This window comes from Dendrobates tinctorius, unplaced genomic scaffold (assembly GCF_039654945.1).
Source record: "Dendrobates tinctorius isolate UK_male_01 unplaced genomic scaffold, ASM3965494v1 ptg000432c, whole genome shotgun sequence".
In the NCBI taxonomy this organism is placed as follows: Eukaryota; Metazoa; Chordata; class Amphibia; order Anura; family Dendrobatidae; genus Dendrobates; species Dendrobates tinctorius.
The window spans coordinates 170,538-292,433 of NW_027362095.1; the positions used below are offsets into that span (position 1 = coordinate 170,538).

The following is a 121,896-nucleotide window of genomic DNA, read 5'->3' on the forward strand; positions in this document are numbered from 1 at the left end:
ACTTTTGGATTGTGTGAGGCCCACTGATATCTGAGCGCTATGTGACAGGCTCGATGGCACAGCTGTGACAAAAGTGACTAGAGGATAAGGGAGATTTTGAATTTCTGCACACACTTGTGGACAGTGGACACTTTTGGATTGTGTGAGGCCCACTGATATCTGAGCGCTATGTGACAGTCTCGATGGCACAGCTGTGACAAAAGTGACTAAAGGATAAGGGAAATTTTGAATCTCTGCACACACTTTTGGACACTGGACACTTTTGGATTGTGTGAGGCCCAATGAATATCTGAGTGCTATGTGACAGGCTCGATGGCACAGCTGTGACAAAAGTGACTAGAGGATAAGGGAGATTGGATTGCTTTTAAAAAAGCAGTTTGCGGAGCAGTGGGTAAACAGCAATGCCAGCCTGTCAGGAAGCCTTATAAGGCAGCCCAACAACCAACACCACTGATACACCACTATATAGCCTCCCCTTTGCACTGCACACACAGTGACTGGTGTGTTGTGCAGGCCAAATTGCTAGCAGCAGAAGCAGTTTTTTTTTCTTCTCAGCAGGACAAAAAAAAAAATTGGGATTGCTTTTAAAAAAGCAGTTTGCGGAGCAGTGGGTAAACAGCAATGCCAGCCTGTCAGGAAGCCTTAAAAGGCAGCCCAACAACCAACACCACTGATACACCACTATATAGCCTCCCCTTACACTGCACACACAGTGACTGGTGTGTTGTGCAGGCCAAATCGCTAGCAGCAGAAGCAGTTTTTTTGTCTTCTTCCCTGCCTAACGCTCTCCCTACAGAATCAGCAGCAACCTCTCCCTATACTAAGATCGGCAGAAGTAAGATGGCGGTCGGCGTGCACGCCCTTTTATACCCCCTGTGACGCCCACCAAAGCAAGCCAATCACTTGCATGCCCTTCTGAAAGATGGTGGTGACCCGTGCCTATGTCATCACGTTGCCCACAGTGTCCGTGGATCCTGATTGGCTGAAAAAGAGCGCAAAACAAACTTTTGAAGCGCGACTTTGGCGCGTAAGTCGCCGACCTCGTGGCCGACCTCATCCTAGGGTCGGGTTTCGTTTCATGAAACCTGACTTTGCCAAAAGTTGGCGACTTTTGAATTTTTTCGACCCATTTCGCTCAACTCTAGTCACCACAGTAAGCGCTTGCATCCGTTTTCTGTAGTGTAGCGGTTATCTCGTTTGCCTCACAAGCGAAAAGTCCCCAGTTCGAAACTGGGCAGAAACACGATGTTACCCTTTGGTATCCAAGCTTTTGAGTTTCAGTTCTTGATCTCTATTGCTTGTTGTCACCACAGTAAGCGCTTCCATCCGGTTTCTGTAGTGTAGCGGTTATCATGTTTTCCTCACACGCGAAAGGTCACCAGTTCGAAACTGGGCAGAAACACAGCTTTTCTCTTGGAAAATGATCTTTTTGACTTTCAGTGCTTGTTCTTTATTGCTTGCCATGACCACAGCATTTTTTGTTTTTTTTAATCGGTTGGTTTCTGTAGTGTAGCGGTTATCACGTTTGCTTTACACGCGAAAGGTCCTCAGTTTGAAACTGGGCAGAAACACTGTGTTTCTCTTGCAAACTTGCGCTTTTAACAATGAGTGCTTGATCTTTAATGCTTGCCATGACCACAGTTAACGCTCTTCTCTGGTTACTGTAGTGTAGTGATTGTCCTGTTTGCCATCCTCCTGAAAGTTCCCTGTTTTGATCCCGGGCAGAAACATGTGGATTTTATTTATTTTGATCACAAACGTATATTGTTGGCTTAATTAGCCTTAGTTAGCATATTCTATTGCTGGTTTAATGAGCATTACTTTTACCAATGTGATTATTTCTACCCGTTTTTGCTTTTGGCAAGCATGTGTGTTTTTGACAGTGTCTAAGTGTTCCTAATTCACGTAACACCTGATAGGATCAAAGTGCGAAAGCAGGCATCTAGGTGCTTTTTTTTTTTTGGCTTTTGGACAAAGGCATGAGAATGATTTGTGGAGCATGGTTTTGTTTCCCTGTTTGTTCTTTTTCTCCAATAGCCTGACAAATGAAAGGTTCCTGTGTTGCAAAATGCACTTTGTCCTGTCTTCAGACATAGAGGAAGACCTCTTGACTTTGGCTGGCTGTTTTTTTCTTTTTCAAGTTCATTTCAGCATGTTTAAACATCTTTAGCTTTGCATGAAGTTTCTGAAGTGTAGTGGTTGTCACGTTCACCTCACACGCGAACGGTCCCCAGTTCGAAACTGGATAGAAGCATGACATTGTCAAGGTGAAAATATGTGTTCTTATATAACTTTTATATTTTTATACTGTGAAACAATAAGTTTTTCCTAATTGCTTGCTAATGCAAATGTAACTGTATTAAAGATGGCTGCCAGTGTTCACTTTCACTTAAATTCAGTGTCTAAAGAGTTAAGTTAAGTTTCATTTCTCCTAAAAAAGATAACTCAGGAATGTGAAGAAGGAGTAACCATCGGGAGACGTTTTGACGAATCAGAGAGAGACTGGACACTAGATGTATACTGCATAAACCCCGCCTAATGCACGCCTTCCCCTAACACTCAATATAGTATTGTGTATTTGTAAATAAAGTCAGTTGTTGTACTGCTCCTGACAGGTGTGGATGCAGGACATTAGCTAAGACTGAATCAGCTGCGTGTCTGAGTCATTCTTAATTGGTACCAGATGTTTTGCGCTCGCACAATGATTTGGAATGACTGGTGAATGAGGATTCATTGTCGTTTACGACCCCGACAATTTGGAGCCCAACGGGGGGCGTGGACAGTGATCCGAGGCTCCTCTGGACCCATGCTTGGATGTCTGTGGATGATACCTGTAGTGGCTGACCTCGAGGACTGATCACCCTCCAAAACACGGTAAGTGAGATCATATACACTGTATGTGTCACACTTGCTAGTGTCTCAGCCATTATTGGTTTGTCTGTGGTCTCCTTGGGTCTGAGGGGTGACCGGTCGAGTGGTGAGACCGAGTGCGATCCTGTGCCACGCTCTGAACCAGCAACTGAGAGATGTTGCATTCTGCGCGTCCTCGTGTACACCACACCTCCTCCACCGGTCATTGTACTCCATTCAACCACCCTACCCGTGACTATTGTCTAGTAGTGAAGTGGAGTGATAAATTGAGCTAGTTGCAGATTGTGGGGCAACCTAGAGGAAGGGATAGGAGACGCAGCCTCTGTGATATTGTACCAGCTAGGTAATTAAGACGTCCCGAGAAGGGACCACCTGTATTTCTGTGGAGGGCTCTCACTAGGAGACCGCCTCCCGACTGTTGGAATATCGTGGCAGGATAATCTGTTAATCACTGCTGTTCAAGGTTAGGGAAAGGAAATATTGAGCGCGAGGCTCTTTTCCTAGTACGTCGAACGTGAGGCTCCGTACTGTGGAACATCAGTGTTGATATCGCTACCAGTGGTTTTTCTGCAGAGAACCATAGTATTCTGTAAGAGTCATGCTGCGTATCTTAAAGCAGAAGAAGTCTGTGCCCCACAAGTTAGATGAGGATGCTGTGGAGGTCAAGGCAATAGTAGCGTCACGGGAAGGCAAGAAGGCAGTCAAGAATGTTGAGAGATTGTATAAGCATGTAGGATTGCCCTCGTCAGGGAGATTACAGCCGGCTATGTGGCATAATCTCATAGAGAACAAACGAGGCATGTTGAAAGATAAAGGATTGTTAGAACAAGCACAAGCTCATCTGCGAGTTGCGCGAGGCTTGAAGAATGAAGGATGGAAAGAGATTGATGGGGAACAGTCAGGGAAAGATACCTGAAGAAGGAGACCGGTTATGTGATATAATTGAGGATAGATATGGAAGTAGTGCAGCAAAGAACCTGGAAAAAGTATTAATCAAATCCAAAGTGCAAGATAGGCAGACTGTGTGAATCCTTGTATATATGTCTATGAGAACCTCTGAATAAGATGAGAGATGAGTGTAAAAAAAAAAAAAAAAAAAAAAATCAGTGAATGAGCACGTATGAATGAATCATCACTAGAGTTGAGCGATACCGTCCGATACTTCAAAGTATCGTATCGGATGTTATCGGCCGATCTTTAAAAAAAGTATCGGTATCGCCGATTCCGATACCGGAAGTCCCATTCAAGTCTATGGGACTTCCGGTATCGGAATAAGAAAAACCTTTTCCTGCCCTTGTACAGCCTCTCTGGGGTCTGTACGGGCCTTTCGGGGGGCTGTGCCGGCCTGCCAGGGGGTCTGTGCAGGCTCCGGTGGTCTGTGCCGGCCTGCCGGTGGTCTGTGCAGGCTCCGGGGGGCTGTGCCGGCCTGCCGGGGGGCTGTGCCGGCCTGCCGGGGGGCTGTGCAGGCTCCGGGGGGCTGTGCCGGCCTGCCGGGGGGCTGTGCCGGCCTGCCGGTGGTCTGTGCAGGCTCCGGGGGTCTGTGCAGGCATCGTCCGATGGGACTACAAGTCCCATCGGGCGATGCCTGCTACCATGACAGTGATTGACACATTAGCCAATGATGGGACAGTAGTAGTCCCATCATCCGGCTAATGTGTTAAATGTAAAAAAAAAAAAAAAAAAAAATACTACATACATACTACATGCATGCTACATACATACTACATGCATGCTACATACATACTACATATATACTACATACATACTACATACATGCTACATACATACTGCATGCTACATACATACTACATACATACTACATGCATGCTACATACATACTACATATATACTACATACATACTACATACATGCTACATACATACTGCATGCTACATACATACATACTACATACATACTACATGCATGCTACATACATACTACATACATACTACATACATACTACATGCATGCTACATACATACTACATATATACTACATGCATGCTACATACATACATACCACATATATACTACATACATACAATACATTCATACAATACATACATAGACATACAGTACATATAACATAGAGTAACATACTTACCAATACTTGTCACATTGTTCCCCGAAGCCATTGTCTTTTCCGTGATAAATATTAACATAACAAACCCCAAAAATACTCACCCACGATCCGAAGCAGTCCACGAGTGTGTCCCACGACGATCTTGGGTAGAGAACGGCAGCATCAGATGATGCTGCCGTTCTCTACGGGCTGCAGGAATCCAATGACGGAAGGTAGGTATCCTTCCGCACTGTATTCCTCCGCCACTTAAAAAAAAAAAAGTCCCTAGTCTCACTTTATGCCATTGCTGTGTGGGAAATTCCCACACAGCAATGGCATAAAGTGAGACTAGGGACTTTTTTTTTTTTAAGTGGCGGAGGAATACAGTGCGGAAGGATACCTACCTTCCGTCATTGGATTCCTGCAGCCCGTAGAGAACGGCAGCATCATCTGATGCTGCAGTTCTCTACCCAAGATCGTCGTGGGACACACTCGTGGACTGCTTCGGATCGTGGGTGAGTATTTTTGTGGTTTGTTATGTTAATATTTATCACGGAAAAGACAATGGCTTCGGGGAACAATGTGACAAGTATTGGTAAGTATGTTACTCTATGTTATATGTACTGTATGTCTATGTATGTATTGTATGAATGTATTGTATGTATGTAGTATATATGTGGTATGTATGTATGTAGCATGCATGTAGTATATATGTAGTATGTATGTAGCATGCATGTAGTATGTATGTAGTATGTATGTAGTATGTATGTAGCATGCAGTATGTATGTAGTATGTATGTAGTATATATGTAGTATGTATGTAGCATGCATGTAGTATGTATGTAGTATGTATGTAGCATGCAGTATGTATGTAGCATGTATGTAGTATGTATGTAGTATATATGTAGTATGTATGTAGCATGCATGTAGTATGTATGTAGCATGCATGTAGTATGTATGTAGTATTTTTTTTTTTTTTTTTTTTTTAACATTTAACACATTAGCCGGATGATGGGACTACTACTGTCCCATCATTGGCTAATGTGTCAATCACTGTCATGGTAGCAGGCATCGCCCAATGGGACTTGTAGTCCCATCGGACGATGCTTGCACAGACCCCCGGACATCAGCACAGCCCCCCGGCAGGCAGGCACAGCCCCCCGGCAGGCCGGTACAGACCCCCACAGGGTGCACAGACCACCGGCAGGCCGGCACAGCCCCCCGGCAGGCCGGTACAGACCCCGGGCAGTCCACACAGCCCCCCGGCAGGCCGGCACAGCCCCCCGGCAGGCCGGCAGAGACCCCCGGAAGGCCCGAAATGACGGCGCATCATGATGCGCACACACCGCGCATCATGATGACGTCAGGCCGTCAATCAACTGAACTTCCGATTCCGATGCCGAATTCCGATATTGAAAAAATATCGGAAGTCGGTATCGGAATTCCGATACCGCAAGTATCGGCCGATACCCGATACTTGCGGTATCGGAATGCTCAACACTAATCATCACACATCATTTTTGTGTCAAGAGATTTGTGACCTTTCTAGTTGTGGTGGAATCCCGGACAGATGCGTTATAGATATTTCAAATCTACATCTGAGACTGAATGAATTGAGTAATGATATAGTTCGTGTTATATGTGGCATTACATTGTAAAGTTTCCTGAATGCATTTGGCCAGAAAAAGGGCAAGGCATGGTTAATCTCATTATACAGTTATCTGCCCTTACAGTGAAATCCCGTGATTTTGAGTTTCTTTGTAGAAATTGATTTTGATAAGTCTAAAGAACTACAGAATTCTGTGAAGGACGATGCTGCATTCTGACGGGAGGGGGGAAGGATGGCGCTGCGCAGTTTTTCTTCTCCCTTCGCTCTTATCTCTGCTGAGTGTGAGCTGTGCTCAAAATTCTCTGTAATTCTATCCGTAAGGTACGCGCTGAAAGATTTGTGCATTTTAAAGCAACAGTACTTAATTGAAGATTGGAAGTTAAAAGTAAGATATGGTGCCTAATTTAGAAGGGAATTGTAAGTGATTGTTTGGTCATTAATGTGTTTGAACCTGCTTCTAGTTGTGTGATTGATTTGTATAGCAAATTGTGTCAAATTACAAAAGACAGAGAAGGAAGGAAGCAGTAAAACAAGTGGGACAAACATTGAAAAAGGCAAAAATACCAGAGTGTGAATGTTTGGATGTACAAAAAGGCACAGACAAGGGAAGAAAATAGCAAGTGAATAAATGATGCTTGAGAATGTGCAGCAGTATGGAAGGTGTATTATGAATGTTTGATTGACAAAGTGTAACCAGAGACCCAGACAAAACAGATGGACTTGTAAACACTGTGTTCAGACTCAGACAAACCCAGACTGAATAGCTACTTGTGTGACCTGTGCTACTGACCTAAGAGAATTGCACTAAATCCTATCCAGACAAGATCATAAGAAGCTGACATAATAGTGTGGATAGTGGGTAGTGGGGACATTGGCCCTTGAGGAGTAAGCTGACAGTAGACATCAGACGACCAACCCCATCAGGACCTAGAAGTGTGACTAGAATAAGAAAGATACAGGTGTATTATCCCTGGAGCCCCTCTGACCAGCTAGCTTTGCTGAAGCAGCTGCCTGACCCTGAAGACCAACCATTCCCGTTTTACAGACACACAGATGTGACAAAGAATCAGGCTTGGGGCATGGATGATAAATCTGCACGATCTGGGGAGACGTACTGTGAGTCACTAAGACAATGGGCTGCAGTGGAACAATCAGAGCAGTCTGTACTCCTGACTAATGTGACACAGCAAAGATGAGAGAGAGTAGAGATATACCTTGGACGGTTACAGCTGAAATGGGCAGACATGGGGTACATTTGCATAAACCCACTTGATGTTAGAATACTGGTGAATGCATTCATTGACGGTATGAACAAAGACTTACGAGACGCAGTACAGACAGCCAGACCTGAATGGAGACATGTAGATCCGAAAGACCTCCTTAAGGTAGCTAAAGAAATTAAGCAAACAAGGACAATAAAACGACCTGTCATGTATGCTGGAGCACAAGGAAAAAAGTGGAGATGTAATAGGAAAGGCATGTGAGATGACACTGACGTTTCTTTTGACAATCTATTCCCCACATGACATCCATGCCATACTCCTACAAGTTCAACCAAAACATCTGTCTATGGCCAGACAGCTCCGACTTGAGTGTGCTCTACTAATTCCTGAGTATGTCACTCCTCAAAAGATGTAACGTTCTGAATCCAGCCACCCTCCTGCCTGTGGATTCAGAAAAGGGGGAATTGGTGACCGTATTGGCAAGTGAGGAAGGATACTTTGACATGACGCATGAACATGTCTGCATAGAACTGATGAGTCAGGAGACAGTTGGGTTTGCACACATTCATGAAAAACCTGTTCCTAATGCAGACTTTGAGTTTCTTTTTTGTAGATGGCCCCAGATACCACCAGGATGGACGATTCTACACTGGATATGCAGTAGTATACTCACATGAGGTAATCCGAGCGGAACCACTCTCTCCTCACATGTCTGCGCAGGAGGCAGAGTTGAAGGCACTCACTGAGGCGTGTAGAGCCGCTGCAGGTAAAGTCGCTAATATTTTCACAGATTCGAAGCCCATTAAAAATGCAGAGCTGGTGAAACAATTGATGGAGGTATTGATGTTACCAGTCCAGGTTGGCATTGTCAAGGTAAAAGCACACACAAAGGTGACTCCGTGGAGGTAGAGGGCAATAGAAGGGCGAACGAGGCTGCTAAAATAGCACAAGGCGGCCTAGAGAGAGCAGTGGACGGTGGCGGGGAGTCAGCGTATTCCAGCCACATTGGGTCTAGATGTCCTGAAATCCCTCCAGCAAAAGGCTGCCCAAACAGAGAAGGTACACCGGGGGAGACTGGGAGCTGAGCTGAACTCAAATGGAGTATGGGAGAATAAGGATAAAATGTGCCCACCAAAGTCCCTGTTCCCAATCATGGCGCAAGCAGCACATGGCCCCAATCACACCTCAAAAAGTCACATGTGTGCCATGGTAGATGCCTTCTGGATCGCTCCTGGCTTCAGTTGCGCAGCCGCGAAACTTGTACAATCATGCCTCATCTGTGCACAGCACAACCCAGGTAAAACAGTAAAAGTCCCTAAGAAAGCGACACCTAGGCCTCTCTACCCGTTTCAGAGACGGCAGATTGACGACATACAGCTACCAAGGTAGGAGTGTATGCAAATATCCTAGTATGTGTAGATCTCTTCTCTGGATGGCCAGAGGCCTACCCGGTGAAAACGGCTACAGCTCGAGCTACTGCAAAGAAACTGGTGATGGAACTAGTACCACGATTCGGTGTCCCTGAAACAATTGAATCAGACAGAGGTACACACTTTACTGCTGAGGTAATGCAAAATGTAATGCAAATGATAGGTGTAGAACAAGCATTTCATACACCCTACCACCCACAGAGTTCAGGGAAGGTAGAGAGAATGAACGGGACACTAAAATTGAAAATACAGAAAACCATGGAACAAACCCATAAACCATGGCCAGAGTGTCTCCCATTAGCATTATTCTCAGTAAGGTACACACCCACGGGGAAAGCTAAACTGTCACCCTTCGAGATACTGTTTGGAAGACCACCGAACACAGGGTTGTACTACCCACAGGTCTTAACACTCAATGTGGATAATTTGACAAGTTATGTAATCCAGTTGCAAAAGCATTTAACTCAAATGCATTCTCTAGTTTTCTCTTCCATTCCAGATCCAGATAGTGTGGAAGGAACTCACTGTCTGCAACCTGGTGATTACGTATATGTCAAGAAACACTCCAGAAAGACCCTTGAACCCTGATATCAAGGACGTTACCAAGTACTCCTGACAACGCCTACTTCTGTTAAGTTGGAAGGACGACCAACCTGGATCCACGCATCGCATTGCAAACTAGCCACAGGAATTAACAAAGCATAAGAGTGCATAATGTTTTGGTTTGGTTTTGTTGCATTATCTGTAATAATGGTAGCTGCGTGGGACAGTCTAAATTCTCCAATGTCCTTGAATAATAAGTTTATACAACATCATGAAAAATTACTAAATGATTGGTCAAAAGACACTCAGTCTCCAGCAGATTGCTGGATCTGCACACATTCACCAATATCGGCCACTAGTATTCCGTTCCTTGTTATTCCTGTGCCACCCGAGGAATTATTTGCCTGGACCAGTTGTTCTGATACACTCGCTAATAGAGTTGAGCGATACCGTCCGATACTTCAAAGTATCGTATCGGATGGTATCGGCCGATCTTTAAAAAAAGTATAGGTATCGCCGATTCCGATACCGGAAGTCCCATTCAAGTCTATGGGACTTCCGGTATCGGAATAAGAAAAACCCTTTCCTGCCCTTGTACAGCCTCTCTGGGGTCTGTACGGGCCTTTCGGGGGGCTGTGCCGGCCTGCCAGGGGGTCTGTGCAGGCTCCGGTGGTCTGTGCCGGCCTGCCGGTGGTCTGTGCAGGCTCCGGGGGGCTGTGCCGGCCTGCCGGGGGGCTGTGCCGGCCTGCCGGGGGGCTGTGCAGGCTCCGGGTGGCTGTGCCGGCCTGCCGGGGGGCTGTGCCGGCCTGCCGGTGGTCTGTGCAGGCTCCGGGGGTCTGTGCAGGCATCGTCCGATGGGACTACAAGTCCCATCGGGCGATGCCTGCTACCATGACAGTGATTGACACATTAGCCAATGATGGGACAGTAGTAGTCCCATCATCCGGCTAATGTGTTAAATGTAAAAAAAAAAAAAAAATTACATGCTACATACATACAACATGCATACTACATACATGCTACATTCATACTACATAAATACTACATGCAACATACATACTACATATATACTACATGCATGCTACATACATACTGCATGCTACATACATACCACATATATACTACATATATACTACATGCATGCTACATGCATGCTACATGATACATACATAACACATACATACTACATGCTACATACTACATATATACTACATGCATGCTACATACATACTGCATGCTACATGCATGCTACATACATACTACATACATACTACATGCTACATACATACTACATATATACTACATACATACTACATACATACTACATGCATGCTACATACATACCACATACATAACACATATATACTACATGCATGCTACATACATACTACATGCTACATACATACCATATACATACTACATGCATGCTACATACATACTACATGCATGCTACATACATACTACATGCTACATACATACTACATATATACTACATGCATGCTACATACATACTACATGCTACATACATACTACATATATACTACATGCATGCTACATACTACATGCTACATACATACTACATACATACTACATGCATGCTACATACATACCACATACATAACACATATATACTACATGCATGCTACATACATACTACATGCTACATACATACCATATACATACTACATGCATGCTACATACATACTACATGCATGCTACATACATACTACATGCTACATACATACTACATATATACTACATGCATGCTACATACATACTACATGCTACATACATACTACATATATACTACATGCATGCTGCATACTACATGCTACATACATGCTACATACATACTACATGCTACATACATACCACATATATACTACATACATACAATACATTCATACAATACATACATAGACATACAGTACATATAACATAGAGTAACATACTTACCAATACTTGTCACATTGTTCCCCGAAGCCATTGTCTTTTCCGGGATAAATATTAACATAACAAACCACAAAAATACTCACCCACGATCCGAAGCAGTCCACGAGTGTGTCCCACGACGATCTTGGGTAGAGAACTGCAGCATCAGCTGTTGCTGCCGTTCTCTACGGGCTGCAGGAATCCAATGACGGAAGGTAGGTATCCTTCCGCACTGTATTCCTCCGCCACTTAAAAAAAAAAAAAGTCCCTAGTCTCACTTTATGCCATTGCTGTGTGGGAAATTCCCACGCAGCAATGGCATAAAGTGAGACTAGGGACTTTTTTTTTTTTAAGTGGCGGAGGAATACAGTGCGGAAGGATACCTACCTTCCGTCATTGGATTCCTGCAGCCCGTAGAGAACGGCAGCATCATCTGATGCTGCAGTTCTCTACCCAAGATCGTCGTGGGACACACTCGTGGACTGCTTCGGATCGTGGGTGAGTATTTTTGTGGTTTGTTATGTTAGTATTTATCCCGGAAAAGACAATGGCTTCGGGGAACAATGTGACAAGTATTGGTAAGTATGTTACTCTATGTTATATGTACTGTATGTCTATGTATGTATTGTATGAATGTATTGTATGTATGTAGTATATATGTGGTATGTATGTAGCATGTAGTATGTATATAGTATGTATGTAGCATGTAGTATGTAGCATGCATGTAGTATATATGTAGTATGTATGTAGCATGTAGTATGTATGTAGCATGCATGTAGTATATATGTAGTATGTATGTAGCATGTAGTATGTATGTAGCATGCATGTAGTATGTATGTAGCATGCATGTAGTATATATGTAGTATGTATGTAGCATGCATGTAGTATGTATGTAGTATGTATGTAGTATGTATGTAGTATGTATGTAGCATGCAGTATGTATGTAGCATGTATGTAGTATGTATGTAGCATGTAGTATGTATGTAGCATGTATGTAGTATGTATGTAGTATGTATGTAGCATGTAGTATGTATGTAGCATGCATGTAGTATGTATGTAGTATTTTTTTTTTTTTTTTTTTTTAACATTTAACACATTAGCCGGATGATGGGACTACTACTGTCCCATCATTGGCTAATGTGTCAATCACTGTCATGGTAGCAGGCATCGCCGGATGGGACTTGTAGTCCCATCGGACGATGCTTGCACAGACCCCCGGACATCAGCACAGCCCCCCGTCAGGCCGGCACAGCCCCCCGGCAGGCCGGCACAGCCCCCCGGCAGGCCGGTACAGACCCCCACAGGGTGCACAGACCACCGGCAGGCCGGCACAGCCCCCCGGCAGGCCGGTACAGCCCCCGGGCAGTCCACACAGCCCCCCGGCAGGCCGGCACAGCCCCCCGGCAGGCCGGCAGAGACCCCCGGAAGGCCCGAAATGACGGCGCATCATGATGCGCACACACCGCGCATCATGATGACGTCAGGCCGTCAATCAACTGAACTTCCGATTCCGATGCCGAATTCCGATATTGAAAAAATATCGGAAGTCGGTATCGGAATTCCGATACAGCAAGTATCGGCCGATACCCGATACTTGCGGTATCGGAATGCTCAACACTACTCGCTAATAATGCCACAAATAATGTGAAGTTATGGAACACAACTGTTGGAATACCTATTGTGGGATGGGTAGGATACCCTTGGTGGCAGGGTAATCTTTCAGGAAGTAACACATACCTTCAATATCTGGCATATAAAGGGGGGGCTTGGGTACCCAGGAATAGAACTCGATTAACCTACCTGGGGCAAATTCCAATGTATGGCCTACAAGTTAGTTTTAATGTAACTTCCCAGTCTACTGATGCCTTCAAACCAATACTGCTAGAAAGAAGGTTGCATAACACGTCCTGGGAGTATTCCAATTTATTTCCCCAGGGCAATAATGAAACTTGTTTTAATATTTCAGGTAATATACCTTGCAACGAGTCATCTGGATATGAGAAAGGAACTCCCACCTGTAGAAATCCCGATGTAGGGTATTGTAGCCCTTTAGGACAACTTCCAAATTGGTGTATGCTTCAGAATGTATCTGCGTTCATAGATTTAGTTCATAGACTGGTATTACAACATTCAGCCCTATGGGACCTACCTAGTGACATGTTCTGGGTATGTGGAGACAATGCATATAAATGGTTGCCAGTAGGGGTAAAAGGTGCTTGTACTCTGGGTCGTTTGACTCCAGCTACCTTTGTTATTCCGAATGACCAGTTGAATACTCAGAGCATACCTAAACACCACTGCCTGTGTCATGAATTTGTTGAAAGGTTTGAAGCCCATTGATTGCCCAGATTACGTCCCACTAATTCATAAGGAACCCAAACTAAAGGTCCCAGGAGAAGTAACTGTATTAGCTGACAATTACACCTGCTATAATTCCCACGACACCACAGGTACACCAGTAGGGATCTTCGAGACAGGTTTCTGCAAAGAGAATAGTTCTCTAGATACTGACTTGTTAATCAAACATACACAATATATGTATGACATTTATTGGTTATGTGGAGATGGTAAGCTCCGTCCTAGGTTGCCAAATGCCTGGACAGGCCAATGCACCCTTGTTAAACTAGCTATGCAGTTCAAGATTCTACCCTGGGATCCAAAGATACCTGATGAACCTACCAGGAAAAGGAGAAGCCTCGATCAGCTCCATATGAGTTATGAAGAAGATCCACTAGTATATATTGATGCTATTGGAGTGCCAAGGGGGGTGCCTGACCAATTTAAAGCCCAGAACCAGATCTATGCTGGCTTTGCTTCTATAATCCCACAGGTGCAGATTAATAAAAATGTTGAATGGATCAATTACATATATTACAGTGAACAAAGGTTTGTCAATTTCAGCCAAGATGCCTTCCAAGGTATAGTTGAAGAATTGGGCCCTAACACTAGGATGACACTCCAAAATCGACTAGCCCTTGATATGATATTAGCTGAGAAAGGAGGAGTTTGTGGGATGGTGGGAGAGGAGTGTTGTACCTATATCCCTCAGAACTCTGGAGTGAATGGAAAAACCATGATAGCCCTTAAAAAGATAACTGGGTTAGCAGCAGAATTGAAAACTATTGCTGGAGTAGACACATCTTTCTTTTCCGGCTGGTTGGGTGGACTCAAGGGATTCCTTTAACAAGCTTGTATAGTACTGATTGCCCTCCTTGTAATTGGATCGATAACTCTTTGTTGTGTTATTCCCTTGTATAAAAAGGTTATTGCCAAAGCAACTCCGACTGGCACCTTCCTCAATCAAGAAGTAGACCCACCAGAGTACGATGGTACTGATCTAGGGGAGATCCCTAAGTATATTCCCCTCAAGAGAGTAGACAAAACCCCCATTCTCAGATGATGTTAAGAGACTTAGTTTAGGGACAGCGGGAGAACTCCATGTGAGGTTAGTGAAGGGTTCAGCTGCCTGGAGGCCTCTCGCTAGGGGAGAGCTTCTGAGGTGTCTGGATGAAGAAATCCACCTCCCTTTTTCCCATCACATGGACAGTCTCGAAGGATCTTTCATTAAGGGAAAAACTTAGTGTTTAGGGGGGATTGTCAAGGTGAAAATATATTTTCTTATATAACTTTTATATTTTTATACTGTGAAACAATAAGTTTTTCCTAATTGCTTGCTAATGCAAATGTAACTGTATTAAAGATGGCTGCCAGTGTTCACTTTCACTTAAATTCAGTGTCTAAAGAGTTAAGTTAAGTTTCATTTCTCCTAAAAAAGATAACTCAGGAATGTGAAGAAGGAGTAACCATCGGGAGACGTTTTGACGAATCAGAGAGAGACTGGACACTAGATGTATACTGCAAAAACCCCGCCTAATGCACGCCTTCCCCTAACACTCAATATAGTATTGTGTATTTGTAAACAAAGCCAGTTGTTGTACTGCCCCTGACAGGTGTGGATGCAGGACATTAGCTAAGACTGAATCAGCTGCGTGTCTGAGTCATTCTTAATCGGTACCAGATGTTTTGCGCTCGCACAATGATTTGGAATGACTGGTGAATGAGGATTCATTGTCGTTTACGACCCCGACAACATTAGGCGTTGATAGTAAAGCTTTTGACGTTGAGTCTTTGTTCTCGATGGCTCGTCATGACCACAGTAACCTTCCGCAGCCGGTTTCTGTAGTGTAGTGGTTATCACGTTCGCCTAACACGCGAAGGGTCCCCAGTTCGAAACTGGGAAGAAACACGCTGTTACCCTTTGGTATCCAAGCTTTTGACTTTCAGTTCTTGATCTCGATTGCTTGTTGTCACCACAGTAAGCTCTTACATCTGGTTTCTGTAGTGTAGCGGTTATCACGTTCTCCTCACACGTGAAAGGTCCCCAGTTCGAAACTGGGCAGAAACACAGCTTTTTCTCTTGGAAAACGATCTTTTTGACTTTCAGTGCTTGTTCTTTATTGCTTGCCATGACTACAGCATTTTTTGTATTTTTTGAATCGGTTGGTTTCTGTAGTGTAGCGGTTATCACGTTCGCTTTACACGCGAAAGGTCCTCAGTTCGAAACTGGGCAGAAACACAGCGTTTCTCTACCAAACTAGAGCTTTTGACAATGAGTGCTTGATCTTTAATGCTTGCCATGACCACAGTAAATGCTCTTGTCTGGTTACTGTAGTGTAGTGATTGTCCTGTTTGCCATCCTCCTGAAAGTTCCATGTTTTGATCCCGGGCAGAAACATGTGGCTTTTCTTTTTTTTGATCACAAACGTATATTGTTGGCTTAATTTCCATTAGTTAGCATATTATATTGCTGGTTAAATGAGCATTACTTTTACCAATGTGATTATTTCTACCCGTTTTTGCTTTTGGCAAGCATGTGTGTTTTTGACAGTGTCTAAGTGTTCCTAATTCAAGTAATACCTGATAGTATCAAGGTGCGAAAGCAGGCATCTAGGTGCTTTTTCTTTTTGGCTTTTGGACAAAGGCATGAGAATGTTTTGTGGAGCATGGTTTTGTTTTCCTATTTGTTCTTTTTCTCCAATAGCCTGACAAATGAAAGGTTCCTGTGTTGCAAAATGCACTTTGTCCTGTCTTCAGAAATAGAGGAAGACCTCTTGACTTTGGCTGGATGTTTTTTTCTTTTTCAAGTTCATTTCAGCATGTTTAAACATCTTTAGCTTTGCATGGAGTTTCTTAAGTGTAGTGGTTGTCACGTTCACCTCACACGTGAACGGTCCCCAGTTCGAAACTGGATAAAAGCATGACATTAGGTGTTGATATTAAAGCTTTTAACGTTGAGTCTTTGTTCTCGATGGCTCATCATGACCACAGTAACCTTCCGCAGCCGGTTTCTGTAGTGTAGAGGTTATCACGTTCGCCTCACACGCGAAAGGTCCCCAGTTCGAAACTGGGCAGAAACACAGCTTTTTCTCTTTGAAAACGATCTTTTTGACTTTCAGTGCTTGTTCTTTATTGCTTGCCATGACCACAGCATTTTTTTTTGTTTGAATCGGTTGGTTTCTGTAGTGTAGTGGTTGTCACGTTTGCTTTACACGCGAAAGGTCCTCAGTTCGAAACTGGGCAGAAACACTGTGTTCCTCTTACAAACTAGAGCTTTTGACAATGAGTGCTTGATCTTTAATGCTTGCCATGACCACAGTAAACTCTCTTGTCTGGTTACTGTAGTGTAGTGATTGTCCTGTTTGCCATCCTCCTGAAAGTTCCCTGTTTTGATTCCGGGCAGAAACATGTGACTTTTCTTTATTTTGATCACAAACGTATATTGTTGGCTTAATTAGCCTTAGTTAGCATATTCTATTGCTGGTTTAATGAGCATTACTTTTACCAATGTGATTATTTCTACCCGTTTTTGCTTTTGGCAAGCATGTGTGTTTTTGACAGTGTCTAAGTGTTCCTAATTCAAGTAACACCTGATAGGATCAAGGTGCGAAAGCAGGCATCTAGGTGCTTTTTCTTTTTGGCTTTTGGACAAAGGCATGAGAATGTTTTGTGGAGCATGGTTTTGTTTCCCTGTTTGTTCTTTTTCTCCAGTAGCCTGACAAATGAAAGGTTCCTGTGTTGCAAAATGCACTTTGTCATGTCTTCAGACATAGAGGAAGACCTCTTGACTTTGGCTGGCTGTTTTTTTCTTTTTCAAGTTCATTTCAGCATGTTTAAACATCTTAAGCTTTGCATGGAGTTTCTGAAGTGTAGTGTTTGACACGTTCACCTCACACGCGAACGGTCCCCAGTTCGAAACTGGATACAAGCATGACATTAGGCATTGATATTAAAGCTTTTGACGTTGAGTCTTTGTTCTCGATGGCTCGTCATGACCACAGTAACCTTCCGCAGCCGGTTTCTGTAGTGTAGTGGTTATCACGTTCGCCTAACACGTGAAAGGTCCCCAGTTCGAAACTGGGCAGTAACACGCTGTTACCCTTTGGTATCCAAGCTTTTGACTTTCAGTTCTTGATCTCGATTGCTTGTTGTCACCACAGTAAGCTCTTGCATCCGGTTTCTGTAGTGTAGCGGTTATCACGTTCGCCAAACACGCGAAAGGTCCCCAGTTTGAAACTGGGCAGAAACACAGCTTTTTCTCTTGGAAAACGATCTTTTTGACTTTCAATGCTTGTTCTTTATTGCTTGCCATGACCACAGCATTTTTTGTTTTTCGTTTCGGTTGGTTTCTGTAGTGTAGCGGTTATCACGTTTGCTTTACACTTGAAAGGTCCTCAGTTTGAAACTGGGCAGAAACACAGCGTTTCACTTGCAAACTAGCGCTTTTGACAATGAGTGCTTGATCTTTAATGCTTGCCATGACCACAGTAAACGCTCTTGTCTGGTTACTGTAGTGTAGTGATTGTCCTGTTTGCCATCCTCCTGAAAGTTCCCTGTTTTGATCCCGGGCAGAAACATGTGGCTTTTCTTTATTTTGATCACAAACGTATATTGTTGGCTTAATTAGCATTAGTTAGCATATTCTATTGCTGGTTTAATGAGCATTACTTTTACCAATGTGATTATTTCTACCCGTTTTTGCTTTTGGCAAGCATGTGTGTTTTTGACAGTGTCTAAGTGTTCCTAATTCAAGTAACACCTGATAGGATCAAGGTGCAAAAGCAGGCATCTAGGTGCTTTTTCTTTTTGGCTTTTGGACAATGGCATGAGAATGTTTTGTGGAGCATGGTTTTGTTTCCCTGTTTGTTCTTTTTCTCCAATAGCCTGACAAATGAAAGGTTCCTGTGTTGCAAAATGCACTTTGTCCTGTCTTCAGACATAGAGGAAGACCTCTTGACTTTGGCTGGCTGTTTTTTTATTTTTCAAGTTCATTTCAGCATGTTTAAACATCTTAAGCTTTGCATGGAGTTTCTGAAGTGTAGTGGTTGTCACGTTCACCTCACACGTGAACGGTCCCTAGTTCGAAACTGGAAAGAAGCATGACATTAGGCGTTGATATTAAAGCTTTTGACGTTGAGTCTTTGTTCTCGGTGGCTCGTCATGACCACAGTAACCTTCCGCAGCCGGTTTCTATAGTGTATAGAATCATAGAATCGTAGAGTTGGAAGGGACCTCCTGGGCCATCTGGTCCAACCCCCTGCTCAAAGCAGGATTCGCTAAATCATCCCAGTCAGATGTCTGTCCAGCCTCTGTTTGAAGACTTCCATTGAAGGAGAACTCACCACTTCTCGTGGCAGCCTGTTCCACTCATTGATCACTCTGTCAAAAAGTTTTTTCTAATATCTAATCTGTGTCTCTTCCCATTCAGTTTCATCCCATTGCTTCTAGTCTTTCCTTGTGCAAATGAGAATAAAGTTGATCCTTCTACAATGTGACAGCCCTTTAGATATTTGTAGACAGCTATTAAGTCTCCTCTCAGTCTTCTCTTTTGCAAACTAAACATTCCCAAATCTTGCAACCTTTCCTCATAAGACAGGGTTTGCAGACCGGTCACCATTCTGGTCGCTCTTTTCTGAACTTGCTCCAGTTTGTTGATGTCTTTTTTAAAATGTGGTGCCCAAAACTGGACACAATATTCCAGATGAGGTCTGACCAAAGAGGAGTAGAGGGAAATAATGACTTCACGTGATCTAGACTGTATGCTTCTGTTAATACATCCTAGAATTGCAGTTGCCTTTTTTGCTGCTGCATCACACTGTTGACTCATATTCAGTCTGTGATCTATTAGTATACCCAAGTCTTTTTCACATCTGCTGTCACTTAGCCCTATTCCTCCCATTCTATATATGCTTTTTTCATTTTTATTGCCCAGATGTAGTACTTTGCATTTCTCCCTGATAAAAACCATTCTGTTAGTTGCTGCCCACTTCTCCAGTTTATTTAAATCTTTTTGAATCCTCTCTCTCTCTTCTCTAGTATTAGCTATCCCTCCTAGCTTTGTGTCATCAGCAAATTTAATCAGTTTACCCTCAATTCCTTCATCTAAATCGTTGATAAAGATGTTGAACAATACAGGGCCCAGGACAGAGCCCTGTGGTACCCCACTTGAGACATTCTTCCAACTGGATGTGCAGCCATTTACGACCACTCTTTGGGTCCGATCACTAAGCCAGTTATGAATCCACCTAACAGTTGCCTTGTCCATTCCATACTTAGTCATTTTTTCAATAAGGATTGTATGAGAGACTTTGTCAAATGCTTTGCTGAAGTCAAGATATACTATATCTACAGCATTTCCTTGATCCACCCAATCAGTGATACCGTCATAGAAGGAAATTAAGTTAGTCTGACATGACTTATTAGTTAGAAACCCATGCTGACTCTGTTTAATCACTTCATTCTTATCCAGGTATTGACATACATGTTGTTTAATAATTTGTTCAAAGATCTTTCCTGGTATAGAAGTCAGACTCACCGGCCTATAGTTGCCTGGGTCCACCTTCTTCCCCTTTTTGAAGATAGGAACATTTGCTCTTCTCCAGTCTTCTGGCACTTCTCCTGTTCTCCAAGAATTTTCAAAGATTATGGAGAGGGGTTCAAAAATTTCTTCTGCTATCTCCTTCAGTACTCTGGGGTGTAATTCATCTGGACCTGGAGACTTGAATTCATTTAGGTTAGCTAAGTGTTTCCTCACTATCTTTCTGTTTATAGATATCCTGGATTCTTCTATTCCCTTAATAGGACAGTGAATAACAGTTGATGTTACATTTCCTTTCTGAGAGAAAACAGATGCAAAATAGGAATTTAAAAGTTCAGCCTTCTCAACATCCTGTCTTACCATTTCATCATTTTCATCCTGTAAAAATCCTATAGCATCTTTGACTTTTCTTTTACTTTTGACATATCCCCAAAATCCTTTATTATTGCTTTTGACATCTCTTGCAAGCCTCAGTTCATTTTCAGCTTTAGATAATCTGATTTGCGCCCTGCAGGTTCTGCAGACAGCATTATATTCTTCTTTAGATATGCCTCCCTCTTTCCATTTTATAAACATTTTTTTCTTCCTTTTTAGCATGTGCTTAAGTTCTGTGTTCATCCATCCTGGTTTCCTTAAATGCTTCGTATTCTTCCCTCTTTTCGGAATTGTTAACAACTGTGCTTTGAGAATTTCATTTTTCAAGATTTCCCATCCTTCCTGGACATTTTTGTCTTTAAGGATATCCAGCCATTGGATCCCTCCAATTCTCTTTCTGAATCCCTTAAAATCTGCCTTTCTGAAATCTAACCTTGACATCTGAGTCTTCACAGGTCTTCCACCTCTAGTAATCCAAAATTCTAAAATAGCATGGTCGCTACCTCCTAGGGTCCCAGCCACTTTTACCTCCTCAACCATTTCCTCCCTGTTTATAAGGATTAGATCCAAGGTAGCAGTTCCCCTTGTTTTCTCCCTTACCTTTTGGAAGATAAAGTTGTCAGCAAGAGAGGATAAGAATTTCCTTGACCTGTTAGTTTTGCCTGAGAGAGATTCCCAACAAATGTCTGGATAGTTGAAATCTCCCATGACAACTATGTCATATTTTTTGGAGAACTTGGCCATCTGATGCATAAAGAGTTCATCTATATCTTCGGCTTGCACAGGCGGCCTGTAGTAAATGCCTACAATGGTGTCCTTTCCATTGTTCTGTCCTTGTATTCTTACCCAAACAGTTTCCACAGAACTCCCAGTCTCTGAAGCTTCAATCTCTGTGCAGATATACGCGTTTCGAACATACAATGCGACACCCCCTCCTCGTTTATCAAGTCTGTTTCTTGCAAATAAGTTGTATCCTTCTAGTCTTGTATTCCAATCATGTGTATTGTCCCACCAAGTTTCAGTGATTCCAATGACATCATATTTCTGTTCCTGTGTTAGTAGTTCCAATTCTCCTTGTTTGTTGCCCATGCTTTGTGCATTAGTATAGAAACATTTTAGTTTGTGATTGGTTTCTCTTTCTCCAATATTTTTATTAATTAGATTCTTTCGTCTTTGTTCTTCCTTTCCACTTCTAATAGCAGAGTTCTCAATAGCATTTGTCAGGTGTATGGCTTTTTCTGGTCTTTTGCTTCCCTTCCCATGTTGTTCTAGTTTAAAGCTCTCCTTACAAGTGTAGCAAGGCGACTTCCAAATACATGCTTTCCAGTCTTCGTAAGGTGCACCCCATCTCTAGCAAGTAGTCCATCGTATAAGTAGTTCACTCCGTGATCCAGAAATCCAAATCGTTGCTGACGGCACCATCGACGTAGCCAGTTGTTCACCTGCAGAATCTTATTCCACCTCCTTGTTCCATGGCCATCCACTGGGAGGATGGAAGAGAAGACCACCTGCGCTCCCAGTTCTTTCACTTTCTTGCCTAAGTCTTCAAAGTCTCTGCAGATGATTTCCAGGTCGTTTCTTGCGGTGTCATTTGTCCCCACATGTAGTAGCAGGAATGGGTAGTCATCTGTAGGTCTGAAGAGTCCTGATATCCTGTCAGACACATCTTTAATTTTTGCACCTGGAAGACAGCACATTTCTCTTGTAGTTATATCCGGTCTGCAGATAGCGGCCTCTGTTCCTCTCAGCAGGGAATCCCCCATGACCACCACTCTCCGTTTCTTCTTCACAACATTTTTCTTTCTCCATCCAGGAGGACTCTGAGGGCGTACAAGGTTGCTGTTTGTTGGCAAAGTCTTATCCTGATGTATTTCTTCATCGTTTTCCTGCGTGAGAGCCTGGTACTGGTTCCTGAGCAGTATGGGTGCTGACTGCCTCCTGATCCTCCTGCTTCTCTGGGTCACATGTCTCCATTCCTCTTTTTCTTCAGGTGCACTTCGAATTTCTTCTCTTTCTGTAACATGAAGAGATAATTCTGCTCTGTCCAAGAACTCTTCACCTTCCTTAATGATCTTCAACGTAGCTAACCTCTCTTCGAGATTTTGCAACTTTTCCTCCAACAGGGACACAAGCTTGCATTTGTGGCATGTGAAGTTTGGCTTTTCCACTGGTAAATCTGTGAACATGTAGCAAGAAATGCAGCTCACCAAATGGCTCCTGGCCTCTTCCATCTTGGGATTTCTTAAAAACAATGAAAGATGAGCCAAATTTCGCGCGCCGATAGGCGCCCGGTTTTTCCAATTTCCTCTTTTCAGCTGCAACGGCCAAAACCCAGTGATCGTTGAGCTCGCGGAGACTCTTCACTTATCCCAGAAGGCACTGGGAATATGCAAATGATCTCCTCAAGACTCTTCCCCTGGTTTTCCGATTTCCTCTTTTCAGCTGCAACGGCCAAAACCCAGTGATCGTTGAGCTCGCGGAGACTCTTCACTCATCCCAGAAGGCACTGGGAATATGCAAATGATCTCCTCAAGACTCTTCCCCTGGTTTTCCGATTTCCTCTTTTCAGCTGCAACGGTCAAAACCCAGTGATCGTTGAGCTCGCGGAGACTCTTCACTTATCCCAGAAGGCACTGGGAATATGCAAATGATCTCCTCAAGACTCTTCCCCTGGTTTAGTGTAGTGGTTATCACGTTCGCCTAACACGCGAAGGGTCCCCAGTACGAAACTGGGCAGAAACATGCTGTTACCCTTTGGTATCCAAGCTTTTGACTTTCAGTTCTTGATCTCGATTGCTTGTTGTCACCACAGTAAGGACTTGCATCTGGTTTCTGTAGTGTAGTGGTTATCACGTTCGCCTAACACGCGAAGGGTACCCAGTTTGAAACTGGGCAGAAACATGCTGTTACCCTTTGGTATCCAAGCTTTTGACTTTCAGTTCTTGATCTCGATTGCTTGTTGTCACCACAGTAAGTGCTTGCTTCTGGTTTCTGTAGTGTAGCGGTTATCACGTTCGCCTCACACGCGAAAGGTCCCCAGTTCGAAACTGGGTAGAAACACAGCTTTTCTCTTGGAAAATGATCCTTTTGACTTTCAGTGCTTGTTCTTTATTGCTTGCCATGACCACAGCATTTTTTGTTTATTTGAATCGGTTGGTTTCTGTAGTGTAACGGTTATCACATTTGCTTTACACGTGAAAGTTCCTCAGTTCGAAACTGGGCAGAAACAGAGTTTCTCTTGCAAACTTGCGCTTTTGACAATGAGTGCTTGATCTTTAATGCTTGCCATGACCACAGTAAACGCTCTTGTCTGGTTACTGTAGTGTAGTAATTGTCCTGTTTGCCATCATCCTGAAAGTTCCCTGTTTTGATCCCGGGCAGAAACATGTGGCTTTTCTTTATTTTGATCACAAACGTATATTGTTGGCTTAATTAGCCTTAGTTAGCATATTCTATTGCTGGTTTAATGAGCATTACTTTTACCAATGTGATTATTTCTACCCGTTTTTGCTTTTGGCAAGCATGTGTGTTTTTGACAGTGTCTAAGTGTTCCTAATTCAAGTAACACCTGATAGGATCAAGGTGCGAAAGCAGGCATCTAGGTGCTTTTCTTTTTGGCTTTTGGACAAAGGCATGAGAATGTTTTGTGGAGCATGGTTTTGTTTCCCTGTTTGTTCTTTTTTCCAATAGCCTGACAAATGAAAGGTTCCTGTGTTGCAAAATGCACTTTGTCCTGTCTTCAGACATAGAGGAAGACCTCTTGATTTTGGCTGTATGTTTTTTTCTTTTTCAAGTTCATTTCAGCATGTTTAAACATCTTTAGCTTTGCATGGAGTTTCTGAAGTGTAGTTGTTGTCACGTTCACCTCACACATGAACGGTCCCCAGTTCGAAACTGGACAGAAGCATGACATTAGGCGTTGATATTAAAGCTTTTGAAGTTGAGTCTTTGTTCTCGATGGCTCGTCATGACCACAGTAACCTTCCGCAGCCGGTTTCTTTAGTGTAGTGGTTATCACATTCGCCTAACACGCGAAAGGTCCCCAGTTCGAAACTGGGCAGAAACACGCTGTTACCGTTTGGTATCCAAGCTTTTGACTTTCAGTTCTTGATCTCGATTGCTTGTTGTCACCACAGTAAGCACTTGCATCTGGTTTCTGTAGTGTAGCGGTTATCACATTCGCCTCACACGCGAAAGCTCGTCAGTTCGAAACTGGGCAGAAACATACCGTTTTCTCTTGGAAAACGATCTTTTTGACTTTCAGTGCTTGTTCTTTATTGCTTGCCATGACCACAGCATTTTTTTTTGTTTGAATCGGTTGGTTTCTGTAGTGTAGCGGTTGTCACGTTTGCTTTACACGAGAAAGGTCCTCAGTTCGAAACTGGGCAGAAACACAGCGTTCCTCTTGCAAACTAGAGCTTTTGACAATGAGTGCTTGATCTTTAATGCTTGCCATGACCACAGTAAACGCTCTTGTCTGGTTACTGTAGTGTAGTGATTGTCCTGTTTGCCATCCTCCTGAAAGTTCCCTGTTTTGATTCCGGGCAGAAACATGTGGCTTTTCTTTATTTTGATCACAAACGTATATTGTTGGCTTAATTAGCCTTAGTTAGCATATTCTATTGCTGGTTTAATGAGCATTACTTTTACCAATGTGATTATTTCTACCCGTTTTTGCTTTTGGCAAGCATGTGTGTTTTTGACAGTGTCTAAGTGTTCCTAATTCAAGTAACACCTGATAGGATCAAGGTGCGAAAGCAGGCATCTAGGTGCTTTTTCTTTTTGGCTTTTGGACAAAGGCATGAGAATGTTTTGTGGAGCATGGTTTTGTTTCCCTGTTTGTTCTTTTTCTCCAATAGCCTGACAAATGAAAGGTTCCTGTGTTGCAAAATGCACTTTGTCATGTCTTCAGACATAGAGGAAGACCTCTTGACTTTGGCTGGCTGTTTTTTTCTTTTTCAAGTTCATTTCAGCATGTTTAAACATCTTTAGCTTTGCATTGAGTTTCTGAAGTGTAGTGGTTGTCACGTTCACCTCACGCGCGAACGGTCCCCAGTTCGAAACTGGATAGAAGCATGACATTAGGCGTTGATATAAAAGCTTTTGACGTTGAGTCTTTGTTCTCGATGGCTCGTCATGACCACAGTAACCTTCCGCAGCTGGTTTCTGTAGTGTAGTGGTTATCACGTTCGCCTTACATGCAAAAGGTCCTCAGTTCGAAACTGGATAGAAGCATGACATTAGGCATTGATATTAAAGCTTTTGACGTTGAGTCTTTGTTCTCGATGGCTCGTCATGACCACAGTAACCTTCCGCATCCGGTTTCTGTAGGGTAGTGGTTATCACGTTTGTCTAACACGTGAAAGGTCCCCAGTTCGAAACTGGGCAGAAACACGCTGTTACCCTTTGGTATCCAAGCTTTTGACTTTCAGTTCTTGATCTTGATTGCTTGTTGTCACCACAATAAGCGCTTGCTTCTGGTTTCTGTAGTGTAGCGGTTATCACGTTCGCCTCACACGCGAAAGGTCCCCAGTTCAAAACTGGGCAGAAACACTGCATTTTCTCTTGAAAAATGATCTTTTTGACTTTCAGTGCTTGTTCTTTATTGCTTGCCATGACCACAGCATTTTTTGTTTGTTTGAATTGGTTGGTTTCTGTAGTGTAGCGGTTATCACGTTCGCTTTACACTCGAAAGGTCCTCAGTTCGAAACTGGGCAGAAACACAGCGTTCCTCTTGCAAACTAGCGCTTTTGACAATGAGTGCTTGATCTTTAATGCTTGCCATGACCACAGTAAACGCTCTTGTCTGGTTACTGTAGTGTAGTGATTGTCCTGTTTGCCATCCTCCTGAAAGTTCCCTGTTTTGATCCCGGGCAGAAACATGTGGCTTTTCTTTATTTTGATCACAAACGTATATTGTTGGCTTAATTAGCCTTAGTTAGCATATTCTATTGCTGGTTTAATGAGCATTACTTTTACCAATGTGATTATTTCTACCCGTTTTTGCTTTTGGCAAGCATGTGTGTTTTTAACAGTGTCTAAGTGTTCCTAATTCAAGTAACACCTGATAGGATCAAGGTGCGAAAGCAGGCATCTAGGTGCTTTTTCTTTTTGGCTTTTGGACAAAGGCATGAGAATGTTTTGTGGAGCATGGTTTTGTTTCCCTGTTTGTTCTTTTTCTCCAATAGCCTGACAAATGAAAGGTTCCTGTGTTGCAAAATGCACTTTGTCCTGTCTTCAGACATAGAGGAAGACCTCTTGACTTTGGCTGGCTGTTTTTTTCTTTTTCAAGTTCATTTCAGCATGTTTAAACATCTTTACTTTTGCATGGAGTTTCTGAAGTGTAGTGGTTGTCACGTTCACCTCACTCGCGAACGGTCCCCAGTTCGAAACTAGATAGAAGCATGACATTAGGCATTGATATTAAAGCTTTTGACGTTGAGTCTTTGTTCTCGATGGCTCGTCATGACCACAGTAACCTTCCGCAGCCGGTTTCTGTAGTGTAGTGGTTATCACGTTCGCCTAACACGCGAAAGGTCCCCAGTTCGAAACTGGGCAGAAACACGCTGTTACCCTTTGGTATCCAAGCTTTTGACTTTCAGTTCTTGATCTCGATTGCTTGTTGTCACCACAGTAAGCACTTGCATCCGGTTTCTGTAGTGTAGCGGTTATCACGTTCGCCTCACACGCGAAAGGTCCCCAGTTCGAAACTGGGCAGAAACACAGCTTCTTCTCTTGGAAAACGATCTTTTTGACTTTCAGTGCTTGTTCTTTATTGCTTGCCATGACCACAGCATTTTTCTTTTGTTTGAATTGGTTTGTTTCTGTAGTGTAACGGTTATCAAGTTCGCTTTACACGCGAAAGGTCCTCAGTTCGAAACTGGGTAGTAACACAGCTTTCCTCTTGCAAACTAGCCCTTTTGACAATGAGTGCTTGATCTTTAATGCTTGCCATGACCACAGTAAACGCTCTTGTCTGGTTACTGTAGTGTAGTGATTGTCCTGTTTGCCATCCTCCTGAAAGTTCCCTCTTTTGATCCCGGGCAGAAACATGTGGCTTTTCTTTATTTTGATCACAAACGTATATTGTTGGCTTAATTAGCCTTAGTTAGCATATTCTATTGTTGGTTTAATGAGCATTACTTTTACCAATGTGATTATTTCTACCCGTTTTTGCTCTTGGCAAGCATGTGTGTTTTTGACAGTGTCTAAGTGTTCCTAATTCAAGTAACACCTGATAGGATAAAGGTGCGAAAGCAGGCATCTAACACGCTGTTACCCTTTCGTATCCAAGCTTTTGACTTTCAGTTCTTGATCTCGATTGCTTGTTGTCACCACAGAAAGCGCTTGCATCTGGTTTCTGTAGTGTAGCGGTTCTCACGTTCGCCTCACACGCGAAAGGTCCCCAGTTCGAAACTGGGCAGAAACACAGCTTTTTCTCTTGGAAAACAATCTTTTTGACTTTCAGTGCTTGTTCTTTATTGCTTGCCATGACCACAGCATTTTTTGTTTTTTTTTTAATCGGTTGGTTTCTGTAGTGTAGCGGTTATCACGTTTGCTTTACACACGAAAGGTCCTCAGTTCGAAACTGGATAGAAGCATGACATTAGGCGTTGATGCTAAAGCTTTTGACGTTGAGTCTTTGTTCTCGATGGCTCGTCATGACCACAGTAACCTTCCGCAGCCGGTTTCTGTAGTGTAGTGGTTATCACGTTCGCCTAACACGCGAAAGGTCCCCAGTTCGAAACTGGGCAGAAACACGATGTTACCCTTTAGTATCCAAGCTTTTGTCTTTCAGTTCTTGATCTCGATTGCTTGTTGTCACCACATTAAACGCTTGCTTCTGGTTTCTGTAGTGTAGAGGCTATCACGTTCACCTCACACGCGAAAAGTCCCCAGTTCGAAACTGGGCAGAAACACAGCTTTTCTCTTGGATAACGATCTTTTTGACTTTCAGTGCTTGTTTTTTATTGCTTGTCATGACCACAGCACTTTTTGTTTTTTAGAATCGGTTGGTTTCTGTAGTGTAGCGGGTATCATGTTCGCTTTACACGCGGAAGGTCCTCACTTCGAAACTGGGCAGAAACACAGCGTTTCTCTTGCAAACTAGCGCTTTTGACAATGAGTGCTTGATCTTTAATGCTTGCCATGACCACAGTAAACGCTCTTGTCTGGTTACTGTAGTGTAGTGATTGTCCTGTTTGCCATCCTCCTGAAAGTTCCCTGTTTTGATCCCGGGCAGAAACATGTGTCTTTTCTTTATTTTGATCACAAACGTATATTGTTGGCTTAATTAGCATTAGTTAGCATATTCTATTGCTGGTTTAATGAGCATTACTTTTACCAATGTGATTATTTCTACCCTTTTTTGCTTTTGGCAAGCATGTGTGTTTTTGACAGTGTCTAAGTGTTCCAGGGGAAGAGTCTTGAGGAGATCATTTGCATATTCCCAGTGCCTTCTGGGATAAGTGAAGAGTCTCCGTGAGCTCAACGATCACTGGGTTTTGGCCGTTGCAGCTGAAAAGAGGAAATCGGAAAAATTTTTGCTCTTCTTTCATCATTTTTAAGAAATCTCAAGATGGAAGAGGCCAGGAGCCATTTGGTGAGCTGCATTTCTTGCTACATGTTTACAGATTTACCAGTGGAAAAGCCAAACTTCTCTTGCCACAAATGCAAGCTTGTGACCCTGTTGGAGGAAAAGTTGCAAAATCTCGAAGAGAGGTTAGCTACGTTGAAGATCATTAAGGAAGGTGAAGAGTTCTTGGACAGGGCAGAATTATCTCTTCATGTTACAGAAAGAGAAGAAATTCGAAGTGCACCTGAATAAACAGAGGAATGGAGACATGTGACCCAGAGAAGCAGGAGGATCAGGAGGCAGTCAGCACCCATACTGCTCAGAAACCAGTACCAGGCTCTCACGCAGGAAAACGATGACGAAATACATCAGGATAAGACTTTGCCAACAAACAGCAACCTTGTACGCCTTCAGAGTCCTCCTAGATGGAGAAAGAAAAATGTTGTGAAGAAGAAACGGAGAGTGGTGGTCATGGGGGATTCCCTGTTGAGAGGAACAGAGGCCGCTATCTGCAGACCGGATATAACTTCAAGAGAAATGTGCTGTCTTCCAGGTGCAAAAATTAAAGATGTGTCTGACAGGATATCAGGACTCTTCAGACCTACAGATGACTATCCATTCCTGCTACTACATGTGGGAACAAATGACACCACAAGAAACGACCTGGAAACCATCTGCAGAGACTTTGAAGACTTAGGCAAGAAAGTGAAAGAACTGGGAGCGCAGGTGGTCTTCTCTTCCATCCTCCCAGTGGATGGCCATGGAACAAGGAGGTGGAATAAGATTCTGCAGGTGAACAACTGGCTACGTCGATGGTGCCGTCAGCAACGATTTGGATTTCTGGATCACGGAGTGAACTACTTATACGATGGACTACTTGCTAGAGATGGGGTGCACCTTACGAAGACTGGAAAGCAGGTATTTGGAAGTCACCTTGCTACACTTGTAAGGAGAGCTTTAAACTAGAACAACATGGGAAGGGAAGCAAAAGACCAGAAAAAGCCATACACCTGACAAATGCTATTGAGAACTCTGCTATTAGAAGTGGAAAGGAAGAACAAAGACGAAAGAATCTAATTAATAAAAATATTGGAGAAAGAGAAACCAATCACAAACTAAAATGTTTCTATACTAATGCACAAAGCATGGGCAACAAACAAGGAGAATTGGAACTACTAACACAGGAAAAGAAATATGATGTCATTGGAATCACCGAAACTTGGTGGGACAATACACATGATTGGAATACAAGACTAGAAGGATACAACTTATTTGCAAGAAACAGACTTGATAAACGAGGAGGGGGTGTCGCATTGTATGTTAGAAACGCGTATATCTGCACAGAGATTGAAGCTTCAGAGACTGGGAGTTCTGTGGAAACTGTTTGGGTAAGAATACAAGGACAGTACAATGGAAAGGACACCATTGTAGGCATTTACTACAGGCCGCCTGTGCAAGCTGAAGATATGGATGAACTCTTTATGCATCAAATGGCCAAGTTCTCCAAAAAATATGACATAGTTGTCATGGGAGATTTCAACTATCCAGACATTTGTTGGGAATCTCTCTCAGGCAAAACTAACAGGTCAAGGAAATTCTTATCCTCTCTTGCTGACAACTTTATCTTCCAAAAGGTAAGGGAGAAAACAAGGGGAACTGCTACCTTGGATCTGATCCTTATAAACAGGGAGGAAATGGTTGAGGAGGTAAAAGTGGCTGGGACCCTAGGAGGTAGCGACCATGCTATTTTAGAATTTTGGATAACTAGAGGCGGAAGACCTGTGAAGACTCAGACGTCAAGGTTAGATTTCAGAAAGGCAGATTTTAAGGGATTCAGAAAGAGAATTGGAGGGATCCAATGGCTGGATATCCTTAAAGACAAAAATGTCCAGGAAGGATGGGAAATCTTGAAAAATGAAATTCTCAAAGCACAGTTGTTAACAATTCCGAAAAGAGGGAAGAATAGGAAGCATTTAAGGAAACCAGGATGGATGAACACAGAACTTAAGCACATGCTAAAAAGGAAGAAAAAAATGTTTATAAAATGGAAAGACGGAGGCATATCTAAAGAAGAATATAATTCTGTCTGCAGAACCTGCAGGGCACAAATCAGATTAGCTAAAGCTGAAAATGAATTGAGGCTTGCAAGAGATGTCAAAAGCAATAATAAAGGATTTTGGGGATATGTCAAAAGTAAAAGAAAAGTCAAAGATGCTATAGGATTTTTACAGGATGAAAATGATGAAATGGTAAGACAGGATGTTGAGAAGGCTGAACTTTTAAATTCCTATTTTGCATCTGTTTTCTCTCAGAAAGGAAATGTAACATCAACTGTTATTCACTGTGCTATTAAGGGAATAGAAGAATCCAGGATATCTATAAACAGAAAGATAGTGAGAAAACACTTAGCTAACCTAAATGAATTCAAGTCTCCAGGTCCAGATGAATTACACCCCAGAGTGCCAGAAGACTGGAGAAGAGCAAATGTTGTTCCTATCTTCAAAAAGGGGAAGAAGGTGGACCCAGGCAACTATAGGCTGGTGAGTCTGACTTCTATACCAGGAAAGATCTTTGAACAAATTATTAAACAACATGTATGTCAATACCTGGATAAGAATGAAGTGATTATACAGAGTCAGCATGGGTTTGTAACTAATAAGTCATGTCACACTAATTTAATTTCCTTCTATGATGGTATCACTGATTGGGTGGATCAAGGAAATGCTGTAGATATAGTATATCTTGACTTCAGCAAAGCATTTGACAAAGTCTCTCATACAATCCTTATTGAAAAAATGACTAAGTATGGAATGGACAAGGCAACTGTTAGGTGGATTCATAACTGGCTTAGTGATCGGACCCAAAGAGTGGTCGTAAATGGCTGAACATCCAGTTGGAAGAGTGTCTCAAGTGGGGTACCACAGGGCTCTGTCCTGGGCCCTGTATTGTTCAACATCTTTATCAATGATTTAGATGAAGGAATTGAGGGTAAACTGATTAAATTTGCTGATGACACAAAGCTAGGAGGGATAGCTAATACTAGAGAAGAGAGAGAGAGGATTCAAAAAGATTTAAATAAACTGGAGAAGTGGGCAGCAACTAACAGAATGGTTTTTAACAGGGAGAAATGCAAAGTACTACATCTGGGCAATAAAAATGAAAAAAGCATATATAGAATGGGAGGAATAGGGCTAAGTGACAGCACATGTGAAAAAGACTTGGGTATACTAATAGATCACAGACTGAATATGAGTCAACAGTGTGATGCAGCAGCAAAAAAGGCAAATGCAATTCTAGGATGTATTAACAGAAGCATACAGTCTAGATCACGTGAAGTCATTATTTCCCTCTACTCCTCTTTGGTCAGACCTCATCTGGAATATTGTGTCCAGTTTTGGGCACCACATTTTAAAAAAGACATCAACAAACTGGAGCAAGTTCAGAAAAGAGCGACCAGAATGGTGACCGGTCTGCAAACCCTGTCTTATGAGGAAAGGTTGCAGGATTTGGGAATGTTTAGTTTGCAAAAGAGAAGACTGAGAGGAGACTTAATAGCTGTATACAAATATCTAAAGGGCTGTCACATTGTAGAAGGATCAAATTTATTCTCATTTGCACAAGGAAAGACTAGAAGCAATGGGATGAAACTGAATGGGAGGAGACACAGATTAGATATTAGAAAAAACTTGTTGACAGTTAGAGTGATCAATGAGTGGAACAGGCTGACACGAGAAGTAGTGAGTTCTCCTTCATTGGAAGTCTTCAAACAGAGGCTGGACAGATATCTGACTGGGATGATTTAGCGAATCCTGCTTTGAGCAGGGGGTTGGACCAGATGGCCCAGGAGGTCCCTTCCAACTCTATGATTCTAATTCAAGTAACACCTGATAGGATCAAGGTGCGAAAGCAGGCATCTAGGTGCTTTTTCTTTTTGGCTTTTGGACAAAGGCATGAGAATGTTTTGTGGAAAATGGTTTTGTTTCCCTGTTTGTTCTTTTTTCCAATAGCCTGACAAATGAAAGGTTCCTGTGTTGCAAAATGCACTTTGTCCTGTCTTCAGACATAGAGGAAGACCTCTTGACTTTGGCTGGCTGTTTTTTTCTTTTTCAAGTTCATTTCAGCATGTTTAAACATCTTTAGCTTTGCATGGAGTTTCTGAAGTGTAGTGGTTGTCACGTTCACCTCACACGCGAACGGTTCCCAGTTTGAAACTGGATAGAAGCATGACATTAGGCGTTGATATTAAAGCTTTTGACGTTGAGTCTTTGTTCTCGATGGCTCGTCATGACCACAGTAACCTTCCACAGCCGGTTTCTGTAGTGTCGTGGTTATCACGTTCGCCTAACACGCGAAAGGTCCCTAGTTCGAAACTGGGCAGAAACACGCTGTTACCCTTTGGTATCCAAGCTTTTGACTTTCAGGTCTTGATCTCAATTGCTTGTTGTCACCACAGTAAGCGCTTGCATCCCGTTTCTGTAGTGTAGCGGTTATCACGTTCGCCTCACACGCGAAAGGTCCCCAGTTCGAAACTGGGTAGAAACACAGCTTTTCTCTGGGAAAACGATCTTTTTGACGTTCAGTGCTTGTTCTTTATTGCTTGCCATGACCACAGCATTTTTTGTTTGGTTGAATCGGTTGGTTTCTGTAGTGTAGCGGTTATCACGTTCGCTTTACACGCGAAAGGTCCTCAGTTAGAAACAGGATAGAAGCATGACGTTAGGTGTTGATATTAAAGCTTTTGACGTTGAGTCTTTGTTCTCGATGGCTCATCATGACCACAGTAACCTTCCGCAGCTCGATTCTGTAGTGTAGTGGTTATCACGTTTGCCTAACACGCGAAAGGTCCCCAGTTCGAAACTGGGCAGATACACGCTGATAGGCTGGTTTCACATTTGTGTTTTTTTTCGCGGTATTTTAGCGCTAAATAGCGCATGCGTTTTTTTTCTCCTATACTTTGCATGGGATGCGCTTATGTGCGCATACACATGCGTTTGTACTCTTTTTACCGCGCATGCGTTTTTTTGCGGTATGCGCTCGGGTGCACAAAATGCAACCTGTTGCATTTTTTGAGCGTCCGACTTGCCTCAAAACAATGCATGCACGCGCAATGCATTTTTTTACAGCAAGACACCCATTATAAGTCTATGGTGAGCATATGTGCGCATTGGCATGCTTATGTATGCGTTTTTTTGCACATGCGTTTTTTTTTTTACCATTAGTTTAGACAATGGAATTTAGGGGTTTGGGTTAGAGTTAGGGTTAGTTAAGGGGGTTTAGGGTTAGGGTTAGGGTTAGGGTCAGGGTATGGTTTGGTTAAGGGTTAGGGTTAGGGTCAGGGTCAGGGTTAGGGTTAGGATCAGGGTATGGTTTGGTTAAGGGTTAGGGTTAGGGTTAGGGTCAGGGCTAGGGTCAGGGTCAGGGTTAGGGTTAGGATCAGGGTATGGTTTGGTTAAGGGTTAGGGTTAGGGTCAGGGTCAGGGTTAGGGTTAGGGTCAGGGTTAAGGTTAGGGTCAGGGTTAGGGTTAGGGTTAGGGTCAGGGTTAGGGTTAGGGTTAGGGTCAGGGTCAGGGTTAGGGTTAGGATCAGGGTATGGTTTGGTTAAGGGTTAGGGTTAGGGTCAGGGTCAGGGTTAGGGTTAGGGTTAGGATCAGGGTATGGTTTGGTTAAGAGTTAGGGTTAGGGTTAGGGTCAGGGTTAGGGTTAGGGTTAGGGTCAGGGTTAGGGTCAGGGTTAGGGTTAGGGTCAGGGTTAGGGTTAGGGTTAGGGTCAGGGTTAGGGTTAGTAAAGTCATGGTTTGGGTTAGTGTGAGAGGCCACCTAATGTTGGAAAAAAACGCAAACGCGGTAAAAACGCACTAAAAACACATACAAACGCATAAAAACGCTGCATTTTTTTCATGCATGCTCATAAAAATGCTTGAAAAAAACGCAGCATCTGTATGCTTTTTTATGCGTTTTTTAAATGCGTTTTTTTGTGGGAAAAACGCGCTGCAAAAAAAAGCAAGTGTGAAACTAGCCTTACCCTTTGGTATCCAAGCTATTGACTTTCAGTTCTTGATCTCGATTGCTTGTTGTCACCACAGTAAGCGCTTGCATCCGGTTTCTGTAGTGTAGCGGTTATCACGTTCGCCTCACACGTGACAGGTAGTGTTGAGCATTCCGATACCGCAAGTATCGGGTATCGGCCGATACTTGCTGTATCGGAATTCCGATACCGACTTCCGATATTTTTTCAATATCGGAATTCGGCATCGGAATCGGAAGTTCAGTTGATTGACGGCCTGACGTCATCATGATGCGCGGTGTGTGCGCATCATGATGCGCCGTCATTTCGGGCCTTCCGGGGGTCTCTGCCGGCCTGCCGGGGGGCTGTGCCGGCCTGCCGGGGGGCTGTGTGGACTGCCCGGGGTCTGTACCGGCCTGCCGGGGGGCTGTGCCGGCCTGCCGGTGGTCTGTGCACCCTGTGGGGGTCTGTACCGGCCTGCCGGGGGGCTGTGCCGGCCTGCCGGGGGGCTGTGCTGATGTCCGGGGGTCTGTGCAAGCATCGTCCGATGGGACTACAAGTCCCATCGGGCGATGCCTGCTACCATGACAGTGATTGACACATTAGCCAATGATGGGACAGTAGTAGTCCCATCATCCGGCTAATGTGTTAAATGTTAAAAAAAAAAAAAAAAAAAAAAAAATACTACATGCATGCTACATACATACTACATGCTACATACATACTACATGCATACTACATACATGCTACATACATACTGCATGCTACATACATACTACATACATACTACATACATACTACATATATACTACATACATACATGCTACATACATACTGCATGCTACATACATACTACATACATACATACTACATACATACTACATACATGCTACATACTGCATGCTACATACATACTACATACATACTACATGCATGCTACATACATACTACATATATACTACATACATACTACATACATGCTACATACATACTGCATGCTACATACATACTACATACATACTACATGCATACTACATATATACTACATACATACTACATACATGCTGCATGCTACATATATACTACATGCTACATACATACTACATGCATGCTACATACATACTACATATATACTACATGCATGCTACATACATACTACATACTACATATATACTACATACATACTACATATATACTACATACATACTGCATGCTACATACATGCTACATACATACTACATACATACTACATGCATGCTACATGCATGCTACATACATACTACATGCATGCTACATACATACCACATACATACTACATGCTACATACATACCACATATATACTACATACATACAATACATTCATACAATACATACATAGACATACAGTACATATAACATAGAGTAACATACTTACCAATACTTGTCACATTGTTCCCCGAAGCCATTGTCTATTCCGGGATAAATATTAACATAACAAACCACAAAAATACTCACCCACGATCCGAAGCAGTCCACGAGTGTGTCCCACGACGATCTTGGGTAGAGAACTGCAGCATCAGATGATGCTGCCGTTCTCTACGGGCTGTAGGAATCCAATGACGGAAGGTAGGTATCCTTCCGCACTGTATTCCTCCGCCACTTAAAAAAAAAAAGTCCCTAGTCTCACTTTATGCCATTGCTGTGTGGGAATTCCCACACAGCAATGGCATAAAGTGAGACTAGGGACTTTTTTTTTTTTAAGTGGCGGAGGAATACAGTGCGGAAGGATACCTACCTTCCGTCATTGGATTCCTGCAGCCCGTAGAGAACGGCAGCATCATCTGATGCTGCAGTTCTCTACCCAAGATCGTCGTGGGACACACTCGTGGACTGCTTCGGATCGTGGGTGAGTATTTTTGTGGTTTGTTATGTTAATATTTATCCCGGAATAGACAATGGCTTCGGGGAACAATGTGACAAGTATTGGTAAGTATGTTACTCTATGTTATATGTACTGTATGTCTATGTATGTATTGTATGAATGTATTGTATGTATGTAGTATATATGTGGTATGTATGTAGCATGTAGTATGTATGTGGTATGTATGTAGCATGCATGTAGTATGTATGTAGCATGCATGTAGTATGTATGTAGTATGTATGTAGTATGTATGTAGTATATATGTAGTATGTAGTATGAATGTAGTATATATGTAGTATGTAGCATGTAGTATGTATGTAGCATGCATGTAGTATGTAGCATGTAGTATGTATGTAGCATGCATGTAGTATGTATGTAGTATGTATGTAGCATGCATGTAGTATATATGTAGTATGTAGCATGTAGTATGTATGTAGCATGCATGTAGTATATATGTGTTATGTATGTAGCATGTAGCATGCATGTAGTATGTATGTAGTATATATGTGGTATGTATGTAGCATGCAGTATGTATGTAGCATGCATGTAGTATATATGTAGTATGTATGTTGCATGTAGTATTTATGTAGTATGAATGTAGCATGTATGTAGTATGTAGTATGAATGTAGCATGTATGTAGTATGCATGTTGTATGTATGTAGCATGTAATTTTTTTTTATTTTTTTTTTTTTACATTTAACACATTAGCCGGATGATGGGACTACTACTGTCCCATCATTGGCTAATGTGTCAATCACTGTCATGGTAGCAGGCATCGCCCGATGGGACTTGTAGTCCCATCGGACGATGCCTGCACAGACCCCCGGAGCCTGCACAGACCACCGGCAGGCCGGCACAGCCCCCCGGCAGGCCGGCACAGCCCCCCGGAGCCTGCACAGCCCCCCGGCAGGCCGGCACAGCCCCCCGGCAGGCCGGCACAGCCCCCCGGAGCCTGCACAGCCCCCCGGCAGGCCGGCACAGCCCCCCGGCAGGCCGGCACAGCCCCCCGGAGCCTGCACAGACCACCGGCAGGCCGGCACAGACCACCGGAGCCTGCACAGACCCCCTGGCAGGCCGGCACAGCCCCCCGAAAGGCCCGTACAGACCCCAGAGAGGCTGTACAAGGGCAGGAAAGGGTTTTTCTTATTCCGATACCGGAAGTCCCATAGACTTGAATGGGACTTCCGGTATCGGAATCGGCGATACCGATACTTTTTTTAAAGATCGGCCGATACCATCCGATACGATACTTTGAAGTATCGGACGGTATCGCTCAACTCTAGTGACAGGTCCTCAGTTCGAAACTGGGCAAAAACACTGCTTTTCTCTTGGAAAACGATCTTTTTGACTTTCAGTGCTTGTTCTTTATTGCTTGCCATGACCACAGCATTTTTTTTTTTTTTTTTTTTTTTTAAATCGGTTGGTTTCTGTAGTGTAGCGGTTATCACTTTCGCTTTACACGCGAAAGGTCCTCAGTTCGAAACTGGGCAGCAGGGCTGCCATCAGGGCATTACTGCCCTTACTACTGTATGGGGCCCCATGAACAGTAGCAAAAGGAGGGGCCCGGAAGCGCTGGCAGGCCGGGCCCTCCTCTCTTGATACTGCTGTTTGGGCTACAGGTGCAATAGGTCATGGCCGCTGCAAGCCAGATACCTAACAACACCGCGGTGATTTAAAGATACACCTACAGTGTTGTTAGTGAATGCGGCGGCCAAAATTCAGTGCTGTACCTTTAAAGCAGCAGCAGGACCAAGTGCATCATGGTCCTGACGCAGGTCATGTGACAGACTGCGCGCTCTTCTTCATTCTCCAGCAGAACAGCAACATGTCATGTCATGTTTCTGGGAGACAGAAGATGCTGAAATCGGCAGAGGCAGAGGAGGCGGGCAGTGTGCCAGGACTTGCAGGAAGTTGCAGAGGGGAGTGAGGTGAGGAGATGGCAATCTGCTGAGGAGATGGGAGGTTGCTGAGGTGAGGAGATGGGAGGCTGCTGAGGTGAGGAGATGGGAGGCTGCTGAGGTGAGGAGATGGAGGCTGCTGAGGTGTGGAGATGGGAGGCTGCTGAGGTGAGGAGATGGGAGGCTGCTGAGGTGAGGAGATGGGAGGCTGCTGAGGTGAGGAGATGGGAGGCTGCTGAGGTGTGGAGATGGGAGGCTGCTGAGGAGAGGAGATGGGAGGCTGCTGAGGAGAGGAGATGGGAGGCTGCTGAGGTGTGGAGATGGGAGGCTGCTGAGGTGTGGAGATGGGAGGCTGCTGAGGAGAGGAGATGGGAGGCTACTGAGGTGAGGAGATGGAGGCTGGTGAGGAGATGGGAGGCTGCTGAGGAGATGGGAGGCTGCTGAGGTGTGGAGATGGGAGGCTGCTGAGGAGAGGAGATGGGAGGCTACTGAGGTGAGGAGATGGAGGCTGGTGAGGAGATGGGAGGCTGCTGAGGAGATGGGAGGCTGCTGAGGAGATGGGAGGCTGCTGAGGTGAGGAGATGGGAGGCTGCTGAGGTGAGGAGATGGGAGGCTGCTGAGGAGAGGAGATGGGAGGCTGCTGAGGAGAGGAGATGGGAGGCTGCTGAGGAGAGGAGATGGGAGGCTACTGAGGTGAGGAGATGGAGGCTGGTGAGGAGATGGGAGGCTGCTGAGGAGATGGGAGGCTGCTGAGGTGAGGAGATGGGAGGCTGCTGAGGAGAGGAGATGGGAGGCTGCTGAGGTGTGGAGATGGGAGGCTGCTGAGGAGAGGAGATGGGAGGCTGCTGAGGTGTGGAGATGGGAGGCTGCTGAGGTGAGGAGATGGGAGGCTGCTGAGGAGATGGGAGGCTGCTGAGACGAGGAGATGGGAGGCTGCTGACGTGTGGAGATGGGAGGCTGCTGAGGTGTGGAGATGGGAGGCTGCTGACGTGTGGAGATGGGAGGCTGCTGAGGAGAGGAGATGGGAGGATACTGAGGTGAGGAGATGGAGGCTGGTGAGGAGATGGGAGGCTGCTGAGGAGATGGGAGGCTGCTGAGGTGAGGAGATGGGAGGCTGCTGAGGTGTGGAGATGGGAGGCTGCTGAGGAGAGGAGATGGGAGGCTGCTGAGGTGTGGAGATGGGAGGCTGCTGAGGTGTGGAGATGGGAGGCTGCTGAGGTGTGGAGATGGGAGGCTGCTGAGGTGAGGAGATGGGAGGCTGCTGAGGTGAGGAGATGGGAGGCTACTGAGGTGAGGAGATGGAGGCTGGTGAGGAGATGGGAGGCTGGTGAGGAGATGGGAGGCTGCTGAGGTGAGGAGATGGGAGGCTGCTGAGGTGTGGAGATGGGAGGCTGCTGAGGAGAGGAGATGGGAGGCTGCTGAGGTGTGGAGATGGGAGGCTGCTGAGGTGTGGAGATGGGAGGCTGCTGAGGAGAGGAGATGGGAGGCTGCTGAGGTGTGGAGATGGGAGGCTGCTGAGGTGAGGAGATGGGAGGCTGCTGAGGTGTGGAGATGGGAGGCTGCTGAGGAGAGGAGATGGGAGGCTGCTGAGGTGTGGAGATGGGAGGCTGCTGAGGTGTGGAGATGGGAGGCTGCTGAGGTGAGGAGATGGGAGGCTGCTGAGGTGAGGAGATGGGAGGCTACTGAGGTGAGGAGATGGAGGCTGGTGAGGAGATGGGAGGCTGGTGAGGAGATGGGAGGCTGCTGAGGAGATGGGAGGCTGCTGAGGTGAGGAGATGGGAGGCTGCTGAGGTGTGGAGATGGGAGGCTGCTGAGGTGTGGAGATGGGAGGCTTCTGAGGTGAGGAGATGGAGGCTGGTGAGGAGATGGGAGGCTGCTGAGGAGATGGGAGGCTGCTGAGGAGAGGAGATGGGAGGCTACTGAGGTGAGGAGATGGAGGCTGGTGAGGAGATGGGAGGCTGCTGAGGAGATGGGAGGCTGCTGAGGTGAGGAGATGGGACGCTGCTGAGGAGAGGAGATGGGAGGCTGCTGAGGAGAGGAGATGGGAGGCTGCTGAGGTGTGGAGATGGGAGGCTGCTGAGGTGTGGAGATGGGAGGCTGCTGAGGAGAGGAGATGGGAGGCTGCTGAGGTGTGGAGATGGGAGGCTGCTGAGGTGAGGAGATGGGAGGCTGCTGAGGAGATGGGAGGCTGCTGACTTGTGGAGATGGGAGGCTGCTGAGGTGTGGAGATGGGAGGCTGCTGACGTGTGGAGATGGGAGGCTGCTGCTGAGGAGAGGAGATGGGAGGCTACTGAGGTGAGGAGATGGAGGCTGGTGAGGAGATGGGAGGCTGCTGAGGAGATGGGAGGCTGCTGAGGAGATGGGAGGCTGCTGAGGTGAGGAGATGGGAGGCTGCTGAGGTGAGGAGATGGGAGGCTGCTGAGGAGAGGAGATGGGAGGCTGCTGAGGAGAGGAGATGGGAGGCTGCTGAGGTGTGGAGATGGGAGGCTGCTGAGGTGTGGAGATGGGAGGCTGCTGAGGAGAGGAGATGGGAGGCTGCTGAGGTGTGGAGATGGGAGGCTGCTGAGGTGAGGAGATGGGAGGCTGCTGAAGAGATGGGAGGCTGCTGAGGTGAGGAGATGGGAGGCTGCTGATGTGTGGAGATGGGAGGCTGCTGACGTGTGGAGATGGGAGGCTGCTGACGTGTGGAGATGGGAGGCTGCTGACATGTGGAGATTGGAGGCTGCTGAGATGACCAAAAAAATTCTAGAATTCCACTTTTTTCAATTTCAACGCACTTTGAATTTTTTTCCCATTTTCGAGTACGCTATTTGATAAAGCCAATCATGTCATTCAAAAGTACAACTCGTCCAGCAAAAAACAAGCCCTCACACGGCCATATTGATGGAAAAATAAAAAGTGGGTATATATGACTGGGAAACATCTTTATTTGGGAAACTAGCTGAAGAGCCCGGCGCTGCCCGGGCATAGTAACTAACTGTGGTTAGTTATAGCAAATTATAATTATCCGCCATCCCATAGTCCCGTGCCCATATACCCATCATACATATCCTCCATCCCATAGTCCCATGCCTATATACCCATCACACATCCTCCATCCCATAGTCCGGTGCCCATATACCCATCATACATATCCTCCATCCCATAGTCCCGTGCCCATATACCCATCATACATATCCTCCATCCCATAGTCCCATGCCCATATACCCATCATACATATCCTCCATCCCATAGTCCCATGCCCATATACCCATCATACATATCCTCCATCCCATAGTCCGGTGCCCATATACCCATCACACATCCTCCATCCCATAGTCAACCATAGTGACATCATAATGAGGGGCGGGGCTTGATGCGCACACACTGGTTCCCCAGTATGCAAATAGGGGCATTATAACATCACAATGAGGGGCGGGGCTTGACTCGCACACACTTTTTCCTCATTATGTAGATAGGGGCAAAATTGGTGAATTGGAACGCACGGGGTTAAAATTTTGCCTCACAACATAGCCTAGGACACTCTCGGGTCCAGACGTGTGACGTGTGACATTTTGTGGCTGTAGCTGCGACGGTGCAGATGCCTATCCCGGACATACACACACACACTTTGAGCTTTCTATATTAGATTGTTCTGCGCTCGCACTGCGGTGCATGGACTGGGCGCCGATCTCCTGGCCTGCATCCTCATACATGCTGTGAGGCTGCTGAGTTCTAGTCAGGAGACCGGCGGCCCGTCCATGTACTGCGGTCCGAGCGCAGATCGATATCCACCGACAGCTTCATACATGTACAGAAAACAATACAATAATCTACAATCAGAAATACAGATTATAAAAAAAATCACAATCTGGTTTCAATTATTTTTTAAAAAAGTATGTGACTCATTTCCTTAACCCCTTACCTACAATTGACGTAATATTCCGTCCATGTGACCCTGGACCTAATTACCATGGACGGAATATTACGTCATCGCGATCAGCGGCGCCCACGTGGTGAGTGCCGCTGATCGCGGCCGAGTGTCAGCTAATTATCATAGCTGACACCCGGCACAATGTGTCAGGGGCGGTCACGGACACGATCGCGGTGTACCGGGGGTTAAAAGGAAGCATCGGCAGGGAGGGGGCTCCCTCCGTGCTTCCCTGAGCCCCCCACGGCAGCGCAATGTGCAGCGCTGCTGCGGGGGGGCTCTTTCCCTGCAGGTCCCCGGATCCAATATGGCGACGGGGACCTCCGGGGGCCTGCAGGAAGCTGGCTTCCTCAGTGCCTGCAAAGCGCAGGCATGAGGAAGCCTGTGCAGTGCCTGTGACTGATCGCTGATCTGTCACAGTAATCTGTGATGTGACAGATCAGCGATCTGTCACAGGACAGTTATGTCCCCCCTGGGACATTGTAATAAAGTAAAAAAAAAATTAAAAAAAGTGTAAAAATAATAAAAAAAAAATCGCTAAATAAATTCAAAAAAAAAAAAAAATATTCCCCAAAAAATTCATTTTTTGCAAATAAAAAAACCCAAAAACAATAAAAGTACACATATTTGGTATCGCCGCGTCCGTAACGACCCGCCCTATAAAACTGTCCCAATAGTTAACCCCTTAAGTGAACCCCTTAAAAAATAAAAATAAAAAACGAAGCAAAAAATAATGATTTATTATCCTACTGCCGAACAAAAAGTGCAATAACGCGCGATCAAAAAGACGCATATAAATATCCATGGTACCGCTGAAAACGTCATCTTGTCCAGCAAAAAACAAGCCACCATACAGCATCATCAGCGAAAAAATAAAAAAGTTATAGCTCGCAGAATAAAGTGATGCAAAAATAATTATTTTTTATATAAAATTGTTTTCATTGCAAAAAAGCGCCAAAACATAAAAAAAGACCTAAATGAGATATCGCTGTAACCGTACTGACCCGAAGAATAAAACTGCCTTATAAATTTTACCGCACCCGGAACGGCATAAACGCACCACCCAAAAGAAATTCATGAAACGCTGGTTTTTGTTCATTCTGCGTCCCAAAAAACGAAATAAAAAGCGATCAAAAAATGTCACATGCCCAAACATGATACCAATAAAAGCGTCAACTCGTCCCGCAAAAAATAAGACCTCACATGACTCGGTGGGTCAAAATATGGAAAAATTATAGCTCTCAATATGTGGTGATGCAAAAACTATTTTTACAATAAAAAGCGTCTTTAAGCGTGCGACAGCTGCCAAACATAAAAACCGCCATAAATAGTAAATCAAACCACCCGTTATCACCCCCTTAGTTAGGGAAAAATAATAAAATTAAAAAAATGTATTTATTTCCATTTTCCCATTAGGGCTAGGGTTAGGGCTAGGGCTAGGGCTAGGGTTAGGGCTAGGGTTAGGGTTAGGGTTAGGGCTAGGGTTAGGGCTAGGGTTAGGGTTAGGGCTAGGGTTAGGGCTAGGGTTAGAATTGGGGGTTTCCACTATTTGCGTACATGAGGTGCTCTCCAAACGCAACATGGCGTCTGATCTCAATTCCAGCCAATTCTGCGTTGAAAAAGTCAAATGGTGCTCCTTCCCTTCCAAGCTCTGCCATGCACCCAAACAGTGTTTTACCCCCTCATATGGGGTATCAGCCTACTCAGGACAATTTGCAAAACTACTTTTGGGGTCCTATTTCTCCTGTTGCCCTTAGGAAAATAAAAATTTTGGGGCAAAAATATCATTTTTGTGGAAAAAAAATGTTTTGTTATTTTCACGCCTGGGCGTTATAAACTTCTGTGAAGCCCTTGTGGGTTCAAAGTTCTCACCACACATCTAGATAAGTTCTTTGGGGGGTCTAGTTTCAAAAATGGGGTCACTTGTGGGGGGTTTCCACTGTTTAGGTACATCAGGGGCTCTCCAAACGCGACATGGCGTCCGATTAGAATTCCAGCCAATTTGCATTGAAAAAGTCAAACGGCGCTCCTTCCCTTCTGAGCTAAGCCATGCGCCGAAACAGTGGTTCCCCCCCACATATCAGGTATCAGCGTACTCAGGACAAATTGCACAATAATTTTTGCAGTCCAATTTCTCCTGTTACCCTTGGTAAAATAAAAAAAATTGAACCTGAAGTAATTTTTTTTGTGAAAAAAAGTTAAATGTTAATTATTTTTAAATATTCAAAAAATTCCTGTGACGCACCTGAAGGGTTAATAAACTCCTTGAATGTGGTTTTAAGCACCTTAAGGGGTGCAGTTTTTAGAATGGTGTCACTTTTGGGTATTTTCTATCATATAGACCCCTCAAAGTGGCTTCAAATGTGATGTAGTCCGTAAAAATAAAATGGTGTTGCAAAAATGAGAGATCGCTGGTCAAATTTTAACCCTTATATCTTACTAACAAATAAAAATGTTGGTTCCAAAATTGTGCTGATGTAAAGTAAACATGTGGCAAATGTTACTTATTAAGTTTTTTGTGTGCCATATCTCTGTGGTTTAAGGGCATAAAAATTCAAAGTTGGAAAATTGCGGAATTTTCAAAATTTTTGCCAAATTTCCATTTTTCTCACAAATAAACGCAAGTTATATGAATGAAATTTTACCACTAACATGAAGTACAATATGTCACGAGAAAAGAATGTCAGAATCACCGGGATCCATGGAAGCGTTTCAGAGTTATTACCTCATAAAGGGACAGTGGTCAGAATTGTAAAAATGGGCCCGGTAGTTAACGTGCAAACCACCCTTGGTAGTGAAGGGGTTAAAGAAAAAGAAAAATATACCTAAACAGAGTATTGGGTATTTTAACAAATGATTAATAAGTTACAGTACAGTAGAGCTCATCCAAAAGAGTCTACCTTGTTGTGGTGGCGGCTTAAAATTCTTTTGGCCAGAACAAAAGCTGCTGGCTATATGTATGATCTGGGAAATGTTAATGTGTGATTGGTGAGGACGTGGTGCAGAAGTGGAGTTTTTCCAAGAGTGGGTAGTGGGACTCTTGAGGGGTGGAGGCAGGGCTGGGGTGGAGCCTGGACAGAGTCTCAAGGGGGTCCAAACATTTTTACAGTATGGGGCCCTGAAATTCCTAATGGCAGCCCTGCTGGGCAGAAACACAGCGTTCCTCTTGCAAACTAGTGCTTTTGACAATGAGTGCTTGATCTTTAATGCTTGCCATGACCACAGTAAACGCTCTTGTCTGGTTACTGTAGTGTAGTGATTGTCCTGTTTGCCATCCTCCTGAAAGTTCCCTGTTTTGATCCCGGGCAGAAACATGTGGCTTTTCTTTATTTTGATCACAAACGTATATTGTTGGCTTAATTAGCCTTAGTTAGCATATTCTATTGCTGGTTTAATGAGCATTACTTTTACCAATGTGATTATTTCTACCCGTTTTTGCTTTTGGCAAGCATGTGTGTTTTTGACAGTGTCTAAGTGTTCCTAATTCAAGTAACACCTGATAGGATCAAGGTGCGAAAGCAGGCATCTAGGTGCTTTTTCTTTTTGGCTTTTGGACAAAGGCATGAGAATGTTTTGTGGAGCATGGTTTTGTTTCCCTGTTTGTTCTTTTTCTCCAATAGCCTGACAAATGAAAGGTTCCTGTGTTGCAAAATGCACTTTGTCCTGTCTTCAGACATAGAGGAAGACCTCTTGACTTTGGCTGGCTGTTTTTTTCTTTTTCAAGTTCATTTCAGCATGTTTAAACATCTTTTGATTTGCATGGAGTTTCTGAAGTGTAGTGGTTGTCACGTTCATCTCACACGTGAACGGTCCCCAGTTCGAAACTAGATAGAAGCATGACCTTAGGCGTTGATATTAAAACTTTTGACGTTGAGTCTTTGTTCTCGATGGCTCGTCATGACCACAGTAACCTTCCGCAGCCAGTTTCTGTAGTGTAGTGGTTATCACGTTCGCCTAACACGCGAAAGGTCCACATTTTAAAACTGGGCAGAAACACGCTGTTACCCTTTGGTATCCAAGCTTTTGACTTTCAGTTCTTGATCTCGATTGCTTGTTGTCACCACAGTAAGCGCCTGCATCCGGTTTCTGTAGTGTAGCGGTTATCACGTTCGCCTCACACGCGAAAGGTCTCCAGTTCGAAACTTTGCAGAAACACAGCTTTTCTCTTGGAAAACGATCTTTTTGACTTTCAGTGCTTGTTCTTTATTGCTTGCCATGACCACAGCATTTTTTTTTTTTAAACGGTTGGTTTCTGTAGTGTAGCGGTTATCACATTCGCTTTACTCGCGAAAGGTCCTTAGTTGAAACTGGGCAGAAACACAGCGTTTCTCTTGTAAACTAGCGCTTTTGCCAATGAGTGCTTGATCTTTAATGCTTGCCATGACCACAGTAAACGCTCTTGTCTGGTTACTGTAGTGTAGTGATTGTCCTGTTTGCCATCCTCCTGAAAGTTCCCTGCTTTGATCCCGGGCAGAAACACGTGGCATTTCTTTATTTTGATCACAAACGTATATTGTTGGCTTAACCCCTTCCTGACATGAGACGTACTATCCCGTCCACAGTACCCGGGCCCGTATGACCGGGGACGGGATAGTACGTCTACCGCGATCAGCGGCGCCCACGTGGTGAGCGCCGCTGATCGCGGCCGGGTGTCAGCTGATTATTACAGCTGACACCCGGCACAATGTGTCAGGGGCGGTCACGGACCGCCCCCGACACGTTAACCCCTTGCACACCGCGATCAAACATGATCGCGGTGTACCGGGGGTTAAAGGGAAGCATCGGCAGGGAGGGGGCTCCCTCCGTGCTTCCCTGAGCCCCCCACGGCAGCGCAATGTGCAGCGCTGCTGCGGGGGGCTCCTTTCCTCCAGGCCCCCGAATCCAAGATGGCGACGGGGGCCTTCGGGGGCCTGGGGAAGCTGGCTTCCTCAGTGCCTGCAAAGCGCAGGCATGAGGAAGCCTTGTGCACTGCCTGTGACAGATTGCTGATCTGTCACAGTGATCTGTGATGTGACAGATCAGCGATCTGTCACAGGACAGTGATGTCCCACCTGGGACTATGTAATAAAGTAAAAAAAAAATTAAAAAAAAGTGTAAAAATAAATTTAAAAAAATCGCCAAATAAATTAGTAAAAAAAAAAATATATATTCCCCAATAAATTCATTTTTTGAAAATAATAAAAAAAAAAACAATAAAAGTACACATATTAGGTATCGCCGCATCCGTAACGACCTGCCCTATAAAACTGTCTGAATAGTTAACCCCTTTAGCGAACCCCTTAAAAAACAAAAATAAAAAACGAAGCAAAAAATAATGATTTATTATCATACTGCCAAACAAAAAGTGCAATAACGCGCGATCAAAAAGACGCATATAAACATCCATGGTACCGCTGAAAACGTCATCTTGTCCCGCAAAAAACAAGCCACAATACAGCATCATCAGTGAAAAAATAAAAAAGTTATAACTCGCAGAATAAAGCGATGCAAAAATAATTATTTTTTATATAAAATAGTTTTCATTGCATAAAACCGACAAAAACATAAAAAAACGACCTAAATGAGGTATCGCTGTAACCGTACTGACCCGAAGAATAAAACCGCTTTATCAATTTTACCGCACGCAGAACGGTGTAAACGCACCCCCCCAAAAGAAATTCATGAAACGCTGGTTTTTGTTCATTCTGCGTCACAAAAATCGGAATAAAAAGCGATCAAAAAATTTCACGTGCCCGAAAATGGTACCAATAAAAACGTCAACTCGTCCCGCAAAAAATAAGACCTCACATGACTCGGTGGGTCAAAATACGGAAAAATTATAGCTCTCAATATGTGGTGATGCAAAAACTATTTTTACAATAAAAAGCGTCTTTTAGCGTGCGACAGCCGCCAAACGTAAAAACCGCCATAAATAGTAAATCAAACCCCCCGTTATCACCCCCTTAGTTAGGGAAAAATAATAAAATAAAAAAATGTATTTATTTCCATTTTTCCATTAGGGTTAGGGCTAGGGTTAGGGCTAGGGGTGTGTTGGGGTAGGGTTAGGGTAGGGTTAGGGTTAGGGCTAGGGCTAGGGTTAGGGCTAGGGTTAGGGCTAGGGCTAGGGTTAGGGCTAGGGTTAGGGGCGTGTTGGGGTTCGGGTTGGAGTTAGAATTGGGGGTTTCCACTGTTTGGGCACATCAGGGGCTCTCCAAATGCAACATGGCGTCTAATCTCAATTCCAGCCAATTCTGAGTTGAAAAAGTCAAATGGTGCTCCTTCCCTTCCAAGCTCTGCTATGCGCCCAAACAGTGTTTTACCCCCACATGTAGGGTATCAGCCTACTCAGGACAAATTGCAAAACAATTTTTGGGGTCCAATTTCTCCTGTTACCCTTAGGAAAATAAAAAATTGGGGGCAAAAATATCATTTTTGTGGAAAAAAATGATTTTTTTATTTTCACGTCCGAGCGTTATAAACTTCTGTGAAGCACTTGGGGGTTCAAAGTGCTCACCACACATCTAGAAAAGTTCCGTGGGGGTCTAGTGTCCAAAATGGGGTCACTTGTGGGGAGTTTCAATAGTTTAGGTACATCAGGGGCTCTCCAAACGCACATGACACCCGCAGACCATTCCATCAAAGTCTGCATTCCAAAACGTCACTGCTTCCCTTCCGAGCCCCGACGTGTGTCCATACAGTAGTTTTCTCCCACATATGGGAAATCAGCGTACTCAGGACAAATTGGACAACAACTTTTGGGGTCCAATTTCTCCTGGTACCCTTGGGAAAATAAAAAAATGGTGACTAAAAGATCATGTTTGTGGAAAAAATAAGAATTTTTTATTTTCACGCCCGGGCGTTGTAAACTTCTGTGAAGCACTGGGGGGGTCAAAGTGCTCACCACACATCTAGATAAGTTCCTTGGGGGGTCTAGTTTACAAAATGGTGTCATTTGTGGGGGGTTTCCACTGTTTAGGTACATTAGGGGCTCTCCAAAGGCAACATGACACCCGCAGACCATTCCATCAAAGTCTGCATTCCAAAACGTCACTACTTCCCTTCCGAGCCCCGACGTGTGCCCATACAGTAGTTTTCTCCCACATATGGGGTATCAGCATACTCAGGACAAATTGGACAACAACTTTTGGGGTCCAATTTCTCCTGGTACCCTTGGGAAAATAAAAAAATGGTGACTAAAAGATCATGTTTGTGGAAAAAATACAAATTTTTTATTTTCACGCCCGGGCGTTGTAAACTTCTGTGAAGCACTGGGGGGGTCAAAGTGCTCACCACACATCTAGATAAGTTCCTTGGGGGGTCTAGTTTACAAAATGGTGTCATTTGTGGGGGGTTTCCACTGTTTAGGTACATTAGGGGCTCTCCAAAGGCAACATGACACCCGCAGACCATTCCATCAAAGTCTGCATTCCAAAACATCACTACTTCCCTTCCGAGCCCCGACGTGTGCCCATACAGTAGTTTTCTCCCACATATGGGGTATCAGCATACTCAGGACAAACTGGACAACAACTTTTGGGGTCCAATTTCTCCTGGTACCCTTGGGAAAATAAAAAAATGGTGACTAAAAGATCATGTTTGTGGAAAAAATACGAATTTTTTATTTTCACGCCCGGGCGTTGTAAACTTCTGTGAAGCACTGGGGGGGTCAAAGTGCTCACCACACATCTAGATAAGTTCCTTAGGGGGTCTAGTTTCCAAAATGGTGTCATTTGTGGGGGGTTTCCACTGTTTTGGTACATCAGGGGTTTTCCAAACGCGACATGGTGTCCGATCTCAATTCCAGCCAAAAACGTCAAGTGGCGCTGCTTCCCTTCCGAGCTCTGCCATGCGCCCAAATAGTGGTTTACCCCCACATGTGGGGTATCAGCATACTCAGGACAAATTGCACAATAACTTTTAGGGTCCTGTTACCCTTGGGAAAATAAGAATTGAGGGTGAAAAGATCATTTTTGTGGAAAAAAATATGATTTTTTAATTGTATGGCTTAATGTTATAAACTTCTGTGAAGCCCATGGGGGTTCAAAGTTCTCACCACACATCTAGATAAGTTCCTTAGGGGGTCTATTTTCCAAAATGGTGTCATTTGTGGGGGGTTTCCACTGTTTTGGTACATCAGGGGTTTTCCAAACGCGACATGGTGTCCAATCTCAATTCCAGCCAAAAACGTCAAATGGCGCTGCTTCCCTTCCGAGCTCTGCCATGCGCCCAAATAGTGGTTTACCCCCACATGTGGGGTATCAGCGTACTCAGGACAAATTGCACAATAACTTTTAGGGTCCTGTTACCCTTGGGAAAATAAAAATTGGGGTGAAAAGATCATTTTTGTGGAAAAAATATGATTTTTTAATTGTATGGCTTTATGTTATAAACTTCTGTGAAGCCCATGGGGGTTCAAAGTTCTCACCACACATCTAGATAAGTTCCTTAGGGGGTCTATTTTCCAAAATGGTGTCATTTGTGGGGGGTTTCCACTGTTTTGGTACATCAGGGGTTTTCCAAACGCGACATGGTGTCCAATCTCAATTCCAGCCAAAAACGTCAAATGGCGCTGCTTCCCTTCCGAGCTCTGCCATGCGCCCAAATAGTGGTTTACCCCCACATGTGGGGTATCAGCGTACTCAGGACAAATTGCACAATAACTTTTAGGGTCCTGTTACCCTTGGGAAAATAAAAATTGGGGTGAAAAGATCATTTTTGTGGAAAAAATATGATTTTTTAATTGTACCGCTGTACGTTATAAGCTTCTGTAAAGCCCTTGTGGGTTCAAAGTTCTCACCACATATCTAGATAAGTACCTTGGGGGGTCTAGTTTCCAAAATGGGGTCACTTGTAGGGGGTTTCCACTGTTTAGGTACATCAGGGACTCTCCAAACGTGACATGGCGTCCAATCTGAATTCCAGCCAATTTTGCATTGAAAAAGTCAAACTGCGCTCCTTCCATTCTGAGCTCTGCCATGCGCCGAAACAGTCGTTCCCCCCCACATATCAGGTATCTGCGTACTCAGGACAAATTGCACAATAACTTTTGCAGTTCAATTTCTCCTGTTACCCTTGGTAAAATAAAAAAAATTGAACCTGAAATATTTTTTTTATGAAAAAAAGTTAGATGTTCATTTTTTTTTAAATATTCAAATAATTTCATGTGACGCACCTAAAGGGTTAATAAACTTCTTGAATGTGGTTTTGAGCACCTTAAGGGGTGCAGTTTTTAGAATGGTGTCACTTTTGGGTATTTTCTATCATATAGACCCCTCAAAGTGGCTTCAAATGTGATGTGGTCCTAAAAATAAAATGGTGTTGTAAAAATGAGAAATCGCTGGTCAACTTTTAACCCTTATAACTTCCTAACAAAAAAAAATTTTGGTTCCAAAATTGTGCTGATGTAAAGTAATCATGTGGGAAATGTTAGTTATCAAGTTTTTTGTGTGCCGTATCTCTGTGATTTAAGGGCATAAAAATTCAAAGTTGGAAAATTGCGAAATTTTCAAAATTTTCGCCAAATTTCCGTTTTTCTCACAAATAAACGCAAGTTATTTGAATGAAATTTTACCACTAACATGAAGTACAATATGTCACGAGAAAACAATGTCAGAATCACCGGGATCCATGGAAGCGTTCGAGAGTTACAGTACAGTGGTCAGAATTGTAAAAATTGGCCCGGTCATGAACGTGCAAACCACCCTTGGGGGTGAAGGGGTTAATTAGCCTTAGTTAGCATATTCTATTGCTGGTTTAATGAGCTTTACTTTTACCAATGTGATTATTTCTACCCGTTTTTGCTTTTGGCAAGCATGTGTGTTTTTGACAGTGTCTAAGTGTTCCTAATTCAAGTAACACCTGATAGGATCAAGGTGCGAAAGCAGGCATCTAGGTGCTTTTTCTTTTTGGCTTTTGGACAAAGGCATGAGAATGTTTTGTGGAGCATGGTTTTGTTTCCCTGTTTGTTCTTTTTCTCCAATAGCCTGACAAATGAAAGGTTCCTGTGTTGCAAAATGCACTTTGTCCTGTCTTCAGACATAGAGGAAGACCTCTTGACTTTGGCTGGCTGTTTTTTCTTTTTCAAGTTCATTTCAGCATGTTTAAACATCTTCAGCTTTGCATGGAGTTTCTGAAGTGTAGTGGTTGTCACGTTCACCTCACACGCGAACGGTCCCTAGTTTGAAACTGGATAGAAGCATGACATTAGGCGTTGATGTTGAAGCTTTTGACATTGAGTCTTTGTTCTTGTTGGCTCGTCATGACCACAGTAACCTTCCGCAGCCGGTTTCTGTAGTGTAGTGGTTATCACGTTCGCCTAACACGCGAAAGGTCCCCAGTTCGAAACTGGGCAGAAACACGCTGTTACCCTTTGGTATCCAAGCTTTGGACTTTCAGTTCTTGATCTCGATTGCTTGTTGTCACCACAGTAAGCGCTTGCATCCAGTTTCTGTAGTGTAGCGGTTATCACGTTCGCCTCACACGCGAAAGGTCCTCACTTCGAAACTGGGCAGAAACACAGCTTTTCTCTTGGAAAACGATCTTTTTGACTTTCAGTGCTTGTTCTTTATTGCTTGCCATGACCACAGCATTTTTTGTTTGTTTGAATCTGTTGGTTTCTGTAGTGTAGCGGTTATCACGTTCGCTTTACACGCGAAAGGTCCTCAGTTCGAAACTGGGCAGAAACACAGCTTTCCTCTTGCAAACTAGCGCTTTTGATAATGAGTGCTTGATCTTTAATGCTTGCCATGACCACAGTAAACGCTCTTGTCTGGTTACTGTAGTGTAGTGATTGTCCTGTTTGCCATCCTCCTGAAAGTTCCCTGTTTTGATCCCGGGCAGAAACATGCGGCTTTTCTTTATTTTGATCACAAACGTATATTGTTGGCTTAATTAGCCTTAGTTAGCATATTCTATTGCTGGTTTAATGAGCATTACTTTTACCAATGTGATTATTTCTACCCGTTTTTGCTTTTGGCAAGCATGTGTGTTTTTGACAGTGTCTAAGTGTTCCTAATTCAAGTAACACCTGATAGGATCAAGGTGCGAAAGCAGGCATCTAGGTGCTTTTTCTTTTTGGTTTTTGGACAAAGGCATGAGAATGTTTTGTGGAGCATGGTTTTGTTTCCCTGTTTGTTCTTTTTCTCCAATAGCCTGACAAATGAAAGGTTTCTGTGTTGCAAAATGCACTTTGTCCTGTCTTCAGACATAGAGGAAGACCTCTTGACTTTGGCTGGATGTTTTTTTCTTTTTCAAGTTCATTTCAGCATGTTTAAACATCTTTAGCTTTGCATGTAGTTTCCGAAGTGTAGTGGTTGTCACGTTCATCTCACACGTGAACGGTCCCCAGTTCGAAACTGGATAGAAGCATGACATTAGGCGTTGATATTAAAGCTTTTGACGTTGAGTCTTTGTTCTCGATGTCTCGTCATGACCACGGTAACCTCCTGCCGCCGGTTTCTGTAGTGTAGTGGTTATCACGTTCGCCTAACACGCGAAAGGTCCCCAGTTCGAAACTGGATAGAATCATGACATTAGCCATTGATGTTAAAGCTTTTGACGTTGAGTCTTTGTTCTCGATGGCTCGTCATGACCACAGTAACCTTCCGCAGCTGGTTTCTGTAGTGTAGTGGTTATCACGTTCGCCTAACACGCGAAAGGTCCCCAGTTCGAAACTGGGCAGAAACACGCTGTTACCCTTTGGTATCCAAGCTTTTGACTTTCAGTTCTTGATCTCGATTGCTTGTTGTCACCACAGTAAGCGCTTGCATCCGGTTTCTGTAGTGTAGCGGTTATCACGTTCGCTTCACACGCGAAAGGTCCCCAGTTCGAAACTGAGCAGAAACACAGCTTTTTTTCTCTTGGAAAATGATCTTTTTGACTTTTAGTGCTTGTTCTTTATTGCTTGCCATGACTACAGCATTTTTTATTTGTTTGAATCGGTTGGTTTCTGTAGTGTAGTGGTTATCACGTTCGCTTTACATGCGAAAGGTCCTCAGTTCGAAACTGGGCAGAAACACAGCGTTTCTCTGGCAAACTAGCGCTTTTGACAATGAGTGCTTGATCTTTAATGCTTGCCATGACCACAGTAAACGCTCTTGTCTGGTTACTGTAGTGTAGTGATTGTCCTGTTTGCCATCCTCCTGAAAGTTCCCTGTTTTGGTCCCGGGCAGAAACATGTGGCTTTTTTTTATTTTGATCACAAACGTATATTGTTGGCTTAATTAGCCTTAGTTAGCATATTCTATTGCTGGTTTAATGAGCATTACTTTTACCAATGTGATTATTTCTACCCGTTTTTGCTTTTGGCAAGCATGTGTGTTTTTGACAGTGTCTAAGTGTTCCTAATTCAAGTAACACCTGATAGGATCAAGGTGCGAAAGCAGGCATCTAGGTGATTTTTCTTTTTGGCTTTTGGACAAAGGCATGAGAATGTTTTGTGGAGCATGGTTTTGTTTCCCTGTTTGTTCTTTTTCTCCAATAGCCTGACAAATGAAAGGTTCCTGTGTTGCAAAATGCACTTTGTCCTGTCTTCAGACATAGAGGAAGACCTCTTGACTTTGGCTGGCTGTTTTTTTCTTTTTCAAGTTCATTTCAGCATGTTTAAACATCTTTAGCTTTGCATGGAGTTTCTGAAGTGTATTGGTTGTCACGTTCCCCTCACACGCGAACGGTCCCCAGTTCGAAACTGGATAGAAGCATGACATTAGGCGTTGATATTAAAGCTTTTGATGTTGAGTCTTTGTTCTCGATGGCTCGTCATGACCACAGAAACCTTCCGCAGCCGGTTTCTGTAGTGTAGTGGTTATCACGTTCGCCTAACACGTGAAAGGTCCCCAGTTCGAAACTGGGCAGAAACACGCTGTTACCCTTTGGTATCCAAGCTTTTGACTTTCAGTTCTTGATCTCGATTGCTTGTTGTCACCACAGTAAGAGCTTGCATCCGGTTTCTGTAGTGTAGCGGGCTTCACACGCGAAAGGTCCCCAATTCGAAACTGGGCAGAAACACAGCTTTTCTCTTGGAAAACGATTTTTTTTACTTTCAGTGCTTGTTCTTTATTGCTTGCCATGACCACAGCATTTTTTGCTTGCTTGAATCGGCTGGTATCTGTAGTGTAGCGGTTATCAAGTTCGCTTTACACGCGAAAGGTCCTCAGTTCGAAACTGGGCAGAAACAAAGCGTTCCTCTTGCAAACTAGTGCTTTTGACAATGAGTGCTTGATCTTTAATGCTTGCCATGACCACAGTAAACGCTCTTGTCTTGTTACTGTAGTGTAGTGATTGTCCTGTTTGCCATCCTCCTGAAAGTTCCCTGTTTTGATCCCGGGCAGAAACATGTGGCTTTTCTTTATTTTGATCACAAATAGTGTTGAGCATTCCGATACCGCAAGTATCGGGTATCGGCCGATATTAGCGGTATCGGAATTCCGATACTTAATTCCGATACTTTTGTCATATCGGATTCCGGAATCGGAATCGGAATAGGAAGTTCCCATCATGCTATGAGCCTGCTTGCTTTGATTAAGCCAATGGGAATCCTCCGAAGTGTGGGCACATCCTGTTAGGCATGTAGGCATGTTAACTATTGGCATGGCTGTGATTGGCTGCCGAAATGATGTCATGATGCACTATAAAAGCCACCGCAGCCGCCATTTCTGGTCACTCTGCTGTGAATTCAGTTAGGGACAGGCTGCTGTAGAAGACTGTGAGGGACAGTTAGAAATAGCGATTCCACCAAACATCTAGTGCTTTACCCAGGCTACATAAACCACCACTGTAGCCTTCTTTGCCCTAGCAGCAGTGTTCACAGCTGTCTGCAAGGGCTGTGTGAGTGCAGCTCACGCTGTGGAGTGGGTCCTGCAGCCACGTCAGGCTGTAGGCCACCCAGTGTGATCACTGCTGCCTCATACATCTTTTATTTTTTGAGCTGCATTTTTTACATAATTTCAATCTAGTGTGCTTCCATCCGTATCCATATACGTTGGTTGCAAACACTAGTAGTAGACAGCGGAGCCTTTCTGCAGCCTTTCAGTGCTAGTGTCCACTTTGCTGCACTGTTCACGGCTGTCAGAGAGGTCTCTGACTGTGTGTGAGTGCAGCTCACGCTGAGTAGTGTGTCCTGCAGCTACATCTGGCTGTAGGACGCTCAGCGTGCGTCAGTGCCTCACACATATTTTTATTTGAGTGCAGCTCATTTTTTCTTCTATTAGTGTGCATCCATCCGTCTCCATCTACGGTGGTTGCAAACACTATAAAGGAGTACACAGCGGAGCCTTTCTGCAGCCTGTCAGTGCCAGTGCCCACTTAGCTGCACTGTTGACGGCTGTCTGAGAGGCCTCTGACTGTGTGTGAGTGCAGCTCACGCTGAGTAGAGTGTCCTGCAGCTACGTCTGGTTGTAGGACGCTCAACGTGCGTCACTGCCTCACACATATTTGTCTTTGAGTGCAGCTCATTTTTTCTTCTCCTATTAGTGTGCATCCATCCGTATCCATCAACATTGGTTGGTTGCAAACACTATATAGGAGTAGATAGAGGAGCCTTTTTTTCTGGCTTGTGCCCTGCCGGCGCAGCCAGATTAGTATTACCCAATTTTTTTGGAGCCTCATCTTTTGCATTGTAGGTTACCTGCCTGCATTGTAATAGCTCCAAAAAGTTGGTGATACTATCAGTTTCAATTCTTTGTTCACATACTTTGAGTTTGTTTCCAACAAAGAAACCACAAAAAAAGTTCACCAAACACTACATTTTGAACTTGTGTAGGCCACATCAGCTCCTATTAAAGTCTAGTCCACACACACACTTCATAAAATTAGTGTTTCTTGTACCTGTAACCAGCTGTTCAGGAATAAGCACACTAAGGCCCCCCTTTGTACTTTTTTGCCTATCTTAAGCAGTCTTGCAAGATGAAGAAGGCAGGGAGTAAGGCGCGTGGGCGTGGGCGTGGAGTTTCAGCAGGGAGAGGACGTGGGGATTCTGCAGGGAGAGGACGTGGGGATTCTACAGGTAGAGGACGTGGGGATTCTGGGCCTGCTGCGGGCACCAGTGGATCAGCATCCCCCAGTTTTAGCAGGCAACAGTCCTTTATGCGCAGCTTTGTAGGACCTCAACGTACCCCACTGCTGCGGGAGGAACAAATTGAAGCCGTTGTTGGATGGATGGCAGCTAACGCATCGACTTCAATTACTTCCGCATCCTCTCAGGGTCAGAGCACCGAAGAGCAACCATCTGTCTCTTCACCACCTGCCAAAGTGCCCAGGCAGTCAGAGAGACATGGACAGGAGCCATCACAGTCTCTACTTCTGTTCTCGGAATCTGTTGGCTTGGAAAGAGGGGGCCAGCCAAGCAGCATTCCTGAATGTGAAGAAGAGGGAGTATGCAGTGATGCGCAACTTCTTTGTCCCTCTGAATCTGAAGAGGCGAGTGGGCCAGTGCCTATGGTCAGCACACCTCAGTACGCATCAGATGATGATGAGACTCAGTTGCCACTTTCTGGTGCGTACGGTGCTGGCGAGACAACCCCGGAGAAGCAGCTGTTTGAAGAGGGGAGGGAAGATGATGAGGTCCTTGACCCATCATGGCGTGAGCAACAGGAAGGTGGTGGGAGCAGCTCGGAGGAAGAGATTCCCCTACCGGCCAAAACAGGAGGCAGAGGGAGGGGGAAGACTTGGTTGCCTGTACCCTCCACTTCGGCACCCGTTAGGAGCATTCCTCCTTCCAAAGGCAAACCGGGCGCTCACAAGAGTTGCAGTGCGTGGTCCTTTTTTGACACAGTTGCAGATGACATTTGCTTTGTCAAATGCAAGCTGTGTCATCAGAGAGTCAAAAGAGGGAGAAATGTCAGCAACCTCAATACCACAAATATGTGGAAACATGTGCGCACCAAGCACGAGTTGGAGTTGCAGAGACACCCTGAAGACGTAGGCCAACGTACAGCACCACCTACCACCTCTTCAGTTCGTGTTGGGCCCTCTTCCTCCAGCTCACACACTGCTGGTTCGGCTTCCTCACAGGATCGCCAAGGAAGAACCTCTGCCACTGTTGTCCGGAGACCCTGTCAGATTACACCCATAGCAGCACGTTCCCATCCATCACAGCCATCGGTAGCACAGGCATGGGATAAAAGGCGCCCTTACTCGGCAAACCATCCCCGAGCACAGTCTCTGAATGCTGGCATTGCCAAACTTCTGGCAGTTGAAATGCTGTCATTCAGGCTGGTGGACACTGACACCTTCCGGGACTTAATGGCATTGGCAGTCCCCCAATACAACGTGCCCAGCCGCTTTTATTTCAGCAGGCGAGCCGTCCCTGCCCTGCAGAAACATGTTGAGGGCAAAATAAAACATGCGCTACTAAACGCCGTTAGTAGCAAGGTCCACCTGACCACCGATGCGTGGACCAGTAACCATGGACAGGGACGATACCTTTCCCTCACTGCCCACTGGGTCAATGTTGTGGAGCCGGGTACGGATCTGGAGAGTGGCGCTGTACGTGTTCTTCCAACGCCACGGATTGCAGGACTCCAGTCTGTAAACATAGACTCCTCCTCCTACTCAAGTTCCTCAGAAACAGCAGAGCAGGAGCCTGTTACGACCGATATGAGCACAGCCGTGGCCAAACGTCAACAGGCTGTACTCAAATTAATTTCTTTGGGGAATCGAAGCCACACAGCGCAGGAGCTCTGGAATGCTATCAAGCTGGAGAGCGATGTGTGGTTTGGGCCAGCGAATCTCCAGCCGGGCTTGGTAGTGTGTGACAATGGCCGAAATCTGGTGGCAGCTCTTGGCCTAGGCAACCTCACACACATCCCATGTCTGGCACATGTTCTTAACTTGGTCGTGCAGAGCTTTCTGAGGGACTATCCGGATCTTGCTGCACTGTTGCACAAGGTCCGCATAGAGTGCGCTCACTTGCGACGTTCCAGCACGGCAAGATCGCGCCTCGCTGCTCTGCAGCGACGATTTGGCCTTCCGGAACATCGCATCATATGTGACCTACCCACCCGGTGGAATTCAACGTTACATATGTTGGAGCGGTTGTGTGAGCAGCAGGCAGCAGTCATGGAGTACCAGCTGCATCAGGCGCAAACAAGTCGCACTGTGCGCCGTTCACACTTCAGCACCATTGAGTGGGCCTCTATGAAGGACATCTGCCTCGTTTTGCGTGCCTTCGATGAATCCACGCGGATGGCGAGTGCAGATGATGCACTAGTCAGCATGACTGTCCCCCTTATCTGCCTGCTTCAACAAACACTGCAAGCACTAAGGGATGAGGTTTCAGAAGAGGTGGAGGATGAGGAGTCCCAAATGCCATCTGCTTCTGGACAGTCTGCGCTACGTGTTTCCTCACAAAGGCCTAGGCAGGGGACACTTTGTGAGGAGGATGAGGAGGAGTCGATGGAGGAGGAAGACATCTCTCCAGAGGAGGGAGGTACACAAACCTCTACTCAGTATGTACAGCGAGGGTGGGGTGATGCAGAGCAGGCCGAGGTCACGCCTCAAACAGGGGACAGCGGTTCTTTGGCAGTTGGGAGTCTGCAGCACATGGTTGATTTCATGCTGCAGTGCCTGAGAAACGACCGCCGCATCGCCCACATTCTCGTCTCGGCTGATTATTGGGTGTACACCCTCTTAGATCCTCGCTACCGGGACAGCGTACAAAGGCTCATACCAACGTTGAACCGGGAGCGTAAAATGCGGGAGTACGAAGAGTCACTGGTGCAGTCCATAATGTTTTCCATTCCACCCGACAGCATTGTTGCTAGTGCTTTACAAAGCAGCTCTGTGCGTCGAGGAAACTCTGCACAAAGAGGGAGCAGAGGCAGCGCCGCAGCACAAGGCAAGACCACTATGGCCCAAATGTGGCAAAGTTTTGTGTGTCCACCACAATTGTCTACACCATCAGCGACGCCTCGAGTCAGCAGGAGGCAACGCTTCCGTCAGATGGTGTCAGACTACATGTCTTGCCCTGTCGCTGTACTCCCAGATGGCTCTTCCCCCTTCAAGTTTTGGGTCTCTAAGCTGGATACATGGCCAGAGCTTAGCCAGTATGCATTGGAGGTGCTGGCTTGCCCTGCTGCCAGTGTATTATCGGAACGTGTCTTTAGTGCCGCAGGTGGTGTACTAACAGACCGTCGCACGCGACTATCTTCCGATAATGTTGACCGGCTGACTTTTCTGAAAATGAACAAGGCCTGGATCTCCAAAGACTTTGCCATTCCTCTTACAGACTAAATTAGTGGTTGGCAACTGTATCCAGGTCTGCTGGTGTGTTCATTTTTCTACCACCTGAACTATAATCCCTTTGCTTCAACACAGCCAGTTGTCGCTCAGATGTGTCGTCTGCACAGAGAAACACACTAGCTCCTGTGTTAGTGGGGTTCAGTAATGCCAGCTGATCCCCTGCTGTGTGGACGGCAAAGTCACCAGCTCCATCAACATTCAAACCACTACTGATTTTTAACCGTGCCCAACTTAGGTCTCTGGCTCCACTGTCTCTACTATTTCCCCTGACCTCCAACCCCGCCATCTACATCTCTGAAGTGGCGTCAGCACAATCTACACTTGTTCCTGTGTTCCTGTGGCTCAGTCCCATCAGTTTATCCCCTGATGTGTGTCCGGCAAGGTCTCCTGCTCTGTCCACATTCCCATAACCAGTAGTGGGAATGAGGACAGAGCTGGCGAACTTGCCGGACAAACATCAGGGGATCAACTGACGGGACTGAGCACCAGTAACACAGGAACAAGTGTAGATTGTGCTGACGCCACTTCAGAGATGTAGCTGGCGGGGTTGGAGGCCAGGGTAAATAGTAGAGACAGTGGAGCCAGAGGCCTAAGTGGAGCATGGTTAGAATCAGTAGTAGTCCACAACCTCCATAAAAACCGCTGCCCATTGGCCTCTGCATGCGGCATGCGTAATCCTGGGCTCCAACAGCGTCAGTTGGTGTTCAGAAGTGTCGTCTCCACAGAGCCAAACACCTTCGTTAGAGTGTTAGTGGGGTTCAGCACTGCCAGCTGTTCCCCTGCTGTGGAGATGGCAAGTCTCCTGCTGCCTTCACCTGCCAAAATCCAGTAGGCCCCAGCCTGCTCCTCGCCTAATCCTGGGCTCCAACAGCGTCAGTTGGTGTTCAGAAGTGTCGTCTCCACAGAGCCAAACACCTTCGTTAGAGTGTTAGTGGGGTTCAGCACTGCCAGCTGTTCCCCTGCTGTGGAGATGGCAAGTCTCCTGCTGCCTTCACCTGCCAAAATCTAGTAGGCCACAGCCTGCTCCTCGCCTAATCCTGGGCTCCAACAGCGTCAGTTGGTGTTCAGAAGTGTCGTCTCCACAGAGCCAAACACCTTCGTTAGAGTGTTAGTGGGGTTCAGCACTGCCAGCTGTTCCCCTGCTGTGGAGATGGCAAGTCTCCTGCTGCCTTCACCTGCCAAAATCTAGTAGGCCACAGCCTGCTCCTCGCCTAATCCTGGGCTCCAACAGCGTCAGTTGGTGTTCAGAAGTGTCGTCTCCACAGAGCCAAACACCTTCGTTAGAGTGTTAGTGGGGTTCAGCACTGCCAGCTGTTCCCCTGCTGTGGAGATGGCAAGTCTCCTGCTGCCTTCACCTGCCAAAATCTAGTAGGCCACAGCCTGCTCCTCGCCTAATCCTGGGCTCCAACAGCGTCAGTTGGTGTTCAGAAGTGTCATCTCCACAGAGCCAAACACCTTCGTTAGAGTGTTAGTGGGGTTCAGCACTGCCAGCTATTCCCCTGCTGTGGAGATGGCAAGTCTCCTGCTGCCTTCACCTGCCAAAATCTAGTAGGCCACAGCCTGCTCCTCGCCTAATCCTGGGCTCCAACAGCGTCAGTTGGTGTTCAGAAGTGTCGTCTCCACAGAGCCAAACACCTTCGTTAGAGTGTTAGTGGGGTTCAGCACTGCCAGCTGTTCCCCTGCTGTGGAGATGGCAAGTCTCCTGATGCCTTCACCTGCCAAAATCCAGTAGGCCACAGCCTGCTCCTCGCCTAATCCTGGGCTCCAACAGCGTCAGTTGGTGTTCAGAAGTGTCGTCTCCACAGAGCCAAACACCTTCGTTAGAGTGTTAGTGGGGTTCAGCACTGCCAGCTGTTCCCCTGCTGTGGAGATGGCAAGTCTCCTGCTGCCTTCACCTGCCAAAATCCAGTAGGCCACAGCCTGCTCCTCGCCTAATCCTGGGCTCCAACAGCGTCAGTTGGTGTTCAGAAGTGTCGTCTCCACAGAGCCAAATACATTCGTTCAAGTGTTAGTGGGGTTCATCATTGCCAGCTGATCCCCTGCTGTGGAGATGGCAGTCTCTCCTGCTGTCTCCGCATTACAAAGACAGTAGGCCTCTGCCTACACCCTCCTATTTCCTGGGCTTCAACACAGCCAGTTGTAGTTCGGAAGTGCCGTCCACACGGAAAGAGATACTTGCTCCCGTGTCTCAGTGGGGTTCAGTAACGTCAGCTGATCCCCTGCTGTGTGGATGGCAGTCTCTCCTGCTGTCACCTCATTCAAAATACAGTAGGCCTCTGCCTACACCCTCCTATTTCCTGGGCTTCAACACAGCCAGTTGTAGTTCGGAAGTGCCGTCCACACGGAAAGAGATACTTGCTCCCGTGTCTCAGTGGGGTTCAGTAACGTCAGCTGATCCCCTGCTGTGTGGATGGCAGTCTCTCCTGCTGTCACCTCATTCAAAATACAGTAGGCCTCTGCCTACACCCTCCTATTTCCTGGGCTTCAACACAGCCAGTTGTTGTTCGGAAGTGCCGTCCACACGGAAAGAGATACTTGCTCCCGTGTCTCAGTGGGGTTCAGTAACGTCAGCTGATCCCCTGCTGTGTGGATGGCAGTCTCTCCTGCTGTCACCTCATTAAAAATACAGTAGGCCTCTGCCTACACCCTCCTATTTCCTGGGCTTCAACACAGCCAGTTGTAGTTCGGAAGTGCCGTCCACACGGAAAGAGATACTTGCTCCCGTGTCTCAGTGGGGTTCAGTAACGTCAGCTGATCCCCTGCTGTGTGGATGGCAGTCTCTCCTGCTGTCACCTCATTCAAAATACAGTAGGCCTCTGCCTACACCCTCCTATTTCCTGGGCTTCAACACAGCCAGTTGTAGTTCGGAAGTGCCGTCCACACGGAAAGAGATACTTGCTCCCGTGTCTCAGTGGGGTTCAGTAACGTCAGCTGATCCCCTGCTGTGTGGATGGCAGTCTCTCCTGCTGTCACCTCATTCAAAATACAGTAGGCCTCTGCCTACACCCTCCTATTTCCTGGGCTTCAACACAGCCAGTTGTAGTTCGGAAGTGCCGTCCACGAGATACTTGCTCCCGTGTCTCAGTGGGGTTCAGTAACGTCAGCTGATCCCCTGCTGTGTGGATGGCAGTCTCTCCTGCTGTCACCTCATTCAAAATACAGTAGGCCTCTGCCTACACCCTCCTATTTCCTGGGCTTCAACACAGCCAGTTGTAGTTCGGAAGTGCCGTCCACACGGAAAGAGATACTTGCTCCCGTGTCTCAGTGGGGTTCAGTAACGTCAGCTGATCCCCTGCTGTGTGGATGGCAGTCTCTCCTGCTGTCACCTCATTCAAAATACAGTAGGCCTCTGCCTACACCCTCCTATTTCCTGGGCTTCAACACAGCCAGTTGTAGTTCGGAAGTGCCGTCCACACGGAAAGAGATACTTGCTCCCGTGTCTCAGTGGGGTTCAGTAATGTCAGCTGATCCCCTGCTGTGTGGATGGCAAAGTCTCCTGCTGCCTACACAGTCGTACCACTACTGATTTTTAACCGTGCTCCAATTAGGCCTGTGGCTCCACTGTCTCTCGTATTTCCCCTGTCCTCCAACCCCGCCAGTTACAGCTCCGAAGTGGCGTCTGCACAATCCACACTTGTTCCTGTGTTACAGGTGTTCAGTCCGGTCAGTTAATCCCCTGATGTGTGTCCGGCAATGTCGCCTGCTCTGTCCACATTCCCATTATGGGAATGTGGACAGAGCAGGCGACATTGCCGGACACACATCAGGGGATTAACTGACCGGACTGAACACCTGTAACACAGGAACAAGTGTGGATTGTGCAGACGCCACTTCGGAGCTGTAACTGGCGGGGTTGGAGGACAGGGGAAATACGAAATCAGTGAAGCCACAGGCCTAAGTGGAGCTTGGTTCAAATTAGTAGTCTACAACCGATCTTAAAATTTCTTCAATGCAGCCTAAGCCTGCTCCGTGCTTGTCCCTGGGCTTCAACACAGCCAGTTGTTGCTCGGAAGTGCCGTCTTCACAGAGTAAAACACTAGCTCCTGTGTTTGTGGGGTTCAGTAACGTCAGCTGTTCCCCTGCTGTTTTGATGGCAATCTGTCCTGCTGCCTCCCAATTGACAGCACATCAGGCCTCAGCCTGCTAAGTGCTTGTCCTGGGCTCCAACATCGCCAGTTGCTGCTCATAACTGACTTTGGCACGGGTAGTCCCTCCTGCCCAGCTTGGTTCCAGCCCTGCCTGCTGTTTCCGGGAAGTGTCAATGTCAGTTTGCCACCCCAAGTTGCCATGTCGTGTTGCGGTTGGGTTAGCCGAGGCTAGGGTGCCAGCAGTTTAGGTGCTTCCTATGTGGACTGCGGGTTCTGGTAAGAAAGGTTTGTTCCATAGTGCCAGTAGGACAAGCACCCCCTGTAGGACTGTGTGATTCGGTAACTGCGGCCAGCTTGCGGCATGCCAACTTTGCTTTTCAGGGGTAACTTCTGATACCCCTCCGGGTTCCAGCACCGTCAGCTGGTTCTCATCAGAGCCTTTGGCCTAGGTGCCTCCATCTCGGTATCCGAGTTCCGGCAACGTCTGCTGGTCCTTGGTAGTGCTTTGTAGCACAGGTACCTCCTGCTTAGTAACCGGGTTCCAGCACCGTCAGCTGGTCCTCGGTTGTGCCATTGGCTCTTATTCCTTCTGCTGCCCCTCCGGGTGCCAGCACTGTCAGCTGGTCCTCGCTATTTCCATTTGCTCTTGCAGCTTATGCTACCCCTCCGGGTTCCAGCACCGTCAGCTGGTTCTCGTCAGAGCCTTTGGCCTAGGTGCCTCCATCTCGGTATCCGAGTTCCGGCAATGTCTGCTGGTCCTTGGTAGTGCTTTGTAGCACAGGTACCTCCTGCTTAGTAACCGGGTTCCAGCACCGTCAGCTGGTCCTCGGTTGTGCCATTGGCTCTTATTCCTTCTGCTGCCCCTCCGGGTGCCAGCACTGTCAGCTGGTCCTCGCTATTTCCATTTGCTCTTGCAGCTTATGCTACCCCTCCGGGTTCCAGCACCGTCAGCTGGTTCTCGTCAGAGCCTTTGGCCTAGGTGCCTCCATCTCGGTATCCGAGTTCCGGCAACGTCTGCTGGTCCTTGGTAGTGCTTTGTAGCACAGGTACCTCCTGCTTAGTAACCGGGTTCCAGCACCGTCAGCTGGTCCTCGGTAGTGCCATTGGCTCTTGTTCCTTCTGCTGCCCCTCTGGGTGCCAGTACCGTCAGCTGGTTCAAGAGGACAAAGAACAGGAAGACAACCACCAAGATGCAGAACAACAAGAGAGAGAAGACAAAGAAGCATAAAAAAAACAAAGCAGAAGAACATTAAGCATAAGACTAATACTCTGAGCAAATGATATTATCTTATTTATAAGCAGAAGAAGACTAAGCAGTGTATGGGGGTGAGTCCGTTCCTCCTCGTGGTGCCCCTGGAAAAGGCCTGCTGCTGCAGGCCAAACTGAACGCGGACAAATCCTGTTGTAAATCTTTTGTGACAGGCAGAACGGAAGGTGTAAACTTCTAACTTTTCTAGATAACAACTACAGGAATGCCTGACACAAACAAGAATATGATGAAGAAGAATAGGAAGAAGATGAATAAGCTGAATATGTAGAATAATAATTGTTGAATAAGAAGAATATGAAGAATGGAAGAAGAAGAAGAAGAAGAAGAAGAAGAATGTAAAAAAAGGAAGTAGAAGAAGAAGAAGAATGTAAAAAAAGGAAGTAGAAGAAGAAGAAGAATGTAAAAAAAGGAAGTAGAAGAAGAAGAAGAATGTAAAAAAAGGAAGTAGAAGAAGAAGAATGTAAAAAAAGGAAGTAGAAGAAGAAGAAGAAGAAGAAGAAGAATGTAAAAAAAGGAAGTAGAAGAAGAAGAAGAAGAATGTAAAAAAAGGAAGTAGAAGAAGAAGACATACATGTCTGGCAAAATATAAATGAGGCTAACATAGTCAATATCTTTGTAACTCCTAACATCTTTAAAAAAAAAGTTTAATTCCTGCTATTCCATTTGATTGGGCTAAACCTCTATGGCTTTAATGTCTCCTCCACCTCCCACAATACATTCTACATTATTCTTAGTTGTTTTTCTTCATGTAGAATTAACCTACAAGGAAAGAAAGGGTTTTTTTTAATTCCGATATTTTGGCCCCATTGACTTGCATTGGTTCCCGGTATCGGAATCGGCGATACCGATACTTTTTTTAAAGATCGGCCGATCCATTCCGATCCGATATTTTCAAGTATCGGCTGGTATCGCTCAACTCTAATCACAAACGTATATTGTTGGCTTAATTATCCTTAGTTAGCATATTCTATTGCTGGTTTAATGAGCATTACTTTTACCAATGTGATTATTTCTACCCGTTTTTGCTTTTGGCAAGCATGTGTGTTTTTGACAGTGTCTAAGTGTTCCTAATTCAAGTAACACCTGATAGGATCAAGGTGCGAAAGCAGGCATCTAGGTGCTTTTTATTTTTGGCTTTTGGACAAAGGCATGAGAATGTTTTGTGGAGCATGGTTTTGTTTCCCTGTTTGTTCTTTTTCTCCAATAGCCTGACAAATGAAAGGTTCCTGTGTTGCAAAATGCACTTTGTCCTGTCTTCAGACATAGAGGAAGACCTCTTGACTTTGGCTGGCTGTTTTTTTCTTTTTCAAGTTCATTTCAGCATGTTTAAACATGTTTAGCTTTGCATGGAGTTTCTGAAGTGTAGTGGTTGTCACGTTCACCTCACACGCGAACGGTCCCCAGTTCGAAACTGGATAGAAGCATGACATTAGGCGTTGATAGTAAAGCTTTTGACGTTGAGTCTTTGTTCTCGATGGCTCGTCATGACCACAGTAACCTTCCGCAGCCGGTTTCTGTAGTGTAGTGGTTATCACGTTCGCCTAACACGCGAAAGGTCCCCAGTTCGAAACTGGGCAGAAACACGCTGCTAACCTTTGGTAACCAAGCTTTTGACTTTCAGTTCTTGATCTCGATTGCTTGCTGTCACCACAGTAAGCGCTTGCATCCGGTTTAGGTAGTGTAGCGGTTATCACTTTTGCCTCACACGCGAAAGGTCCCCAGTTCGAAACTGAATAGAAGCATGACATTAGGCATTGATATTAAAGCTTTTGACGTTGAGTCTTTGTTCTCGATGGCTCGTCATGACCACAGTAACCTTCCGCAGGCGGTTTCTTTAGTGTAGTGGTTATCACGTTCGCCTAACCGTCCCCAGTTCGAAAACGGTTCCCAGTTTGAAACTGGGCAGAAACACGCTGTTACCCTTTGGTATCCAAGCTTTTGACTTTCAGTTCTTGATCTCGATTGCTTGTTGTCACCACAGTAAGCGCTTGCTTCCGGTTTCTGTAGTGTAGTGGTAATCACGTTCGCCTCACACGCAAAAGGTCCCCAGTTCGAAACTGGGCAGAAACACAGATTTTTCTCTTGGAAAACGATCTTTTTGACTTTCAGTGCTTGTACTTTATTGCTTGCCATGACCACAGCATTTTTTGTTTGTTTGAATCGGTTGGTTTCTGTAGTGTAGCGGTTATCACGTTTGCTTTACACGCGAAAGGTCCTCAGTTCGAAACTGGGCAGAAACACAGCGTTTCTCTTGCACACTAGCGCTTTTGACAATGAGTGCTTGATCTTTAATGCTTGCCATGACCACAGTAAACGCTCTTGTCTGGTTACTGTAGTGTAGTGATTGTCCTGTTTGCCATCCTCCTGAAAGCTCCCTGTTTTGATCCCGGGCAGAAACATGTGGCTTTTCTTTATTTTGATCACAAACATATATTGTTGGCTTAATTAGCCTTAGTCAGCATATTCTATTGCTGGTTTAATGAGCATTACTTTTACCAATGTGATTATTTCTACCCGTTTTTGCTTTTGGCAAGCATGTGTGTTTTTGACAGTGTCTAAGTGCTCCTAATTCAAGTAACACCTGATAGGATCAAGGTGCGAAAGCAGGCATCTAGGTGCTTTTTCTTTTTGGCTTTTGGACAAAGGCATGAGAATGTTTTGTGGAGCATGGTTTTGTTTCCCTGTTTGTTCTTTTTCTCCAATAGCCTGACAAATGAAAGGTTCCTGTGTTGCAAAATGCACTTTGTCCTGTCTTCAGACATAGAGGAAGACCTCTTGACTTTGGCTGGCTGTTTTTTTCTTTTTCAAGTTCATTTCAGCATGTTTAAACATATTTAGCTTTGCATGGAGTTTCTGAAGTGTAGTGGTTGTCACGTTCACCTCACACGCTAACGGTCCCCAGTTCGAAACTGGATAGAAGCTTGACATTAGGCGTTGATATTAAAGCTTTTGACGTTGAGTCTTTGTTCTCGATGGCTCGTCATGACCACAGTAACCTTCAGCAGCCGGTTTCTGTAGTGTAGTGGTTATCACGTTCGCCTAACACGCGAAAGGTCCCCTGTTCGAAACTGGGCAGAAACACGCTGTTACCCTTTGGTATCCAAGCTTTTGACTTTCAGTTCTTGATCTCGATTGCTTGTTGTCACCACAGTAAGCACTTGCATCCGGTTTCTGTAGTGTAGCGGTTATCACGTTCGCCTCACATGCGAAAGGTCCCCAGTTCGAAACTGGGCAGAAACACAGCTTTTTCTCTTGGAAAACCATCTTTTTGACTTTCAGTGCTTGTTCTTTATTGCTTGCCATGACCACAGCATTTTTTGTTTGATTGATTCGGGTGGTTTCTGTAGTGTAGCGGTTATCACGTTCGCTTTACACGCGAAAGGTCCTCAGTTCGAAACTGGGCAGAAACACAGCATTCCTCTTGCAAACTAGCGCTCTTGACAATGAGTGCTTGATCTTTAATGCTTGCCATGACCACAGTAAACGCTCTTGTCTGGTTTCTGTAGTGTAGTGATTGTCCTGTTTGCCATCCTCCTGAAAGTTCCCTGTTTTGATCCCGGGCAGAAACATGTGGCTTTTCTTTATTTTGATCACAAACGTATATTGTTGGCTTAATTAGCCTTAGTTAGCATATTCTATTGCTGGTTTAATGAGCATTACTTTTACCAATGCGATTATTTCTACCCGTTTTTGCTTTTGGCAAGCATGTGTGTTTTTGACAGTGTCTAAGTGTTCCTAATTCAAGTAACACCTGATAGGATCAAGGTGCGAAAGCAGGCATCTAGGTGCTTTTTCTTTTTGGCTTTTGGACAAAGGCATGAGAATGTTTTGTGGAGCATGGTTTTGTTTCCCTGTTTGTTCTTTTTCTCCAATAGCCTGACAAATGAAAGGTTCCTGTGTTGCAAAATGCACTTTGTCCTGTCTTCAGACATAGAGGAAGACCTCTTGACTTTGGCTGGCTGTTTTTTTCTTTTTCAAGTTCATTTCAGCATGTTTAAACATCTCTAGCTTTGCTTGGAGTTTCTGAAGTGTAGTGGTTGTCACGTTCACCTCACACGCGAACGGTCCCCAGTTTGAAACTGGATAGAAGCATGACATTAGGCATTGATATTAAAGCTTTTGACGTTGAGTCTTTGTTCTCGATGGCTCGTCATGACCACAGTAACCTTCCACAGCCGGTTTCTGTAGTGTAGTGGTTATCACGTTCGCCTAACACGTGAAAGGTCCCCAGTTCGAAACTGGGCAGAAACACGCTGTTACCCTTTGGTATCCAAGCTTTTGACTTTCAGTTCTTGATCTCGATTGCTTGTTGTCACCACAGTAAGCGCTTGCATCCGGTTTCTGTAGTGTAGTGGTTATCACGTTCGCCTAACACGTGAAAGGTCCCCAGTTCGAAACTGGGCAGAAACACGGTGTTACCCTTTGGTATCCAAGCTTTTGACTTTCAGTTCTTGATCTCGATTGCTTGTTGTCACCACAGTAAGCGCTGGCATCTGGTTTCTGTAGTGTAGCGGTTATCACGTTCGCCTCACACGTGACAGGTCCCCAGTTCGAAACTGGGCAGAAACACAGCTTTTTCTCTTGCAAACTAGCGCTTTTGACAATGAGTGCTTGATCTTTAATGCTTGCCATGACCACAGTAAATGCTCTTGTCTGGTTACTGTAGTGTAGTGATTATCCTGTTTGCCATTGTCGGGATCCCTCAGATATCTCTTTCTTCTGAAGGACCGATGTTCTTGGGTGTAAGGCACCATATGTCTCTAATTGATTTCTCCGTCGAGAAGGATAACACAGACACAAGCTGTATAATACCACTCTGGATGCCTGCCAAGACGCCTCTGGCTTATCAGTTAGGCTTCCATCTTTTATAGCAAAGAATTTAAACATTTACAGACATGCGCAGTACAAAAAATGATTTCACAACTTGTTTTCTACAAAGAATGTCATGTAGGCTAAAAAGCAGGAGTATTTGACCTTGGTTCACAAGGGAACAGAAAAGATAAGTTTTAAACAAGAAAATGCAACATAGACAGAACTCAATTTAACTCCTTCAGTTCCTATCATTCCCCCCTTTGACATCTTTATTCTTCACAATCTGGAACACTGGATCCTGCAACGACAGCTGATAGTGCCCTATTCACCAGGTACTATCCCAGGCCGACGGGTTGCCCGAGGGAGACAGGTATCTTCTTTTACCCTCTCCATCCCCCAGTTACTAAGGCCACGTCTGTCATCACAAGAGTACGCTCCTTCATGCCAGAAATGAGATGTCAACCTAAAACCCCTACTGGTAACCATTTATATGCATTGTCTCCACATATCCAGTACATGTCACTAGGTAGGTCCCATAGGGCTGAATGTTGTAATACCAGTCTATGAACCAAATCTATGAACGCAGATACATTCTGAAGCATACACCAATTTGGAAGTTGTCCTAAAGGGCTACAATAGCCTACATCGGGATTTCCACAGGTGGGAATTCCTTTCTCATATCCAGATGACTCGTTGCAAGGTATATTACCTGAAATATTAAAACAAGTTTCATTATTGCCCTGGGGAAATAAATTGGAATACTCCCAGGACGTGTTATGCAACCTTCTTTCTAGCAGTATTGGTTTGAAGGCATCAGTAGAGTGGGAAGTTACATTAAAACTAACTTGTAGGCCATACATTGGAATTTGCCCCAGGTAGGTTAATCGAGTTCTATTCCTGGGTACCCGAGCCCCCCCTTTATATGCCAGATATTGAAGGTGTGCATTACTTCCTGAAAGGTTACCCTGCCACCAAGGGTATCCTACCCATCCCACAATAGGTATTCCAACAGTTGTGTTCCATAACTTCACATTATTTGTGGCATTATTAGCAAGTGTATCAGAACAACTGGTCCAGGCAAATAATTCCTCGGGTGGCACAGGAATAACAAGGAACGGAATACTAGTGGCTGATACTGGTGAATGTGTGCAGATCCAGCAATCTGCTGGAGGCTGAGTGTCATTTAACCAATCATTCAGTAATTTTTCATGATGTTGTATAAACTTATTATTCAAGGACATTGGAGCATTTAGACTGTCCCACGCAGCTACCATTATTACAGATAATGCAACAAAACTAAACCAAAACATTATGCACTCTTATGCTTTGTTAATTCCTGTGGCTAGTTTGCAATGTGATGCGTGGATCCAGGTTGGTCGTCCTTCCAACTTAACAGAAGTAGGCGTTGTCAGGAGTATTTGGTAAGGTCCCTGATATCGGGGTTCAAGGGTCTTTCTGGAGTGTTTCTTGACATATACGTAATCACCAGGTTGCAGACAGTGAGTTCCTTCCACACTATCTGGATCTGGAATGGAAGAGAAAACTAGAGAATGCATTTGAGTTAAATGCTTTTGCAACTGGATTACATAACTTGTCAAATTATCCACATTGAGTGTTAAGACCTGTGGGTAGTACAACCCTGTGTTTGGTGGTCTTCCAAACAGTATCTCGAAGGGTGACAGTTTAGCTTTCCCCGTGGGTGTGTGCCTTACTGAGAATAATGCTAATGGGAGACACTCTGGCCATGGTCTATGGGTCTGCTCCATGGTTTTCTGTATTTTCATTTTTAGTGTCCCGTTCATTCTTTCTACCTTCCCTGAACTCTGTGGGTGGTAGGGTGTATGAAATGCTTGTTCTACACCTATCATTTGCATTACATTTTGCATTACCTCAGCAGTAAAGTGTGTACCTCTGTCTGATTCAATTGTTTCAGGGACACCGAATCGTGGTACTAGTTCCATCACCAGTTTCTTTGCAGTGGCTCGAGCTGTAGCCGTTTTCACCGGGTAGGCCTCTGGCCATCCAGAGAAGAGATCTACACATACTAGGATATTTGCATACACTCCTACCTTGGTAGCTGTATGTCGTCAATCTGCCGTCTCTGAAACGGGTAGAGAGGCCTAGGTGTCGCTTTCTTAGGGACTTTTACTGTTTTACCTGGGTTGTGCTGTGCACAGATGAGGCATGATTGTACAAGTTTCGCGGCTGCGTAACTGAAACCAGGAGCGATCCAGAAGGCATCTACCATGGCACACATGTGACGTTTTGAGGTGTGATTGGGGCCATGTGCTGCTTGCGCCATGATTGGGAACAGGGACTTTGGTGGGCACATTTTATCCTTATTCTCCCATACTCCATTTGAGTTCAGCTCAGCTCCCAGTCTCCCCTGGTGTACCTTCTCTGTTTGGGCAGCCTTTTGCTGGAGGGATTTCAGGACATCTAGACCCAATGTGGCTGGAATACGCTGACTCCCCGCCACCATCCACTGCTCTCTCTAGGCCGCCTTGTGCTATTTTAGCAGCCTCGTTCGCCCTTCTATTGCCCTCTACCTCCACGGAGTCACCTTTGTGTGTGCTTTTACCTTGACAATGCCAACCTGGACTGGTAACATCAATGCCTCCATCAATTGTTTCACCAGCTCTGCATTTTTAAAGGGCTTCAAATCTGTGAAAATATTAGCGACTTTACCTGCAGCGGCTCTACAAGCCTCAGTGAGTGCCTTCAACTCTGCCTCCTGCGCAGACATGTGAGGAGAGAGTGGTTCCGCTCGGATTACCTCATGTGAGTATACTACTGCATATCCAGTGTAGAATCGTCCATCCTGGTGGTATCTGGGGCCATCTACAAAAAAGAAACTCAAAGTCTGCATTAGGAACAGGTTTTTCATGAATGTGTGCAAACCCAACTGTCTCCTGACTCATCAGTTCTATGCAGACATGTTCATGCGTCATGTCAAAGTATCCTTCCTCACTTGCTAATACGGTCACCAATTCCCCCTTTTCTGAATCCACAGGCAGGAGGGTGGCTGGATTCAGAACGTTACATCTTGTGAGGAGTGACATACTCAGGAATTAGTAGAGCACACTCAAGTTGGAGCTATCTGGCCATAGACAGATGTTTTGGTTGAACTTGTAGGAGTATGGCATGGATGTCATGTGGGGAATAGATTGTCAAAAGAAACGTCAGTGTCATCTCACATGCCTTCCCTATTACGTCTCCACTTTTTTCCTTGTGCTCCAGCATACATGACAGGTCGTTTTATTGTCCTTGTTTGCTCAATTTCTTTAGCTACCTTAAGGAGGTCTTTCAGATCTACATGTCTCCATTCAGGTCTGGCTGTCTGTACTGCGTCTCGTAAGTCTTTGTTCATACCGTCAATGAATGCATTCACCAGTATTCTAACATCAAGTGGGTTTATGCAAATGTACCCCATGTCTGCCCATTTCAGCTGTAACCGTCCAAAGTACATCTCTACACTCTCTCCTTTTTGCTGTGTCACATTAGTCAGGAGTACAGACTGCTCTGATTGTTCCACTGCAGCCCATTGTCTTAGTGACTCACAGTATGTCTCCCCAGATCGTGCAGATTTATCATCCATGCCCCAAGCCTGATTCTTTGTCACATCTGTGTGTGTCTTAATTATATGTCCTAGTGTGTCACCTGCCTTTAAACTCACCAACCTCTCTAGGTCTGCCCAGGTACACTTATATGTCTGCTGTACTTCCTTTATGTGTCTGTAAAACAGGAATGGTTGGTCTTCAGGGTCAGGCAGCTGCTTCAGCAAAGCTAGCTGGTCAGAGGGGCTCCAGGGACAATACTCCTGCATCTTTCTTATTCTAGTCACACTTCTAGGTCCTGATGGGGTTGGTCGTCTGATGTCTACTGTCAGCTTACTCCTCAAGGGCCAATGTCCCCACTACCCACTATCCACACTATTATGTCAGCTTCTTATGATCTTGTCTGGATAGGATTTAGTGCAATTCGCTTAGGTCAGTAGCACAGGTCACACAAGTAGCTATTCAGTCTGGGTTTGTCTGAGTCTGACCACAGTGTTTACAAGTCCATCTGTTTTGTCTGGGTCTCTGGTTACACTTTGTCAATCAAACATTCATAATACACCTTCCATACTGCTGCACATTCTCAAGCATCATTTATTCACTTGCTATTTTCTTCCCTTGTCTGTGCCTTTTTGTACATCCAAACATTCACACTCTGGTATTTTTGCCTTTTTCAATATTTGTCCCACTTGTTTTACTGCTTCCTTCCTGCTCTGTCTTTTGTAATTTGACACAATTTGCTATACAAATCAATCACACAACTAGAAGCAGGTTCAAACACATTAATGACCAAGCAATCACTTACAATGACCAAACAATCACTTACAATTCCCTTCTAAATTAGGCACCATATCTTACTTTTAACTTCCAATCTTCAATTAAGTACTGTTGCTTTAAAATGCACAAATCTTTCAGCGCGTACCTTACGGATAGAATTACAGAGAATTTTGAGCACAGCTCACACTCAGCAGAGATAAGAGCGAAGGGAGAAGAAAAACTGCGCAGCGCCATCTTTCCTCCCTCCCGTCAGAATGCAGCGTCGTCCTTCACAGAATTCTGTAGTTCTTTAGACTTATCAAAATCAATTTCTACAAAGAAACTCAAAATCACGGGATTTCACTGTAAGGGTAGATAACTGTATAATGAGATTAACCATGCCTTGCCCTTTTTCTGGCCAAATGCATTCAGTAAACTTTACAATGTAATGCCACATATAACACGAACTATATCATTACTCAATTCATTCAGTCTCAGATGTAGATTTGAAATATCTATAACGCATCTGTCCGGGATTCCACCACAACTAGAAAGGTCACAAATCTCTTGACACAAAAATGATGTGTGATGATTCATTCATACGTGCTCATTCACTGATTTTTTTTTTTTGATTTTTTTTTTACTCAATTACTCATCTCTCATCTTATTCAAAGGTTCTCATAGACATATATACAAGGATTCACACAGCCTGCCTATCTTGCACTTTGGATTTGATTAATACCTTTTCCAGGTTGTTTGCTGCACTACTTCCATATCTATCCTCAATTATATCACATAACCGGTCTCCTTCTTCAGGTGTCTTTCCCTGACTGTTCCCCATCTTTCTATCCTGTTTCTCTTGTTTCTTCCTGTTAGTCCCCTGCCTTAGGTGGTGTATTGGGTAAGCTCAAGACTAGGCTCTACTATACCTCGTTACCTTCTTCCTAAGGTGCCAACAGGTTAAACGGGGTGTCTGTTCCTCCTTGTACTACGTGTCTCATGTACTTATATGCTAGGTAGCATCCGAACAGTAACACTCCCACAACACACAGGATTGTAAACAAAGTATCCATTTATCGGGGTTCTTCAGTCATATCCTGTCACAGGCTCATTTCGTGGTCCTGTGCTCATTCGGTCACACTCTTATCTGTCACAAGGTTTATTCGTAAAGGGTGTTGATTTAAGCTTAGGCGGTGACCTCCCCGAAAGGACGCTGTCACATGACCCAGTTAGGCAATATCACCACTCTTTGAACGAATACCTACTGTGCAGCTTATTTGTCTACTTTCCACAGTCCTTCAAATCAAGGCAGTCACTCAACAACCTCCTCTATTCCTAGTGCGGAACCGTCTATTGTGAAAAACTTGTCCGTCCGGGCTGCGCAGTATGAACTGTTCACCCAGCCTTATATTCCGTAATGTCAGACCTCTCAACATGTCACTCAATGGGACATGTGTATTCAATGCTAACAATACCCACCACTGTTCTCCCTTCTTGAAGTGATGAAACTTTTTATGTTTGTGTCTGGGGTTGTCCCTGCAAATGTCCAATCACCATACCCGTTATGATTTGCATCAGTTCTTCTCCTAAAAATAGCAGTACACAGGCAGAATCTGCAATAGCCTCTCATTCGGACAGGAATTACATATGCGTGTCACACCCGATTTCCTCAGAGTTCTTATATGGACCTGATTTTATGGCCCCCTCCTCTACTAGATTCCCCTTGATACGGACCTTAGTTATAATGATAGATTATGAAGAGCAGAGAAGAGAAGAATTGATCTCTTACCTGGCCAGGTGTTTAGGTCTGCTGTTCACAATTTCATCAGTAACTGGAGTGGTCTGTAGATCGGGTAGTCTTGGAGAGGTGCCTATATCAGGTCCCTGTTTCGGGCGCCAGGAAACTGTCGGGATCCCTCAGATACCTCTTTCTTCTGAAGGACCGATGTTCTTGGGTGTAAGGCACCATATGTCTCTAATTGATTGCTTCGTCGAGAAGGATAACACAGACACAAGCTGTACAATACCACTCGGGATGCCAGCCAAGACGCCTCTGGCTTATCAGTTAGGCTTCCATCTTTTATAGCAAAGAATTTAAACATTTACAGACATGCGCAGTATAAAAAATGATTTCACAACTTGTTTTCTACAAAGAAAGTCATGTAGGCTAAAAAGCAGGAGTATTTGACCTTGGTTCACAAGGGAACAGAAAAGATAAGTTTTAAACAAGAAAATGCAACATAGACAGAACTCAATTTAACTCCTTCAGTTCCTATCACCATCCTCCTGAAAGTTCCCTGTTTTGATCCCGGGCAGAAACATGTGGCTTTTCTTTATTTTGATCACAAACGTATATTGTTGGCTTAATTAGCCTTAGTTAGCATATTCTATTGCTGGTTTAATGAGCATTACTTTTACCAATGTGATTATTTCTACCCGTTTTTGCTTTTGGCAAGCATGTGTGTTTTTGACAGTGTCTAAGTGTTCCTAATTCAAGTAACACCTGATAGGATCAAGGTGCGAAAGCAGGCATCTAGGTGCTTTTTCTTTTTGGCTTTTGGACAAAGGCATGAGAATGTTTTGTGGAGCATGGTTTTGTTTCCCTGTTTGTTCTTTTTCTCCAATAGCCTGACAAATGAAAGGTTCCTGTGTAGCAAAATGCACTTTGTCCTGTCTTCAGACATGGAGGAAGACCTCTTGACTTTGGCTGGCTGTTTTTTTCTTTTTCAAGTTCATTTCAGCATGTTTAAACATCTTTAGCTTTGCATGGAGTTTCTGAAGTATAATGGTTGTCACGTTTACCTCACACGCGAACGGTCACCAGTTCGAAACTCGATAGAAGCATGACATTAGGTGTTGATATTAAAGCTTTTGACGTTGAGTCTTTGTTCTCGATGGCTCGTCATGACCACAGAAACCTTCTGCAGCTGGATTCTGTAGTGTAGTGGTTATCACGTTCGCCTAACACGCGAAAGGTCCCCAGTTCGAAACTGTGCAGAAACACGCTGTTACCCTTTGGTATCCAAGCTTTTGACTTTCAGTTCTTGATCTCGATTGCTTGTTGTCACCACAGTAAGCGCTTGAATCTGTTTTCTGTAGAGTAGCGGTTATCACGTTCGCCTCACACGGGAAAGGTCCTCAGTTCGAAACTGGGCAGAAACACAGCTTTTTCTCTTGGAAAACAATCTTTTTGACTTTCAGTGCTTGTTCTTTATTGCTTGCCATGACCACAGCATTTTTTGCTTGTTTGAATTGGTTGGTTTCTGTAGTGTAGCGGTTATCACGTTCGCTTTACATGCGAAAGGTCCGCAGTTCGAAACTGGGCAGAAACACAGCGTTCCTCTTGCAAACTAGTGCTTTTGACAATGAGTGCTTGATCTTGAGTGCTTGATCTTTAATGCTTGCCATGACCACAGTAAACGCTCTTGTCTGGTTACTGTAGTGTAGTGATTGTCCTGTTTGCCATCCTCCTGAAAGTTCCCTGTTTTGATCCCGGGCAGAAACATGTGGCTTTTCTTTATTTTGATCACAAACGTATATTGTTGGCTTAGGCCTCTTTCACACATCAGGTTTTCGGCGTCAGGCGCGATCCGGCGCTTTTGACTAAAACCGGATCCGGCGAAATGCAATGCCGGATCCGGATTCCCCCCCATTGACTTGCATTAGAGCCGGGTCGAGCCGGATGGCCATGCGTTTTATCCGATTTTCGCCGGATCCGGCAATGTGACGCGATCCGGCGTCTGGAAAAAACGGCTACTGTAACGTTTTTTGTCTCCGGCGAGTCCGGCTTTTTCATACAATGAAAGCCTATGAGCGCCGCAATGCGCCTGATCCGGCTTCTTTGGTCTGAGCATGCTCAGTAGCTCTGCCCACAGGACATATATAAAAGCAAGACAATGGGACCCTCAGCCACACCCAACATGCCACCCAAGCCAAGAACCAGGAGCAGGAGAAGGCAGCAGACATCTGCAGCAGCAGCATCATCAGCACCACCCCAAATGGAGCAGCATGCTGAACAACGTGAGGGGAGTCCAGCAGCAGATGAGAGACGGTAATTATCAAATCCCAATTCCTCCAAACTAGGGCTATGGAATATCAAGATATTCATGGGCCCTTTGTTTCTCTTTATTCAACAGCCGCCCAATAGATGCAGCAGCAGAAACACCACCCACAGCCATGGAGTCTGGCCATGAGGAAGACAGCACAGCTTCTGGGAGCCCTCCCTCCCTCGCATCGTCAGCGTTTGACGGTAAGTTTTTATTTCAAAAATCCATCATCTCTGTAATATATGTCTATTCATTGCCTTTTATTTCAAAACAGGAATCACAAGATGAAGAGGAGCTCCCAGAAGAAGAAGGAAGGGGTGGACAGACACTTGGAGTGGACTCACAATTGGTAAGTTTTTTGCATCAAACGCAGAAACACAACATCACACTACACACAACACATAGAAAACAATGTTCTGCAGACCACACACAGCAAACAAATGCCTACATCCAAAGACATAACATTTTTTGTTTTCTTCTCTAGTCTTCCCAATCTGGTGCTCGGCCAAGAGGTCCTCGCAGTGCCTCCCAGGGTCGTCGGCGACAGCAACGCGGCGGTCACCAGCGTGTAAGTATAAATATTTTTGCTTTGTTTTTTTTGCACTTTTTATTTCATTTCTTTTGTGGAGGCTAATTATGTTATTTTTGTCTTTTTCTTTAACAGCCTTCACAGCGTGCTCCCGACTCTGACGGTGAGGATGGAGGGATTGATGTGGACCACCTCATCGATCTCGTCAGAGAAAGGGAGCCGCTCTGGAATATGGCTGACCGCCGCCACGCTGACCTGATCGTTACCCAACGACTCTGGGAGGAAATCTGTTCGCTCCTTGTGGACCGCTGGGAGGACCTCGAAGCTCGGGCCCAGATTAAAGAGCGTAAGTATATACAGTACCGGTTGCTTGATTTAAACCAGTGTTTCCCGAACTCCAGTCCTCGTGGTCCCCACGGATCATGTGTTCAGGATTTCTATTTACTTTGGAAATCCTGAAAACATGACCCCTGGGGACCATGAGGACTGGAGTTTGGGAAACACTGATGTTGTATACTAACCACTTTGTCCTTTCTCGTTTCAGGGGAGAGAATTGTGAAGCGGTGGCGGTCTGTGAGGGATCGTTTCAAGAAGGAGTTCAATAAAGAGATGCGGGCCCCGAGTGGATCTGGAGGACGCAGGAGCAAGTACAAGTACGCACGAGCCCTGTCGTTCCTCCGGGAGACAATGCTCACCAGAAGGTAAATATTACACACCACATGTGACAAAAAAAGTTTAGATGTAACTTTTTTTTTCAGCCAGGGCCATACCATGTCACTATTTTAATTGTTTTTTTTTCTCTTTATTCCACAGCACGGTGAGCAGCACTCGGGAACCTGCACGATTGGACCCTTCTGAGGCGATCCCTGAGGAGACCAGCACCGAGGGACACTTCGACCGCCCCGGTACATCTGCACCTTCCCAGCCTTCCCACACATTCGACCCATCTGTCCCATCCACCAGCACAGGAGCATCGTGGCCGCCTACATTACATGAAGCTGCTGGTGAGGAGATCGCTTTCCCTTTACCCCACCCTTCTGCCCCTGCCACCTCTAGTACACCTGCGGGTACTGGGCGGCAGCGGCAGAGGGGTCAGGAAAAGACTTATGCGCCAGAGTTCTTGCATCTGAATGCATCTTTCCAGAACTGTCTAAAAGTCTTGTCAGAGCAAATCTCCGCAGGCTTTCAGCAGATCAACTCCAGCATTCTGGAGGTGAAGACACTTCTGCAAACCATGCATTCAGAAGCAAGATCTTCGCCAAACCACACCTTTTTCAGGTCTGTTGTGGAGCGCATGGAAACGCTCTCTCCTGCCCAGCAGATGCATGTAATGCATTCATGCCACGCTGCTCTCCAGCAAGTTACCTCCCAACCTCCTCCTCCCACCACAGTAGTTCCTCCACCTGCACCCCCTCCAGCCACTTTTCATCCTCCCCCTCCTATTACATCTACACCCCCTCCAGCCACTTTCCATCCTCCCCCTCCTATTACATCTACACCCCCTCCAGCCACTTTCCATCCTCCCCCTCCTATTACATACCATCCACCTCCCCAGCACCAGCAACCTCCCCAGCACCAGCAACCTCCCCAGTACCAGCAACCTCCCCAGCACCAGCAACCTCCCCAGTACCAGCAACCTCCCCAGTACCAGCAACCTCCCCAGTACCTGCAAACTCCCCAGTACCAGCAACCTCCCCAGTACCAGACATCTCCCCACTTCCAGCAACCTGCCCCGTACCAGACATCTCCCCACTTCCAGCAACCTGCCCTGTACCAGACATCTCCCCACTTCCAGCAACCTGCCCCGTACCAAACTCCTTCCCCATACAACTTGCCATCAACATCATCTGCTCCTACAGTCCCTGCCCAACCCTCCACTCCACCACCCACCACCTCTTCTGCTTCCCACATGTCCACCCATTCTGTAGTTTTTTCCACACCTTCACCTCTAACTGTTCCTTCCCCACCACGATCCCAGTCCTCTCTCCACACTCCCAGTGTCGAAGTGTCCCGCAGCCCCTCCAGCAGTATTTCCACCACACACTGCACAGATTTATAATGTGTGTATTTAAATAAAAATGACCAGTTTTATGGTTTCAAAGCTTTATTAAACAAGTTTATTAAAATTTAAAAAAAGTTTACTAAAAAAAACATTTTTCAATAAAAGTTAAATTATTTTACACTGGTTGTCTGTCATTTCTTTCTGCGGCGAAAAAGGTTAAATACAGGGTATTTAAAAGGTGAAATGGTATTCAAAACTAGGTATATAACTGTGGGTAAATTTTAGCTTTTTGCCACAGTTGTGTTCCTGGTTGTGTTTGAAGCAAAGTATTTCACCTAAAAAGTTGTGTTTATTGTTGGTGATTTCCTAACAATGTACACAACTTTTGTTAAAAGGTGAAATACTTTGCATAAAACACAACCAGGTACACACCTGTGGCCTAAAGCTAAAAATAGAGACCATGACAAGATAGCCAACTTTGGTTGGCAAAGGTATATACTGTTGGTACAGAAGGTACACAAGTTTGGTTAGGGCACAAATCTTTCACACTCTGTCATCCTGCCAGTGTACTCTGCCTTGAGGTGACATAAAGTATAGTGCAAAATTGTCCCTCATCACTGAAACCGTCACAGAACTTCTAGTGGTAATGTCATGGTAATCTTGCAAGGTGGTTTCTTCAGAGGTGTCCTCAATGGAAATGGGTTCCTTGCAGATAACAAAATTGTGGAGTACCACGCACGCTTTGATCACCTCGTCCACAGTTTCTGTCTTGAGGTTGATCGCAGTCAATAGGACCCGCCATTTGGCTGTCAGAATACCAAAGGTACATTCAACCATTCTTCTTGCTCTTGTGAGGCGGTAATTAAAAATGCGTTTTGGTATTGTCAATCCTCTGCTAGAGTACGGTTTCAAAAGGTGTTCTGACAGCTGGAAGGCTTCATCCCCTACACAGACAAATGGCATAGGTGGACCAGATGTTTGCGGCAGTGGTAGGTGGTGGGAACTGGAAGGTGTTTCCATACAGTTTACGCCCCATGGCAGACAGTTTGAAAACTTGAGAGTCATTGGAGCGGCCATAGGCCCCAATATCAACCGCAATAAATTTGTATTCCGCGTCAGCGATGGCCATGAGGACAATTGAAAAATATTTCTTGTAATTGAAATATTCCGATCCCGATCCAGCAGGCTTTACAATGCGGAAATGTTTCCCGTCCACAGCGCCCAAGCAGTTGGGAAACTGACATATCTGTTGAAACTTGTCAGCAATTTCAATCCACCTCTCTGTTGTGGGCTCTGGTAAAAACTCTTCAGCTAAGGAGTCCCACAGTGCACGGCATGTGTACTTCACAATTCCAGATATGGTGGAAATCCCGAGTCTGTACTGGAAATGCAGTGACGAAAGGGATTCTCCAGTTGCAAGAAATCTGTGGGGAATTAAAAAACAATAAATTAGTTTTAAATCACAGCATTACATACCAAAACTGAGCTATAACACTTGGAGATACAAACTACCACCAACAAGATTGCAGTGAAAGTGTGCTCTGATGCGATCACATCCAATAAATGTGGCTTACCTTAAAGTCACCATCAGACGCTCTGCGGGTGAAACAGAGAAGCGGCAATAGGTGTTCGCTTTTCTTATGAGGTGTGCAATGCGCTCCACCAAGTAATCAAAATTCTCCATTTTCATCCTAACATATCCAAAAAATTTATCCGGGTTTCGTCGAAGGTCCATGCAGAGTGTAGAATAGACCCCACGCGTCATTCTCTTGGCTGTGATGGGGTGGATCCACAAACGTCGTCTACGATGCCTGATGCGCTGCTGTCTCGCTCTCTCCTTCTCCAGAACAATCACCCTCAAACGATTCGCCTCCGCTGTAAAATCCGCCAAATTCTTCAAAATATTTCCAATGACAACATCCATCTTCGCCAGTAACTTGCTCTTCTCTCCAACCTGCACTTTCTCTTCGACAACCTGTCAAAGAAGGGCTGTAGGAACACTCTATATATAGTTTTCCAGTAGCCAATCCCGTTCGGAAGGCCACAAGGGTCAATTTTAAAAACCGGATCCGGCGTAATCCGTCGAAAAACGGATAGAAAAACGGATGAACCAAATGAGACGGATCCGGTTTTGTCTGTCAAGAAAAAGACGGATCCGGCAGAAAACCAGATCCGTCACATCCGGTTTTACTAAACATTTGCCGGATCCGGCGTTCCGGCACGACGCCGGATCGCACCTGACGCCGAAAACCTGATGTGTGAAAGTAGCCTTAATTAGCCTTAGTTAGCATATTCTCTTGCTGGTTTAATGAGCATTACTTTTACCAATGTGATTATTTCTACCCGTTTTTGCTTTTGGCAAGCATGTGTGTTTTTGACAGTGTCTAAGTGTTCCTAATTCAAGTAACACCTGATAGGATCAAGGTGCGAAAGCAGGCATCTAGGTGCTTTTTCTTTTTGGCTTTTGGACAAAGGCATGAGAATGTTTTGTGGAGCATGGTTTTGTTTCCCTGTTTGTTCTTTTTCTCCAATAGCCTGACAAATGAAAGGTTCCTGTGTTGCAAAATGCACTTTGTCCTGTCTTCAGACATAGAGGAAGACCTTTTTGACTTTCAGTGCTTGTTCTTTATTGCTTGCCATGACCACAGCATTTTTTTTATATTTGAATCGGTTTGTTTCTGTAGTGTAGCGGTTATCACGTTCGCTTTACACGTGAAAGGTCCCCAGTTCAAAACTGGGCAGAAACACAGCATTCCTCTTGCAAACTAGCGCTTTTGACAATGAGTGCTTGATCTTTAATGCTTGCCATGACCACAGTAAACGCTCTTGTCTGGTTACTGTAGTGTAGTGATTGTCCTGTTTGCCATCCTCCTGAAAGTTCCCTGTTTTGATCCCGGGCAGAAACATGTGGCTTTTCTTTATTTTGATCACAAACGTATATTGTTGGCTTAATTAGCCTTAGTTAGCATATTCTATTGCTGGTTTAATGAGCATTACTTTTACCAATGTGATTATTTCTACCCGTTTTTGCTTTTGGCAAGCATGTGTGTTTTTGACAGTGTCTAAGTGTTCCTAATTCAAGTAACACCTGATAGGATCAAGGTGCGAAAGCAGGCATCTAGGTGCTTTTTCTTTTTGGCTTTTGGACAAAGGCATGAGAATGTTTTGTGGAGCATGGTTTTGTTTCCCTGTTTGTTCTTTTTCTCCAATAGCCTGACAAATGAAAGGTTCCTGTGCTGCAAAATGCACTTTGTCCTGTCTTCAGACATAGAGGAAGACCTCTTGACTTTGGCTGGCTGTTTTTTTCTTTTTCAAGTTCATTTCAGCATGTTTAAACATCTTTAGCTTTGCATGGAGTTTCTTAAGTGTAGTGGTTGTCACGTTCACCTCACACGCCAACGGTCCCCAGTTCGAAACTGGATAGAAGCATGACATTAGGCGTTGATATTAAAGCTTTTGACGTTGAGTCTTTGTTCTCGATGGCTCGTCATGACCACAGTAACCTTCTGCAGCCGGTTTCTGTAGTGTAGTGGTTATCACGTTCGCCTCACACGCAAAAGGTCCACAGTTCGAAACTGGGCAGAAACACGCTGTTACCTTTTGGTATCCAAGCTTTTGACTTTCAGTTCTTGATCTCGATTGCTTGTTGTCACCACAGTAAGCTCTTGCATCCGGTTTCTGTAGTGTAGTGGTTATCACGTTCGCCTCACAAGCGAAAGGTCCCCAGTTCGAAACTGGGCAGAAACACAGCTTTTTCTCTTGGAAAACGATCTTTTTGACTTTCAGTGCTTGTTCTTTATTGCTTGCCATGACCACAGCATTTTTTGTTTGTTTGAATCGGTTGGTTTCTGTAGTGTAGCGGTTATCACGTTCCCTTTACACGTGATGTTAAGGGGAGAATATATGGCACATGAATATATACAAGAATCAAAACTGTACCACTATATAGACACTTTTAGGATCATGTTGCTTTAAGATATTTCTGATTTTCTGCTGTATCATTTCTGTGTAGGACCCACCTAGGCTTCATGTAATACCGCAATACTGGGTGGATAAGGGTGGATCGGGCTAAAGAACAATACTTATGTACACAGTGATTATGTAGCATATGAGAACAGTAAACAGTAACTCAGAAACGTACATAGTGATATGTAGCGGCATGGGAACGGTAAATACTAACTTAGAAATGTACCCATGATGTAATAACACAAACTCTGTATAAAAGCTTTTCATTTTTGGATTAAAGACAGAGAAGAATCATACTGACACGATACACCTGTCTTGTGTATTCTTTTCTCCGTGCACGTACAATCTCTACCAAAGATCCAATTTGGCCACAGACAATTAAGATGGGCCACACCCTAGTGCGGCAGAATCAACAGTTGGCGCCCAACGCCAACGCCAACAGTTGGCGCCCAAATGTAATAAGTTGTTTTATAGTATACACACAGTAACCCTTCAAGCATATTTATAATTACGGTAATCTAAAAGTTTAATTGTCTGCCTTATCTGCTTTGCCTCTCTGCTTTGCTGTTTTGGTTGTTTGCATACGTGATTGTTACCTCAGCCAGCCTGAAAAGGAAAAAAATATAGATAGGGAGACGTACTGAGCAAGTTCACTGTCACTCTGATTCCGGTCCTGCTCTCGGCTTGACCGATGATCGCAGAAGTCTGAACTGTGTCTCTCCCAGTGGGCAAGTGGGAGTAGGGGCTTGATTACTCTGAGTGATTTTCCAACCTCTAAGTGGTTGGTGACTTCTTGCGGGTTTCCCACCGGACATCATCTGGCTAAGGTGATGGTGATTTAGCTGCAGCATAGGTTCATAAGTTATATGGGTGGAAGGGTAATTTCAATTACCGTGTTGATGTGACTGAGTGATTGCTCTCTCCCTGAAAAGTATGGTTTGCCCAGGTGTAGATTTTTCACCTCTACAAATCAGGCTGGCATATGGATAGGTAAATTGCGAATTGTTTTGGTGTCAAGGATTCGCAGTATTTGATGTCAGTACCAGTTTTAAATTCATTGTCTTTTGTCTTTTGTAGTGTGTATAATTTGCAGGAGGCGTACTAGCATGTGGTTAAAATTTTTGAATGCATTTTATGTGTGTATACATATATATATGTTGTGAAATTAGAGAATTGGATAAACTGGTTTTGTTCTGCATACTATAATTATAAGGTTAGTTGGTTCAGGTAGAAAGAGAATTACTTGAATGGTAATTGCTTGATTTGTACAGACATCTCTGTGAGATCCGAGGTCTATTGTTACTTTTTAGTTATTGTTTTACTAATGTCACTACATTTCTCTATGAGATGGTTTCTTTGAAATGTTTTAGAGCGAAAGTTTTGAGGAAACAGAAATTTTAACAATTTATAAGGTATTTTTATACTACGCAGTTTCTGGATACACAAGATTTGTGAAATACTCTGGTGTTAGTTGTTGGTTAATTCCCTATATTACTGTGTTCAAGATAGCTAGACATCACTATGTTCACTGAAGACCCCTTTACTCGGACATAAGGAGTACATACAGCTTTTACAGTCACATATCCAACTGTTCATAACCCCGTGAGAATTTGTTTTAAGACGCACACATACACATGTTTTCCAGATATACTCAGAATTCAGATGATAGAATGGGTGGGAGCGGTCAGTCGATATCTATAAGACAGATATGACCCATAGTGGAGTGAGGAAGAAAATGTACGTTAAGAAACCCTCCGATCACGAGGGGAGGAGCATTAGATAAGAAGGGATGGAAGAATGTGTTACTGAGTGGAGAGCAGCGTCCCAGCCTCAGGTATTATGAGGTGTTACAGGACCCTGAAGCATTTTATAAGGTGGCAGAGGAAGTTAGGAGAAAAGGGATGAGGAGAGGAATATAACAAGATTGCTGAATTTTGTGCAAAACAAATATTTACACAGGAAGATGTCAGTTGCAATATCTGCATTACATTCATTTATACTTCTATATACATTCCCGATGACTGGACGTGTGACAGCTGTCAGACGCAGAATGCAGAATATCGTGAGACTTGTTCTGACTGTCAGATGACCAACCCAAAGAGCCGTACCTTCTTTCCAACTATTTATATAGACGGCACGTCTTGTGCTACATCCTGTCCAGCATCCATTATAGGTTTATTAATTAATGTCGTTTATGAAAAGAATAATGAAGAAAAAGATGAATATGACATGGAGGTATATAATTAAACAGAACCGGAGGAGACAGGAAATAAATAGCTCAGACTGATAATCTACAGTATTTATCGTTATATGGTGAGGGGACATAATCATCATCATCATCATCTTTTAAGCCTCAAAGCTCATACTTTTGTACACAATCTACTACATGCAAGGACTCCTGGAAATACCAGGAGACAGATACTCTTGCAGACCCCCCCACAAAAATACAATACAGAAACAACATCTCTCACCCAGACAGAGGTTGAGGATACTCCTCTCAAATTCCTGGTGGGTCCCGATGCAATCAGAAGATTGATCAGGGACATTGATCTTCTTGCTGAAGAAGTATGTAGTCTTTTCTTTTTTTTTACAGGACACATCTGTAGATCATGTGGGCGTTGAACTAATGGCACTGATCCCAGACTCAATATTGGCAGGCTGAAAATCCAGTTTGTAAAGGTGGGGCCGAAGCCAGTAGCCCAGCTGCCAAGGAAATTGCAATATTCACCCTCCATTTCATAATTTGCAATTATTTCTATGAAGTTATGGATAATACATGACTTATGTGCTGTCAATGAAGTTATAGTACTGAACACATCTATGGTACCAAACCCACACACTATGTTTTGTTTTTATCAATTCTATTTCTTTTTCTATGGTTCACGGTGATTGACCTGGCCAATACTTTCTTCAGTTTATTTCTACATGCTGCAAGCCAGTACCTGCTTGTTTTCACACGAGGGCCAGCAATATATTTGGACTATGATGCCTCAAGGGGCACAGTATAGCCTCTCTATGTTCACCCGAGCCATGACCACTGTCCTGGAGCCCTGGAAGAGGATACATCCCACAGCCACTTTTTTTTACAATACATATGGATGACCTCCGACCCTGACTGAAGACAGCCAAACCAATACTGCTCTTCTACACATGCAACCTTTTTATAATTATTTCAAGACTTTCCAAGAAGGTATCAGTGTGTTTTATATGCTAAATTGCAATCACATTTTCACAGCTCTAGGACTGCCACGCTATACTGAACTGTTTTGTCTGTTTGTCATGAAGAAGCCTGACCATGTAAATGGAGTCCTAACACAGCTTCACGGAGGAAGACAATGCCCTCCTGGCTTCTACTCTCCAAAACCTGACCAAGTGACTCGTGAAGTCCAAACCTGCATGAGAACCGTGTTTGCAACCCACCTGTGCTGGATAAAGCTTCTGATATTTCTGTCTGCAATGCCCTACTCTGCTCCCGGACAACGTCACCATCTCCAGATGTGCTGTCCATAATCCAGCTACTCTTCTACCTCTGCCAAAGGGGGGAGGAAGATGGAGGATGAAAACCACATCTCTGACACATTAGTGGAAGAGGTAGTCGACTCTGAAATGGCTGAACGCGATTGTCTTGCTGTCATGAGGCAAGAGAACACCTGGAAGATCCTGACCTGATGCTCTTTGTGGATAGACCAAGGTATGCAGACCAAGAAGGCCGTTCGCACACTGGTATAGCAGTAGCCACAGAAGTAACTTGCTGCCAGCAAAACCACTGCCTACATCCAAAGGCAGGACTGCGGGCCTTGACAGAAGCATACGAGAGGTCCACTCAACATGAAGCTGTCAAGATCAATCTGGAGGGATAGAGGCTTCATCACGGCTAACGGAACGCCAGTCTGACACCACAAAGCCATACAAGAATTAATGGAGTCCTTGTTGATGCCAGGAAGAGTTGCGGTGGTAAAAGTAAAAGCACACACACTGGAGACACTTCAAGGGAAGCAGTGGGCAACAGGCTAGCTGAAGTAACAGCAAAAGAAGCAGCAGTAATAACGGTTGACACAGAAACAGAGGAAAAGGAATAACACTCCAGAAACAAGTATCCAAGGAAGAAAAGAAGAAATGGACCTAAGATGAAGTTATACAGGATGAAATACGCCTAAGGATGAACAAGGAAAATTTAAGGCCTCGAACAAAACTCTACATACTTGATGCTATACAGGAAACAGGGAAGTCATAGCATAAGAGTTTAGTCTTTCCCTTGGGTCACATACACGCACAAGTATAATTGCCTATATGTAGACTAAGTTTAAAAACATGTGACTAAAATGCATTTTCGAGTCTTTTCATCCATCCCAGATCCTGAGGACATAGGAGCCCACCAGATCCTGCCCGGTGACTGAGTCCTCATCACCAAGAGGTTCAACAGACGTACCCTTGAACCTAGAGATGACAGCCTGTTCCAAGTCCTGTCAACTATCACAGCAGTCCATGGGTCCTCGCTTCCCACTGCGAGGAGAAGCCGGATCCAGAGTCCAGTAGCGGCTGCCACTCTTCATCCGTCTGCACTTATCCTTCTCCTAGCTCAAGGGGTAGTCAGTCACCAAGGGGTAGTCACTCATGAGAATGGCATACAGACTTTCTGGTATAATGTCTCCACCCCAAGAGTAACATATCAACTTGACTACTGTCCCACAATAAGAATGTCCAGGCCCCATGGTACAGTTTCATATCGGGTTAAATACACAATTCATCTGTGTCACTACTGCTGAAATAGGGGAAGGTTCAAACTGGGAGGATTAGTCTCTTGTTGGGTGGCACACTGGTGAAAGTGACTAGAGACATCAACCAGCCCAGGCCCTACAGCGAAGGGACAAATGGGGAATAAGCCTATTAAGTCGCATGACCCTGTCCAAAGCCCATTTTAAGGGTCAGAGTGGCCTTCCAGATGCAATACTCCCCGTCACTACCGCTCACTGCCCCAAGGAGGGATGCATAGTTCTGTACCTCACCATTGAGAACCCCTCACAGAATGAGCAAGGGTTATATGTACTAGGCTCAAGTACTAAACTTGGGAGGGAAAATGGTGACACAAAAGGTAAATTTTGGCTAAGAAGCATAGATACCAGTGGGGGCACACAGGGAGCACCTGACAAATTCAGAGTCAAGAACGAGACAATAGTTGTGTTTAAATGTACCATCACCGTAAATAAGAATGCAAAGCGGATAAACTATTTATACAATAATCAACAACAGTTTATAAAATACACTGGGGATGCCATAAAGGCAATTATTGACCCATTAAGTTTGCAAAAGTTATTTTATGTCCTTTGATCATATTTTCCTTAATTCTATGCTGCATAGTTCCATGCCTTAAGAAAATGATGATGAAAACTATGGAAACCACAGTGATGACCATGCATGCCGATTTTGAAGATCCCCTGTATGAAAGATGTCCTAATGAAAACATGCAAGCACCACCTCTGGAATATGCCTGCTTGAAGCAAGCCAACGAGGGAAAGTCCAGGATCTGACTTCCTCCTGTGCAAAGTCCGTTAGGAGGGGGTCCATCTACTAGAGATGGGTCGTCTCGTATATACGGTGAAGATTAGTTAGTTAGGTTCCAGCATTGTTGAAATAGGTAGGCCGGGAGGACAGATCGATAGGTTCGACGAGATTAGGATTTTGATTTTGCATATCTCCAAAGGAGGGACTGTTAAGGGGAGAATATATGGCACATGAATATATACAAGAATCAAAACTGTACCACTATATAGACACTTTTAGGATCATGTTGCTTTAAGATATTTCTGATTTCTGCTGTATCATTTCTGTGTAGGACCCACCTAGGCTTCATGTAATACCGCAATACTGGGTGGATAAGGGTGGATCGGGCTAAAGAACAATACTTATGTACACAGTGATTATGTAGCATATGAGAACAGTAAACAGTAACTCAAAAACGTACATAGTGATATGTAGCGGCATGGGAACGGTAAATACTAACTTAGAAATGTACCCATGATGTAATAACACAAACTCTGTATAAAAGCTGTTCATTTTTTGATTAAAGACAGAGAAGAATCATACTGACACGATACACCTGTCTTGTGTATTCTTTTCTCCATGCACGTACAATCTGTACCAAAGATCCAATTTGGCCACAGACAATTAAGACGGGCCACACCCTAGTGCGGCAGAATCAACAGTGAAAGGTCCTCAGTTCGAAACTGGGCAGAAACACAGCGTTCCTCTTGCAAACTAGCGCTTTTGACAATGAGTGCTTGATCTTTAATGCTTGCCATGACCACAGTAAACGCTCTTGTCTGGTTACTGTAGTGTAGTGATTGTCCTGTTTGCCATCCTCCTGAAAGTTCCCTGTTTTGATCCCGGGCAGAAACATGTGGCTTTTCTTTATTTTGATCACAAACGTATATTGTTGGCTTAATTAGCCTTAGTTAGCATATTCTATTGCTGGTTTAATGAGCATTACTTTTACCAATGTGATTATTTCTTCCCGTTTTTGCTTTTGGCAAGCATGTGTGTTTTTGACAGTGTCTAAGTTTTCCTAATTCAAGTAACACCTGATAGGATCAAGGTGCGAAAGCAGGCATCTAGGTGCTTTTTCTTTTTGGCTTTTGGACAAAGGCATGAGAATGTTTTGTGGAAAATGGTTTTGTTTCCCTGTTTGTTCTTTTTCTCCAATAGCCTGACAAATGAAAGGTTCCTGTGTTGCAAAATGCACTTTATCCAGTCTTCAGACATAGAGGAAGACCTCTTGACTTTGGCTGGATGTTTTTTTCTTTTTCAAGTTCATTTCAGCATGTTTAAACATCTTTAGCTTTGCATGGAGTTTATGAAATGTAGTGGTTGTCACGTTCACCTCACGCGCGAACGGTCCCCAGTTCGAAACTGCATAGAAGAATGACATTAGGCGTTGATATTAAAGCTTTTGACGTTGAGTCTTTGTTCTCGATGGCTCGTCATGACAACAGTAACCTTCCGCAGCCGGTTTCTGTAGTGTAGTGGTTATCACGTTTGCCTCACACGCGAAAGGTCCCCAGTACGAAACTGGGCAGAAACACAGCTTTTCTCTTGGAAAACGATCTTTTTGACTTTCGGTACTTGTTCTTTATTGCTTGCCATGACTACAGCATTTTTTGTTTTTTTAAAATAGTTTGGTTTCTGTAGTGTAGCGGTTATCACGTTCGTTTTACACGCGAAAGGTCCTCAGTTCGAAACTTGGCAGAAACACAGCGTTTCTCTTGCAAACTAGCGCTTTTGACAATGAGTGCTTGATCTTTAATGCTTGCCATGTCCACAGTTAACGCTCTTGTCTGGTTACTGTAGTGTAGTGATTGTCCTGTTTGCCATCCTCCTGAAAGTTCCCTGTTTTGATCCCGGGCAGAAACATGTGGCTTTTCTTTATTTTGATCACAAACGTATATTGTTGGCTTAATTAGCCTTAGTTAGCATATTCTATTGCTGGTTTAATGAGCATTACTTTTACCAATGTGATTATTTCTACCCGTTTTTGCTTTTGGCAAGCATGTGTGTTTTTGACAGTGTCTAAGTGTTCCTAATTCAAGGAACACCTGATAGGATCAAGGTGCGAAAGCAGGCATCTAGGTGCTTTTTCTTTTTGGCTTTTGGACAAAGGCATGAGAATGATTTGTGGAGCATGGTTTTGTTTCCCTGTTTGTTCTTTTTCTGCAATAGCCTGACAAATGAAAGGTTCCTGTGTTGCAAAATGCACTTTGTCCTGTCTTCAGACATAGAGGAAGACCTCTTGACTTTGGCTGGATGTTTTTTTCTTTTTCAAGTTCATTTCAGCAGGTTTAAACATCTTTAGCTTTGCATGGAGTTTATGAAATGTAGTGGTTGTCACGTTCACCTCACACGCGAACGGTCCCCAGTTCGAAACTGGATAGAAGCATGACATTAGGCGTTGATATTAAAGCTTTTGACGTTGAGTCTTTGTTCTCGATGGCTCGTCATGACCACAGTAAACTTCCGCAGCCGGTTTCTGTAGTGTAGTGGTTATCACGTTCGCCTAACACGCGAAAGGTCCCCAGTTCGAAACTGGGCAGAAACACGCTGTTACCCTTTGGTATCCAAGCTTTTGACTTTCAGTTCTTGATCTCGATTGCTTGTTGTCACCACAGTAAGCGCTTGCATCTGGTTTCTGTAGTGTAGCGGTGATCACGTTCTCCTCACACGCGCGAGGTCCCCAGTTCGAAACTGGGCAGAAACACAGCTTTTTTTTCTCTTTGAAAACGATCTTTTTGACTTTCAGAGCTTGTTCTTTATTGCTTGCCATGACCACAGCATTTTTTGTTTGTTTGAATCGGTTGGTTTCTGTAGTGTAGCGGTTATCACGTTCGCTTTACACGCGAAAGGTCCTCAGTTCGAAACTGGGTATAAACACAGCATTCCTCTTGCAAACTAGCGCTTTTGACAATGAGTGCTTGATCTTTAATGCTTGCCATGACCACAGTAAACGCTCTTCTCTGGTTGCTGTAGTGTAGAAGGAGATAGCAGAAGAAATTTTTGAACCCCTCTCCATAATCTTTGAAAATTCTTGGAGAACAGGAGAAGTGCCAGAAGACTGGAGAAGAGCAAATGTTGTTCCTATCTTCAAAAAGGGGAAGAAGGTGGACCCAGGCAACTATAGGCCGGTGAGTCTGACTTCTATACCAGGAAAGATCTTTGAACAAATTATTAAACAACATGTATGTCAATACCTGGATAAGAATGAAGTGATTAAACAGAGTCAGCATGGGTTTCTAACTAATAAGTCATGTCAGACTAACTTAATTTCCTTCTATGACGGTATCACTGATTGGGTGGATCAAGGAAATGCTGTAGATATAGTATATCTTGACTTCAGCAAAGCATTTGACAAAGTCTCTCATACAATCCTTATTGAAAAAATGACTAAGTATGGAATGGACAAGGCAACTGTTAGGTGGATTCATAACTGGCTTAGTGATCGGACCCAAAGAGTGGTCGTAAATGGCTGCACATCCAGTTGGAAGAATGTCTCAAGTGGGGTACCACAGGGCTCTGTCCTGGGCCCTGTATTGTTCAACATCCTTATCAACGATTTAGATGATGGAATTGAGGGTAAACTGATTAAATTTGCTGATGACACAAAGCTAGGAGGGATAGCTAATACTAGAGAAGAGAGAGAGGATTCAAAAAGATTTAAATAAACTGGAGAAGTGGGCAGCAACTAACAGAATGGTTTTTAACAGGGAGAAATGCAAAGTACTACATCTGGGCAATAAAAATGAAAAAAGCATATATAGAATGGGAGGAATAGGGCTAAGTGACAGCACATGTGAAAAAGACTTGGGTATACTAATAGATCACAGACTGAATATGAGTCAACAGTGTGATGCAGCAGCAAAAAAGGCAAATGCAATTCTAGGATGTATTAACAGAAGCATACAGTCTAGATCACGTGAAGTCATTATTTCCCTCTACTCCTCTTTGGTCAGACCTCATCTGGAATATTGTGTCCAGTTTTGGGCACCACATTTTAAAAAAGACATCAACAAACTGGAGCAAGTTCAGAAAAGAGCGACCAGAATGGTGACCGGTCTGCAAACCCTGTCTTATGAGGAAAGGTTGCATGATTTGGGAATGTTTAGTTTGCAAAAGAGAAGACTGAGAGGAGACTTAGTAGCTGTCTACAAATATCTAAAGGGCTGTCACATTGTAGAAGGATCAACTTTATTCTCATTTGCACAAGGAAAGACTAGAAGCAATGGGATAAAACTGAATGGGAAGAGACACAGATTAGATATTAGAAAAAACTTTTTGACAGTTAGAGTGATCAATGAGTGGAACAGGCTGCCACGAGAAGTGGTGAGTTCTCCTTCAATGAAAGTCTTCAAACAGAGGCTGGACAGACATCTGACTGGGATGATTTAGCGAATCCTGCTTTGAGCAGGGGGTTGGACCAGATGGCCCAGGAGGTCCCTTCCAACTCTACGATTCTATTCTGTTCTAGTGATTGTCCTGTTTGCCATCCTCCTGAAAGTTCCCTGTTTTGATCCCGGGCAGAAACATGTGGCTTTTCTTTATTTTGATCACAAACGTATATTGTTGGCTTAATTAGACTTAGTTAGCATATTCTATTGCTGGTTTAATGAGCATTACTTTTACCAATGTGATTATTTCTACCCATTTTTGCTTTTGGCAAGCATGTGTGTTTTTGACAGTGTCTAAGTGTTCCTAATTCAAGTAACACCTGATAGGATCAAAGTGCGAAAGCAGGCATCTAGGTGCTTTTTCTTTTTGGCTTTTGGACAAAGGCATGAGAATGATTTGTGGAGCATGGTTTTGTTTCCCTGTTTGTTCTTTTTCTGCAATAGCCTGACAAATGAAAGGTTCCTGTGTTGCAAAATGCACTTTGTCCTGTCTTCAGACATAGAGGAAGACCTCTTGACTTTGGCTGGATGTTTTTTTCTTTTTCAAGTTCATTTCAGCATGTTTAAACATATTTAGCTTTGCATGGAGTTTCTGAAGTGCAGTGGTTGTCACGTTCACCTCACACGTGAACGGTCCCCAGTTCGAAACTGGATAGAAGCATGACATTAGGTTTTGATATTAAAGCTTTTGACGTTGAGTCTATGTTCTCGATGGCTCGTCATGACCACAGTAATCATCCGCAGCCGGTTTCTGTAGTGTAGTGGTTATCACATTCGCCTAACTCGCGAAAGGTCCCCAGTTCGAAACTGGGCAGAAACACGCTGATAGGCTGGTTTCACATTTGCGTTTTTTTCGCGGTATTTTAGCGCTAAATAGCGCATGCGTTTTTTTTTCCGACTTGCCTCATAACAACGCATGCGCGCGCAATGCGTTTTTTTACAGCAAGACACCCATTATAAGTCTATAGTGAGCATATGTGCGCATTGGCATGCTTATGTATGCGTTTTTTTGCACATGCGTTTTTTTTTTACCATTAGTTTAGACAATGGAATTTAGGGGTTTGGGTTAGAGTTAGGGTTAGTTAAGGGGGTTTAGGGTTAGGGTTAGGGTTAGGGTCAGGGTTAGGGTTAGGATCAGGGTATGGTTTGGTTAAGGGTTAGGGTTAGGGTCAGGGTTAGGGTTAGGATCAGGGTATGGTTTGGTTAAGGGTTAGGGTTAGGGTCAGGGTTAGGCTCAGGGTCAGGGTTAGGGTTAGGATCAGGGTATGGTTTGGTTAAGGGTTAGGGTTAGGGTCAGGGTTAGGGTTAGGGTCAGGGTTACGGTTAGAGTCAGGGTTAGGGTTAGGGTTAGGGTCAGGGTTAGGGTTAGGTTCAGGGTCAGGGTTAGGATCAGGGTATGGTTTGGTTAAGGGTTAGGGTTAGGGTCAGGGTCAGGGTTAGGGTTGGGATCAGGGTATGGTTTGGTTAAGGGTTAGGGTTAGGGTTAGGGTCAGGGTTAGGGTTAGGGTTAGGGTTAGGGTCAGGGTTAGGGTTAGGGTCAGGGTTAGGGTTAGGGTTAGGGTTAGGGTCAGGGTCAGGGTCAGGGTCAGGGTTAGGGTTAGGGTTAGGGTTAGGGTTAGGGTCAGGGTTAGGGTTAGTAAAGTCATGGTTTGGATTAGTGTGAGGGGCCACCTATTGTTGGAAAAAAACGCAAACGCGGTAAAAACGCACTAAAAACGCATACAAACGCATAAAAACGCTGCATTTTTTTCATGCATGCTCATAAAAATGCTTGAAAAAAACGCAGCATCTGTATGCGTTTGCATGCGTTTTTTCAATGCGTTTTTTTGCAGGAAAAACGCGCTGCAAAAAAAAGCAAGTGTGAAACTAGCCTTACCCTTTGGTATCCAAGCTATTGACTTTCATTTCTTGATCTCGATTGCTTGTTGTCACCACAGTAAGCGCTTGCATCTGGTTTCTGTTGTGTAGCGGTTATCACGTTCACCTCACACGTGACAGGTCACCAGTTCGAAACTGGGCAGAAACACAGCTTTTCTCTTGGAAAACGATCTTTTTGACTTTCAGTGCTTGTTCTTTATTGCTTGCCATGACCACAGCATTTTTTGTTTGTTTGAATCGGTTGGTTTCTGTAGTGTAGCGGTTATCACGTTCGCTTTACACGCGAAAGGTCCTCAGTTCGAAACTGGGCAGAAACACAGCGTTCCTCTTGCAAACTAGCGCTTTTGACAATGAGTGCTTGATCTTTAATGCTTGCCATGACCACAGTAAACGCTCTTGTCTGGTTACTGTAGTGTAGTGATTGTCCTGTTTGCCATTGTCGGGATCCCTCAGATATCTCTTTCTTCTGAAGGACCGATGTTCTTGGGTGTAAGGCATCATATGTCTCTAATTGATTGCTCCGTCGAGAAGGATAACACAGACACAAGCTGTATAATACCACTCGGGATGCCTGCCAAGACGCCTCTGGCTTATCAGTTAGGCTTCCATCTTTTATAGCAAAGAATTTAAACATTTACAGACATGCGCAGTATAAAAAATGATTTCACAACTTGTTTTCTACAAAGAAAGTCATGTAGGCTAAAAAGCAGGAGTATTTGACCTTGGTTCACAAGGGAACAGAAAAGATAAGTTTTAAACAAGAAAATGCAACATAGACAGAACTCAATTTAACTCCTTCAGTTCCTATCATTCCCCCTTTGACATCTTTATTCTTCACAATCTGGAACACTGGATCCTGCAACGCCAGCTGATAGTGCCCTATTCACCAGGTATTATCCCAGGCCGACGGGTTGCCCGAGGGAGACAGGTATCTTCTTTTACCCTCTCCATCCCCCAGTTACTAAGGCCACGTCTGTCATCACAAGAGTACGCTCCTTCATGCCAGAAATGAGATGTCAACCTAAAACCCCTACTGGCAACCATTTATATGCATTGTCTCCACATATCCAGTACATGTCACTAGGTAGGTCCCATAGGGCTGAATGTTGTAATACCAGTCTATGAACCAGATCTATGAACGCAGATACATTCTGAAGCATACACCAATTTGGAAGTTGTCCTAAAGGGCTACAATACCCTACATCGGGATTTCCACAGGTGGGAATTCCTTTCTCATATCCAGATGACTCGTTGCAAGGTATATTACCTGAAATATTAAAACAAGTTTCATTATTGCCCTGGGGAAATAAATTGGAATACTCCCAGGACGTGTTATGCAACCTTCTTTCTAGCAGTATTGGTTTGAAGGCATCAGTAGAGTGGGAAGTTACATTAAAACTAACTTGTAGGCCATACATTGGAATTTGCCCCAGGTAGGTTAATCGAGTTCTATTCCTGGGTACCCAAGCCCCCCCTTTATATGCCAGATATTGAAGGTGTGCATTACTTCCTGAAAGGTTACCCTGCCACCAAGGGTATCCTACCCATCCCACAATAGGTATTCCAACAGTTGTGTTCCATAACTTCACATTATTTGTGGCATTATTAGCAAGTGTATCAGAACAACTGGTCCAGGCAAATAATTCCTCGGGTGGCACAGGAATAACAAGGAACGGAATACTAGTGGCTGATACTGGTGAATGTGTGCAGATCCAGCAAATGATTTGACCAATCATTCAGTAATTTTTCATGATGTTGTATAAACTTATTATTCAAGGACATTGGAGAATTTAGATTGTCCCACGCAGCTACCATTATTACAGAAAATGCAGCAAAACCAAACCAAAACATTATGCACTCTTATGCTTTGTTAACTCCTGTGGCTAGTTTGCAATGTGATGCGTGGATCCAGGTTGGTCGTCCTTCCAACTTAACAGAAGTAGGCGTTGTTAGGAGTACTTGGTAAGGTCCCTGATATCGGGGTTCAAGGGTCTTTCTGGAGTGTTTCTTGACATATACGTAATCACCAGGTTGCAGACAGTGAGTTCCTTCCACACTATCTGGATCTGGAATGGAAGAGAAAACTAGAGAATGCATTTGAGTTAAATGCTTTTGCAACTGGATTACATAACTTGTCAAATTATCCACATTGAGTGTTAAGACCTGTGGGTAGTACAACCCTGTGTTTGGTGGTCTTCCAAACAGTATCTCGAAGGGTGACAGTTTAGCTTTCCCCGTGGGTGTGTGCCTTACTGAGAATAATGCTAATGGGAGACACTCTGGCCATGGTCTATGGGTCTGCTCCATGGTTTTCTGTATTTTCAATTTTAGTGTCCCGTTCATTCTTTCTACCTTCCCTGAACTCTGTGGGTGGTAGGGTGTATGAAATGCCTGTTCTACACCTATCATTTGCATTACATTTTGCATTACCTCAGCAGTAAAGTGTGTACCTCTGTCTGATTCAATTGTTTCAGGGACACCGAATCGTGGTACTAGTTCCATCACCAGTTTCTTTGCAGTGGCTCGAGCTGTAGCCGTTTTCACCGGGTAGGCCTCTGGCCATCCAGAGAAGAGATCTACACATACTAGGATATTTGCATACACTCCTACCTTGGTAGCTGTATGTCGTCAATCTGCCGTCTCTGAAACGGGTAGAGAGGCCTAGGTGTCGCTTTCTTAGGGACTTTTACTGTTTTACCTGGGTTGTGCTGTGCACAGATGAGGCATGATTGTACAAGTTTCGCGGCTGCGTAACTGAAACCAGGAGCGATCCAGAAGGCATCTACCATGGCACACATGTGACTTTTTGAGGTGTGATTGGGGCCATGTGCTGCTTGCGCCATGATTGGGAACAGGGACTTTGGTGGGCACATTTTATCCTTATTCTCCCATACTCCATTTGAGTTCATCTCAGCTCCCAGTCTCCCCTGGTGTACCTTCTCTGTTTGGGCAGCCTTTTGCTGGAGGGATTTCAGGACATCTAGACCCAATGTGGCTGAAATACGCTGACTCCCCGCCACCGTCCACTGCTCTCTCTAGGCCGCCTTGTGCTATTTTAGCAGCCTCGTTCGCCCTTCTATTGCCCTCTACCTCCACGGAGTCACCTTTGTGTGTGCTTTTACCTTGACAATGCCAACCTGGACTGGTAACATCAATGCCTCCATCAATTGTTTCACCAGCTCTGCATTTTTAATGGGCTTCGAATCTGTGAAAATATTAGCGACTTTACCTGCAGCGGCTCTACACGCCTCAGTGAGTGCCTTCAACTCTGCCTCCTGCGCCGACATGTGAGGAGAGAGTGGCTCCGCTCGGATTACCTCATGTGAGGATACTACTGCATATCCAGTGTAGAATCGTCCATCCTGGTGGTATCTGGGGCCATCTACAAAAAAGAAACTCAAAGTCTGCATTAGGAACAGGTTTTTCATGAATGTGTGCAAACCCAACTGTCTCCTGACTCATCAGTTCTATGCAGACATGTTCATGCGTCATGTCAAAGTATCCTTCCTCACTTGCTAATACGGTCACCAATTCCCCCTTTTCTGAATCCACAGGCAGGAGGGTGGCTGGATTCAGAACGTTACATCTTGTGAGGAGTGACATACTCAGGAATTAGTAGAGCACACTCAAGTTGGAGCTATCTGGCCATAGACAGATGTTTTGATTGAACTTGTAGGAGTATGGCATGGATGTCATGTGGGGAATAGATTGTCAAAAGAAACGTCAGTGTCATCTCACATGCCTTCCCTTTAACGTCTCCACTTTTTTCCTTGTGCTCCAGCATACATGACAGGTCGTTTTATTGTCCTTGTTTGCTCAATTTCTTTAGCTACCTTAAGGAGGTCTTTCGGATCTACATGTCTCCATTCAGGTCTGGCTGTCTGTACTGCGTCTCGTAAGTCTTTGTTCATACCGTCAATGAATGCATTCACCAGTATTCTAACATCAAGTGGGTTTATGCAAATGTACCCCATGTCTGCCCATTTCAGCTGTAACCGTCCAAGGTATATCTCTACTCTCTCTCCTTTTTGCTGTGTCACATTAGTCAGGAGTACAGACTGCTCTGATTGTTCCACTGCAGCCCATTGTCTTAGTGACTCACAGTACGTCTCCCCAGATCGTGCAGATTTATCATCCATGCCCCAAGCCTGATTCTTTGTCACATCTGTGTGTCTAAGGCTGGTTTCACATTTGCGTTTTTTAGCGCTGGAAAAAAACGCACACCTGCGCATGCGTTTTTTCCCCTATATTTAACATGGGTGCGCATACCTGCGCGCTGGTAAGCGCATGTATGCGATTTTCATGCGCTGCGTTTTTTTGGGGTGTGCGTTGGGATTTTCCAGACGCAGCATGTTGCATTTTTTGGCCCTGCAAAAAAGCGCATGCGCACATATGCGCACGTTTTGCGCTAAAAATGGCCATTATAGCCTATGGATGCGCATATGTGCGCACTGGCATGCTCATGTATGCGTTTTTTTGCATATGCGTTTTTTTTTTAAACCATGGAATTTAGGGGTTTGGGTTAGAGTTAGGGTTAGTTAAGGGGGTTTAGGGTTAGGGTTATGGTCAGGGTCAGGGTTAGGGTTGGGGTTTGGGTCAGGGTTAGGGTTAAGTATGGTTTTGTTAAGGATTAGGGTCATGGTTAGGGTCAGGATTAGGGTTAAGTATGGTTTTGTTAAGGGTTAGGGTCAGGGTTAGGGTCAGGGTTAGGGTTAGGGTTAGGGTCAGGGTTAGGGTCAGGATTAGGGTTAAGTATGGTTTTGTTAAGGATTAGGGTCATGGTTAGGGTCAGGATTAGGGTTAAGTATGGTTTTGTTAAGGGTTAGGGTCAGGGTTAGGGTTAGGGTTAGGTTCAGGGTTAGGGTTAGGGTTAGGGTCAGGGTTAGGGTCAGGATTAGGGTTAAGTATGGTTTTGTTAAGGATTAGGGTCATGGTTAGGGTCAGGATTAGGGTTAAGTATGGTTTTGTTAAGGGTTAGGGTCAGGGTTAGGGTTAGGGTTAGGGTTAGGGTCAGGGTTAGGGTTAGGGTTAGGGTTAGGGTCAGGGTTAGGGTCAGGATTAGGGTTAAGTATGGTTTTGTTAAGGATTAGGGTCAGGGTTAGGGTCAGGATTAGGGTTAGTATGGTTGTGTTAAGGGTTAGGGTCAGGGTTAGGGTTAGGGTTAGGGTCAGGGTTAGGGTCAGGATTAGGGTTAAGTATGGTTTGGTTAAGGGTTAGGGTCAGGGTCAGGGTTAGGGTTAGGGTTAGGGTCAGGGTTAGGGTTAAGTATGGTTTTGTTAAGGGTTAGGGTCAGGGTTAGGGTTAGGGTTAGAGTCAGGGTTAGGGTTAGGGTTAGGGTCAGGGTTAGGGTTAGGGTTAGGGTTAGTTAGGGTTTAGGGTTTGGGTTAGGGTTAAGTATGATTTGGTTAAGGGTTAGGGTCAGGGTTAGGGTTAGGGTCAGGGTTAGGGTTAGGGTCAGGGTTAGTAAAGTTATGGTTTGGGTAGTGTGAGGGGCCACCTAAAAATGTTGGAAAAAAACGCAAACGCGGTAAAAACGCGCTAAAAACGCATACAAACGCATAAAAACGTTGCGTTTTTTTCATGCATGCTCATAAAAATGCTTGAAAAAAACGCAGCAGTTGTATGCTTATGTATGCGTTTTTTCAATGCGTTTTTTTGCGGGAAAAACGCGCTGCAAAAAAAAGCAAGTGTGAAACTAGCCTTAATTATATGTCCTAGTGCGTCACCTGCCTTTAAACTCACCAACCTCTCTAAGTCTGCCCAGGTACACTTATATGTCTGCTGTACTTCCTTTATGTGTCTGTAAAACAGGAAGGGTTGGTCTTCAGGGTCAGGCAGCTGCTTCAGCAAAGCTAGCTGGTCAGAGGGGCTCCAGGGATAATACACCTGCATCTTTCTTATTCTAGTCACACTTCTAGGTCCTGATGGGGTTGGTCGTCTGATGTCTACTGTCAGCTTACTCCTCAAGGGCCAATGTCCCCACTACCCACTATCCACACTATTATGTCAGCTTCTTATGATCTTGTCTGGATAGGATTTAGTGCAATTCGCTTAGGTCAGTAGCACAGGTCACACAAGTAGCTATTCAGTCTGGGTTTGTCTGAGTCTGACCACAGTGTTTACAAGTCCATCTGTTTTGTCTGGGTCTCTGGTTACACTTTGTCAATCAAACATTCATAATACACCTTCCACACTGCTGCACATTCTCAAGCATCATTTATTCACTTGCTATTTTCTTCCCTTGTCTGTGCCTTTTTGTACATCCAAACATTCACACTCTGGTATTTTTGCCTTTTTCAATATTTGTCCCACTTGTTTTACTGCTTCCTTCCTTCTCTGTCTCTTGTAATTTGACACAATTTGCTATACAAATCAATCACACAACTAGAAGCAGGTTCAAACACATTAATGACCAAGCAATCACTTACAATTCCCTTCTAAATTAGGCACCATATCTTACTTTTAACTTCCAATCTTCAATTAAGTACTGTTGCTTTAAAATGCACAAATCTTTCAGCGTGTACCTTACGGATAGAATTACAGAGAATTTTGAGCACAGCTCACACTCAGCAGAGATAAGAGCGAAGGGAGAAGAAAAACTGCGCAGCGCCATCCTTCCCCCCTCCCGTCAGAATGCAGCGTCGTCCTTCACAGAATTCTGTAGTTCTTTAGACTTATCAAAATCAATTTCTACAAAGAAACTCAAAATCACGGGATTTCACTGTAAGGGCAGATAACTGTATAATGAGATTAACCATGCCTTGCCCTTTTTCTGGCCAAATGCATTCAGGAAACTTTACAATGCAATGCCACATATAACACGAACTATATCATTACTCAATTCATTCAGTCTCAGATGTAGATTTGAAATATCTATAACGCATCTGTCCGGGATTCCACCACAACTAGAAAGGTCACAAATCTCTTGACACAAAAATGATGTGTGATGATTCATTCATACGTGCTCATTCACTGATTTTTTTTTTTTTTTTTTTTTTTTTACTCAATTACTCATCTCTCATCTTATTCAGAGGTTCTCATAGACATATATACAAGGATTCACACAGCCTGCCTATCTTGCACTTTGGATTTGATTACTACTTTTTCCAGGTTCTTTGCTGCACTACTTCCATATCTATCCTCATTTATATCACATAACCGGTCTCCTTCTTAATCATAGAATCATAGAATAATAGAATCATAGAATCGTAGAGTTGGAAGGGACCTCCTGGGCCATCTGGTCCAACCCCCTGCTCAAAGCAGGATTCGCTAAATCATCCCAGTCAGATGTCTGTCCAGCCTCTGTTTGAAAACTTCCATTGAAGGAGAACTCACCACTTCTCGTGGCAGCCTGTTCCACTCATTGATCACTCTAACTGTCAAAAAGTTTTTTCTAATATCTAATCTGTGTCTCCTCCCATTCAGTTTCATCCCATTGCTTCTAGTCTTTCCTTGTGCAAATGAGAATAAAGTTGATCCTTCTACAATGTGACAGCCCTTTAGATATTTGTAGACAGCTATTAAGTCTCCTCTCAGTCTTCTCTTTTGCAAACTAAACATTCCCAAATCCTGCAACCTTTCCTCATAAGACAGGGTTTGCAGACCGGTCACCATTCTGGTCGCTCTTTTCTGAACTTGCTCCAGTTTGTTGATGTCTTTTTTAAAATGTGGTGCCCAAAACTGGACACAATATTCCAGATGAGGTCTGACCAAAGAGGAGTAGAGGGAAATAATGACTTCACGTGATCTAGACTGTATGCTTCTGTTAATACATCCTAGAATTGCATTTGCCTTTTTTGCTGCTGCATCACACTGTTGACTCATATTCAGTCTGTGATCTATTAGTATACCCAAGTCTTTTTCACATGTGCTGTCACTTAGCCCTATTCCTCCCATTTCTTCAGGTGTCTTTCCCTGACTGTTCCCCATCTTTCTATCCTGTTTCTCTTGTTTCTTCCTGTTAGTCCCCTGCCTTAGGTGGTGTATTGGGTAAGCTCAAGACTAGGCTCTACTATACCTCGTTACCTTCTTCCTAAGGTGCCAACAGGTTAAACGGGGTGTCTGTTCCTCCTTGTACTACGTGTCTCGTGTACTTATATGCTAGGTAGCATCCGAACAGTAACACTCCCACAACACACAGGATTGTAAACAAAGTATCCATTTATCGGGGTTCTTCAGTCATATCTTGTCACAGGCTCATTTCGTGGTCCTGTGCTCATTCGGTCACACTCTTATCTGTCACAAGGTTTATTCATAAAGGGTGTTGATTTAAGCTTAGGCGGTGACCTCCCAGAAAGGACGCTGTCACATGACCCAGTTAGGCAATATCACCACTCTTTGAACGAATACCTACTGTGCAGCTTATTTGTCTACTTTCCACAGTCCTTCAAATCAAGGCAGTCACTCAACAACCTCCTCTATTCCTAGTGCGGAACCGTCTATTGTGAAAAACTTGTCCGTCCGGGCTGCGCAGTATGAACTGTTCACCCAGCCTTATATTCCGTAATGTCAGACCTCTCAACGTGTCACTCAATGGGACATGTGTATTCAATGCTAACAATACCCACCACTGTTCTCCCTTCTTGAAGTGATGAAACTTTTTATGTTTGTGTCTGGGGTTGTCATTGCAAATGTCCAATCACCATACCCGTTATGATTTGCATCAGTTCTTCTCCTAAAAATAGCAGTACACAGGCAGAATCTGCAATAGCCTCTCATTCGGACAGGAATTACATATGCGTGTCACACCCGATTTCCTCAGAGTTCTTATATGGACCTGATTTTACGACCCCCTCCTCTACTAGATTCCCCTTGATACGGACCTTAGTTATAATGATAGATTATGAAGAGCAGAGAAGAGAAGAATTGATCTCTTACCTGGCCAGGTGTTTAGGTCTGCTGTTCACAATTTCATCAGTAACTGGAGTGGTCTGTAGATCGGGTAGTCTTGGAGAGGTGCCTATATCAGGTCCCTGTTTCGGGCGCCAGGAAACTGTCAGGATCCCTCAGATATCTCTTTCTTCTGAAGGACCGATGTTCTTGGGTGTAAGGCACCATATGTCTCTAATTGATTGCTCCGTCGAGAAGGATAACACAGACACAAGCTGTATAATACCACTCGGGATGCCTGCCAAGACGCCTCTGGCTTATCAGTTAGGCTTCCATCTTTTATAGCAAAGAATTTAAACATTTACAGACATGCGCAGTATAAAAAATGATTTCACAACTTGTTTTCTACAAAGAAAGTCATGTAGGCTAAAAAGCAGGAGTATTTGACCTTGGTTCACAAGGGAACAGAAAAGATAAGTTTTAAACAAGAAAATGCAACATAGACAGAACTCAATTTAACTCCTTCAGTTCCTATCACCATCCTCCTGAAAGTTCCCTGTTTTGATCCCGGGCAGAAACATGTGGCTTTTCTTTATTTTGATCACAAATGTATATTGTTGGCTTAATTAGCATTAGTTAGCATATTCTATTGCTGGTTTAATGAGCATTACTTTTACCAATGTGATTATTTCTACCCGTTTTTGCTTTTGGCAAGCATGTGTGTTTTTGACAGTGTCAAAGTGTTCCTAATTCAAGAAACACCTGATAGGATCAATATGCGAAAGCAGGCATCTAGGTGCTTTTTCTTTTTGGCTTTTGGACAAAGGCATGAGAATGTTTTGTGGAGCATGGTTTTGTTTCCCTGTTTGTTCTTTTTCTCCAATAGCCTGACAAATGAAAGGTTCCTGTGTTGCAAAATGCACTTTGTCCTGTCTTCAGACATAGAGGAAGACCTCTTGACTTTGGCTGGCTGTTTTTTTCTTTTTCAAGTTCATTTCAGCATGTTTAAACATCTTTAGCTTTGCATGGAGTTTCTGAAGTGTAGTGGTTGTCACGTTCACCTCACACGCGAACGGTCCCCAGTTCGAAACTGGATAGAAGCATGACATTAGGCGTTGATATTAAAGCTTTTGACGTTGAGTCTTTGTTCTCGATGGCTCGTCATGACCACAGTAACCTTCCGCAGCCGGTTTCTGTAGTGTAGTAGTTATCACGTTCGCCAAACACGCGAAAGGTCCCCAGTTCGAAACTGGGCAGAAACACGCTGTTACCCTTTGGTATCCAAGCTTTTGACTTTCAGTTCTTGATCTCGATTGCTTGTTGTCACCACAGTAAGCGCTTGCATCCGGTTTCTGTAGTGTAGCGGTTATCACGTTCGCCTCACATGCGAAAGGTTCCCATTTCGAAACTGGGCAGAAACACAGCTTTTTTTCTTGGAAAACGATCTTTTTGACTTTCAGTGCTTGTTCTTTATTGCTTGCCATGACCACAGCATTTTTTGATTGTTTGAATCGGTTGGTTTCTGTAGTGTAGCGTTTATCATGTTCGCTTTACACGCGAAAGGTCCTCAGTTTGAAACTGGGCAGAAACACAGCGTTCCTCTTGTAAACTAGCGCTTTTGACAATGAGTGCTTGATCTTTAATGCTTTCCATGACCACAGTAAACGCTCTTGTCTGGTTACTGTAGTGTAGTGATTGTCCTGTTTGTTATACTCCTGAAAGTTCCCTGTTTTGATCCCGGGCAGAAACATGTGGCTTTTCTTTATTTTGATCACAAACGTATATTGTTGGCTTAATTAGCCTTAGTTAGCATATTCTATTGCTGGTTTAATGAGCATTACTTTTACCAATGTGATTATTTCTACCCGTTTTTGCTTTTGGCAAGCATGTGTGTTTTTGACAGTGTCAAAGTGTTCCTAATTCAAGTAACACCTGATAGGATCAAGGTGCGAAAGCAGGCATCTAGGTGCTTTTTCTTTTTGGCTTTTGGACAAAGGCATGAGAATGTTTTGTGGAGCATGGTTTTGTTTCCCTGTTTGTTCTTTTTCTCCAATAGCCTGACAAATGAAAGGTTCCTGTGTTGCAAACTGCACTTTGTCCTGTCTTCAGACATAGAGGAAGACCTCTTGACTTTGGCTGGCTGTTTTTTTCTTTTTCAAGTTCATTTCAGCATGTTTAAACATCTTTAGCTTTGCATGGAGTTTCTGAAGTGTAGTGGTTGTCACGTTCACCTCACACGCGAACGGTCCCCAGTTCGAAACTGGATAGAAGCATGACATTAGGCATTGATATTAAAGCTTTTGACGTTGAGTCTTTGTTCTCGATGGCTCGTCATGACCACAGTTACCTTCCACAGCAGGTTTCTGTAGTGTAGTGGTTATCACGTTCGCCTAACACGCGAAAGGTCCCCAGTTCGAAACTGGGCAGAAACACGCTGTTAGGCTAGTTTCACACTTGCTTCTTTTTGCAGCGCGTTTTTCCCGCAAAAAAACGCATTAAAAAAACGCATACAAATGCATACAAACGCTGCGTTTTTTTCAAGCATTTTTATGCGCATGCAGGAAAAAAACGCAGCGTTTTTGTGCGTTTGTATGCGTTTTTTGTGCGTTTGCGTTTTTTTACAGATTTTGGAAAAACCCCACAAAAAAGAAAAAACAACCAATCAACAACACACAAGACCAATGGGACTGCATTGTGGGTGTGGTATGTTAATATATAGACCCTGTCTACAGTATTCTTCACATTTGCTTGATTCTTCTCGTGACCATGGATCTGCGCTGGAAGAGTTTTCACTTCAACTTGGATTTGGACATCGCGATGGCTCAGGCATATGCAGTTGCTTGCCATGAACAAAGGAAGAGAGAGAGGCAGCGAAGATGGCGGCGTATGTGGATACATCCGATTGTTGAACTCCGGGAGAGCCGTGGGGCATACCACACCCTCTACAGCGAGCTCCAGTCAAACATGGAGAAATTTACAGATTATATCCGGATGTCCCACGAAAGTTTCATGGATTTGCTTGCTCGTGTCCAACAATCCATCCGGAGACAGGACACACAGCTCCGTCGTGCGATTCCTCCTGAGGAACGGCTACTGGTGACATTACGGTATGTTTTAAAAACCAAGGGGTGCGGTCTGATGTTTTTTTTTTAAATTTAGTATTCAAAACCTTGGGTAATTAGTTTTCGTGAATGTACTAATATTTTATTTTATAGTTTTTTAAAATAATATACATAAATATTAATTTTACTTCTTTGTCTGTTCACAGATTCCTGGCGACTGGAGAAACCCTATCTTTACTACACTTCCAGTACCGTATTGGAATCTCTACCTTGTCTGGAATTGTTGCTGACACCTGCCGGGCTCTCTGGAATGTTCTTTGTCCAGAATTTATGCCCCTGCCCACCGCTGAAAAGTGGATGGAAATTGCTGACAAATTCTGGACAGTATGCAATTTTCCCAACTGTTTGGGAGCTGTTGATGGTAAACACATACGGATCATCAAACCCCAAAGAACGGGATCTGAGTACTATAATTACAAAAAGTACTTTTCAATAGTACTCATGGCGATTGCGGATGCCGGATGTATGTTTGTAGCAGTGGACATTGGAGCATTTGGCCATGGTAATGACTCACAGGCTTTTAAAAACTCAGACATGGGCCGGAGGTTGTATGGCAACCAATTTAATTTCCCTATGCCACGGCCTCTTCCTCACACCGAAGCTCCGCCACTGCCCTTTGTATTGGTTGGCGATGAGGCTTTTCAAATGTGCGGAAACTTACTGAAACCCTACTCCAGCCGTGACTTGGACCACACCAAAAAAATATTTAATTTCAGGCTGACCAGGGCCAGAAGAACTGTCGAGTGTGCTTTTGGGATTCTTGTCTCCAGATGGCGAATTCTGGGCACGGCCATTAATCTTAAACTTGAAACAGTCGATGAGGTGGTGAAGGCCTGTGTGGTTCTACATAACTTTGTGATGGCTAAAGAGCACCCGACCTTTGAACTGGACGATGATGCTCCTAACCCATTGCCTGAATTCACTCAGCACACTCTCAGGTCATCCGTTGAATTTGGCCAAATGAGGGACCAATTTGCGGCCTACTTTATTTCTGATGTAGGATGGGTGCACTGGCAAGATGAAATGGTGTAATGTTTTTGTTTGTTTATATTAATAAAAAACCTTATTTGATACCATTACTGAGTGCACTATATTTTTTAAACTCCAATTAAATAAAAAACTTCCCATGTATAACTGAATTTTTTGATGTTCACACACCTGGGCAGGTAAATACACATACGAGTTAAAATGCAGCATTGCTAGTCTGCGTGAAATATATTGGAACGAGCAAAGCTGCAGGCCATGAATCAGGAAACCAAATTTTTTCAAGAGAAAATTGTGCAACTAGTTGAAAAAAAAGTATGTGATTTTCTCAAAACACAACCCTCAAAACCCAACCCCAATGAAAGTCAATGGTGAATACAAGTCAGCATTGAGTGGATGAATGTAATCTGCTCCATTCCAACTTACAAGTTATTACACTAGGCCTTGGAATAACTATACTAGGCCGTGGTATTTCAAATATGAGTATAGTAGGCCTTGGGCCTACTAGTATAGTCATATGTGAAATACTACGGCCTAGTATAGTCATACCAAGGCCTACTCGATTTTTACCAACTAGGATCTTGTTTCACGAAAAACAAACTGGTGAAACTTGACAAGTTTCAACAGTTTGTTTTTCATGAAACCAGATTCTAGTTGGTAAAACTAGAGTTATTACACTAGGCCTTGGAATGACTACACTAGGCCGTGGTATTTCAAATATGAGTATAGTAGGCCTTGGGGCTAGTAGTATAGTATTATGTGAAATACCACGGCCTAGTATAGTCATACCAAGGCCTACTGTAATAACTCGATTTTTAACAACTAGCATCTTGTTTCACAAAAAACAAACTGGTGAAACTAGAAAGAAACTTATTTTTTAGACAAGTTTCAACAGTTTGTTTTTCATGAAACCAGATCCAAGTTGGTAAAACTAGAGTTATTACACTAGGCCTTGGTATGACTATACTAGGCCGTGGTATTTCACATATGACTATACTAGGCCTTGGGTTGGTTTTTAACATGTATTTACCCATCAGTGTGTGTGACCGGCGCAAACAACATTAATGAAACTTTTTAATGGTGAACCAAAAATGTAAATTTATTTTTAATCAAAAAAAGTAAACCAAAAAATTATTTTTTACGGCGTTTGGGGGCAGATGGTTTCAATTTGGGGGTGTGCAGGGAATATGCAACACTTGAAGTTGAAGACGGTGTTTGAGGGGAAGGGGCAACAAAACTTGTGGGGGAAGGTAGTCCAGTTAAGGGAATTAAACTAGGAACACTTGGAGGAGAGGAAATCTGGTCAGGTACATTAGTTGTAATGGCATGTCGCCGTAGGCTTGTGTGCCTGGAACGACTTTGGCCCAATGCCCGCCTTGATAGATTTCGCCTTGAACTAGGGGCAAATATTGAGTGTAGGTCCCCCGTCTGCTGGTGTGGCTGCTGCTGCTGCTGAGGTGGCGGCTGCTGCTGAGGTGGCGGCTGCTGCTGAGGTGGCTGCTGCTGCTGGTGTGGCTGCTGCTGCTGAGGTGGCTGCTGCTGCTGAGGTGGCTGCTGCTGCTGGTGTGGCTGCTGCTGATGCTGAGGTGGCGGCTGCTGCGGTGGTGGCTGCTGCTGCTGCTGTGGTGGCTGCTGCTGAGGTGGTTGCTGCTGCTGCTGAGGTGGCTGCTGCTGCTGAGGTGGCTGCTGCTGCTGCTCTTCGTTGGCAGTGCTCGTCCTTGCAGGAGGACTGGTGGCGGCAGTGATGGTCCAGGTTTGCAGAGTGGTGGTGGCAGGGCTACTACATGTTGTTGTAGCGGCAGGGCTGTTCCATGTTTGCCTAGTGGTGGCTGAGCTCCACGCATGCATGGGAGTGGCGGTGGTGCTCCAGACAGGAGCAGCGCTTGCCATGGTGGTGTCGGTGAAGTGACCAGCTGCACTCAGACTTGTGGTGGTGTAACGGTGGGTGTCCTGGCTTTGAATAGAGGTGTCCGTGCAGTGGTATGCAGCACAAGTCGGTAGTGAGGTGAAGCGAGTCAATGGTGGCACAGGTGGAAATGACACCACTGACTGCTGACTGTACCGATTATGCTGCATAGCCTGCAAGAAAGCATTGTTGCAGGCCTGCAGCACATTCAGCTGTTGCTCAGGACTAAGGTGTTCCGCCATGCCCTTTTCAATCTTACTAAAAAAATGGTGTGCTGGTCTGTTGAGGTCGGCCGCCAGACGGTCAAGGCGCTGTTCTACAGAATTGAAGCGGTGTTCAAAGTGGTTAAAACCACGTTCCATGAGTGCAAAACCGCTTTCAACTCTGTCGGACATTGACTTGAGGCTGGAATTAAAGGCCTCGCTCAAATGCATAAACTCGGGCAAGACATTCCTGTCCAAGGCCCTCTGCCGCTGGCGGGTAGTGCCCGCATAACCAGTGGCAGAGACCTGGGACAGGGGAACACCTGATGGCCCAGCTTCCTGGTAACCAGCTGTGTGTGTGGCTGACCTGCAAGGTGCTTCCTGGCTGTCGGATGGCTGGGACGGGTCAGAGGACATCCGAGGAAGGACCGCTCCAGGGCCAGGTTGCAGGGTGCTGCTCCAGGTGCTGTGGAATAAAGGAAAATCATTACTACCATGCCTTTACAAGAAGCATCAGCTGTGGATTAGAAAAACACAGATTAATAAAAATAAAAACCCAAAATTTATAATACTTACGATCTCGTGGCAAGGACTGGTCTTAGGAACTGCAACGCGTGATAGTGACGGTATCTAGTTCTGGTCCTTGACGCAGCTCCACTGCGAACCTGGCCCTCAGCACAAACATCACTGTTGAAGCGGTCCTTGATCGAACGCCAACGTGTTCGTACTTTGTCCACTGTTGTTAAAAAAAAAACAGTGCCGTCAAGGACAACAGTCACTGCGGCACAATATAGCAATACAATACTCAAAGCAGTCACTGTAGACCCCGATGACACTGTTGGGTTTCCTGCTAGAATACACCTAGCACGAAACCCAACAGTGCCGTCAAGGACAACAGTCACTGCGGCACAATGTAGCAATACAATACTCAAAGCGGTCACTGTAGACCCCGATGACACTGTTGGGTTTCCTGCTAGAATACACCTAGCACGAAACCCAACAGTGCCGTCAAGGACAACAGTCACTGCGGCACAATGTAGCAATACAATACTCAAAGCAGTCACTGTAGACCCCGATGAGACTGTTGGGTTTCCTGCTAGAATACACCTAGCACGAAACCCAACAGTGCCATCAAGGACAACAGTCACTGCGGCACAATGTAGCAATACAATACTCAAAGCAGTCACTGTAGACCCCGATGACACTGTTGGGTTTCCTGCTAGAATACACCTAGCACGAAACCCAACAGTGCCGTCAAGGACAACAGTCACTGCGGCACAATGTAGCAATACAATACTCAAAGCAGTCACTGTAGACCCCGATGACACTGTTGGGTTTCCTGCTAGAATACACCTAGCACGAAACCCAACAGTGCCGTCAAGGACAACAGTCACTGCGGCACAATGTAGCAATACAATACTCAAAGCAGTCACTGTAGACTCCGATGACACTGTTGGGTTTCCTGCTAGAATACACCTAGCACGAAACCCAACAGTGCCGTCAAGGACAACAGTCACTGAGGCACAATGTAGCAATACAATACTCAAAGCAGTCACTGTAGACCCCGATGACACTGTTGGGTTTCCTGCTAGAATACACCTAGCACGAAACCCAACAGTGCCGTCAAGGACAACAGTCACTGCGGCACAATGTAGCAATACAATACTCAAAGCAGTCACTGTAGACCCCGATGACACTGTTGGGTTTCCTGCTAGAATACACCTAGCACGAAACCCAACAGTGCCGTCAAGGACAACAGTCACTGCGGCACAATGCAGCAATACAATACTCAAAGCAGTCACTGTAGACCCCGATGACACTGTTGGGTTTCCTGCTAGAATACACCTAGCACGAAACCCAACAGTGCCGTCAAGGACAACAGTCACTGCGGCACAATGTAGCAATACAATACTCAAAGCAGTCACTGTAGACTCCGATGACACTGTTGGGTTTCCTGCTAGAATACACCTAGCACGAAACCCAACAGTGCCGTCAAGGACAACAGTCACTGCGGCACAATGTAGCAATACAATACTCAAAGCAGTCACTGTAGACCCCGATGACACTGTTGGGTTTCCTGCTAGAATACACCTAGCACGAAACCAAACAGTGCCGTCAAGGACAACAGTCACTGCGGCACAATGTAGCAATACAATACTCAAAGCAGTCACTGTAGACCCCAATGACACTGTTGGGTTTCCTGCTAGAATACACCTAGCACGAAACCCAACAGTGCCATCAAGGACAACGGTCACTGCGGCACAATACAGAGCAGGGAAATACTCACTAAACGCCTTTTTGGAGGATGCTGTGGCGCTGTCCCAGCCATCCATCAACGCTGCGGCCACCTCATTCCATAGCCGCCGGGTCACCACAATGTCCTTGTGCAGCCGGTCACGGCTGTCCCACAACGGCGAACGCTCCTGGACCAGGCTGATGAGCTGCTCATTATCCAGGTAGACGTCTTCATCCCGTTGTGGAACCAAGACAAAACACATTCATTAGAATAATCAAATTTAAATTGAATAAAAAGTTACAAAAAAAGAAACATAAAAAAGAGTAAAAATAGAAGATAAAAAATAAAGAACATTACAAATCATTTGATACATACATTCCGTATCACCACCGGGACTTGGCTTCGCTGCTCCTGCTCTTCGCCCTCACTAGTCCCTTCCGCAGAAGATGATGATGATGATGATGTCTTAAAAAAGTAGAAAAAAACGTAAGAGATTTGGAGAAGCAGCAGATATACTTACCAGATGCACGAAAATAATCACCTCACGGTCTGCTTGCGCCAATTCCTGCCGCGATGGGGAATACTCGGATTCTGAAGACATACTGCATGTAAAAATAATAAAAATCATTAGTACATACATAATTTAAAAGGACAGGCATATAATGTAATATACTCACATTCTTCGCTGATCAGATGGGTTCCTTGTTGACTGTCTGCTCTCCAATCTGTCAGTGTAGTAGTGGCAGAGTTTTGGCAGGCACCTCCTTTATATAGACTTTTTTTTTTTGACTTTAGAAGATTATAACTAGTACAACAAGTGGACACTACCAAAAAAACGCAGCGCTAAAAAAACGCTTACATGCGCATGCCAGTGCGCACGTATGCGCATCCATAGGCTATAATGGCCATTTTTAGCGCAAAACGTGCGCATACGTGCGCATGCGCTTTTTTGCAGGGACAAAAAATGCAACATGCTACGTCTGGAAAATACAAACGCACACCCCAAAAAAACGCAGCGCATGAAAATCGCATACGTGCGCTTACCAGCGCGCAGGTATGCGCACCCATGCTAAATATAGGGGAAAAAACGCATGCGCAGGTATGCGTTTTTTTCCCAGCGCAAAAAAACGCAAATGTGAAACCAGCCTTACCCTTTGGTATCCAAGCTTTTGACTTTCAGTTCTTGATCTCGATTGCTTGTTGTCACCACAGTAAGCGCTTGCATCCGGTTTCTGTAGTGTAGCGGTTATCACGTTCGTCTCACACGTAAAAGGTCCCCAGTTCGAAACTGGGCAGAAAAACAGCGTTCCTCTTGCAAACTAGCGCTTTTGACAATGAGTGCTTGATCTTTAATGCTTGCCATTACCACAGTAAACGCTCTTGTCTGGTTACTGTAGTGTAGTGATTGTCCTGTTTGCCATCCTCCTGAAAGTTCCCTGTTTTGATCCCGGGCAGAAACATGTGGCTTTTCTTTATTTTGATCACAAACGTATATTGTTGGCTTAATTAGCCTTAGTTAGCATATTCTATTGCTGGTTTAATGAGCATTACTTTTACCAATGTGATTATTTCTACCCGTTTTTGCTTTTGGCAAGCATGTGTGTTTTTGACAGTGTCTAAGTGTTCCTAATTCAAGTAACACCTGATAGGATCAAGGTGCGAAAGCAGGCATCTAGGTGCTTTTTCTTTTTGGCTTTTGGACAAAGGCATGAGAATGTTTTGTGGAGCATGGTTTTGTTTCCCTGTTTGTTCTTTTTCTCCAATAGCCTGACAAATGAAAGGTTCCTGTGTTGCAAAATGCACTTTGTCCTCTCTTCAGACATAGAGGAAGACCTCTTGACTTTGGCTGGATGTTTTTTTCTTTTTCAAGTTCATTTCAGCATGTTTAAACATCTTTAGCTTTGCATGGAGTTTCTGAAGTGTAGTGGTTGTCACATTCACCTCACACGCGAACGGTCCCCAGTTCGAAACTGGATAGAAGCATGACATTAGGCGTTGATATTAAAGCTTTTGACGTTGAGTCTTTGTTCTCGATGGCACGTCATGACCACAGTAACCTTCCTCAGCCGGTTTCTGTAGAGTAGTGGTTATCACGTTCGCCTAACGCGCGAAAGGTCCCCAGTTCGAAACTGGGCAGAAACACGCTGTTACCCTTTGGTAGCCAAGCTTTTGACTTTCAGTTCTTGATCTCGATTGCTTGTTGTCACCACAGTAAGAGCTTGCTTCCGGTTTCTGTAGTGTAGTGGTTATCACGTTTGCCTCCCACACGAAAGGTCCCCAGTTCGAAACTGGGCAGAAACACAGTTTTTTCTCTTGGAAAACGATCTTTTTGACTTTCAGTGCTTGTTCTTTATTGCTTGCCATGACCACAGCATTTTTTTGTTTATTTGAATCGGTTGGTTTCTGTAGTGTAGCGGTTATCACGTTCGCTTTACACGTGAAAGGTCCTCAGTTCGAAACTGGGCAGAAACACAGCGTTCCTCTTGCAAACTAGCACTTTTGACAATGAGTGCTTGATCTTTAATGCTTGCCATGACCACAGTAAATCCTCTTGTCTGGTTACTGTAGTGTAGTGATTGTCCTGTTTGCCATCCTCCTGAAAGTTCCCTGTTTTGATCCCGGGCAGAAACATGTGGCTTTTCTTTATTTTGATCACAAACGTATATTATTGGCTTAATTAGCCTTAGTTAGCATATTCTATTGCTGGTTTAATGAGCATTACTTTTACCAATGTGATTATTTCTACCCGTTTTTGCTTTTGGCAAGCATGTGTGTTTTTGACAGTGTCTAAGTGTTCCTAATTCAAGTAACACCTGATAGGATCAAGGTGCGAAAGCAGGCATCTAGGTGCTTTTTCTTTTTGGCTTTTGGACAAAGGCATGAGAATGTTTTGTGGAGCATGGTTTTGTTTCCCTATTTGTTCTTTTTCTCCAATAGCCTGACAAATGAAAGGTTCCTGTGTTGCAAAATGCACTTTGTCCTGTCTTCAGACATAGAGGAAGACCTCTTGACTTTGGCTGGCTGTTTTTTTCTTTTTCAAGTTCATTTCAGCATGTTTAAACATCTTTAGCTTTGCATGGAGTTTCTGAAGTGTAGTGGTTGTCACGTTCACCTCACACGCGAACGGTACCCAGTTCGAAACTGGATAGAAGCATGACATTAGGCGTTGATAATAAAGCTTTTGACGTTGAGTCTTTGTTCTCGATGGCTCGTCATGACCACAGAAACCTTCTGCAGCCGGTTTCTGTAGTGTAGTGGTTATCACATTCGCCTAACACGCGAAAGGTCCCCAGTTCGAAACTGGGCAGAAATACGCTGTTACCCTTTGGTATCCAAGCTTTTGACTTTCAGTTCTTGATCTCGATTGCTTGTTGTCACCACAGTAAGTGCTTGCATCCGCTTTCTGTAGTGTAGTGGTTATCACGTTTTTCTCACACGCGAAAGGTCCTCAGTTCGAAACTGGGCAAAAACACAGCTTTTTCTCTTGGAAAACGATCTTTTTGACTTTCAGTGCTTGTTCTTTATTGCTTGCCATGACCACAGCATTTTTTGTTTTTTTTAAATCAGTTGGTTTCTGTAGTGTAGCGGTTATCACGTTCGTTTTACACGCGAAAGGTCCTCAGTTCGAAACTGGGCAGAAACACAGCGTTTCTCTTGCAAACTTGCGCTTTTGACAATGAGTGCTTGATCTTTAATGCTTGCCATGACCGCAGTAAATGCTCTTGTCTGTTTACTGTAGTGTAGTGATTGTCCTGTTTGCCATCCTCCTGAAAGTTCCCTGTTTTGATCCCGGGCAGAAACATGTGGCTTTTCTTTATTTTGATCACAAACGTATATTGTTGGCTTAATTACCATTAGTTATCATATTCTATTGCTGGTTTAATGAGCATTACTTTTACCAATGTGATTATTTCTACCCGTTTTTGCTTTTGGCAAGCATGTGTGTTTTTGACAGTGTCTAAGTTTTCCTAATTCAAGTAACACCTGATAGGATCAAGGTGCGAAAGCAGGCATCTAGGTGCTTTTTCTTTTTGGCTTTTGGACAAAGGCATGAGAATGTTTTGTGGAGCATGGTTTTGTTTCCCTGTTTGTTCTTTTTCTCCAATAGCCTGACAAATGAAAGGTTCCTGTGTTGCAAACTGCACTTTGTCCTGTCTTCAGACATAGAGGAAGACCTCTTGACTTTGGCTAGATGTTTTTTTCTTTTTCAAGTGCATTTCAGCATGTTTAAACATCTTTAGCTTTGCATGGAGTTTCTGAAGTGTAGTGGTTGTCACGTTCACCTCACACGCGAACGGTCCCCAGTTCAAAACTGGGCAGAAACACAGCTTTTTCTCTTGCAAAACGATCTTTTTGACTTTCAGTGCTTGTTCTTTATTGCTTGCCAAGACCACAACATCTTTTGTTTGTTTGAATCGGTTGGTTTCTGTAGTGTAGCGGTTATCACGTTTGCTTTACACGCGAAAGGTCCTCAGTTCGAAACTGGGCAGAAACACAGCATTCCTCTTGCAAACTAGCGCTTTTGACAATGAGTGCTTGATCTTTAATGCTTGCCATGACCACAGTAAACGCTCTTGTCTGGTTACTGTAGTGTAATGATTGTCCTGTTTGCCATTCTCCTGAAAGTTCCCTTTTTTGATCCCGGGCAGAAACATGTGGCTTTTCTTTATTTGATTCACAAACGTATATTGTTGGCTTAATTAGCCTTAGTTAGCATATTCTATTGCTGGTTTAATGAGCATTACTTTTACCAATGTGATTATTTCTACCCGTTTTTGCTTTTGGCAAGCATGTGTGTTTTTGACAGTGTCTAAGTGTTCCTAATTCAAGTAACACCTGATAGGATCAAGGTGCGAAAGCAGGCATCTAGGTGCTTTTTCTTTTTGGCTTTTGGACAAAGGCATGAGAATGTTTTGTGGAGCATAGTTTTGTTTCCCTGTTTGTTCTTTTTCTCCAATAGCCTGACAAATGAAAGGTTCCTGTGTTGCAAAATGCACTTGGTCCTGTCTTCAGACATAGAGGAAGACCTCTTGACTTTGGCTGGCTGTTTTTTTCTTTTTCAAGTTCATTTCAGCATGTTTAAACATCTTTAGCTTTGCATGGAGTTTCTGAAGTGTAGTGGTTGTCACGTTCACCTCACACGCGAACGGTCCCCAGTTCGAAACTGGATAGAAGCATGACATTAGTCGTTGAAATTAAAGCTTTTGACGTTGAGTCTTTGTTCTCGATGGCTCGTCATGACCACAGTAACCTTCCGCAGCCAATTTCTGTAGTGTAGTGGTTATCACTAGAGTTGAGTGACTTTTGGTTTTTTAGGGTCGCGTTTCGTTTCGTGAAACCCGACTTTTCCAAAAGTCGGGTCGAGCAAGATCGTCCGATTAAAGGGAAAAGTCGGGGTCGTCCCGAAACACGAAACCCAATGTAAGTCAATGGGGAATAAAAGTCGGCAGTGAGAGGAGGACAGGAAACACACCAACAGTGCCCATTTGAATGCCAAAAACATCAATTCTTCTTACTTAAGCTTGTCAACCTTAATTAACTTCATAATATAAGTTACGCACTGAAAAATGGGTGTTATTTGGCTAAAGTTGTGGGGGGGGGGAGGGCTGGCTGCAGGTTTTCATGTGCCCTGGGCGAAAGAGCGCCCCTTTAACACATACCACAACTCATCATGCTCCGATACGGCAGATAAATAGCGGTATAGTACAATGAAAAATACCTCACTTTTTACATCTCATGACGAGGCCCATCTATTTCTCCATACAGAATCATTGGTCCCATATAATGTTTGAAACAGTATATGATGAGCTCCACATAATGCTACAGTATATGTTGGTCCCCATGGATGAAGCTCCACTGTCTTATGGGCCCAAATAATGCTCCAAACATAATGGGCCCCATTTCTAATGCTCTAGTGTATAATGGGCCCTGTAAATGCTGCTCCAGTGTCTGATGTCCACCTTTGGAATGTTCCAGTGTATGGTGGGCCCCATCTATCATTCTCCAGAGTATAGTGCTCCCCAAAAATTGCTGTCCCAACATTGAAAACAATCAAATAAGTCTCCTCGCTAGGGAATCCCTGTACTTGTCTGGACAGGTGCTGTAGCTTGCTTAACAGCTCGCCAGCCGTTCTCACGCCCAGTATGGATTGTACGTGATTGCACAAAGGTTAGAAAGGGTACCGTATCCCTGGATAACATGTATGGATAGCGTACACATTCAAAATATATGTCTATACAGCATGAGGCAGGCTCAGACGGTGTTAGGCCCAGTATGGATTGCACGTCATTGCACAAAGGTTAGAAAGGGTACCGTATCCCCGGATAACATGTATGGATAGCGTACACATTCAAAATAT

General features: G+C 44.4%; 1 long non-coding RNA gene and 34 other non-coding genes across 35 annotated transcripts; 34 read left to right on the top strand and 1 right to left on the bottom strand.

The window, feature by feature from the left end:
• Positions 1-16,171: 16,171 nt before the first annotated feature.
• Positions 16,172-16,244, top strand: TRNAV-UAC (transfer RNA valine (anticodon UAC)). The gene has a single exon. It is a non-coding gene; the product is annotated as a tRNA-Val (tRNA).
• Positions 16,245-17,012: 768 nt separating this feature from the next.
• TRNAV-CAC (transfer RNA valine (anticodon CAC)) lies at positions 17,013-17,085 on the top strand. Its single transcript has one exon. It is a non-coding gene; the product is annotated as a tRNA-Val (tRNA).
• A 6,820-nt stretch (positions 17,086-23,905) lies between these two features.
• On the top strand, positions 23,906-23,978 carry TRNAV-CAC (transfer RNA valine (anticodon CAC)). The gene has a single exon. It is a non-coding gene; the product is annotated as a tRNA-Val (tRNA).
• Positions 23,979-26,398: 2,420 nt separating this feature from the next.
• Positions 26,399-26,471, top strand: TRNAV-CAC (transfer RNA valine (anticodon CAC)). The gene has a single exon. It is a non-coding gene; the product is annotated as a tRNA-Val (tRNA).
• Positions 26,472-26,568: 97 nt separating this feature from the next.
• Positions 26,569-26,641, top strand: TRNAV-UAC (transfer RNA valine (anticodon UAC)). The gene has a single exon. It is a non-coding gene; the product is annotated as a tRNA-Val (tRNA).
• A 768-nt stretch (positions 26,642-27,409) lies between these two features.
• TRNAV-AAC (transfer RNA valine (anticodon AAC)) lies at positions 27,410-27,482 on the top strand. The gene has a single exon. It is a non-coding gene; the product is annotated as a tRNA-Val (tRNA).
• An 86-nt stretch (positions 27,483-27,568) lies between these two features.
• On the top strand, positions 27,569-27,641 carry TRNAV-CAC (transfer RNA valine (anticodon CAC)). The gene has a single exon. It is a non-coding gene; the product is annotated as a tRNA-Val (tRNA).
• Positions 27,642-28,274: 633 nt separating this feature from the next.
• Positions 28,275-28,347, top strand: TRNAV-CAC (transfer RNA valine (anticodon CAC)). The gene has a single exon. It is a non-coding gene; the product is annotated as a tRNA-Val (tRNA).
• Positions 28,348-28,605: 258 nt separating this feature from the next.
• Positions 28,606-28,678, top strand: TRNAV-AAC (transfer RNA valine (anticodon AAC)). The gene has a single exon. It is a non-coding gene; the product is annotated as a tRNA-Val (tRNA).
• Positions 28,679-33,962: 5,284 nt separating this feature from the next.
• On the top strand, positions 33,963-34,035 carry TRNAV-CAC (transfer RNA valine (anticodon CAC)). Its single transcript has one exon. It is a non-coding gene; the product is annotated as a tRNA-Val (tRNA).
• A 19,434-nt stretch (positions 34,036-53,469) lies between these two features.
• TRNAV-AAC (transfer RNA valine (anticodon AAC)) lies at positions 53,470-53,542 on the top strand. The gene has a single exon. It is a non-coding gene; the product is annotated as a tRNA-Val (tRNA).
• Positions 53,543-53,797: 255 nt separating this feature from the next.
• TRNAV-UAC (transfer RNA valine (anticodon UAC)) lies at positions 53,798-53,870 on the top strand. Its single transcript has one exon. It is a non-coding gene; the product is annotated as a tRNA-Val (tRNA).
• A 927-nt stretch (positions 53,871-54,797) lies between these two features.
• TRNAV-AAC (transfer RNA valine (anticodon AAC)) lies at positions 54,798-54,870 on the top strand. The gene has a single exon. It is a non-coding gene; the product is annotated as a tRNA-Val (tRNA).
• Positions 54,871-55,128: 258 nt separating this feature from the next.
• Positions 55,129-55,201, top strand: TRNAV-UAC (transfer RNA valine (anticodon UAC)). Its single transcript has one exon. It is a non-coding gene; the product is annotated as a tRNA-Val (tRNA).
• A 768-nt stretch (positions 55,202-55,969) lies between these two features.
• Positions 55,970-56,042, top strand: TRNAV-AAC (transfer RNA valine (anticodon AAC)). The gene has a single exon. It is a non-coding gene; the product is annotated as a tRNA-Val (tRNA).
• A 12,248-nt stretch (positions 56,043-68,290) lies between these two features.
• TRNAV-AAC (transfer RNA valine (anticodon AAC)) lies at positions 68,291-68,363 on the top strand. The gene has a single exon. It is a non-coding gene; the product is annotated as a tRNA-Val (tRNA).
• A 414-nt stretch (positions 68,364-68,777) lies between these two features.
• Positions 68,778-68,850, top strand: TRNAV-CAC (transfer RNA valine (anticodon CAC)). Its single transcript has one exon. It is a non-coding gene; the product is annotated as a tRNA-Val (tRNA).
• Positions 68,851-68,947: 97 nt separating this feature from the next.
• TRNAV-UAC (transfer RNA valine (anticodon UAC)) lies at positions 68,948-69,020 on the top strand. The gene has a single exon. It is a non-coding gene; the product is annotated as a tRNA-Val (tRNA).
• Positions 69,021-69,947: 927 nt separating this feature from the next.
• Positions 69,948-70,020, top strand: TRNAV-CAC (transfer RNA valine (anticodon CAC)). The gene has a single exon. It is a non-coding gene; the product is annotated as a tRNA-Val (tRNA).
• A 97-nt stretch (positions 70,021-70,117) lies between these two features.
• Positions 70,118-70,190, top strand: TRNAV-UAC (transfer RNA valine (anticodon UAC)). The gene has a single exon. It is a non-coding gene; the product is annotated as a tRNA-Val (tRNA).
• Positions 70,191-70,958: 768 nt separating this feature from the next.
• TRNAV-AAC (transfer RNA valine (anticodon AAC)) lies at positions 70,959-71,031 on the top strand. Its single transcript has one exon. It is a non-coding gene; the product is annotated as a tRNA-Val (tRNA).
• Positions 71,032-71,117: 86 nt separating this feature from the next.
• Positions 71,118-71,190, top strand: TRNAV-AAC (transfer RNA valine (anticodon AAC)). The gene has a single exon. It is a non-coding gene; the product is annotated as a tRNA-Val (tRNA).
• A 394-nt stretch (positions 71,191-71,584) lies between these two features.
• Positions 71,585-89,126, bottom strand: LOC141076914 (uncharacterized). Its single transcript, XR_012227530.1, has 2 exons — positions 88,920-89,126; positions 71,585-74,433 (listed from the first exon to the last, which is right to left on the bottom strand). It is a non-coding gene; the product is annotated as an uncharacterized lncRNA (long non-coding RNA).
• TRNAV-UAC (transfer RNA valine (anticodon UAC)) lies at positions 79,165-79,237 on the top strand. The gene has a single exon. It is a non-coding gene; the product is annotated as a tRNA-Val (tRNA).
• Positions 85,157-85,229, top strand: TRNAV-UAC (transfer RNA valine (anticodon UAC)). The gene has a single exon. It is a non-coding gene; the product is annotated as a tRNA-Val (tRNA).
• On the top strand, positions 86,157-86,229 carry TRNAV-CAC (transfer RNA valine (anticodon CAC)). Its single transcript has one exon. It is a non-coding gene; the product is annotated as a tRNA-Val (tRNA).
• Positions 89,127-94,464: 5,338 nt separating the features above from the next.
• Positions 94,465-94,537, top strand: TRNAV-AAC (transfer RNA valine (anticodon AAC)). Its single transcript has one exon. It is a non-coding gene; the product is annotated as a tRNA-Val (tRNA).
• A 2,590-nt stretch (positions 94,538-97,127) lies between these two features.
• Positions 97,128-97,200, top strand: TRNAV-AAC (transfer RNA valine (anticodon AAC)). The gene has a single exon. It is a non-coding gene; the product is annotated as a tRNA-Val (tRNA).
• A 1,302-nt stretch (positions 97,201-98,502) lies between these two features.
• On the top strand, positions 98,503-98,575 carry TRNAV-UAC (transfer RNA valine (anticodon UAC)). Its single transcript has one exon. It is a non-coding gene; the product is annotated as a tRNA-Val (tRNA).
• Positions 98,576-109,446: 10,871 nt separating this feature from the next.
• On the top strand, positions 109,447-109,519 carry TRNAV-AAC (transfer RNA valine (anticodon AAC)). The gene has a single exon. It is a non-coding gene; the product is annotated as a tRNA-Val (tRNA).
• Positions 109,520-117,766: 8,247 nt separating this feature from the next.
• Positions 117,767-117,839, top strand: TRNAG-CCC (transfer RNA glycine (anticodon CCC)). The gene has a single exon. It is a non-coding gene; the product is annotated as a tRNA-Gly (tRNA).
• Positions 117,840-117,937: 98 nt separating this feature from the next.
• Positions 117,938-118,010, top strand: TRNAV-UAC (transfer RNA valine (anticodon UAC)). The gene has a single exon. It is a non-coding gene; the product is annotated as a tRNA-Val (tRNA).
• A 768-nt stretch (positions 118,011-118,778) lies between these two features.
• Positions 118,779-118,851, top strand: TRNAV-AAC (transfer RNA valine (anticodon AAC)). Its single transcript has one exon. It is a non-coding gene; the product is annotated as a tRNA-Val (tRNA).
• A 257-nt stretch (positions 118,852-119,108) lies between these two features.
• On the top strand, positions 119,109-119,181 carry TRNAV-UAC (transfer RNA valine (anticodon UAC)). The gene has a single exon. It is a non-coding gene; the product is annotated as a tRNA-Val (tRNA).
• A 779-nt stretch (positions 119,182-119,960) lies between these two features.
• TRNAV-UAC (transfer RNA valine (anticodon UAC)) lies at positions 119,961-120,033 on the top strand. Its single transcript has one exon. It is a non-coding gene; the product is annotated as a tRNA-Val (tRNA).
• The last annotated feature ends 1,863 nt before the right edge of the window (positions 120,034-121,896 follow it).